General features: G+C 39.7%; 3 protein-coding genes and 1 long non-coding RNA gene across 13 annotated transcripts; 3 read left to right on the top strand and 1 right to left on the bottom strand.

Annotated features, from left to right (window-relative positions):
• Positions 1-59178: 59178 nt before the first annotated feature.
• On the bottom strand, positions 59179-126203 carry akap9 (A kinase (PRKA) anchor protein 9). Of its 7 annotated transcripts, none has more exons than XM_065948543.1 (55): positions 126016-126203; positions 115681-115956; positions 112946-112990; positions 112270-112332; positions 110751-110900; positions 109546-109701; positions 109195-109392; positions 106244-109108; positions 104615-104695; positions 102572-102719; positions 102330-102397; positions 102095-102209; positions 101590-101687; positions 100766-100868; positions 99896-100130; positions 97484-97538; positions 96245-96583; positions 95490-95753; positions 93815-93945; positions 93359-93543; positions 91525-91748; positions 86268-86430; positions 83057-83151; positions 82551-82668; positions 81235-81273; positions 80096-80328; positions 79287-79406; positions 75758-75934; positions 75158-75262; positions 74736-74888; positions 74024-74110; positions 72546-73565; positions 71499-71636; positions 71365-71409; positions 71142-71276; positions 70601-70645; positions 69627-70439; positions 68510-68567; positions 68178-68299; positions 67840-68028; positions 67553-67720; positions 66778-66883; positions 66419-66617; positions 65827-65977; positions 65312-65650; positions 64099-64371; positions 63809-63999; positions 63175-63280; positions 62310-62507; positions 62022-62225; positions 61712-61944; positions 61524-61618; positions 60820-60973; positions 60504-60634; positions 59179-59714 (listed from the first exon to the last, which is right to left on the bottom strand). In XM_065948543.1, exons 1-55 carry the CDS (start codon positions 126061-126063, stop codon positions 59671-59673), a joined length of 12294 nt encoding a protein of 4097 aa, XP_065804615.1. In that variant the 5' UTR covers positions 126064-126203; the 3' UTR covers positions 59179-59670. The 7 variants fall into 7 exon arrangements, with proteins under 7 accessions (XP_065804615.1, XP_065804613.1, XP_020511621.2 ...); XM_065948541.1 differs by having other exon boundaries at positions 63809-64002; positions 126016-126202; XM_020655965.3 differs by having other exon boundaries at positions 62310-62504; positions 63809-64002; positions 126016-126202.
• On the top strand, positions 76134-82674 carry LOC136177168 (uncharacterized). Of its 2 annotated transcripts, XR_010664804.1 has the most exons (4): positions 76134-76268; positions 80123-80354; positions 80602-80742; positions 82533-82668. It is a non-coding gene; the product is annotated as an uncharacterized lncRNA (long non-coding RNA). The 2 variants fall into 2 exon arrangements; XR_010664805.1 differs by lacking the exon at positions 80602-80742 and having other exon boundaries at positions 82533-82674.
• Positions 126204-130812: 4609 nt separating the features above from the next.
• Positions 130813-133187, top strand: LOC110000642 (transcription termination factor 1, mitochondrial). Its single transcript, XM_020655970.3, has 2 exons — positions 130813-130917; positions 131555-133187. Exon 2 carries the CDS (start codon positions 131597-131599, stop codon positions 132749-132751), a length of 1155 nt encoding a protein of 384 aa, XP_020511626.2. The 5' UTR covers positions 130813-130917; positions 131555-131596; the 3' UTR covers positions 132752-133187.
• A 21-nt stretch (positions 133188-133208) lies between these two features.
• dus3l (dihydrouridine synthase 3-like (S. cerevisiae)) lies at positions 133209-141325 on the top strand. 3 transcript variants are annotated; one of them, XM_020655967.3, is made up of 16 exons: positions 133209-133343; positions 133746-133855; positions 134852-135113; positions 135205-135556; positions 136644-136720; positions 136828-136926; positions 137336-137377; positions 137534-137686; positions 137795-137911; positions 139141-139206; positions 139292-139402; positions 139599-139695; positions 139860-139935; positions 140154-140342; positions 140840-140968; positions 141075-141325. In XM_020655967.3, the coding sequence occupies exons 2-16, from the start codon at positions 133779-133781 to the stop codon at positions 141145-141147; spliced, it is 1920 nt and encodes a 639-aa protein (XP_020511623.1). In that variant the 5' UTR covers positions 133209-133343; positions 133746-133778; the 3' UTR covers positions 141148-141325. The 3 variants fall into 3 exon arrangements, with proteins under 3 accessions (XP_020511623.1, XP_029137475.1, XP_020511622.1); XM_029281642.2 differs by having other exon boundaries at positions 133226-133347; positions 136834-136926; XM_020655966.3 differs by having other exon boundaries at positions 133226-133347.
• Positions 141326-144179: the final 2854 nt, after the last annotated feature.

Genomic DNA, 144179 nt, shown 5'->3' with positions numbered 1-144179 from the left:
TAGGAGGTGGCCATCAAGTCCTATGTGAGTCCAACTGTCATTGGTTAGGCTTACATCATTTTTCTTACCAAACCATGATCTTTTCCTTAGCTAACACAGAAGTTTTGTTCATTGGTCTCATTTATTTCTAAGCGTGAGAGCCTGTTGGCACCAGGCACTTAAGAGCAATTTTCCAGCAATGAGCGTTGGCAAATTCAAGAGAAACCTCCAACTTGAAGAACATGTCTTTACCTTAAGACCTGTATGTCATGCTGACGATTTGAGTTATGTAGCAAATGTTACAAATGCTACAAGTTTTTAAGAAATACTAAAATTGTGCTTTCACAAAGCTCTCATACTGTAACTCTCCAAATCCTCGGCTAAAATCCATCCTTTCATCTTGTGATGTCATACTTCAGAATGTTGGTTATTTCTTTGATGTTGTCAAGTAACGGCCTGCTATTCTGTTTGACTATGATACTGATAAAATAAACAGGAGAATTAATCCATAGTATTGTAGTTTAGGTGTTTGTTTAATCAAAGTAATACATCGCCCTGCCTTGCTGGACTGTGCATAACTTCTGTGCTTTATCTTACTAGGAAAGCAAATAGATCAAACCAAGGACTTTCAACTAGGAGGTAGCCATCAAGTCCTATGTGAGTCCAACTGTCATTGGTAAGGCTTACATCATTTTTCTTACCAAACCATGATCTTTTCCTTAGCTAACACAGAAGTTTTGTTCATTGTTTTCGTTTATTCCTAAGCGTGAGAGCTTGTTGGCACCAGGCACTTAAGAGCAATTTTCCAGCAATGAGTATTGGCAAATTCAAGAGAAACCTCCAACTTGAAGAACATGTCCTTACCTTAAGACCTATATGTAATGCTGACAATTTGAGTTATGTAGCAAATGCTACAAGTTTTTAAGAAATACTAAAATTGTGCTTTCACAAAGCTCTCATACTGTAACTCTCCAAATCCTCGGCTAAAATCCATCCTTTCATCTTGTGATGTCATACTTCAGAATGTTGGTTATTTCTTTGATGTTGTCAAGTAACGGCCTGCTATTCTGTTTGACTATGATACTGATAGAATAAACAGGAGAATTAATCCATAGTATTGTAGTTTAGGTGTTTGTTTAATCAAAGTAATACATCGCCCTGCCTTGCTGGACTGTGCATAACTTCTGTGCTTTATCTTACTAGGAAAGCAAATAGATCAAACCAAGGACTTTCAACTAGGAGGTAGCCATCAAGTCCTATGTGAGTCCAACTGTCATTGGTAAGGCTTACATCATTTTTCTTACCAAACCATGATCTTTTCCTTAGCTAACACAGAAGTTTTGTTCATTGTTTTCGTTTATTCCTAAGCGTGAGAGCTTGTTGGCACCAGGCACTTAAGAGCAATTTTCCAGCAATGAGTATTGGCAAATTCAAGAGAAACCTCCAACTTGAAGAACATGTCTTTACCTTAAGACCTATATGTAATGCTGATGATTTGACTTATGTAGCAAATGCTACAAGTTTTGAAGACATACTAAAATTGTGCTTTCACAAAGCTCACATACTGTAACTCTCCAAATCCTCTGCTAAAATCCATCCTTTCATCTTGTGATGTCATACTTCAGAATGTTGGTTATTTCTTTAATGTTGACAAGTAATGGCCTGCTATTCTGTTTGACTATGATACTGATAGAATAAACAGGAGAATTAATCCATAGTATTGTAGTTTAGGTGTTTGTTTAATCAAAGTAATACATCGACCTGCCTTCAATTCAAAGTGTGAGAGCTTGTTGGCACCAGGCACTTAAGAGCAATTTTCCAGCAATGAGTATTGGCAAATTCAAGAGAAACCTCCAACTTGAAGAACATGTCCTTACCTTAAGACCTATATGTAATGCTGACGATTTGAGTTATGTAGCAAATGCTACAAGTTTTTAAGAACTACTAAAATTGTGCTTTCACCAAGCTCTCATACTGTAACTCTCCAAATCCTCGGCTAAAATCCATCCTTTCATCTTGTGATGTCATACTTCAGAATGTTGGTTATTTCTTTGATGTTGTCAAGGAACTGCCTGCTATTCTGTTTGACTATGATACTGATAGAATAAACAGGAGAATTAATCCATAGTATTGTAGTTTAGGTGTTTGTTTAATCAAAGTAATACATCGCCCTGCCTTGCTGGACTGTGCATAACTTCTGTGCTTTATCTTACTAGGAAAGCAAATAGATCAAACCAAGGACTTTCAACTAGGAGGTAGCCATCAAGTCCTATGTGAGTCCAACTGTCATTGGTAAGGCTTACATCATTTTTCTTACCAAACCATGATCTTTTCCTTAGCTAACACAGAAGTTTTGTTCATTGTTTTCGTTTATTCCTAAGCGTGAGAGCTTGTTGGCACCAGGCACTTAAGAGCAATTTTCCAGCAATGAGTATTGGCAAATTCAAGAGAAACCTCCAACTTGAAGAACATGTCCTTACCTTAAGACCTATATGTAATGCTGACGATTTGAGTTATGTAGCAAATGCTACAAGTTTTTAAGAACTACTAAAATTGTGCTTTCACAAAGCTCTCATACTGTAACTCTCCAAATCCTCGGCTAAAATCCATCCTTTCATCTTGTGATGTCATACTTCAGAATGTTGGTTATTTCTTTGATGTTGTCAAGTAACGGCCTGCTATTCTGTTTGACTATGATACTGATAGAATAAACAGGAGAATTAATCCATAGTATTGTAGTTTAGGTGTTTGTTTAATCAAAGTAATACATCGCCCTGCCTTGCTGGACTGTGCATAACTTCTGTGCTTTATCTTACTAGGAAAGCAAATAGATCAAACCAAGGACTTTCAACTAGGAGGTAGCCATCAAGTCCTATGTGAGTCCAACTGTCATTGGTAAGGCTTACATCATTTTTCTTACCAAACCATGATCTTTTCCTTGCTAACACAGAAGTTTTGTTCATTGTTTTCGTTTATTCCTAAGCGTGAGAGCTTGTTGGCACCAGGCACTTAAGAGCAATTTTCCAGTAATGAGTATTGGCAAATTCAAGAGAAACCTCCAACTTGAAGAACATGTCCTTACCTTAAGACCTATATGTAATGCTGACGATTTGAGTTATGTAGCAAATGCTACAAGTTTTTAAGAAATACTAAAATTGTGCTTTCACAAAGCTCTCATACTGTAACTCTCCAAATCCTCGGCTAAAATCCATCCTTTCATCTTGTGATGTCATACTTCAGAATGTTGGTTATTTCTTTGATGTTGTCAAGTAACGGCCTGCTATTCTGTTTGACTATGATACTGATAGAATAAACAGGAGAATTAATCCATAGTATTGTAGTTTAGGTGTTTGTTTAATCAAAGTAATACATCGCCCTGCCTTGCTGGACTGTGCATAACTTCTGTGCTTTATCTTACTAGGAAAGCAAATAGATCAAACCAAGGACTTTCAACTAGGAGGTAGCCATCAAGTCCTATGTGAGTCCAACTGTCATTGGTAAGGCTTACATCATTTTTCTTACCAAACCATGATCTTTTCCTTAGCTAACACAGAAGTTTTGTTCATTGTTTTCGTTTATTCCTAAGCGTGAGAGCTTGTTGGCACCAGGCACTTAAGAGCAATTTTCCAGCAATGAGTATTGGCAAATTCAAGAGAAACCTCCAACTTGAAGAACATGTCCTTACCTTAAGACCTATATGTAATGCTGACGATTTGAGTTATGTAGCAAATGCTACAAGTTTTTAAGAACTACTAAAATTGTGCTTTCACCAAGCTCTCATACTGTAACTCTCCAAATCCTCGGCTAAAATCCATCCTTTCATCTTGTGATGTCATACTTCAGAATGTTGGTTATTTCTTTGATGTTGTCAAGTAACGGCCTGCTATTCTGTTTGACTATGATACTGATAGAATAAACAGGAGAATTAATCCATAGTATTGTAGTTTAGGTGTTTGTTTAATCAAAGTAATACATCGCCCTGCCTTGCTGGACTGTGCATAACTTCTGTGCTTTATCTTACTAGGAAAGCAAATAGATCAAACCAAGGACTTTCAACTAGGAGGTAGCCATCAAGTCCTATGTGAGTCCAACTGTCATTGGTAAGGCTTACATCATTTTTCTTACCAAACCATGATCTTTTCCTTAGCTAACACAGAAGTTTTGTTCATTGTTTTCGTTTATTCCTAAGCGTGAGAGCTTGTTGGCACCAGGCACTTAAGAGCAATTTTCCAGCAATGAGTATTGGCAAATTCAAGAGAAACCTCCAACTTGAAGAACATGTCCTTACCTTAAGACCTATATGTAATGCTGACGATTTGAGTTATGTAGCAAATGCTACAAGTTTTTAAGAACTACTAAAATTGTGCTTTCACCAAGCTCTCATACTGTAACTCTCCAAATCCTCGGCTAAAATCCATCCTTTCATCTTGTGATGTCATACTTCAGAATGTTGGTTATTTCTTTGATGTTGTCAAGGAACGGCCTGCTATTCTGTTTGACTATGATACTGATAGAATAAACAGGAGAATTAATCCATAGTATTGTAGTTTAGGTGTTTGTTTAATCAAAGTAATACATCGCCCTGCCTTGCTGGACTGTGCATAACTTCTGTGCTTTATCTTACTAGGAAAGCAAATAGATCAAACCAAGGACTTTCAACTAGGAGGTAGCCATCAAGTCCTATGTGAGTCCAACTGTCATTGGTAAGGCTTACATCATTTTTCTTACCAAACCATGATCTTTTCCTTAGCTAACACAGAAGTTTTGTTCATTGTTTTCGTTTATTCCTAAGCGTGAGAGCTTGTTGGCACCAGGCACTTAAGAGCAATTTTCCAGCAATGAGTATTGGCAAATTCAAGAGAAACCTCCAACTTGAAGAACATGTCCTTACCTTAAGACCTATATGTAATGCTGACGATTTGAGTTATGTAGCAAATGCTACAAGTTTTTAAGAACTACTAAAATTGTGCTTTCACAAAGCTCTCATACTGTAACTCTCCAAATCCTCGGCTAAAATCCATCCTTTCATCTTGTGATGTCATACTTCAGAATGTTGGTTATTTCTTTGATGTTGTCAAGTAACGGCCTGCTATTCTGTTTGACTATGATACTGATAGAATAAACAGGAGAATTAATCCATAGTATTGTAGTTTAGGTGTTTGTTTAATCAAAGTAATACATCGCCCTGCCTTGCTGGACTGTGCATAACTTCTGTGCTTTATCTTACTAGGAAAGCAAATAGATCAAACCAAGGACTTTCAACTAGGAGGTAGCCATCAAGTCCTATGTGAGTCCAACTGTCATTGGTAAGGCTTACATCATTTTTCTTACCAAACCATGATCTTTTCCTTAGCTAACACAGAAGTTTTGTTCATTGTTTTCGTTTATTCCTAAGCGTGAGAGCTTGTTGGCACCAGGCACTTAAGAGCAATTTTCCAGCAATGAGTATTGGCAAATTCAAGAGAAACCTCCAACTTGAAGAACATGTCCTTACCTTAAGACCTATATGTAATGCTGACGATTTGAGTTATGTAGCAAATGCTACAAGTTTTTAAGAAATACTAAAATTGTGCTTTCACAAAGCTCTCATACTGTAACTCTCCAAATCCTCGGCTAAAATCCATCCTTTCATCTTGTGATGTCATACTTCAGAATGTTGGTTATTTCTTTGATGTTGTCAAGTAACGGCCTGCTATTCTGTTTGACTATGATACTGATAGAATAAACAGGAGAATTAATCCATAGTATTGTAGTTTAGGTGTTTGTTTAATCAAAGTAATACATCGCCCTGCCTTGCTGGACTGTGCATAACTTCTGTGCTTTATCTTACTAGGAAAGCAAATAGATCAAACCAAGGACTTTCAACTAGGAGGTAGCCATCAAGTCCTATGTGAGTCCAACTGTCATTGGTAAGGCTTACATCATTTTTCTTACCAAACCATGATCTTTTCCTTAGCTAACACAGAAGTTTTGTTCATTGTTTTCGTTTATTCCTAAGCGTGAGAGCTTGTTGGCACCAGGCACTTAAGAGCAATTTTCCAGCAATGAGTATTGGCAAATTCAAGAGAAACCTCCAACTTGAAGAACATGTCCTTACCTTAAGACCTATATGTAATGCTGACGATTTGAGTTATGTAGCAAATGCTACAAGTTTTTAAGAACTACTAAAATTGTGCTTTCACAAAGCTCTCATACTGTAACTCTCCAAATCCTCGGCTAAAATCCATCCTTTCATCTTGTGATGTCATACTTCAGAATGTTGGTTATTTCTTTGATGTTGTCAAGTAACGGCCTGCTATTCTGTTTGACTATGATACTGATAGAATAAACAGGAGAATTAATCCATAGTATTGTAGTTTAGGTGTTTGTTTAATCAAAGTAATACATCGCCCTGCCTTCAATTCAATTCAATTCAATTCAAAAAACTTTTTTTGTCCCCTGGGGGCAATTCAAAGGCACACAGAGCAGTAAATTACCAACAGTGCTTAACCTAAATATAAAGTGTCAATTTAAATACAACTTAAAGCTTAAACTTAACTTGAAAATACAAAATATAAAAGAGTAGATATAAGTGGACAGTGATCGGACCAACAGATGTAACCAGAAATATGTGCAGTAAACGAGAAATAAATATGTATATACAGAGCTATGTGCAAGTAGGCAAATACTAAATGATAAGTTATAAGGTGCATGGTGAATAATGGCTGTGCATAACGTCTGTGCTTTATCTTACTAGGAAAGCAAATAGATCAAACCAAGGACTTTCAACTAGGAGGTAGCCATCAAGTCCTATGTGAGTCCAACTGTCATTGGTTAGGCTTACATCATTTTTCTTACCAAACCATGATCTTTTCCTTAGCTAACACACAAGTTTTGTTCATTGTTTTCGTTTATTCCTAAGCGTGAGAGCCTGTTGGCACCAGGCACTTAAGGGCAATTTTCCAGCAATGAGTATTGGCAAATTCAAGAGAAACCTCCAACTTGAAGAACATGTCTTTACCTTAAGACCTGTATGTAATGCTGACGATTTGAGTTATGTAGCAAATGCTACAAGTTTTCAAGAAATACTAAAATTGTGCTTTCACAAAGCTCTCATACTGTAACTCTCCAAATCCTCTGCTATAATCCATCCTTTCATCTTGTGATGTCATACTTCAGAATGTTGGTTATTTCTTTGATGTTGTCAAGTAACGGCCTGCTATTCTGTTTGACTATGATACTGATAGAATAAACAGGAGAATTAATCCATAGTATTGTAGTTTAGGTGTTTGTTTAATCAAAGTAATACATCGCCCTGCCTTGCTGGACTGTGCATAACATCTGTGCTTTATCTTACTAGGAAAGCAAATAGATCAAACCAAGGACTTTCAACTAGGAGGTAGCCATCAAGTCCTATGTGAGTCCAACTGTCATTGGTTAGGCTTACATCATTTTTCTTACCAAACCATGATCTTTTCCTTAGCTAACACACAAGTTTTGTTCATTGTTTTCGTTTATTCCTAAGTGTGAGAGCTTGTTGACACCAGGCACTTAAGAGCAATTTTCCAGCAATGAGTATTGGCAAATTCAAGAGAAACCTCCAACTTGAAGAACATGTCCTTACCTTAAGACCTATATGTAATGCTGATGATTTGAGTTATGTAGCAAATGCTACAAGTTTTTAAGAACTACTAAAATTGTGCTTTCACAAAGCTCTCATACTGTAACTCTCCAAATCCTCTGCTATAATCCATCCTTTCATCTTGTGATGTCATACTTCAGAATGTTGATTATTTCTTTGATGTTGACAAGTAACGGCCTGCTATTCTGTTTGACTATGATACTGATAGAATAAACAGGAGAATTAATCCATAGTATTGTAGTTTAGGTGTTTGTTTAATCAAAGTAATACATCGCCCTGCCTTCAATTCAATTCAATTCAATTCAAAAAACTTTTTTTGTCCCCTGGGGGCAATTCAAAGGCACACAGAGCAGTAAATTACCAACAGTGCTTAACCTAAATATAAAGTGTCAATTTAAATACAACTTAAAGCTTAAACTTAACTTAAAAATACAAAATATAAAAGAGTAGATATAAGTGGACACTTCAGTCGCCTCAGCAGTGCAGCCGACATTGGCCCTTCTTGTACAGGACGTCGGTGTTGTGTGACCAGTCCAGTTTATTGTTGAGGTGAACACCCAGGTATTTGTACATCTCCACCCTCTCGATGGCCAAGCCCTGGATGTTCACCGGTGCAGTCTGGGGTGACTTCCTGCGGAAGTCAATCACCATCTCCTTTGTCTTGCTGGCGTTGAGCTGAAGGTGGTTGAGCTCACTCCAGTCGACAAAGTCCATGATGACCTGCCTGTACTCCTGTTCGCTCCCCTTAGACACACACCCCACGATGGCTGTGTCATCGGAGAACTTCTGCAGGTGGCAGCTCCCAGAGTTGTAACAGAAGTCCGAGGTGTACAGGGTGAAGACAAAAGGGGAGAGAACTGTCCCCTGCGGGGCCCCTGTACTGCAGACCACCATGTCAGACTCACAGTCCTGAAGCCTCACGTACTGTGGTCTGTTGGTGAGGTAGTCCGTTGTCCATGCAGCCAGGTGACAGTCCACTCCCGCCCCCTCTAGCTTCCCCCTGAGCAGTGCAGGCTGGATGATGTTAAAGGCACTGGAGAAGTCAAAGAACATGACCCTCACAGTGCTGCCGGTGTTCTCCAGGTGAGTCCAGGATCTCTGCAGCAGGTAGATGACGACGTCATCCACCCCGATGTTCGGCTGGTAGGCGAACTGCAGAGGATCCAGATTTGAAGTCACCAGGGAGCGGAGGTTGTTGAGGACGATCCTCTCCATGGTCTTCATCAGGTGAGAGGTGAGGGCCACAGGTCTGAAGTGGTTAGGCTCCCTGGGGTGAGATGTCTTTGGGACTGGCACCATGCAGGAAGTCTTCCACAGAGTCAGGACCCTCTCCAGTCTCAGGCTCAGGTTGAAGATGTGCAGAAGAACCTCACAGAGCTGGTCTGCACAGTCCTTCAGGAGTGTGGAGCTGATGCCCTCGAAACCTGTGGCCTTCCTCGCCTTGATCATCCTCAGCTGACTTCTCACCTGATCAGCTGCTATGGAGAGGCCGTCGGAGGAGGAGGAGGAAGAGGAGGAGGAAGGGGTTGTTGGGGGGGCGTCTGTGGAGGAGGTGGAGGAGGTGGAGGAGAGGGCTGTTGAGGGGGGTGGCAGGGTACTCAGGGTACTCAGGGTACTCAGATGGAGTGTCTGAGAAGTGGGCTGGTCTGCGCTCTGGTGGCTGGGGGTGGGGTTGTAAATGCTCCTCCATCTTTGCTCGGTAGCTGGCTTTCCCCTTCTTGATTTTTTTCTTGAGCTCCTTCTGCACCCTCCTCAGCTCCTCTCTATCTCCAGCTCTAAAAACTCTTCTCTTTTCATTGAGCAGGGTTTTCAACTCAGGGGTAACCCAGGGTTTGTTGTTGGAGAAACACTGTATTTTTTTGGTGGGTACAGTGTTCTTAACACAGAAGTTTATGTAATCTGTGATGCAGTGGGTTAAACTGTCAATGTCCTCCCCATGTGGGCTGCACAGCACCTCCCAGTCAGTGGTGTCGAAGCAGTCCTGCAGCGCCTCAGTGGCCTCCTTAGACCACTTCTTCACATACCTGGTTGTGGGGGGTTGTTTTTTCACCATAGGTATGTAAATGGACTTGGTTTGTAAATAAAACCAAGGACTTTCAACTAGGAGGTGGCCATCAAGTCCTATGTGAGTCCAACTGTCATTGATTAGGCTTACATCATTTTTCTTACCAAACCATGATCTTTTCCTTAGCTAACACAGAAGTTTTGTTCATTGGTCTCATTTATTTCTAAGCGTGAGAGCCTGTTGGCACCAGGCACTTAAGAGCAATTTTCCAGCAATGAGCGTTGGCAAATTCAAGAGAAACCTCCAACTTGAAGAACATGTCTTTACCTTAAGACCTGTATGTCATGCTGACGATTTGAGTTATGTAGCAAATGTTACAAATGCTACAAGTTTTTAAGAAATACTAAAATTGTGCTTTCACAAAGCTCTCATACTGTAACTCTCCAAATCCTCTGCTAAAATCCATCCTTTCATCTTGTGATGTCATACTTCAGAATGTTGGTTATTTCTTTGATGTTGTCAAGTAACGGCCTGCTATTCTGTTTGACTATGATACTGATAGAATAAACAGGAGAATTAATCCATAGTATTGTAGTTTAGGTGTTTGTTTAATCAAAGTAATACATCGCCCTGCCTTGCTGGACTGTGCATAACTTCTGTGCTTTATCTTACTAGGAAAGCAAATAGATCAAACCAAGGACTTTCAACTAGGAGGTAGCCATCAAGTCCTATGTGAGTCCAACTGTCATTGGTAAGGCTTACATCATTTTTCTTACCAAACCATGATCTTTTCCTTAGCTAACACAGAAGTTTTGTTCATTGTTTTCGTTTATTCCTAAGCGTGAGAGCTTGTTGGCACCAGGCACTTAAGAGCAATTTTCCAGCAATGAGTATTGGCAAATTCAAGAGAAACCTCCAACTTGAAGAACATGTCCTTACCTTAAGACCTATATGTAATGCTGACGATTTGAGTTATGTAGCAAATGCTACAAGTTTTTAAGAAATACTAAAATTGTGCACTCACAAAGCTCTCATACTGTAACTCTCCAAATCCTCGGCTAAAATCCATCCTTTCATCTTGTGATGTCATACTTCAGAATGTTGGTTATTTCTTTGATGTTGTCAAGTAACGGCCTGCTATTCTGTTTGACTATGATACTGATAGAATAAACAGGAGAATTAATCCATAGTATTGTAGTTTAGGTGTTTGTTTAATCAAAGTAATACATCGCCCTGCCTTCAATTCAATTCAATTCAATTCAAAAAACTTTTTTTGTCCCCTGGGGGCAATTCAAAGGCACACAGAGCAGTAAATTACCAACAGTGCTTAACCTAAATATAAAGTGTCAATTTAAATACAACTTAAAACTTAAACTTAACTTGAAAATACAAAATATAAAAGAGTAGATATAAGTGGACAGTGATCGGACCAACAGATGTAACCAGAAATATGTGCAGTAAACGAGAAATAAATATGTATATACAGAGCTATGTGCAAGTAGGCAAATACTAAATGATAAGTTATAAGGTGCATGGTGAATAATGGCTGTGCATAACGTCTGTGCTTTATCTTACTAGGAAAGCAAATAGATCAAACCAAGGACTTTCAACTAGGAGGTAGCCATCAAGTCCTATGTGAGTCCAACTGTCATTGGTTAGGCTTACATCATTTTTCTTACCAAACCATGATCTTTTCCTTAGCTAACACAGAAGTTTTGTTCATTGTTTTCGTTTATTCCTAAGCGTGAGAGCCTGTTGGCACCAGGCACTTAAGAGCAATTTTCCAGCAATGAGTATTGGCAAATTCAAGAGAAACCTCCAACTTGAAGAACATGTCTTTACCTTAAGACCTATATGTAATGCTGACGATTTGAGTTATGTAGCAAATGCTACAAGTTTTCAAGAAATACTAAAATTGTGCTTTCACAAAGCTCTCATACTGTAACTCTCCAAATCCTCTGCTATAATCCATCCTTTCATCTTGTGATGTCATACTTCAGAATTTTGGTTATTTCTTTGATGTTGTCAAGTAACGGCCTGCTATTCTGTTTGACTATGATACTGATAGAATAAACAGGAGAATTAATCCATAGTATTGTAGTTTAGGTGTTTGTTTAATCAAAGTAATACATCGCCCTGCCTTGCTGGACTGTGCATAACGTCTGTGCTTTATCTTACTAGGAAAGCAAATAGATCAAACCAAGGACTTTCAACTAGGAGGTAGCCATCAAGTCCTATGTGAGTCCAACTGTCATTGGTAAGGCTTACATCATTTTTCTTACCAAACCATGATCTTTTCCTTAGCTAACACAGAAGTTTTGTTCATTGTTTTCGTATATTCCTAAGCGTGAGAGCTTGTTGGCACCAGGCACTTAAGAGCAATTTTCCAGCAATGAGTATTGGCAAATTCAAGAGAAACCTCCAACTTGAAGAACATGTCCTTACCTTAAGACCTATATGTAATGCTGACGATTTGAGTTATGTAGCAAATGCGACAAGTTTTTAAGAAATACTAAAATTGTGCTTTCACAAAGCTCTCATACTGTAACTCTCCAAATCCTCGGCTAAAATCCATCCTTTCATCTTGTGATGTCATACTTCAGAATGTTGGTTATTTCTTTGATGTTGTCAAGGAACGGCCTGCTATTCTGTTTGACTATGATACTGATAGAATAAACAGGAGAATTAATCCATAGTATTGTAGTTTAGGTGTTTGTTTAATCAAAGTAATACATCGCCCTGCCTTGCTGGACTGTGCATAACTTCTGTGCTTTATCTTACTAGGAAAGCAAATAGATCAAACCAAGGACTTTCAACTAGGAGGTAGCCATCAAGTCCTATGTGAGTCCAACTGTCATTGGTAAGGCTTACATCATTTTTCTTACCAAACCATGATCTTTTCCTTAGCTAACACAGAAGTTTTGTTCATTGTTTTCGTTTATTCCTAAGCGTGAGAGCTTGTTGGCACCAGGCACTTAAGAGCAATTTTCCAGCAATGAGTATTGGCAAATTCAAGAGAAACCTCCAACTTGAAGAACATGTCCTTACCTTAAGACCTATATGTAATGCTGACGATTTGAGTTATGTAGCAAATGCTACAAGTTTTTAAGAAATACTAAAATTGTGCTTTCACAAAGCTCTCATACTGTAACTCTCCAAATCCTCGGCTAAAATCCATCCTTTCATCTTGTGATGTCATACTTCAGAATGTTGGTTATTTCTTTGATGTTGTCAAGTAACGGCCTGCTATTCTGTTTGACTATGATACTGATAGAATAAACAGGAGAATTAATCCATAGTATTGTAGTTTAGGTGTTTGTTTAATCAAAGTAATACATCGCCCTGCCTTCAATTCAATTCAATTCAATTCAAAAAACTTTTTTTGTCCCCTGGGGGCAATTCAAAGGCACACAGAGCAGTAAATTACCAACAGTGCTTAACCTAAATATAAAGTGTCAATTTAAATACAACTTAAAGCTTAAACTTAACTTAAAAATACAAAATATAAAAGAGTAGATATAAGTGGACACCTCAGTCGCCTCAGCAGTGCAGCCGACATTGGCCCTTCTTGTACAGGACGTCGGTGTTGTGTGACCAGTCCAGTTTATTGTTGAGGTGAACACCCAGGTATTTGTACATCTCCACCCTCTCGATGGCCAAGCCCTGGATGTTCACCGGTGCAGTCTGGGGTGACTTCCTGCGGAAGTCAATCACCATCTCCTTTGTCTTGCTGGCGTTGAGCTGAAGGTGGTTGAGCTCACTCCAGTCGACAAAGTCCATGATGACCTGCCTGTACTCCTGTTCGCTCCCCTTAGACACACACCCCACGATGGCTGTGTCATCGGAGAACTTCTGCAGGTGGCAGCTCCCAGAGTTGTAACAGAAGTCCGAGGTGTACAGGGTGAAGACAAAAGGGGAGAGAACTGTCCCCTGCGGGGCCCCTGTACTGCAGACCACCATGTCAGACTCACAGTCCTGAAGCCTCACGTACTGTGGTCTGTTGGTGAGGTAGTCCGTTGTCCATGCAGCCAGGTGACAGTCCACTCCCGCCCCCTCTAGCTTCCCCCTGAGCAGTGCAGGCTGGATGATGTTAAAGGCACTGGAGAAGTCAAAGAACATGACCCTCACAGTGCTGCCGGTGTTCTCCAGGTGAGTCCAGGATCTCTGCAGCAGGTAGATGACGACGTCATCCACCCCGATGTTCGGCTGGTAGGCGAACTGCAGAGGATCCAGATTTGAAGTCACCAGGGAGCGGAGGTTGTTGAGGACGATCCTCTCCATGGTCTTCATCAGGTGAGAGGTGAGGGCCACAGGTCTGAAGTGGTTAGGCTCCCTGGGGTGAGATGTCTTTGGGACTGGCACCATGCAGGAAGTCTTCCACAGAGTCAGGACCCTCTCCAGTCTCAGGCTCAGGTTGAAGATGTGCAGAAGAACCTCACAGAGCTGGTCTGCACAGTCCTTCAGGAGTGTGGAGCTGATGCCCTCGAAACCTGTGGCCTTCCTCGCCTTGATCATCCTCAGCTGACTTCTCACCTGATCAGCTGCTATGGAGAGGCCGTCGGAGGAGGAGGAAGAGGAGGAGGAAGGGGTTGTTGAGGGGGCGTCTGTGGAGGAGGTGGAGGAGAGGGCTGTTGAGGGGGTGGCAGGGTACTCAGGGTACTCAGATGGAGTGTCTGAGAAGTGGGCTGGTCTGCGCTCTGGTGGCTGGGGGTGGGGTTGTAAATGCTCCTCCATCTTTGCTCGGTAGCTGGCTTTCCCCTTCTTGATTTTTTTCTTGAGCTCCTTCTGCACCCTCCTCAGCTCCTCTCTATCTCCAGCTCTAAAAACTCTTCTCTTTTCATTGAGCAGGGTTTTCAATTCAGGGGTAACCCAGGGTTTGTTGTTGGAGAAACACTGTATTTTTTTGGTGGGTACAGTGTTCTTAACACAGAAGTTTATGTAATCTGTGATGCAGTGGGTTAAACTGTCAATGTCCTCCCCATGTGGGCTGCACAGCACCTCCCAGTCAGTGGTGTCGAAGCAGTCCTGCAGCGCCTCAGTGGCCTCCTTAGACCACTTCTTCACATACCTGGTTGTGGGGGGTTGTTTTTTCACCATAGGTATGTAAATGAACTTGGTTTGTAAATAAAACCAAGGACTTTCAACTAGGAGGTGGCCATCAAGTCCTATGTGAGTCCAACTGTCATTGGTTAGGCTTACATCATTTTTCTTACCAAACCATGATCTTTTCCTTAGCTAACACAGAAGTTTTGTTCATTGGTCTCATTTATTTCTAAGCGTGAGAGCCTGTTGGCACCAGGCACTTAAGAGCAATTTTCCAGCAATGAGCATTGGCAAATTCAAGAGAAACCTCCAACTTGAAGAACATGTCTTTACCTTAAGACCTGTATGTCATGCTGACGATTTGAGTTATGTAGCAAATGCTACAAGTTTTTAAGAAATACTAAAATTGTGCACTCACAAAGCTCTCATACTGTAACTCTCCAAATCCTCTGCTAAAATCCATCCTTTCATCTTGTGATGTCATACTTCAGAATGTTGGTTATTTCTTTGATGTTGACAAGTAACGGCCTGCTATTCTGTTTGACTATGATACTGATAGAATAAACAGGAGAATTAATCCATAGTATTGTAGTTTAAGTGTTTGTTTAATCAAAGTAATACATCGCCCTGCCTTCAATTCAATTCAAAAAACTTTTTTTGTCCCCTGGGGGCAATTCAAAGGCACACAGAGCAGTAAATTACCAACAGTGCTTAACCTAAATATAAAGTGTCAATTTAAATACAACTTAAAGCTTAAACTTAACTTGAAAATACAAAATATAAAAGAGTAGATATAAGTGGACAGTGATCGGACCAACAGATGTAACCAGAAATATGTGCAGTAAACGAGAAATAAATATGTATATACAGAGCTATGTGCAAGTAGGCAAATACTAAATGATAAGATATAAGGTGCATGGTGAATAATGGCTGTGCATAACGTCTGTGCTTTATCTTACTAGGAAAGCAAATAGATCAAACCAAGGACTTTCAACTAGGAGGTAGCCATCAAGTCCTATGTGAGTCCAACTGTCATTGGTTAGGCTTACATCATTTTTCTTACCAAACCATGATCTTTTCCTTAGCTAACACAGAAGTTTTGTTCATTGGTCTCATTTATTTCTAAGCGTGAGAGCCTGTTGGCACCAGGCACTTAAGAGCAATTTTCCAGCAATGAGCGTTGGCAAATTCAAGAGAAACCTCCAACTTGAAGAACATGTCTTTACCTTAAGACCTGTATGTCATGCTGACGATTTGAGTTATGTAGCAAATGTTACAAATGCTACAAGTTTTTAAGAAATACTAAAATTGTGCACTCACAAAGCTCTCATACTGTAACTCTCCAAATCCTCTGCTAAAATCCATCCTTTCATCTTGTGATGTCATACTTCAGAATGTTGGTTATTTCTTTGATGTTGTCAAGTAACGGCCTGCTATTCTGTTTGACTATGATACTGATAGAATAAACAGGAGAATTAATCCATAGTATTGTAGTTTAGGTGTTTGTTTAATCAAAGTAATACATCGCCCTGCCTTGCTGGACTGTGCATAACTTCTGTGCTTTATCTTACTAGGAAAGCAAATAGATCAAACCAAGGACTTTCAACTAGGAGGTAGCCATCAAGTCCTATGTGAGTCCAACTGTCATTGGTAAGGCTTACATCATTTTTCTTACCAAACCATGATCTTTTCCTTAGCTAACACAGAAGTTTTGTTCATTGTTTTCGTATATTCCTAAGCGTGAGAGCTTGTTGGCACCAGGCACTTAAGAGCAATTTTCCAGCAATGAGTATTGGCAAATTCAAGAGAAACCTCCAACTTGAAGAACATGTCTTTACCTTAAGACCTATATGTAATGCTGACGATTTGAGTTATGTAGCAAATGCTACAAGTTTTTAAGAAATACTAAAATTGTGCTTTCACAAAGCTCTCATACTGTAACTCTCCAAATCCTCTGCTAAAATCCATCCTTTCATCTTGTGATGTCATACTTCAGAATGTTGGTTATTTCTTTGACGTTGTCAAGTAACGGCCTGCTATTCTGTTTGACTATGATACTGATAGAATAAACAGGAGAATTAATCCATAGTATTGTAGTTTAGGTGTTTGTTTAATCAAAGTAATACATCGCCCTGCCTTGCTGGACTGTGCATAACTTCTGTGCTTTATCTTACTAGGAAAGCAAATAGATCAAACCAAGGACTTTCAACTAGGAGGTAGCCATCAAGTCCTATGTGAGTCCAACTGTCATTGGTAAGGCTTACATCATTTTTCTTACCAAACCATGATCTTTTCCTTAGCTAACACAGAAGTTTTGTTCATTGTTTTCGTTTATTCCTAAGCGTGAGAGCTTGTTGGCACCAGGCACTTAAGAGCAATTTTCCAGCAATGAGTATTGGCAAATTCAAGAGAAACCTCCAACTTGAAGAACATGTCTTTACCTTAAGACCTATATGTAATGCTGATGATTTGACTTATGTAGCAAATGCTACAAGTTTTGAAGACATACTAAAATTGTGCTTTCACAAAGCTCACATACTGTAACTCTCCAAATCCTCTACTAAAATCCATCCTTTCATCTTGTGATGTCATACTTCAGAATGTTGGTTATTTCTTTAATGTTGACAAGTAATGGCCTGCTATTCTGTTTGACTATGATACTGATAGAATAAACAGGAGAATTAATCCATAGTATTGTAGTTTAGGTGTTTGTTTAATCAAAGTAATACATCGACCTGCCTTCAATTCAAAGTGTGAGAGCTTGTTGGCACCAGGCACTTAAGAGCAATTTTCCAGCAATGAGTATTGGCAAATTCAAGAGAAACCTCCAACTTGAAGAACATGTCCTTACCTTAAGACCTATATGTAATGCTGACGATTTGAGTTATGTAGCAAATGCTACAAGTTTTTAAGAAATACTAAAATTGTGCACTCACAAAGCTCTCATACTGTAACTGTCCAAATCCTTGGCTAAAATCCATCCTTTCATCTTGTGATGTCATACTTCAGAATGTTGGTTATTTCTTTGATGTTGTCAAGTAACGGCCTGCTATTCTGTTTGACTATGATACTGATAGAATAAACAGGAGAATTAATCCATAGTATTGTAGTTTAGGTGTTTGTTTAATCAAAGTAATACATCGCCCTGCCTTGCTGGACTGTGCATAACTTCTGTGCTTTATCTTACTAGGAAAGCAAATAGATCAAACCAAGGACTTTCAACTAGGAGGTAGCCATCAAGTCCTATGTGAGTCCAACTGTCATTGGTAAGGCTTACATCATTTTTCTTACCAAACCATGATCTTTTCCTTAGCTAACACAGAAGTTTTGTTCATTGTTTTCGTATATTCCTAAGCGTGAGAGCTTGTTGGCACCAGGCACTTAAGAGCAATTTTCCAGCAATGAGTATTGGCAAATTCAAGAGAAACCTCCAACTTGAAGAACATGTCCTTACCTTAAGACCTATATGTAATGCTGACGATTTGAGTTATGTAGCAAATGCGACAAGTTTTTAAGAAATACTAAAATTGTGCTTTCACAAAGCTCTCATACTGTAACTCTCCAAATCCTCGGCTAAAATCCATCCTTTCATCTTGTGATGTCATACTTCAGAATGTTGGTTATTTCTTTGATGTTGTCAAGGAACGGCCTGCTATTCTGTTTGACTATGATACTGATAGAATAAACAGGAGAATTAATCCATAGTATTGTAGTTTAGGTGTTTGTTTAATCAAAGTAATACATCGCCCTGCCTTGCTGGACTGTGCATAACTTCTGTGCTTTATCTTACTAGGAAAGCAAATAGATCAAACCAAGGACTTTCAACTAGGAGGTAGCCATCAAGTCCTATGTGAGTCCAACTGTCATTGGTAAGGCTTACATCATTGTTCTTACCAAACCATGATCTTTTCCTTAGCTAACACAGAAGTTTTGTTCATTGTTTTCGTTTATTCCTAAGCGTGAGAGCTTGTTGGCACCAGGCACTTAAGAGCAATTTTCCAGCAATGAGTATTGGCAAATTCAAGAGAAACCTCCAACTTGAAGAACATGTCCTTACCTTAAGACCTATATGTAATGCTGACGATTTGAGTTATGTAGCAAATGCTACAAGTTTTTAAGAAATACTAAAATTGTGCTTTCACAAAGCTCTCATACTGTAACTCTCCAAATCCTCGGCTAAAATCCATCCTTTCATCTTGTGATGTCATACTTCAGAATGTTGGTTATTTCTTTGATGTTGTCAAGTAACGGCCTGCTATTCTGTTTGACTATGATACTGATAGAATAAACAGGAGAATTAATCCATAGTATTGTAGTTTAGGTGTTTGTTTAATCAAAGTAATACATCGCCCTGCCTTCAATTCAATTCAATTCAATTCAAAAAACTTTTTTTGTCCCCTGGGGGCAATTCAAAGGCACACAGAGCAGTAAATTACCAACAGTGCTTAACCTAAATATAAAGTGTCAATTTAAATACAACTTAAAGCTTAAACTTAACTTAAAAATACAAAATATAAAAGAGTAGATATAAGTGGACACCTCAGTCGCCTCAGCAGTGCAGCCGACATTGGCCCTTCTTGTACAGGACGTCGGTGTTGTGTGACCAGTCCAGTTTATTGTTGAGGTGAACACCCAGGTATTTGTACATCTCCACCCTCTCGATGGCCAAGCCCTGGATGTTCACCGGTGCAGTCTGGGGTGACTTCCTGCGGAAGTCAATCACCATCTCCTTTGTCTTGCTGGCGTTGAGCTGAAGGTGGTTGAGCTCACTCCAGTCGACAAAGTCCATGATGACCTGCCTGTACTCCTGTTCGCTCCCCTTAGACACACACCCCACGATGGCTGTGTCATCGGAGAACTTCTGCAGGTGGCAGCTCCCAGAGTTGTAACAGAAGTCCGAGGTGTACAGGGTGAAGACAAAAGGGGAGAGAACTGTCCCCTGCGGGGCCCCTGTACTGCAGACCACCATGTCAGACTCACAGTCCTGAAGCCTCACGTACTGTGGTCTGTTGGTGAGGTAGTCCGTTGTCCATGCAGCCAGGTGACAGTCCACTCCCGCCCCCTCTAGCTTCCCCCTGAGCAGTGCAGGCTGGATGATGTTAAAGGCACTGGAGAAGTCAAAGAACATGACCCTCACAGTGCTGCCGGTGTTCTCCAGGTGAGTCCAGGATCTCTGCAGCAGGTAGATGACGACGTCATCCACCCCGATGTTCGGCTGGTAGGCGAACTGCAGAGGATCCAGATTTGAAGTCACCAGGGAGCGGAGGTTGTTGAGGACGATCCTCTCCATGGTCTTCATCAGGTGAGAGGTGAGGGCCACAGGTCTGAAGTGGTTAGGCTCCCTGGGGTGAGATGTCTTTGGGACTGGCACCATGCAGGAAGTCTTCCACAGAGTCAGGACCCTCTCCAGTCTCAGGCTCAGGTTGAAGATGTGCAGAAGAACCTCACAGAGCTGGTCTGCACAGTCCTTCAGGAGTGTGGAGCTGATGCCCTCGAAACCTGTGGCCTTCCTCGCCTTGATCATCCTCAGCTGACTTCTCACCTGATCAGCTGCTATGGAGAGGCCGTCGGAGGAGGAGGAAGAGGAGGAGGAAGGGGTTGTTGAGGGGGCGTCTGTGGAGGAGGTGGAGGAGAGGGCTGTTGAGGGGGTGGCAGGGTACTCAGGGTACTCAGATGGAGTGTCTGAGAAGTGGGCTGGTCTGCGCTCTGGTGGCTGGGGGTGGGGTTGTAAATGCTCCTCCATCTTTGCTCGGTAGCTGGCTTTCCCCTTCTTGATTTTTTTCTTGAGCTCCTTCTGCACCCTCCTCAGCTCCTCTCTATCTCCAGCTCTAAAAACTCTTCTCTTTTCATTGAGCAGGGTTTTCAATTCAGGGGTAACCCAGGGTTTGTTGTTGGAGAAACACTGTATTTTTTTGGTGGGTACAGTGTTCTTAACACAGAAGTTTATGTAATCTGTGATGCAGTGGGTTAAACTGTCAATGTCCTCCCCATGTGGGCTGCACAGCACCTCCCAGTCAGTGGTGTCGAAGCAGTCCTGCAGCGCCTCAGTGGCCTCCTTAGACCACTTCTTCACATACCTGGTTGTGGGGGGTTGTTTTTTCACCATAGGTATGTAAATGAACTTGGTTTGTAAATAAAACCAAGGACTTTCAACTAGGAGGTGGCCATCAAGTCCTATGTGAGTCCAACTGTCATTGGTTAGGCTTACATCATTTTTCTTACCAAACCATGATCTTTTCCTTAGCTAACACAGAAGTTTTGTTCATTGGTCTCATTTATTTCTAAGCGTGAGAGCCTGTTGGCACCAGGCACTTAAGAGCAATTTTCCAGCAATGAGCATTGGCAAATTCAAGAGAAACCTCCAACTTGAAGAACATGTCTTTACCTTAAGACCTGTATGTCATGCTGACGATTTGAGTTATGTAGCAAATGCTACAAGTTTTTAAGAAATACTAAAATTGTGCACTCACAAAGCTCTCATACTGTAACTCTCCAAATCCTCTGCTAAAATCCATCCTTTCATCTTGTGATGTCATACTTCAGAATGTTGGTTATTTCTTTGATGTTGACAAGTAACGGCCTGCTATTCTGTTTGACTATGATACTGATAGAATAAACAGGAGAATTAATCCATAGTATTGTAGTTTAAGTGTTTGTTTAATCAAAGTAATACATCGCCCTGCCTTCAATTCAATTCAAAAAACTTTTTTTGTCCCCTGGGGGCAATTCAAAGGCACACAGAGCAGTAAATTACCAACAGTGCTTAACCTAAATATAAAGTGTCAATTTAAATACAACTTAAAGCTTAAACTTAACTTGAAAATACAAAATATAAAAGAGTAGATATAAGTGGACAGTGATCGGACCAACAGATGTAACCAGAAATATGTGCAGTAAACGAGAAATAAATATGTATATACAGAGCTATGTGCAAGTAGGCAAATACTAAATGATAAGATATAAGGTGCATGGTGAATAATGGCTGTGCATAACGTCTGTGCTTTATCTTACTAGGAAAGCAAATAGATCAAACCAAGGACTTTCAACTAGGAGGTAGCCATCAAGTCCTATGTGAGTCCAACTGTCATTGGTTAGGCTTACATCATTTTTCTTACCAAACCATGATCTTTTCCTTAGCTAACACAGAAGTTTTGTTCATTGGTCTCATTTATTTCTAAGCGTGAGAGCCTGTTGGCACCAGGCACTTAAGAGCAATTTTCCAGCAATGAGCGTTGGCAAATTCAAGAGAAACCTCCAACTTGAAGAACATGTCTTTACCTTAAGACCTGTATGTCATGCTGACGATTTGAGTTATGTAGCAAATGTTACAAATGCTACAAGTTTTTAAGAAATACTAAAATTGTGCACTCACAAAGCTCTCATACTGTAACTCTCCAAATCCTCTGCTAAAATCCATCCTTTCATCTTGTGATGTCATACTTCAGAATGTTGGTTATTTCTTTGATGTTGTCAAGTAACGGCCTGCTATTCTGTTTGACTATGATACTGATAGAATAAACAGGAGAATTAATCCATAGTATTGTAGTTTAGGTGTTTGTTTAATCAAAGTAATACATCGCCCTGCCTTGCTGGACTGTGCATAACTTCTGTGCTTTATCTTACTAGGAAAGCAAATAGATCAAACCAAGGACTTTCAACTAGGAGGTAGCCATCAAGTCCTATGTGAGTCCAACTGTCATTGGTAAGGCTTACATCATTTTTCTTACCAAACCATGATCTTTTCCTTAGCTAACACAGAAGTTTTGTTCATTGTTTTCGTATATTCCTAAGCGTGAGAGCTTGTTGGCACCAGGCACTTAAGAGCAATTTTCCAGCAATGAGTATTGGCAAATTCAAGAGAAACCTCCAACTTGAAGAACATGTCTTTACCTTAAGACCTATATGTAATGCTGACGATTTGAGTTATGTAGCAAATGCTACAAGTTTTTAAGAAATACTAAAATTGTGCTTTCACAAAGCTCTCATACTGTAACTCTCCAAATCCTCTGCTAAAATCCATCCTTTCATCTTGTGATGTCATACTTCAGAATGTTGGTTATTTCTTTGACGTTGTCAAGTAACGGCCTGCTATTCTGTTTGACTATGATACTGATAGAATAAACAGGAGAATTAATCCATAGTATTGTAGTTTAGGTGTTTGTTTAATCAAAGTAATACATCGCCCTGCCTTGCTGGACTGTGCATAACTTCTGTGCTTTATCTTACTAGGAAAGCAAATAGATCAAACCAAGGACTTTCAACTAGGAGGTAGCCATCAAGTCCTATGTGAGTCCAACTGTCATTGGTAAGGCTTACATCATTTTTCTTACCAAACCATGATCTTTTCCTTAGCTAACACAGAAGTTTTGTTCATTGTTTTCGTTTATTCCTAAGCGTGAGAGCTTGTTGGCACCAGGCACTTAAGAGCAATTTTCCAGCAATGAGTATTGGCAAATTCAAGAGAAACCTCCAACTTGAAGAACATGTCTTTACCTTAAGACCTATATGTAATGCTGATGATTTGACTTATGTAGCAAATGCTACAAGTTTTGAAGACATACTAAAATTGTGCTTTCACAAAGCTCACATACTGTAACTCTCCAAATCCTCTACTAAAATCCATCCTTTCATCTTGTGATGTCATACTTCAGAATGTTGGTTATTTCTTTAATGTTGACAAGTAATGGCCTGCTATTCTGTTTGACTATGATACTGATAGAATAAACAGGAGAATTAATCCATAGTATTGTAGTTTAGGTGTTTGTTTAATCAAAGTAATACATCGACCTGCCTTCAATTCAAAGTGTGAGAGCTTGTTGGCACCAGGCACTTAAGAGCAATTTTCCAGCAATGAGTATTGGCAAATTCAAGAGAAACCTCCAACTTGAAGAACATGTCCTTACCTTAAGACCTATATGTAATGCTGACGATTTGAGTTATGTAGCAAATGCTACAAGTTTTTAAGAAATACTAAAATTGTGCACTCACAAAGCTCTCATACTGTAACTCTCCAAATCCTCGGCTAAAATCCATCCTTTCATCTTGTGATGTCATACTTCAGAATGTTGGTTATTTCTTTGATGTTGTCAAGTAACGGCCTGCTATTCTGTTTGACTATGATACTGATAGAATAAACAGGAGAATTAATCCATAGTATTGTAGTTTAGGTGTTTGTTTAATCAAAGTAATACATCGCCCTGCCTTGCTGGACTGTGCATAACTTCTGTGCTTTATCTTACTAGGAAAGCAAATAGATCAAACCAAGGACTTTCAACTAGGAGGTAGCCATCAAGTCCTATGTGAGTCCAACTGTCATTGGTAAGGCTTACATCATTTTTCTTACCAAACCATGATCTTTTCCTTAGCTAACACAGAAGTTTTGTTCATTGTTTTCGTTTATTCCTAAGCGTGAGAGCTTGTTGGCACCAGGCACTTAAGAGCAATTTTCCAGCAATGAGTATTGGCAAATTCAAGAGAAACCTCCAACTTGAAGAACATGTCCTTACCTTAAGACCTATATGTAATGCTGACGATTTGAGTTATGTAGCAAATGCTACAAGTTTTTAAGAAATACTAAAATTGTGCTTTCACAAAGCTCTCATACTGTAACTCTCCAAATCCTCGGCTAAAATCCATCCTTTCATCTTGTGATGTCATACTTCAGAATGTTGGTTATTTCTTTGATGTTGTCAAGTAACGGCCTGCTATTCTGTTTGACTATGATACTGATAGAATAAACAGGAGAATTAATCCATAGTATTGTAGTTTAGGTGTTTGTTTAATCAAAGTAATACATCGCCCTGCCTTGCTGGACTGTGCATAACTTCTGTGCTTTATCTTACTAGGAAAGCAAATAGATCAAACCAAGGACTTTCAACTAGGAGGTAGCCATCAAGTCCTATGTGAGTCCAACTGTCATTGGTAAGGCTTACATCATTTTTCTTACCAAACCATGATCTTTTCCTTAGCTAACACAGAAGTTTTGTTCATTGTTTTCGTTTATTCCTAAGCGTGAGAGCTTGTTGGCACCAGGCACTTAAGAGCAATTTTCCAGCAATGAGTATTGGCAAATTCAAGAGAAACCTCCAACTTGAAGAACATGTCCTTACCTTAAGACCTATATGTAATGCTGACGATTTGAGTTATGTAGCAAATGCTACAAGTTTTTAAGAACTACTAAAATTGTGCTTTCACAAAGCTCTCATACTGTAACTCTCCAAATCCTCGGCTAAAATCCATCCTTTCATCTTGTGATGTCATACTTCAGAATGTTGGTTATTTCTTTGATGTTGTCAAGTAACGGCTTGCTATTCTGTTTGACTATGATACTGATAGAATAAACAGGAGAATTAATCCATAGTATTGTAGTTTAGGTGTTTGTTTAATCAAAGTAATACATCGCCCTGCCTTGCTGGACTGTGCATAACTTCTGTGCTTTATCTTACTAGGAAAGCAAATAGATCAAACCAAGGACTTTCAACTAGGAGGTAGCCATCAAGTCCTATGTGAGTCCAACTGTCATTGGTTAGGCTTACATCATTTTTCTTACCAAACCATGATCTTTTCCTTAGCTAACACACAAGTTTTGTTCATTGTTTTCGTTTATTCCTAAGCGTGAGAGCCTGTTGGCACCAGGCACTTAAGGGCAATTTTCCAGCAATGAGTATTGGCAAATTCAAGAGAAACCTCCAACTTGAAGAACATGTCTTTACCTTAAGACCTATATGTAATGCTGACGATTTGAGTTATGTAGCAAATGCTACAAGTTTTCAAGAAATACTAAAATTGTGCTTTCACAAAGCTCTCATACTGTAACTCTCCAAATCCTCTGCTATAATCCATCCTTTCATCTTGTGATGTCATACTTCAGAATGTTGGTTATTTCTTTGATGTTGTCAAGTAACGGCCTGCTATTCTGTTTGACTATGATACTGATAGAATAAACAGGAGAATTAATCCATAGTATTGTAGTTTAGGTGTTTGTTTAATCAAAGTAATACATCGCCCTGCCTTGCTGGACTGTGCATAACGTCTGTGCTTTATCTTACTAGGAAAGCAAATAGATCAAACCAAGGACTTTCAACTAGGAGGTAGCCATCAAGTCCTATGTGAGTCCAACTGTCATTGGTTAGGCTTACATCATTTTTCTTACCAAACCATGATCTTTTCCTTAGCTAACACACAAGTTTTGTTCATTGTTTTCGTTTATTCCTAAGTGTGAGAGCTTGTTGACACCAGGCACTTAAGAGCAATTTTCCAGCAATGAGTATTGGCAAATTCAAGAGAAACCTCCAACTTGAAGAACATGTCCTTACCTTAAGACCTATATGTAATGCTGATGATTTGAGTTATGTAGCAAATGCTACAAGTTTTTAAGAACTACTAAAATTGTGCTTTCACAAAGCTCTCATACTGTAACTCTCCAAATCCTCTGCTATAATCCATCCTTTCATCTTGTGATGTCATACTTCAGAATGTTGATTATTTCTTTGATGTTGACAAGTAACGGCCTGCTATTCTGTTTGACTATGATACTGATAGAATAAACAGGAGAATTAATCCATAGTATTGTAGTTTAGGTGTTTGTTTAATCAAAGTAATACATCGCCCTGCCTTCAATTCAATTCAATTCAATTCAAAAAACTTTTTTTGTCCCCTGGGGGCAATTCAAAGGCACACAGAGCAGTAAATTACCAACAGTGCTTAACCTAAATATAAAGTGTCAATTTAAATACAACTTAAAGCTTAAACTTAACTTAAAAATACAAAATATAAAAGAGTAGATATAAGTGGACACTTCAGTCGCCTCAGCAGTGCAGCCGACATTGGCCCTTCTTGTACAGGACGTCGGTGTTGTGTGACCAGTCCAGTTTATTGTTGAGGTGAACACCCAGGTATTTGTACATCTCCACCCTCTCGATGGCCAAGCCCTGGATGTTCACCGGTGCAGTCTGGGGTGACTTCCTGCGGAAGTCAATCACCATCTCCTTTGTCTTGCTGGCGTTGAGCTGAAGGTGGTTGAGCTCACTCCAGTCGACAAAGTCCATGATGACCTGCCTGTACTCCTGTTCGCTCCCCTTAGACACACACCCCACGATGGCTGTGTCATCGGAGAACTTCTGCAGGTGGCAGCTCCCAGAGTTGTAACAGAAGTCCGAGGTGTACAGGGTGAAGACAAAAGGGGAGAGAACTGTCCCCTGCGGGGCCCCTGTACTGCAGACCACCATGTCAGACTCACAGTCCTGAAGCCTCACGTACTGTGGTCTGTTGGTGAGGTAGTCCGTTGTCCATGCAGCCAGGTGACAGTCCACTCCCGCCCCCTCTAGCTTCCCCCTGAGCAGTGCAGGCTGGATGATGTTAAAGGCACTGGAGAAGTCAAAGAACATGACCCTCACAGTGCTGCCGGTGTTCTCCAGGTGAGTCCAGGATCTCTGCAGCAGGTAGATGACGACGTCATCCACCCCGATGTTCGGCTGGTAGGCGAACTGCAGAGGATCCAGATTTGAAGTCACCAGGGAGCGGAGGTTGTTGAGGACGATCCTCTCCATGGTCTTCATCAGGTGAGAGGTGAGGGCCACAGGTCTGAAGTGGTTAGGCTCCCTGGGGTGAGATGTCTTTGGGACTGGCACCATGCAGGAAGTCTTCCACAGAGTCAGGACCCTCTCCAGTCTCAGGCTCAGGTTGAAGATGTGCAGAAGAACCTCACAGAGCTGGTCTGCACAGTCCTTCAGGAGTGTGGAGCTGATGCCCTCGAAACCTGTGGCCTTCCTCGCCTTGATCATCCTCAGCTGACTTCTCACCTGATCAGCTGCTATGGAGAGGCCGTCGGAGGAGGAGGAAGAGGAGGAGGAAGGGGTTGTTGGGGGGGCTTCTGTGGAGGAGGTGGAGGAGGTGGAGGAGAGGGCTGTTGAGGGGGGTGGCAGGGTACTCAGGGTACTCAGGGTACTCAGATGGAGTGTCTGAGAAGTGGGCTGGTCTGCGCTCTGGTGGCTGGGGGTGGGGTTGTAAATGCTCCTCCATCTTTGCTCGGTAGCTGGCTTTCCCCTTCTTGATTTTTTTCTTGAGCTCCTTCTGCACCCTCCTCAGCTCCTCTCTATCTCCAGCTCTAAAAACTCTTCTCTTTTCATTGAGCAGGGTTTTCAACTCAGGGGTAACCCAGGGTTTGTTGTTGGAGAAACACTGTATTTTTTTGGTGGGTACAGTGTTCTTAACACAGAAGTTTATGTAATCTGTGATGCAGTGGGTTAAACTGTCAATGTCCTCCCCATGTGGGCTGCACAGCACCTCCCAGTCAGTGGTGTCGAAGCAGTCCTGCAGCGCCTCAGTGGCCTCCTTAGACCACTTCTTCACATACCTGGTTGTGGGGGGTTGTTTTTTCACCATAGGTATGTAAATGGACTTGGTTTGTAAATAAAACCAAGGACTTTCAACTAGGAGGTGGCCATCAAGTCCTATGTGAGTCCAACTGTCATTGATTAGGCTTACATCATTTTTCTTACCAAACCATGATCTTTTCCTTAGCTAACACAGAAGTTTTGTTCATTGGTCTCATTTATTTCTAAGCGTGAGAGCCTGTTGGCACCAGGCACTTAAGAGCAATTTTCCAGCAATGAGCGTTGGCAAATTCAAGAGAAACCTCCAACTTGAAGAACATGTCTTTACCTTAAGACCTGTATGTCATGCTGACGATTTGAGTTATGTAGCAAATGTTACAAATGCTACAAGTTTTTAAGAAATACTAAAATTGTGCACTCACAAAGCTCTCATACTGTAACTGTCCAAATCCTTGGCTAAAATCCATCCTTTCATCTTGTGATGTCATACTTCAGAATGTTGGTTATTTCTTTGATGTTGTCAAGTAACGGCCTGCTATTCTGTTTGACTATGATACTGATAGAATAAACAGGAGAATTAATCCATAGTATTGTAGTTTAGGTGTTTGTTTAATCAAAGTAATACATCGCCCTGCCTTGCTGGACTGTGCATAACTTCTGTGCTTTATCTTACTAGGAAAGCAAATAGATCAAACCAAGGACTTTCAACTAGGAGGTAGCCATCAAGTCCTATGTGAGTCCAACTGTCATTGGTAAGGCTTACATCATTTTTCTTACCAAACCATGATCTTTTCCTTAGCTAACACAGAAGTTTTGTTCATTGTTTTCGTTTATTCCTAAGCGTGAGAGCTTGTTGGCACCAGGCACTTAAGAGCAATTTTCCAGCAATGAGTATTGGCAAATTCAAGAGAAACCTCCAACTTGAAGAACATGTCCTTACCTTAAGACCTATATGTAATGCTGACGATTTGAGTTATGTAGCAAATGCTACAAGTTTTTAAGAAATACTAAAATTGTGCTTTCACAAAGCTCTCATACTGTAACTCTCCAAATCCTCGGCTAAAATCCATCCTTTCATCTTGTGATGTCATACTTCAGAATGTTGGTTATTTCTTTGATGTTGTCAAGTAACGGCCTGCTATTCTGTTTGACTATGATACTGATAGAATAAACAGGAGAATTAATCCATAGTATTGTAGTTTAGGTGTTTGTTTAATCAAAGTAATACATCGCCCTGCCTTCAATTCAATTCAATTCAATTCAAAAAACTTTTTTTGTCCCCTGGGGGCAATTCAAAGGCACACAGAGCAGTAAATTACCAACAGTGCTTAACCTAAATATAAAGTGTCAATTTAAATACAACTTAAAGCTTAAACTTAACTTAAAAATACAAAATATAAAAGAGTAGATATAAGTGGACACCTCAGTCGCCTCAGCAGTGCAGCCGACATTGGCCCTTCTTGTACAGGACGTCGGTGTTGTGTGACCAGTCCAGTTTATTGTTGAGGTGAACACCCAGGTATTTGTACATCTCCACCCTCTCGATGGCCAAGCCCTGGATGTTCACCGGTGCAGTCTGGGGTGACTTCCTGCGGAAGTCAATCACCATCTCCTTTGTCTTGCTGGCGTTGAGCTGAAGGTGGTTGAGCTCACTCCAGTCGACAAAGTCCATGATGACCTGCCTGTACTCCTGTTCGCTCCCCTTAGACACACACCCCACGATGGCTGTGTCATCGGAGAACTTCTGCAGGTGGCAGCTCCCAGAGTTGTAACAGAAGTCCGAGGTGTACAGGGTGAAGACAAAAGGGGAGAGAACTGTCCCCTGCGGGGCCCCTGTACTGCAGACCACCATGTCAGACTCACAGTCCTGAAGCCTCACGTACTGTGGTCTGTTGGTGAGGTAGTCCGTTGTCCATGCAGCCAGGTGACAGTCCACTCCCGCCCCCTCTAGCTTCCCCCTGAGCAGTGCAGGCTGGATGATGTTAAAGGCACTGGAGAAGTCAAAGAACATGACCCTCACAGTGCTGCCGGTGTGCTCCAGGTGAGTCCAGGATCTCTGCAGCAGGTAGATGACGACGTCATCCACCCCGATGTTCGGCTGGTAGGCGAACTGCAGAGGATCCAGATTTGAAGTCACCAGGGAGCGGAGGTTGTTGAGGACGATCCTCTCCATGGTCTTCATCAGGTGAGAGGTGAGGGCCACAGGTCTGAAGTGGTTAGGCTCCCTGGGGTGAGATGTCTTTGGGACTGGCACCATGCAGGAAGTCTTCCACAGAGTCAGGACCCTCTCCAGTCTCAGGCTCAGGTTGAAGATGTGCAGAAGAACCTCACAGAGCTGGTCTGCACAGTCCTTCAGGAGTGTGGAGCTGATGCCCTCGAAACCTGTGGCCTTCCTCGCCTTGATCATCCTCAGCTGACTTCTCACCTGATCAGCTGCTATGGAGAGGCCGTCGGAGGAGGAGGAAGAGGAGGAGGAAGGGGTTGTTGAGGGGGCGTCTGTGGAGGAGGTGGAGGAGAGGGCTGTTGAGGGGGGTGGCAGGGTACTCAGGGTACTCAGATGGAGTGTCTGAGAAGTGGGCTGGTCTGCGCTCTGGTGGCTGGGGGTGGGGTTGTAAATGCTCCTCCATCTTTGCTCGGTAGCTGGCTTTCCCCTTCTTGATTTTTTTCTTGAGCTCCTTCTGCACCCTCCTCAGCTCCTCTCTATCTCCAGCTCTAAAAACTCTTCTCTTTTCATTGAGCAGGGTTTTCAATTCAGGGGTAACCCAGGGTTTGTTGTTGGAGAAACACTGTATTTTTTTGGTGGGTACAGTGTTCTTAACACAGAAGTTTATGTAATCTGTGATGCAGTGGGTTAAACTGTCAATGTCCTCCCCATGTGGGCTGCACAGCACCTCCCAGTCAGTGGTGTCGAAGCAGTCCTGCAGCGCCTCAGTGGCCTCCTTAGACCACTTCTTCACATACCTGGTTGTGGGGGGTTGTTTTTTCACCATAGGTATGTAAATGAACTTGGTTTGTAAATAAAACCAAGGACTTTCAACTAGGAGGTGGCCATCAAGTCCTATGTGAGTCCAACTGTCATTGGTTAGGCTTACATAATTTTTCTTACCAAACCATGATCTTTTCCTTAGCTAACACAGAAGTTTTGTTCATTGGTCTCATTTATTTCTAAGCGTGAGAGCCTGTTGGCACCAGGCACTTAAGAGCAATTTTCCAGCAATGAGCATTGGCAAATTCAAGAGAAACCTCCAACTTGAAGAACATGTCTTTACCTTAAGACCTGTATGTCATGCTGACGATTTGAGTTATGTAGCAAATGCTACAAGTTTTTAAGAAATACTAAAATTGTGCACTCACAAAGCTCTCATACTGTAACTCTCCAAATCCTCTACTAAAATCCATCCTTTCATCTTGTGATGTCATACTTCAGAATGTTGGTTATTTCTTTGATGTTGACAAGTAACGGCCTGCTATTCTGTTTGACTATGATACTGATAGAATAAACAGGAGAATTAATCCATAGTATTGTAGTTTAAGTGTTTGTTTAATCAAAGTAATACATCGCCCTGCCTTCAATTCAATTCAAAAAACTTTTTTTGTCCCCTGGGGGCAATTCAAAGGCACACAGAGCAGTAAATTACCAACAGTGCTTAACCTAAATATAAAGTGTCAATTTAAATACAACTTAAAGCTTAAACTTAACTTGAAAATACAAAATATAAAAGAGTAGATATAAGTGGACAGTGATCGGACCAACAGATGTAACCAGAAATATGTGCAGTAAACGAGAAATAAATATGTATATACAGAGCTATGTGCAAGTAGGCAAATACTAAATGATAAGATATAAGGTGCATGGTGAATAATGGCTGTGCATAACGTCTGTGCTTTATCTTACTAGGAAAGCAAATAGATCAAACCAAGGACTTTCAACTAGGAGGTAGCCATCAAGTCCTATGTGAGTCCAACTGTCATTGGTTAGGCTTACATCATTTTTCTTACCAAACCATGATCTTTTCCTTAGCTAACACAGAAGTTTTGTTCATTGTTTTCGTATATTCCTAAGCGTGAGAGCTTGTTGGCACCAGGCACTTAAGAGCAATTTTCCAGCAATGAGTATTGGCAAATTCAAGAGAAACCTCCAACTTGAAGAACATGTCCTTACCTTAAGACCTATATGTAATGCTGACGATTTGAGTTATGTAGCAAATGCTACAAGTTTTTAAGAAATACTAAAATTGTGCTTTCACAAAGCTCTCATACTGTAACTCTCCAAATCCTCTGCTAAAATCCATCCTTTCATCTTGTGATGTCATACTTCAGAATGTTGGTTATTTCTTTGATGTTGTCAAGTAACGGCCTGCTATTCTGTTTGACTATGATACTGATAGAATAAACAGGAGAATTAATCCATAGTATTGTAGTTTAGGTGTTTGTTTAATCAAAGTAATACATCGCCCTGCCTTGCTGGACTGTGCATAACTTCTGTGCTTTATCTTACTAGGAAAGCAAATAGATCAAACCAAGGACTTTCAACTAGGAGGTAGCCATCAAGTCCTATGTGAGTCCAACTGTCATTGGTAAGGCTTACATCATTTTTCTTACCAAACCATGATCTTTTCCTTAGCTAACACAGAAGTTTTGTTCATTGTTTTCGTTTATTCCTAAGCGTGAGAGCTTGTTGGCACCAGGCACTTAAGAGCAATTTTCCAGCAATGAGTATTGGCAAATTCAAGAGAAACCTCCAACTTGAAGAACATGTCTTTACCTTAAGACCTATATGTAATGCTGATGATTTGACTTATGTAGCAAATGCTACAAGTTTTGAAGACATACTAAAATTGTGCTTTCACAAAGCTCACATACTGTAACTCTCCAAATCCTCTACTAAAATCCATCCTTTCATCTTGTGATGTCATACTTCAGAATGTTGGTTATTTCTTTAATGTTGACAAGTAATGGCCTGCTATTCTGTTTGACTATGATACTGATAGAATAAACAGGAGAATTAATCCATAGTATTGTAGTTTAGGTGTTTGTTTAATCAAAGTAATACATCGCCCTGCCTTGCTGGACTGTGCATAACTTCTGTGCTTTATCTTACTAGGAAAGCAAATAGATCAAACCAAGGACTTTCAACTAGGAGGTAGCCATCAAGTCCTATGTGAGTCCAACTGTCATTGGTAAGGCTTACATCATTTTTCTTACCAAACCATGATCTTTTCCTTAGCTAACACAGAAGTTTTGTTCATTGTTTTCGTTTATTCCTAAGCGTGAGAGCTTGTTGGCACCAGGCACTTAAGAGCAATTTTCCAGCAATGAGTATTGGCAAATTCAAGAGAAACCTCCAACTTGAAGAACATGTCTTTACCTTAAGACCTATATGTAATGCTGATGATTTGACTTATGTAGCAAATGCTACAAGTTTTGAAGACATACTAAAATTGTGCTTTCACAAAGCTCACATACTGTAACTCTCCAAATCCTCTACTAAAATCCATCCTTTCATCTTGTGATGTCATACTTCAGAATGTTGGTTATTTCTTTAATGTTGACAAGTAATGGCCTGCTATTCTGTTTGACTATGATACTGATAGAATAAACAGGAGAATTAATCCATAGTATTGTAGTTTAGGTGTTTGTTTAATCAAAGTAATACATCGACCTGCCTTCAATTCAAAGTGTGAGAGCTTGTTGGCACCAGGCACTTAAGAGCAATTTTCCAGCAATGAGTATTGGCAAATTCAAGAGAAACCTCCAACTTGAAGAACATGTCCTTACCTTAAGACCTATATGTAATGCTGACGATTTGAGTTATGTAGCAAATGCTACAAGTTTTTAAGAACTACTAAAATTGTGCTTTCACAAAGCTCTCATACTGTAACTCTCCAAATCCTCGGCTAAAATCCATCCTTTCATCTTGTGATGTCATACTTCAGAATGTTGGTTATTTCTTTGATGTTGTCAAGTAACGGCCTGCTATTCTGTTTGACTATGATACTGATAGAATAAACAGGAGAATTAATCCATAGTATTGTAGTTTAGGTGTTTGTTTAATCAAAGTAATACATCGCCCTGCCTTGCTGGACTGTGCATAACTTCTGTGCTTTATCTTACTAGGAAAGCAAATAGATCAAACCAAGGACTTTCAACTAGGAGGTAGCCATCAAGTCCTATGTGAGTCCAACTGTCATTGGTAAGGCTTACATCATTTTTCTTACCAAACCATGATCTTTTCCTTAGCTAACACAGAAGTTTTGTTCATTGTTTTCGTTTATTCCTAAGCGTGAGAGCTTGTTGGCACCAGGCACTTAAGAGCAATTTTCCAGCAATGAGTATTGGCAAATTCAAGAGAAACCTCCAACTTGAAGAACATGTCCTTACCTTAAGACCTATATGTAATGCTGACGATTTGAGTTATGTAGCAAATGCTACAAGTTTTTAAGAACTACTAAAATTGTGCTTTCACAAAGCTCTCATACTGTAACTCTCCAAATCCTCGGCTAAAATCCATCCTTTCATCTTGTGATGTCATACTTCAGAATGTTGGTTATTTCTTTGATGTTGTCAAGGAACGGCCTGCTATTCTGTTTGACTATGATACTGATAGAATAAACAGGAGAATTAATCCATAGTATTGTAGTTTAGGTGTTTGTTTAATCAAAGTAATACATCGCCCTGCCTTCAATTCAATTCAATTCAATTCAAAAAACTTTTTTTGTCCCCTGGGGGCAATTCAAAGGCACACAGAGCAGTAAATTACCAACAGTGCTTAACCTAAATATAAAGTGTCAATTTAAATACAACTTAAAGCTTAAACTTAACTTGAAAATACAAAATATAAAAGAGTAGATATAAGTGGACAGTGATCGGACCAACAGATGTAACCAGAAATATGTGCAGTAAACGAGAAATAAATATGTATATACAGAGCTATGTGCAAGTAGGCAAATACTAAATGATGAGTTATAAGGTGCATGGTGAATAATGGCTGTGCATAACGTCTGTGCTTTATCTTACTAGGAAAGCAAATAGATCAAACCAAGGACTTTCAACTAGGAGGTAGCCATCAAGTCCTATGTGAGTCCAACTGTCATTGGTTAGGCTTACATCATTTTTCTTACCAAACCATGATCTTTTCCTTAGCTAACACAGAACTTTTGTTCATTGTTTTCGTTTATTCCTAAGCGTGAGAGCCTGTTGGCACCAGGCACTTAAGAGCAATTTTCCAGCAATGAGTATTGGCAAATTCAAGAGAAACCTCCAACTTGAAGAACATGTCTTTACCTTAAGACCTATATGTAATGCTGACGATTTGAGTTATGTAGCAAATGCTACAAGTTTTCAAGAAATACTAAAATTGTGCTTTCACAAAGCTCTCATACTGTAACTCTCCAAATCCTCTGCTATAATCCATCCTTTCATCTTGTGATGTCATACTTCAGAATGTTGGTTATTTCTTTGATGTTGTCAAGGAACGGCCTGCTATTCTGTTTGACTATGATACTGATAGAATAAACAGGAGAATTAATCCATAGTATTGTAGTTTAGGTGTTTGTTTAATCAAAGTAATACATCGCCCTGCCTTGCTGGACTGTGCATAACTTCTGTGCTTTATCTTACTAGGAAAGCAAATAGATCAAACCAAGGACTTTCAACTAGGAGGTAGCCATCAAGTCCTATGTGAGTCCAACTGTCATTGGTAAGGCTTACATCATTTTTCTTACCAAACCATGATCTTTTCCTTAGCTAACACAGAAGTTTTGTTCATTGTTTTCGTTTATTCCTAAGCGTGAGAGCTTGTTGGCACCAGGCACTTAAGAGCAATTTTCCAGCAATGAGTATTGGCAAATTCAAGAGAAACCTCCAACTTGAAGAACATGTCCTTACCTTAAGACCTATATGTAATGCTGACGATTTGAGTTATGTAGCAAATGCTACAAGTTTTTAAGAAATACTAAAATTGTGCTTTCACAAAGCTCTCATACTGTAACTCTCCAAATCCTCTGCTAAAATCCATCCTTTCATCTTGTGATGTCATACTTCAGAATGTTGGTTATTTCTTTGATGTTGTCAAGTAATGGCCTGCTATTCTGTTTGACTATGATACTGATAGAATAAACAGGAGAATTAATCCATAGTATTGTAGTTTAGGTGTTTGTTTAATCAAAGTAATACATCGCCCTGCCTTGCTGGACTGTGCATAACTTCTGTGCTTTATCTTACTAGGAAAGCAAATAGATCAAACCAAGGACTTTCAACTAGGAGGTAGCCATCAAGTCCTATGTGAGTCCAACTGTCATTGGTAAGGCTTACATCATTTTTCTTACCAAACCATGATCTTTTCCTTAGCTAACACAGAAGTTTTGTTCATTGTTTTCGTTTATTCCTAAGCGTGAGAGCTTGTTGGCACCAGGCACTTAAGAGCAATTTTCCAGCAATGAGTATTGGCAAATTCAAGAGAAACCTCCAACTTGAAGAACATGTCCTTACCTTAAGACCTATATGTAATGCTGACGATTTGAGTTATGTAGCAAATGCTACAAGTTTTTAAGAAATACTAAAATTGTGCACTCACAAAGCTCTCATACTGTAACTGTCCAAATCCTTGGCTAAAATCCATCCTTTCATCTTGTGATGTCATACTTCAGAATGTTGGTTATTTCTTTGATGTTGTCAAGGAACGGCCTGCTATTCTGTTTGACTATGATACTGATAGAATAAACAGGAGAATTAATCCATAGTATTGTAGTTTAGGTGTTTGTTTAATCAAAGTAATACATCGCCCTGCCTTCAATTCAATTCAATTCAATTCAAAAAACTTTTTTTGTCCCCTGGGGGCAATTCAAAGGCACACAGAGCAGTAAATTACCAACAGTGCTTAACCTAAATATAAAGTGTCAATTTAAATACAACTTAAAGCTTAAACTTAACTTGAAAATACAAAATATAAAAGAGTAGATATAAGTGGACAGTGATCGGACCAACAGATGTAACCAGAAATATGTGCAGTAAACGAGAAATAAATATGTATATACAGAGCTATGTGCAAGTAGGCAAATACTAAATGATGAGTTATAAGGTGCATGGTGAATAATGGCTGTGCATAACGTCTGTGCTTTATCTTACTAGGAAAGCAAATAGATCAAACCAAGGACTTTCAACTAGGAGGTAGCCATCAAGTCCTATGTGAGTCCAACTGTCATTGGTTAGGCTTACATCATTTTTCTTACCAAACCATGATCTTTTCCTTAGCTAACACAGAACTTTTGTTCATTGTTTTCGTTTATTCCTAAGCGTGAGAGCCTGTTGGCACCAGGCACTTAAGAGCAATTTTCCAGCAATGAGTATTGGCAAATTCAAGAGAAACCTCCAACTTGAAGAACATGTCTTTACCTTAAGACCTATATGTAATGCTGACGATTTGAGTTATGTAGCAAATGCTACAAGTTTTCAAGAAATACTAAAATTGTGCTTTCACAAAGCTCTCATACTGTAACTCTCCAAATCCTCTGCTATAATCCATCCTTTCATCTTGTGATGTCATACTTCAGAATGTTGGTTATTTCTTTGATGTTGTCAAGTAACGGCCTGCTATTCTGTTTGACTATGATACTGATAGAATAAACAGGAGAATTAATCCATAGTATTGTAGTTTAGGTGTTTGTTTAATCAAAGTAATACATCGCCCTGCCTTGCTGGACTGTGCATAACGTCTGTGCTTTATCTTACTAGGAAAGCAAATAGATCAAACCAAGGACTTTCAACTAGGAGGTAGCCATCAAGTCCTATGTGAGTCCAACTGTCATTGGTTAGGCTTACATCATTTTTCTTACCAAACCATGATCTTTTCCTTAGCTAACACACAAGTTTTGTTCATTGTTTTCGTTTATTCCTAAGCGTGAGAGCTTGTTGACACCAGGCACTTAAGAGCAATTTTCCAGCAATGAGTATTGGCAAATTCAAGAGAAACCTCCAACTTGAAGAACATGTCCTTACCTTAAGACCTATATGTAATGCTGATGATTTGAGTTATGTAGCAAATGCTACAAGTTTTTAAGAACTACTAAAATTGTGCTTTCACAAAGCTCTCATACTGTAACTCTCCAAATCCTCTGCTATAATCCATCCTTTCATCTTGTGATGTCATACTTCAGAATGTTGATTATTTCTTTGATGTTGACAAGTAACGGCCTGCTATTCTGTTTGACTATGATACTGATAGAATAAACAGGAGAATTAATCCATAGTATTGTAGTTTAGGTGTTTGTTTAATCAAAGTAATACATCGCCCTGCCTTCAATTCAAAGTGTGAGAGCTTGTTGGCACCAGGCACTTAAGAGCAATTTTCCAGCAATGAGTATTGGCAAATTCAAGAGAAACCTCCAACTTGAAGAACATGTCCTTACCTTAAGACCTATATGTAATGCTGACGATTTGAGTTATGTAGCAAATGCTACAAGTTTTTAAGAACTACTAAAATTGTGCTTTCACAAAGCTCTCATACTGTAACTCTCCAAATCCTCGGCTAAAATCCATCCTTTCATCTTGTGATGTCATACTTCAGAATGTTGGTTATTTCTTTGATGTTGTCAAGTAACGGCCTGCTATTCTGTTTGACTATGATACTGATAGAATAAACAGGAGAATTAATCCATAGTATTGTAGTTTAGGTGTTTGTTTAATCAAAGTAATACATCGCCCTGCCTTGCTGGACTGTGCATAACTTCTGTGCTTTATCTTACTAGGAAAGCAAATAGATCAAACCAAGGACTTTCAACTAGGAGGTAGCCATCAAGTCCTATGTGAGTCCAACTGTCATTGGTAAGGCTTACATCATTTTTCTTACCAAACCATGATCTTTTCCTTAGCTAACACAGAAGTTTTGTTCATTGTTTTCGTTTATTCCTAAGCGTGAGAGCTTGTTGGCACCAGGCACTTAAGAGCAATTTTCCAGCAATGAGTATTGGCAAATTCAAGAGAAACCTCCAACTTGAAGAACATGTCCTTACCTTAAGACCTATATGTAATGCTGACGATTTGAGTTATGTAGCAAATGCTACAAGTTTTTAAGAAATACTAAAATTGTGCTTTCACAAAGCTCTCATACTGTAACTCTCCAAATCCTCGGCTAAAATCCATCCTTTCATCTTGTGATGTCATACTTCAGAATGTTGGTTATTTCTTTGATGTTGTCAAGTAACGGCCTGCTATTCTGTTTGACTATGATACTGATAGAATAAACAGGAGAATTAATCCATAGTATTGTAGTTTAGGTGTTTGTTTAATCAAAGTAATACATCGCCCTGCCTTGCTGGACTGTGCATAACTTCTGTGCTTTATCTTACTAGGAAAGCAAATAGATCAAACCAAGGACTTTCAACTAGGAGGTAGCCATCAAGTCCTATGTGAGTCCAACTGTCATTGGTAAGGCTTACATCATTTTTCTTACCAAACCATGATCTTTTCCTTAGCTAACACAGAAGTTTTGTTCATTGTTTTCGTTTATTCCTAAGCGTGAGAGCTTGTTGGCACCAGGCACTTAAGAGCAATTTTCCAGCAATGAGTATTGGCAAATTCAAGAGAAACCTCCAACTTGAAGAACATGTCCTTACCTTAAGACCTATATGTAATGCTGACGATTTGAGTTATGTAGCAAATGCTACAAGTTTTTAAGAACTACTAAAATTGTGCTTTCACAAAGCTCTCATACTGTAACTCTCCAAATCCTCGGCTAAAATCCATCCTTTCATCTTGTGATGTCATACTTCAGAATGTTGGTTATTTCTTTGATGTTGTCAAGGAACGGCCTGCTATTCTGTTTGACTATGATACTGATAGAATAAACAGGAGAATTAATCCATAGTATTGTAGTTTAGGTGTTTGTTTAATCAAAGTAATACATCGCCCTGCCTTGCTGGACTGTGCATAACTTCTGTGCTTTATCTTACTAGGAAAGCAAATAGATCAAACCAAGGACTTTCAACTAGGAGGTAGCCATCAAGTCCTATGTGAGTCCAACTGTCATTGGTAAGGCTTACATCATTTTTCTTACCAAACCATGATCTTTTCCTTAGCTAACACAGAAGTTTTGTTCATTGTTTTCGTTTATTCCTAAGCGTGAGAGCTTGTTGGCACCAGGCACTTAAGAGCAATTTTCCAGCAATGAGTATTGGCAAATTCAAGAGAAACCTCCAACTTGAAGAACATGTCCTTACCTTAAGACCTATATGTAATGCTGACGATTTGAGTTATGTAGCAAATGCTACAAGTTTTTAAGAAATACTAAAATTGTGCACTCACAAAGCTCTCATACTGTAACTGTCCAAATCCTTGGCTAAAATCCATCCTTTCATCTTGTGATGTCATACTTCAGAATGTTGGTTATTTCTTTGATGTTGTCAAGGAACGGCCTGCTATTCTGTTTGACTATGATACTGATAGAATAAACAGGAGAATTAATCCATAGTATTGTAGTTTAGGTGTTTGTTTAATCAAAGTAATACATCGCCCTGCCTTCAATTCAATTCAATTCAATTCAAAAAACTTTTTTTGTCCCCTGGGGGCAATTCAAAGGCACACAGAGCAGTAAATTACCAACAGTGCTTAACCTAAATATAAAGTGTCAATTTAAATACAACTTAAAGCTTAAACTTAACTTGAAAATACAAAATATAAAAGAGTAGATATAAGTGGACAGTGATCGGACCAACAGATGTAACCAGAAATATGTGCAGTAAACGAGAAATAAATATGTATATACAGAGCTATGTGCAAGTAGGCAAATACTAAATGATGAGTTATAAGGTGCATGGTGAATAATGGCTGTGCATAACGTCTGTGCTTTATCTTACTAGGAAAGCAAATAGATCAAACCAAGGACTTTCAACTAGGAGGTAGCCATCAAGTCCTATGTGAGTCCAACTGTCATTGGTTAGGCTTACATCATTTTTCTTACCAAACCATGATCTTTTCCTTAGCTAACACAGAACTTTTGTTCATTGTTTTCGTTTATTCCTAAGCGTGAGAGCCTGTTGGCACCAGGCACTTAAGAGCAATTTTCCAGCAATGAGTATTGGCAAATTCAAGAGAAACCTCCAACTTGAAGAACATGTCTTTACCTTAAGACCTATATGTATATGCTGATGATTTGACTTATGTAGCAAATGCTACAAGTTTTGAAGACATACTAAAATTGTGCTTTCACAAAGCTCACATACTGTAACTCTCCAAATCCTCTGCTAAAATCCATCCTTTCATCTTGTGATGTCATACTTCAGAATGTTGGTTATTTCTTTAATGTTGACAAGTAATGGCCTGCTATTCTGTTTGACTATGATACTGATAGAATAAACAGGAGAATTAATCCATAGTATTGTAGTTTAGGTGTTTGTTTAATCAAAGTAATACATCGACCTGCCTTCAATTCAAAGTGTGAGAGCTTGTTGGCACCAGGCACTTAAGAGCAATTTTCCAGCAATGAGTATTGGCAAATTCAAGAGAAACCTCCAACTTGAAGAACATGTCCTTACCTTAAGACCTATATGTAATGCTGACGATTTGAGTTATGTAGCAAATGCTACAAGTTTTCAAGAAATACTAAAATTGTGCTTTCACAAAGCTCTCATACTGTAACTCTCCAAATCCTCGGCTAAAATCCATCCTTTCATCTTGTGATGTCATACTTCAGAATGTTGGTTATTTCTTTGATGTTGTCAAGGAACGGCCTGCTATTCTGTTTGACTATGATACTGATAGAATAAACAGGAGAATTAATCCATAGTATTGTAGTTTAGGTGTTTGTTTAATCAAAGTAATACATCGCCCTGCCTTGCTGGACTGTGCATAACTTCTGTGCTTTATCTTACTAGGAAAGCAAATAGATCAAACCAAGGACTTTCAACTAGGAGGTAGCCATCAAGTCCTATGTGAGTCCAACTGTCATTGGTAAGGCTTACATCATTTTTCTTACCAAACCATGATCTTTTCCTTAGCTAACACAGAAGTTTTGTTCATTGTTTTCGTTTATTCCTAAGCGTGAGAGCTTGTTGGCACCAGGCACTTAAGAGCAATTTTCCAGCAATGAGTATTGGCAAATTCAAGAGAAACCTCCAACTTGAAGAACATGTCCTTACCTTAAGACCTATATGTAATGCTGACGATTTGAGTTATGTAGCAAATGCTACAAGTTTTTAAGAACTACTAAAATTGTGCTTTCACAAAGCTCTCATACTGTAACTGTCCAAATCCTTGGCTAAAATCCATCCTTTCATCTTGTGATGTCATACTTCAGAATGTTGGTTATTTCTTTGATGTTGTCAAGGAACGGCCTGCTATTCTGTTTGACTATGATACTGATAGAATAAACAGGAGAATTAATCCATAGTATTGTAGTTTAGGTGTTTGTTTAATCAAAGTAATACATCGCCCTGCCTTCAATTCAATTCAATTCAATTCAAAAAACTTTTTTTGTCCCCTGGGGGCAATTCAAAGGCACACAGAGCAGTAAATTACCAACAGTGCTTAACCTAAATATAAAGTGTCAATTTAAATACAACTTAAAGCTTAAACTTAACTTGAAAATACAAAATATAAAAGAGTAGATATAAGTGGACAGTGATCGGACCAACAGATGTAACCAGAAATATGTGCAGTAAACGAGAAATAAATATGTATATACAGAGCTATGTGCAAGTAGGCAAATACTAAATGATAAGTTATAAGGTGCATGGTGAATAATGGCTGTGCATAACGTCTGTGCTTTATCTTACTAGGAAAGCAAATAGATCAAACCAAGGACTTTCAACTAGGAGGTAGCCATCAAGTCCTATGTGAGTCCAACTGTCATTGGTTAGGCTTACATCATTTTTCTTACCAAACCATGATCTTTTCCTTAGCTAACACAGAAGTTTTGTTCATTGTTTTCGTTTATTCCTAAGCGTGAGAGCTTGTTGGCACCAGGCACTTAAGAGCAATTTTCCAGCAATGAGTATTGGCAAATTCAAGAGAAACCTCCAACTTGAAGAACATGTCTTTACCTTAAGACCTATATGTAATGCTGACGATTTGAGTTATGTAGCAAATGCTACAAGTTTTCAAGAAATACTAAAATTGTGCTTTCACAAAGCTCTCATACTGTAACTCTCCAAATCCTCTGCTATAATCCATCCTTTCATCTTGTGATGTCATACTTCAGAATGTTGGTTATTTCTTTGATGTTGTCAAGTAACGGCCTGCTATTCTGTTTGACTATGATACTGATAGAATAAACAGGAGAATTAATCCATAGTATTGTAGTTTAGGTGTTTGTTTAATCAAAGTAATACATCGCCCTGCCTTGCTGGACTGTGCATAACATCTGTGCTTTATCTTACTAGGAAAGCAAATAGATCAAACCAAGGACTTTCAACTAGGAGGTAGCCATCAAGTCCTATGTGAGTCCAACTGTCATTGGTTAGGCTTACATCATTTTTCTTACCAAACCATGATCTTTTCCTTAGCTAACACACAAGTTTTGTTCATTGTTTTCGTTTATTCCTAAGCGTGAGAGCTTGTTGGCACCAGGCACTTAAGAGCAATTTTCCAGCAATGAGTATTGGCAAATTCAAGAGAAACCTCCAACTTGAAGAACATGTCCTTACCTTAAGACCTATATGTAATGCTGACGATTTGAGTTATGTAGCAAATGCTACAAGTTTTTAAGAAATACTAAAATTGTGCTTTCACCAAGCTCTCATACTGTAACTGTCCAAATCCTCGGCTAAAATCCATCCTTTCATCTTGTGATGTCATACTTCAGAATGTTGGTTATTTCTTTGATGTTGTCAAGGAACGGCCTGCTATTCTGTTTGACTATGATACTGATAGAATAAACAGGAGAATTAATCCATAGTATTGTAGTTTAGGTGTTTGTTTAATCAAAGTAATACATCGCCCTGCCTTGCTGGACTGTGCATAACTTCTGTGCTTTATCTTACTAGGAAAGCAAATAGATCAAACCAAGGACTTTCAACTAGGAGGTAGCCATCAAGTCCTATGTGAGTCCAACTGTCATTGGTAAGGCTTACATCATTTTTCTTACCAAACCATGATCTTTTCCTTAGCTAACACAGAAGTTTTGTTCATTGTTTTCGTTTATTCCTAAGCGTGAGAGCTTGTTGGCACCAGGCACTTAAGAGCAATTTTCCAGCAATGAGTATTGGCAAATTCAAGAGAAACCTCCAACTTGAAGAACATGTCCTTACCTTAAGACCTATATGTAATGCTGACGATTTGAGTTATGTAGCAAATGCTACAAGTTTTTAAGAACTACTAAAATTGTGCTTTCACAAAGCTCTCATACTGTAACTCTCCAAATCCTCGGCTAAAATCCATCCTTTCATCTTGTGATGTCATACTTCAGAATGTTGGTTATTTCTTTGATGTTGTCAAGTAACGGCCTGCTATTCTGTTTGACTATGATACTGATAGAATAAACAGGAGAATTAATCCATAGTATTGTAGTTTAGGTGTTTGTTTAATCAAAGTAATACATCGCCCTGCCTTGCTGGACTGTGCATAACTTCTGTGCTTTATCTTACTAGGAAAGCAAATAGATCAAACCAAGGACTTTCAACTAGGAGGTAGCCATCAAGTCCTATGTGAGTCCAACTGTCATTGGTAAGGCTTACATCATTTTTCTTACCAAACCATGATCTTTTCCTTAGCTAACACAGAAGTTTTGTTCATTGTTTTCGTTTATTCCTAAGCGTGAGAGCTTGTTGGCACCAGGCACTTAAGAGCAATTTTCCAGCAATGAGTATTGGCAAATTCAAGAGAAACCTCCAACTTGAAGAACATGTCCTTACCTTAAGACCTATATGTAATGCTGACGATTTGAGTTATGTAGCAAATGCTACAAGTTTTTAAGAACTACTAAAATTGTGCTTTCACCAAGCTCTCATACTGTAACTCTCCAAATCCTCGGCTAAAATCCATCCTTTCATCTTGTGATGTCATACTTCAGAATGTTGGTTATTTCTTTGATGTTGTCAAGTAACGGCCTGCTATTCTGTTTGACTATGATACTGATAGAATAAACAGGAGAATTAATCCATAGTATTGTAGTTTAGGTGTTTGTTTAATCAAAGTAATACATCGCCCTGCCTTGCTGGACTGTGCATAACTTCTGTGCTTTATCTTACTAGGAAAGCAAATAGATCAAACCAAGGACTTTCAACTAGGAGGTAGCCATCAAGTCCTATGTGAGTCCAACTGTCATTGGTAAGGCTTACATCATTTTTCTTACCAAACCATGATCTTTTCCTTAGCTAACACAGAAGTTTTGTTCATTGTTTTCGTTTATTCCTAAGCGTGAGAGCTTGTTGGCACCAGGCACTTAAGAGCAATTTTCCAGCAATGAGTATTGGCAAATTCAAGAGAAACCTCCAACTTGAAGAACATGTCCTTACCTTAAGACCTATGTGTAATGCTGACGATTTGAGTTATGTAGCAAATGCTACAAGTTTTTAAGAACTACTAAAATTGTGCTTTCACAAAGCTCTCATACTGTAACTCTCCAAATCCTCGGCTAAAATCCATCCTTTCATCTTGTGATGTCATACTTCAGAATGTTGGTTATTTCTTTGATGTTGTCAAGGAACGGCCTGCTATTCTGTTTGACTATGATACTGATAGAATAAACAGGAGAATTAATCCATAGTATTGTAGTTTAGGTGTTTGTTTAATCAAAGTAATACATCGCCCTGCCTTCAATTCAATTCAATTCAATTCAAAAAACTTTTTTTGTCCCCTGGGGGCAATTCAAAGGCACACAGAGCAGTAAATTACCAACAGTGCTTAACCTAAATATAAAGTGTCAATTTAAATACAACTTAAAGCTTAAACTTAACTTGAAAATACAAAATATAAAAGAGTAGATATAAGTGGACAGTGATCGGACCAACAGATGTAACCAGAAATATGTGCAGTAAACGAGAAATAAATATGTATATACAGAGCTATGTGCAAGTAGGCAAATACTAAATGATAAGTTATAAGGTGCATGGTGAATAATGGCTGTGCATAACGTCTGTGCTTTATCTTACTAGGAAAGCAAATAGATCAAACCAAGGACTTTCAACTAGGAGGTAGCCATCAAGTCCTATGTGAGTCCAACTGTCATTGGTTAGGCTTACATCATTTTTCTTACCAAACCATGATCTTTTCCTTAGCTAACACAGAAGTTTTGTTCATTGTTTTCGTTTATTCCTAAGCGTGAGAGCTTGTTGGCACCAGGCACTTAAGAGCAATTTTCCAGCAATGAGTATTGGCAAATTCAAGAGAAACCTCCAACTTGAAGAACATGTCTTTACCTTAAGACCTATATGTAATGCTGACGATTTGAGTTATGTAGCAAATGCTACAAGTTTTCAAGAAATACTAAAATTGTGCTTTCACAAAGCTCTCATACTGTAACTCTCCAAATCCTCTGCTATAATCCATCCTTTCATCTTGTGATGTCATACTTCAGAATGTTGGTTATTTCTTTGATGTTGTCAAGTAACGGCCTGCTATTCTGTTTGACTATGATACTGATAGAATAAACAGGAGAATTAATCCATAGTATTGTAGTTTAGGTGTTTGTTTAATCAAAGTAATACATCGCCCTGCCTTGCTGGACTGTGCATAACATCTGTGCTTTATCTTACTAGGAAAGCAAATAGATCAAACCAAGGACTTTCAACTAGGAGGTAGCCATCAAGTCCTATGTGAGTCCAACTGTCATTGGTTAGGCTTACATCATTTTTCTTACCAAACCATGATCTTTTCCTTAGCTAACACACAAGTTTTGTTCATTGTTTTCGTTTATTCCTAAGCGTGAGAGCTTGTTGGCACCAGGCACTTAAGAGCAATTTTCCAGCAATGAGTATTGGCAAATTCAAGAGAAACCTCCAACTTGAAGAACATGTCCTTACCTTAAGACCTATATGTAATGCTGACGATTTGAGTTATGTAGCAAATGCTACAAGTTTTTAAGAAATACTAAAATTGTGCTTTCACCAAGCTCTCATACTGTAACTGTCCAAATCCTCGGCTAAAATCCATCCTTTCATCTTGTGATGTCATACTTCAGAATGTTGGTTATTTCTTTGATGTTGTCAAGGAACGGCCTGCTATTCTGTTTGACTATGATACTGATAGAATAAACAGGAGAATTAATCCATAGTATTGTAGTTTAGGTGTTTGTTTAATCAAAGTAATACATCGCCCTGCCTTGCTGGACTGTGCATAACTTCTGTGCTTTATCTTACTAGGAAAGCAAATAGATCAAACCAAGGACTTTCAACTAGGAGGTAGCCATCAAGTCCTATGTGAGTCCAACTGTCATTGGTAAGGCTTACATCATTTTTCTTACCAAACCATGATCTTTTCCTTAGCTAACACAGAAGTTTTGTTCATTGTTTTCGTTTATTCCTAAGCGTGAGAGCTTGTTGGCACCAGGCACTTAAGAGCAATTTTCCAGCAATGAGTATTGGCAAATTCAAGAGAAACCTCCAACTTGAAGAACATGTCCTTACCTTAAGACCTATATGTAATGCTGACGATTTGAGTTATGTAGCAAATGCTACAAGTTTTTAAGAACTACTAAAATTGTGCTTTCACAAAGCTCTCATACTGTAACTCTCCAAATCCTCGGCTAAAATCCATCCTTTCATCTTGTGATGTCATACTTCAGAATGTTGGTTATTTCTTTGATGTTGTCAAGTAACGGCCTGCTATTCTGTTTGACTATGATACTGATAGAATAAACAGGAGAATTAATCCATAGTATTGTAGTTTAGGTGTTTGTTTAATCAAAGTAATACATCGCCCTGCCTTGCTGGACTGTGCATAACTTCTGTGCTTTATCTTACTAGGAAAGCAAATAGATCAAACCAAGGACTTTCAACTAGGAGGTAGCCATCAAGTCCTATGTGAGTCCAACTGTCATTGGTAAGGCTTACATCATTTTTCTTACCAAACCATGATCTTTTCCTTAGCTAACACAGAAGTTTTGTTCATTGTTTTCGTTTATTCCTAAGCGTGAGAGCTTGTTGGCACCAGGCACTTAAGAGCAATTTTCCAGCAATGAGTATTGGCAAATTCAAGAGAAACCTCCAACTTGAAGAACATGTCCTTACCTTAAGACCTATGTGTAATGCTGACGATTTGAGTTATGTAGCAAATGCTACAAGTTTTTAAGAACTACTAAAATTGTGCTTTCACAAAGCTCTCATACTGTAACTCTCCAAATCCTCGGCTAAAATCCATCCTTTCATCTTGTGATGTCATACTTCAGAATGTTGGTTATTTCTTTGATGTTGTCAAGGAACGGCCTGCTATTCTGTTTGACTATGATACTGATAGAATAAACAGGAGAATTAATCCATAGTATTGTAGTTTAGGTGTTTGTTTAATCAAAGTAATACATCGCCCTGCCTTCAATTCAATTCAATTCAATTCAAAAAACTTTTTTTGTCCCCTGGGGGCAATTCAAAGGCACACAGAGCAGTAAATTACCAACAGTGCTTAACCTAAATATAAAGTGTCAATTTAAATACAACTTAAAGCTTAAACTTAACTTGAAAATACAAAATATAAAAGAGTAGATATAAGTGGACAGTGATCGGACCAACAGATGTAACCAGAAATATGTGCAGTAAACGAGAAATAAATATGTATATACAGAGCTATGTGCAAGTAGGCAAATACTAAATGATAAGTTATAAGGTGCATGGTGAATAATGGCTGTGCATAACGTCTGTGCTTTATCTTACTAGGAAAGCAAATAGATCAAACCAAGGACTTTCAACTAGGAGGTAGCCATCAAGTCCTATGTGAGTCCAACTGTCATTGGTTAGGCTTACATCATTTTTCTTACCAAACCATGATCTTTTCCTTAGCTAACACAGAAGTTTTGTTCATTGTTTTCGTTTATTCCTAAGCGTGAGAGCTTGTTGGCACCAGGCACTTAAGAGCAATTTTCCAGCAATGAGTATTGGCAAATTCAAGAGAAACCTCCAACTTGAAGAACATGTCTTTACCTTAAGACCTATATGTAATGCTGACGATTTGAGTTATGTAGCAAATGCTACAAGTTTTCAAGAAATACTAAAATTGTGCTTTCACAAAGCTCTCATACTGTAACTCTCCAAATCCTCTGCTATAATCCATCCTTTCATCTTGTGATGTCATACTTCAGAATGTTGGTTATTTCTTTGATGTTGTCAAGTAACGGCCTGCTATTCTGTTTGACTATGATACTGATAGAATAAACAGGAGAATTAATCCATAGTATTGTAGTTTAGGTGTTTGTTTAATCAAAGTAATACATCGCCCTGCCTTGCTGGACTGTGCATAACATCTGTGCTTTATCTTACTAGGAAAGCAAATAGATCAAACCAAGGACTTTCAACTAGGAGGTAGCCATCAAGTCCTATGTGAGTCCAACTGTCATTGGTTAGGCTTACATCATTTTTCTTACCAAACCATGATCTTTTCCTTAGCTAACACAGAAGTTTTGTTCATTGTTTTCGTTTATTCCTAAGCGTGAGAGCTTGTTGGCACCAGGCACTTAAGAGCAATTTTCCAGCAATGAGTATTGGCAAATTCAAGAGAAACCTCCAACTTGAAGAACATGTCCTTACCTTAAGACCTATATGTAATGCTGACGATTTGAGTTATGTAGCAAATGCTACAAGTTTTTAAGAAATACTAAAATTGTGCTTTCACCAAGCTCTCATACTGTAACTGTCCAAATCCTCGGCTAAAATCCATCCTTTCATCTTGTGATGTCATACTTCAGAATGTTGGTTATTTCTTTGATGTTGTCAAGGAACGGCCTGCTATTCTGTTTGACTATGATACTGATAGAATAAACAGGAGAATTAATCCATAGTATTGTAGTTTAGGTGTTTGTTTAATCAAAGTAATACATCGCCCTGCCTTGCTGGACTGTGCATAACTTCTGTGCTTTATCTTACTAGGAAAGCAAATAGATCAAACCAAGGACTTTCAACTAGGAGGTAGCCATCAAGTCCTATGTGAGTCCAACTGTCATTGGTAAGGCTTACATCATTTTTCTTACCAAACCATGATCTTTTCCTTAGCTAACACAGAAGTTTTGTTCATTGTTTTCGTTTATTCCTAAGCGTGAGAGCTTGTTGGCACCAGGCACTTAAGAGCAATTTTCCAGCAATGAGTATTGGCAAATTCAAGAGAAACCTCCAACTTGAAGAACATGTCCTTACCTTAAGACCTATATGTAATGCTGACGATTTGAGTTATGTAGCAAATGCTACAAGTTTTTAAGAACTACTAAAATTGTGCTTTCACAAAGCTCTCATACTGTAACTCTCCAAATCCTCGGCTAAAATCCATCCTTTCATCTTGTGATGTCATACTTCAGAATGTTGGTTATTTCTTTGATGTTGTCAAGTAACGGCCTGCTATTCTGTTTGACTATGATACTGATAGAATAAACAGGAGAATTAATCCATAGTATTGTAGTTTAGGTGTTTGTTTAATCAAAGTAATACATCGCCCTGCCTTGCTGGACTGTGCATAACTTCTGTGCTTTATCTTACTAGGAAAGCAAATAGATCAAACCAAGGACTTTCAACTAGGAGGTAGCCATCAAGTCCTATGTGAGTCCAACTGTCATTGGTAAGGCTTACATCATTTTTCTTACCAAACCATGATCTTTTCCTTAGCTAACACAGAAGTTTTGTTCATTGTTTTCGTTTATTCCTAAGCGTGAGAGCTTGTTGGCACCAGGCACTTAAGAGCAATTTTCCAGCAATGAGTATTGGCAAATTCAAGAGAAACCTCCAACTTGAAGAACATGTCCTTACCTTAAGACCTATGTGTAATGCTGACGATTTGAGTTATGTAGCAAATGCTACAAGTTTTTAAGAACTACTAAAATTGTGCTTTCACAAAGCTCTCATACTGTAACTCTCCAAATCCTCGGCTAAAATCCATCCTTTCATCTTGTGATGTCATACTTCAGAATGTTGGTTATTTCTTTGATGTTGTCAAGGAACGGCCTGCTATTCTGTTTGACTATGATACTGATAGAATAAACAGGAGAATTAATCCATAGTATTGTAGTTTAGGTGTTTGTTTAATCAAAGTAATACATCGCCCTGCCTTCAATTCAATTCAATTCAATTCAAAAAACTTTTTTTGTCCCCTGGGGGCAATTCAAAGGCACACAGAGCAGTAAATTACCAACAGTGCTTAACCTAAATATAAAGTGTCAATTTAAATACAACTTAAAGCTTAAACTTAACTTGAAAATACAAAATATAAAAGAGTAGATATAAGTGGACAGTGATCGGACCAACAGATGTAACCAGAAATATGTGCAGTAAACGAGAAATAAATATGTATATACAGAGCTATGTGCAAGTAGGCAAATACTAAATGATAAGTTATAAGGTGCATGGTGAATAATGGCTGTGCATAACGTCTGTGCTTTATCTTACTAGGAAAGCAAATAGATCAAACCAAGGACTTTCAACTAGGAGGTAGCCATCAAGTCCTATGTGAGTCCAACTGTCATTGGTTAGGCTTACATCATTTTTCTTACCAAACCATGATCTTTTCCTTAGCTAACACAGAAGTTTTGTTCATTGTTTTCGTTTATTCCTAAGCGTGAGAGCTTGTTGGCACCAGGCACTTAAGAGCAATTTTCCAGCAATGAGTATTGGCAAATTCAAGAGAAACCTCCAACTTGAAGAACATGTCTTTACCTTAAGACCTATATGTAATGCTGACGATTTGAGTTATGTAGCAAATGCTACAAGTTTTCAAGAAATACTAAAATTGTGCTTTCACAAAGCTCTCATACTGTAACTCTCCAAATCCTCTGCTATAATCCATCCTTTCATCTTGTGATGTCATACTTCAGAATGTTGGTTATTTCTTTGATGTTGTCAAGTAACGGCCTGCTATTCTGTTTGACTATGATACTGATAGAATAAACAGGAGAATTAATCCATAGTATTGTAGTTTAGGTGTTTGTTTAATCAAAGTAATACATCGCCCTGCCTTGCTGGACTGTGCATAACATCTGTGCTTTATCTTACTAGGAAAGCAAATAGATCAAACCAAGGACTTTCAACTAGGAGGTAGCCATCAAGTCCTATGTGAGTCCAACTGTCATTGGTTAGGCTTACATCATTTTTCTTACCAAACCATGATCTTTTCCTTAGCTAACACACAAGTTTTGTTCATTGTTTTCGTTTATTCCTAAGCGTGAGAGCTTGTTGGCACCAGGCACTTAAGAGCAATTTTCCAGCAATGAGTATTGGCAAATTCAAGAGAAACCTCCAACTTGAAGAACATGTCCTTACCTTAAGACCTATATGTAATGCTGACGATTTGAGTTATGTAGCAAATGCTACAAGTTTTTAAGAAATACTAAAATTGTGCTTTCACCAAGCTCTCATACTGTAACTGTCCAAATCCTCGGCTAAAATCCATCCTTTCATCTTGTGATGTCATACTTCAGAATGTTGGTTATTTCTTTGATGTTGTCAAGGAACGGCCTGCTATTCTGTTTGACTATGATACTGATAGAATAAACAGGAGAATTAATCCATAGTATTGTAGTTTAGGTGTTTGTTTAATCAAAGTAATACATCGCCCTGCCTTGCTGGACTGTGCATAACTTCTGTGCTTTATCTTACTAGGAAAGCAAATAGATCAAACCAAGGACTTTCAACTAGGAGGTAGCCATCAAGTCCTATGTGAGTCCAACTGTCATTGGTAAGGCTTACATCATTTTTCTTACCAAACCATGATCTTTTCCTTAGCTAACACAGAAGTTTTGTTCATTGTTTTCGTTTATTCCTAAGCGTGAGAGCTTGTTGGCACCAGGCACTTAAGAGCAATTTTCCAGCAATGAGTATTGGCAAATTCAAGAGAAACCTCCAACTTGAAGAACATGTCCTTACCTTAAGACCTATATGTAATGCTGACGATTTGAGTTATGTAGCAAATGCTACAAGTTTTTAAGAACTACTAAAATTGTGCTTTCACAAAGCTCTCATACTGTAACTCTCCAAATCCTCGGCTAAAATCCATCCTTTCATCTTGTGATGTCATACTTCAGAATGTTGGTTATTTCTTTGATGTTGTCAAGTAACGGCCTGCTATTCTGTTTGACTATGATACTGATAGAATAAACAGGAGAATTAATCCATAGTATTGTAGTTTAGGTGTTTGTTTAATCAAAGTAATACATCGCCCTGCCTTGCTGGACTGTGCATAACTTCTGTGCTTTATCTTACTAGGAAAGCAAATAGATCAAACCAAGGACTTTCAACTAGGAGGTAGCCATCAAGTCCTATGTGAGTCCAACTGTCATTGGTAAGGCTTACATAATTTTTCTTACCAAACCATGATCTTTTCCTTAGCTAACACAGAAGTTTTGTTCATTGTTTTCGTTTATTCCTAAGCGTGAGAGCTTGTTGGCACCAGGCACTTAAGAGCAATTTTCCAGCAATGAGTATTGGCAAATTCAAGAGAAACCTCCAACTTGAAGAACATGTCCTTACCTTAAGACCTATGTGTAATGCTGACGATTTGAGTTATGTAGCAAATGCTACAAGTTTTTAAGAACTACTAAAATTGTGCTTTCACAAAGCTCTCATACTGTAACTCTCCAAATCCTCGGCTAAAATCCATCCTTTCATCTTGTGATGTCATACTTCAGAATGTTGGTTATTTCTTTGATGTTGTCAAGGAACGGCCTGCTATTCTGTTTGACTATGATACTGATAGAATAAACAGGAGAATTAATCCATAGTATTGTAGTTTAGGTGTTTGTTTAATCAAAGTAATACATCGCCTGCCTTCAATTCAATTCAATTCAATTCAAAAAACTTTTTTTGTCCCCTGGGGGCAATTCAAAGGCACACAGAGCAGTAAATTACCAACAGTGCTTAACCTAAATATAAAGTGTCAATTTAAATACAACTTAAAGCTTAAACTTAACTTGAAAATACAAAATATAAAAGAGTAGATATAAGTGGACAGTGATCGGACCAACAGATGTAACCAGAAATATGTGCAGTAAACGAGAAATAAATATGTATATACAGAGCTATGTGCAAGTAGGCAAATACTAAATGATAAGTTATAAGGTGCATGGTGAATAATGGCTGTGCATAACGTCTGTGCTTTATCTTACTAGGAAAGCAAATAGATCAAACCAAGGACTTTCAACTAGGAGGTAGCCATCAAGTCCTATGTGAGTCCAACTGTCATTGGTAAGGCTTACATCATTTTTCTTACCAAACCATGATCTTTTCCTTAGCTAACACACAAGTTTTGTTCATTGTTTTCGTTTATTCCTAAGCGTGAGAGCTTGTTGGCACCAGGCACTTAAGAGCAATTTTCCAGCAATGAGTATTGGCAAATTCAAGAGAAACCTCCAACTTGAAGAACTTGTCTTTACCTTAAGACCTATATGTAATGCTGATGATTTGACTTATGTAGCAAATGCTACAAGTTTTGAAGACATACTAAAATTGTGCTTTCACAAAGCTCACATACTGTAACTCTCCAAATCCTCTGCTAAAATCCATCCTTTCATCTTGTGATGTCATACTTCAGAATGTTGGTTATTTCTTTAATGTTGACAAGTAATGGCCTGCTATTCTGTTTGACTATGATACTGATAGAATAAACAGGAGAATTAATCCATAGTATTGTAGTTTAGGTGTTTGTTTAATCAAAGTAATACATCGCCCTGCCTTCAATTCAATTCAATTCAATTCAAAAAACCTTTTTTGTCCCCTGGGGGCAATTCAAAGGCACACAGAGCAGTAAATTACCAACAGTGCTTAACCTAAATATAAAGTGTCAATTTAAATACAACTTAAAGCTTAAACTTAACTTAAAAATACAAAATATAAAAGAGTAGATATAAGTGGACACCTCAGTCGCCTCAGCAGTGCAGCCGACATTGGCCCTTCTTGTACAGGACGTCGGTGTTGTGTGACCAGTCCAGTTTATTGTTGAGGTGAACACCCAGGTATTTGTACATCTCCACCCTCTCGATGGCCAAGCCCTGGATTTTCACCGGTGCAGTCTGGGGTGACTTCCTGCGGAAGTCAATCACCATCTCCTTTGTCTTGCTGGCGTTGAGCTGAAGGTGGTTGAGCTCACTCCAGTCGACAAAGTCCATGATGACCTGCCTGTACTCCTGTTCGCTCCCCTTAGACACACACCCCACGATGGCTGTGTCATCGGAGAACTTCTGCAGGTGGCAGCTCCCAGAGTTGTAACAGAAGTCCGAGGTGTACAGGGTGAAGACAAAAGGGGAGAGAACTGTCCCCTGCGGGGCCCCTGTACTGCAGACCACCATGTCAGACTCACAGTCCTGAAGCCTCACGTACTGTGGTCTGTTGGTGAGGTAGTCCGTTGTCCATGCAGCCAGGTGACAGTCCACTCCCGCCCCCTCTAGCTTCCCCCTGAGCAGTGCAGGCTGGATGATGTTAAAGGCACTGGAGAAGTCAAAGAACATGACCCTCACAGTGCTGCCGGTGTTCTCCAGGTGAGTCCAGGATCTCTGCAGCAGGTAGATGACGACGTCATCCACCCCGATGTTCGGCTGGTAGGCGAACTGCAGAGGATCCAGATTTGAAGTCACCAGGGAGCGGAGGTTGTTGAGGACGATCCTCTCCATGGTCTTCATCAGGTGAGAGGTGAGGGCCACAGGTCTGAAGTGGTTAGGCTCCCTGGGGTGAGATGTCTTTGGGACTGGCACCATGCAGGAAGTCTTCCACAGAGTCAGGACCCTCTCCAGTCTCAGGCTCAGGTTGAAGATGTGCAGAAGAACCTCACAGAGCTGGTCTGCACAGTCCTTCAGGAGTGTGGAGCTGATGCCCTTTTCATTATTGCCCCTTTCCTGGGTTTATTTGTGAAATCCTTACCCTTATCTAAATACAGCTGATCTCCTCCCGTCCCATTCTTTGGACTAGGTGGACTAACATACTTTTGTGAAACTATTGGTACCGGGATATTTAAAGGTTGAAAGTGCTTACTGTCTTCAGTTTTTTCCTTAATTTGTGTCACCATGCGCTGTGGGTTTTCTGGTGTTTTCTTTACATTGTCAGAGGTTGTCTCTAAACGATTGCTGGGAAAACTGACGGCTTTGGATTTTGAAACTGATACAATTTTAGGTGTTGAAACCTTTTCCTTATCCGATGTCACTGTACGCTGGGATTTGTCTGGTGTCTTACGGAAGTTGTCAGTGTTTTTATTAAGGGGTTTTGAGGGCACACCGACAAACTTGGGTTTTGAAACTGATCCAATTGCAGGTGTGGGAACCTTTTTCTGAGTCGACGTTAATATGCACTGCCGTTTTTCAGGTGTTCTAGGGGCATTGTCAGTGGATTTTTCCAGGGACTTGGAGGGCAGACGGACTTCCGTGGTCTTTGACCCTGACACAATTTCAGGTGTGGGAACCTTTTTCTGAGTCGACATTACTATGCGCTGCCGTTTTTCAGGTATTCTTGGGGCATTGTCAGTGGATTTTTTCAGGGACTTGGAGGGCAGACTGACTTCCTTGGTCTTTGACCCCGACACAATTTCAGGTGTGGGAACCTTTGTCTGAGTCGACGTTGATATGCACTGCTGTTTTTCAGGTATTCTAGGGGCATTGTCAGTGGATTTTTTCAGGGACTTGGAGGGCAGACTGACTTCCTTGGTCTTTGACCCCGACACAATTTCAGGTGTGGGAACCTTTGTCTGAGTCGACGTTGATATGCACTGCCGTTTTTCAGGTATTCTAGGGGCATTGTCAGTGGATTTTTTCAGGGACTTGGAGGGCAGACTGACTTCCTTGGTCTTTGACCCCGACACAATTTCAGGTGTGGGAACCTTTGTCTGAGTCGACGTTGATATGCACTGCCGTTTTTCAGGTATTCTAGGGGCATTGTCAGTGGATTTTTTCAGGGACTTGGGGGGCAGACTGACTGCCTTGGACTTTGACACAGTTTCAGGTGTGGGAACCTTTTTCTGAGTCGACATTACTATGCGCTGTGGTTTTTCAGGTGTTTTAGGGGCAGTGTCAGTGGATTTTTTCAGGGCCTTGGAGGGCAGACTGACTGCCTTGGATTTTGACTCTGCAGGTGTTGAATCTTTGTTCTTAGTTGGTGGCACCTTATGCTGGGTTTTGTCTGTTGCTTCTTTGACATTGTCAGTTGTTTCCTTACTCTGCTGTTGAATAGGTGCCTCTACCCATGATACTCTGGGTGTCTTTTTTTGTTTTTTCTGTGGTACTTGTCTCCCAACTGTATTTTCCAAAATGTGTCCTGTAGAAGACGGCAAATCTGGGGAGAGAGTCTTCAGTACATTCTTTACCTCATCCGGAGATGGCATACAATGAGATACTGCAGATATCTTTTTTGTAGTGGTGGTAGAAGACTTCTGACTTTTCTTCATTCCCTTCTTGAAATTTTTCTCTGGAAAAGAACATTTTAAATTCCAAAAATTTCCAAAATAATGAAATGGAATTTTCTTAATACGATTTACATCTCAGATTCTAAACTGGCCCACACCTTCTACAAAGCAATGATTAATACTTAATACCTTGAATCATCTTGCCTGAATTATACACTTATTCAAAAGTTATTATATATTATGTTAGCCTTTTAAAATCAATCTAAGAAACCTGAAATTGATTTGTATATTACTACTTAAATTACTCAAGTGACTAGCTCAGGACACCAAAAATAAGTAAACTTAAATAAAACATATGATATAATGGAACAGTAGCTTACCCCATAGCTTGTGCTGTCTCAAGATGATGATCTTGGGATCCATTTCTGGCTGAGATTCTCGATAGCTGATCAATTCTGTAAAATACTGAAGTAAAAATTCATGGAGGTTGTTTGGTTGTGAGAGGCTGACTGCTCTTGTAACACATTCCAACTCACTCTGAAGTCCGTTTTGATACAAACTCTCAAAATTCATTTTTAAATGTCTTTTAAAGTTATCTTAAATCAAAGTAAGTATACTGACTGTGAACTGTTCCAACTACTGTAAACTGCCCAACTGACTATAAACTCGCCTATTAACTGTGTTCTGTCTGAGCTTTGCCTCTCTTGGAGATCTATGTCATAGAATGCTCAGATCAAAGGCCTGATGTCATAGAATGCTCAGATCAAAGGCATGATGTCATAGAATGCTCAGATCAAAAGCATGATGTCATAGAATGCTCAGATCAAAGGAATGTGCAACAGTCCATTGGATTTTTTTTGTGATAATTGAAAAAACTTTATTCATAAACATTACAATTATGTCACCTTAATTGTGTAAAGCTGTGTATAGGTATACAGTCTATGGTACACACCAAACGCACAAAAGTCAACGGAATGACCATTCATAAGAGCAGTCGAAAGTCACTTCCGGCTCGCCAGAGTAACCACGCCCCCGTTTGGGTGAAAACAAGTCCTGAGAATGTATTGGCAGTAGATTAGAAAACACTGGTAGCCGTGCGATTAAACCTATGGATTAAACGCGATTGCGTAGCTTTTTGTACTTCAAACTATTTTAAAAACACAATTTAGTATCGGGCTTTCATTTACAAAGGACAAAAGAGCTCTGTTTACATTTTTATTTCTCAACAAGAAGTTTTTTTTTTAGATTATAATAAATGGTGCAGAAAAATCAGAAATATACATGTTAGTCAATTGTGTGTGTTTTGGTGACTATTGCATTGTGTGGGGGACTTACACATGATATAGAAAGAAAGATATTAATAGCTATTTTGATCTACTGCAACGTTTCTGTGTTTGGATCACAATATATTTTTGGGATCTTTAGTGTCCCCTGGTAAACTGGAGATTATGAATTGAGAAGTTATTTAGAATGGCCTCTTCGGCTTTCCATAGTTTTTTTAATGTGTGCGCTCTCAACTGGGAAGCTGATGTTTATTTGTTAATTTGTTGATTCAGAGCTTCAGAGCCGACTTCATAATGATGATTGGTTGCAGGCTTGTAGCCACTTCCTGTGTAAGATGTCCAGTCCATTTAAAAAAAACTATTTGCCTGATGAAGGTCGAAATGTTGCCAATAAATGTTTGTTTGCAAGTCTGACCCATAGTCTGACCGTGTGCGGTAATTGACCTTTAAGATAAATCATAAATTAAACAAAAAAAATCTTTCAAATAAGTAGTCCTCTTTATTTCAGTTTTTGACAAAATACCCAGAAAATTCAAAGCTCCTACACTTTACAAAAATACGTTCTCTACAAATGTCCTCTGTAGTCTGTCTGGCCTAAACAAAACACAGTGTAGTGTAGAACATCCAGTAGCAGCCTCCTTAACAAGAAACCCAAACATTCTCTATGTAACGCTTCACCCATACGACACAAACATATAAATTAATCACAAGGTTCTTAAATTAGCATTAAACAAATATACATGATTGAAGCTCATCCACAACAGAGAGGCAGATTCAAATACAAACATAGCTGTTTTTCAAGTGCTGGCAACAAATAGCCTGAATACAACATGTCGTACACGGATAAAAAAAATGGGTTTTGGTCCACATGGAGAGAAACAGTCCACAGCTGACTGATAGAAAACAGCAGAGCGCTCAGCACGAGAAAAGGCAACTGAGTTTCTTCAAGCCAAAATATCTCGACGGCATTTATCTTCTCAAGCCAAAGTGCAATTGAGCATACGAAGAAGCACCTGAGGAGAAAATAGAAGTTAATTTGATTTTGAAATGAGAGACCCACCACTGAAAACATATTGATACTGAACATGAAGCAAATCACATCCTCTTAAAGTTCAGGGTTAGTACCTCACTGATGTTATCAATTTATATTAAATACAGTACAGTTTAAAAATAAATAACTTTAGCTGTTGGTATCCCCTGAGAGTGTTTCGCTTTTTGACTGCAGTACCCATTTTAAACGCTAGGTGTCAGAGTTACAGATTGCTCATTCAACATTAAGTATTTGGAAAAAGAAAACGTCATTAATTTAATTGGCAGTTGTGTTGTTAAGTTACTGTTTGGTGTCAGATGGAGAAAAAATACTTTTTGTTTAATATTAAATCAGTGACATATATTAATTTACAACAAAATATTTAAAGGGAACCATCTATCTCTTTTACTAACATGATTTCAAAGCACTGTACTGAAGAACTGAAGAAAAGAAACATACAATCATATTGCATGAGAGAGAGATCATGAAACAGAGGAGGATATATAACACAGTTTGATAAAAAATGTAAAGTAGAGTAAGTAAAATGCAGTCATTAAATATCATTAAAGCCGTCCTCTAAAACAATCTTTTTTATCAGACATTTAAAAGAAGCTACAGATGTTACATATATGATCTCAACTGGGGGGTTCTTTTGTTTACTAACTGCCAAATAGTTTCTCATATAACACATAATAGTACTATTATTTACAATATAGTAAATGTGACTGGGATGAAGAACAGAATCTCGTAAGAGCGCTCTGTTGTGTGTTACCTGTTGTCACACTCCCCAGCCTCCTCTGCAGCGCCTCCAGTCTGGAGATGTAGTCGGTGAGCGCTCGGTCAGGGTCGTAGCTCTGCAGGTGGGAACAGGTGAGAGCTCCGGGGTCTCCAGCCGTATGAAACCTGCACAACACATGCACAACAACATCTCAGTATTAAACTAACACAACATTTCACCGTGAGAGGCCCATATTAGGGTTATTCAAGAACTTTGTAAAAAAACATTTAACACAAACTTTATATGTTCTTATATTTAATTAAAAGATGATGATGATGTGCATGATAGTAACAGTGACTGTAGGTTTCACCTGTGGGGTGTGGAAGAGACAGCTGAAGCCGATCTGGGTGATTCACGTCCACTCCGCCCCCTGCTGCTGGAGACTCCTCCTCCTGCGCTCCCTCTGTCTCTGTACATCTCCACGCTGCCCGGGTGAAGATAAGGAGAGTCTCTCACCTCTGGACCTGAGAGAAATGCACAAAAAAATGAATTCAATTCAATTTTTTATTTTTTTTTCCCTGTTCTCTTCTTTTCCTCCCTCTTTTTATGATGGCCACATTAACACCAAACATTTTATTTTATTATTTTTATATATATAAATATATGTAACATTTTCTTCTTTCCATTAATGTTGACAGATACATATCTTTTTTTTTCTTTTCATCTCAATTATCTTTTTATTTATTATCTGTTTATTTTTCTTGCTACTTCCCACTCAGCCACTCACTTTAATGCATTACACTGCCACACACACATTCACACTTTTCTTATACACTACCTCAACTTACTACTTGACTTTTATTATATCTACTTTAATTGTATTTGTCTTTGCTAATGTTTTGCGTATTTTTATTTTGTTTTGTTTATTTCTGTTTTGCTTTGTTTTTGTTTATTTGCCGTATGTCTATGTGCACATTTTTGTTTTGCACTTGTTCACCTTATCACACAAAAAAATGAATTCAGGATCACATCTAATTTACTTTCCCGAGCAACAAAAAAAAATGCTGGGGTTACCTAATGTTTGACCTGCTCCATTCTTAGTGATGCTGCAGGAGGTTGTGGAGCTCATCCCTGTTGCTTTGTGCCATCGCTTCACCAAGAAACGCATTCTGAAGAGAAAACATGTGGGTTCTAGTTACCAGTTTTTTGTTTTTAAATGGATGTCTTTATGTTTTGTTTTTATATATGATCCAGCTGTCTACCTGGAGAGGGCAATAGAGACTCGAACTGCAGAGCGGAAGCGCATCAGCCCCCTGCGGCGCTGGTTGAGAGAGTCCAGGCTAGAGATCGATGGCCGGCTTCCCATCCTGGAGAGGAGCGACAGCGTGGCCTCCTCACACTCCTGGAAGCCGCCGAGCAGTAACAGCAGATACTTCTTCTGGTAGATCAGAGCTTTGCGGAAGCTTTCTGACCTCAAGTACTTCCCATACATCCTCTGGAGACAAAGAATATCATGAGTCAGAACAGAACTGTGGACAGACTCCTCAAGCTTAAAATGTTGTTTGAGCTGACCTTGAGTGCAGCGTTATCAGCCTCAGGACCAGTTATCTCTCTCAGGGTTTCAGTCCTGATCTCTCCCCTGAGTCGGGCCACCTGGGCCTGGGACTGATGTAAAGCTTTCTCCAAGCGGTCCTTCTCTCTGGTCCAAGCCTCCCGCTCCTGAGATAGCAGCAAACCCGCCGAATCTGCCTTCATCACTCCTCTCCTGCTGCTGAACTGCAGTTAAAAATTAAACAACGCAGTTAAGTCACAGTCTGTTGCCTTGAAAGACAAGACAAAAAAATTGAGCTCTCTACTCACACTATCCCCTGAGCCCAGTCCAGCCTGTCGATATCTTCGTAGCTCCTCCTCCAGGCTGAGCGTGTGGTTCCTCAGGTCGTTCTTCTCCTCAGTCAGACGGCTGACAAATCCCGTCAGCTCGGCGTTTTGTCTCAGCAACCGCTCCGTCAGGGAATTAGAGGAGCTGGAGGAGCCTCCAGTCGGCAGGGAAACACTCTGCTGGGGTAAAAAACAAACAAAAAAAAACAAGCCATCATGACCATTATGTAGGAGCTCCACAGTCTAAAGACGTTTGTCACAGTAAACAGATGATTTCAGCTCATCGGAATAGACACAAGTCCTCTCCTGACAGAATATTTATTATATTCATCTTAACTAGACGCAGCCACAAAATCCAGAAAACCACCATAGGGGTAGACACATTAAAGGCTTAATATGCGATTTTTCACACTTAAATGTAATATAAATCAAGTATATCCTCTGAAAATAACTCTGTGAGTCATGACTGTCTACAATGGGTGTAACACCCGAGTCCCACTGTCTGTGATGTTTTCAGAGTTTTCATAGTCCTATCTTCAGTTTGTTTACATCGCCTGGACAGCCGGCTGACTCCTCCCCTCGTGTATAAAAGTTGTTTAATTGAGGGACTAGAGAAAAGAAGAATACAATACTGTACTCACTGCTTAACTGTGTTTCTAGATCACGCTCATTTCAGGTAAATTTACATGTAGTGTGAAGATAGCAGCATAATAAAGATCGCTAGCATTAGCATGCTAACACAACAATGCAGCGCAAGTTGTTTTGGTTTCATGCTGGTGCTCAAGGGCGACATCTGCTGGATCAAAAAATCACATATAAAGCCTTTAAAGACCAAACAGTTTCTCACCTCAGGCACGAAGGGGAGACCTGCAGACTGTTTCAGCATAGTGATGACCTCATTGACATTGGACTGAACCCAGGATAATTCTTCAGTGTCCACCTCTGCTGTCATCCTGTTCACACAGCATGTGTACAAACAAACCAGTTAGTCAACATAAAACACTTCTTACAAATGTATGTCATGCCACATTTATGGATTCTGATTTACAGCTTATTAAGTTCTTAAGCAATTTTAATGCAAATGACATTATTTGTGTTTAGAGCTGATCTGTTCAGGCAGTTGTGGCAACACCTTAACATGCTGAAAATATGATATTATAACAACCTTTATAAAAAACTGAATATTCATTCATTTGGATTTTTCTTTTGTCCATTTTGAAAATTTACATCTTTACCTTTTTTTTTAGATTTGTTATACTGTGTTTACCTGCTATACGCTAGATGCTATCTGTGTCAGTTTGTTGTTTAATGATCAGGTAATGAATGAATAGTGGATCTTATAAAGAGCTTGTTTTCCTTCAAAAGATAGATGCTCAAAAGAGCACAGATGATAATGTTGAACTTTCATTTGAAAGATATAGGCCAGGAAACCAAAACCATCAGCTCAAAGATTCTATATAAGATCTAGTTGTGTTTCTTACCGGCCGGTATTCTTGCTCGCCATGCTGCAGATCTTCGAGGAGATCAGGTGGAGTTTTCCGAGGACCTTGTGGCCGGCTGGAGAGACCTCCAGGGGGGTAGATGTGCTGGAGCCTGCTGCCTGACCATTTCCACTCTTCTGCTGGAACACCCAGTCTTTGGTGCGGTCGGTGGACTCGCTGTGCACGACCGCCTGCTGTTCAGATAAAAACAACAACACAGATTTAGAAATGAAACAAGACACAAAGAACGAACAGATTCAGTGATTGTGAATGACTTAATAAATACTCACACTGTGACCATCAGCTCTTCTCTGACCTCCAACCTGGTTCAGCCTCTCCTCCAGTCTCTCCTTCTCCTCTTCCAGACTCTTCCTCCTCTCCGTCTCTCTCTCCAGCTGCTCCTGGGTTTCACACATTTGTGCTTCTAGTCTCTTCAGTTTGGTCTGAGCCTCCTGAAGCCCCTCCTGGTCCCGTCTCGACCTCTGACTCCCTAAAGTCAGCTGCTCCTCCTTTCGAACCACCTCCAGCTTCTGGGTCTCCACCTGACTGAGGAGATGCACCACCTGTGGACAGTAAAAGAGGACAAATACAGACTGAATATATATATATATATATATATATATATAAAAAAAAACAGTTGACAAAGAAAGATGTTTGCCAATAATTACATTAGTATATTGACCAAAGCTTTGAGATGTTTCAGTAGTAAAAGAATAAAACTAAAAGAGTCAAAGTGCTGAATTCTATGAGGGAATCACTGACAATAAGTTTGAACTGATCCAGCTGTAATTGACTTTGTCTCTTTAAATAATTGTGGAATACATTTAGTGTGTCGGTATTGAGTTCATTAAGTAAAATGTTTATGGAAACTAGTGTTGTAGTACTCAACATCGGTCTCGGTCTCAGCTTGGAATCGAAAGCATTTTTACTCTGTCACGTCTGGGTCTCAGAGTGGGCGGACTCCAGATTTTAAATCAAGACAAGTCAAGACCACCACTGACAGGCTATTGGTTATTACTGTGATCAGAAGGAACACGCCTCTTCCTAAATGTCTTGGTCTTGTCTCGGTCTCGGAGCGCTCTGGTCTCGGCTATGTCTTGGTCTTGGTTAGTGTGGTCTTGACTACAACACTGTGTTTTCACTACGGAAACACATACAATCAACTCTCCCAGTCCAATTCTAAACTCTTAACTGATCATTTGTGAAGCAAAACAAAAATTTACATATTTATGAAAATAAATTTCAAATTAGCCTAATTGTGGATGTTGAGAATTAAACAGAGGCTTTAAATGAAATACTAAAAAGGAAATTTTTTGTCCATATGATGTTTATAATTTACTTTAAATAACATCTTGTATTTTAGCTCCTTGCTTTAATATATTGATTTCCAGATGACCCTTAAAGTGTTTAAATTCAACATTCGTCAGAGAACTCACAGGTAAAACAGTATTTCATAAATATTTGTCAATTCCAGTTAAATTTAAAGCATTGACGACAACAAACCTGTGCATGTTTGTCATCCAGCTCCTTCTGCAGCCTCTCCAGCAGACCCCCCTCCTCCTCGAGCCCTTTCCTCTCCTCCCCAGCCTCATTGGAGGCTCCGCTGTCTGAGGAGACACCGGTCCGCAGCTCCCTCTCCCTTCCCAGTGCAGTGCTCATCTCCAGAGCCTTGGCTCGCTCCGTGTCCAGCTGCACCTGGAGTTCCTGGATGCTCCTGTGGAGGCTCAGACGCTCCTGCTCGGCCTGCTGGGAGATCTGAGAGGAGGCCAGACGCTCCTGATCCAGGGTCAGAGTCAGCTCCGACACACGGCTCTTCTGCTCCTCCAGACTGAGATGCAGGTCCTTTATTGGAAAAAGGAATTTTTTTTTTTTTTAATAAGTCTTATAAATGCAGAATCACTTTGTAATTAATACGACAAACCACCAACTTATTTAGAATAACAGTTTTTAAATAGGGACAAGATTGATCTTCTGCCTGATCCCTTGTATGTCTTGGTGAAGTGTATAAATTCTCTTACCTCCAGTTCTTCTCGTTTGCTGTCCTTGTCCCTCTCTGTTCGACACTTCTCCTTCTCCATGGCCCACAGAAGATCTCTGCTCCTCTTCCTCTCCCCCGTCAGCTGGTCGTTCAAAGCATCCACCTCAGCAGCCTTCTGTGATACCTCTGCCCTGTTGAAAGACATAACAATGGATGTTTAAAGTTGTCAGATCGATTGAAGTTTCATTCCTATGATTCAAATAGTTATCATTGGAGGCAGTTATTTCACAGATACAAAGGAAAAAGCAAAGGGCTTATTATGAGTTTTGTAATCTGCACAATACTATTGTACCCAAAACAGATATTATTTTATAAGGGGCGTCATTAGGACATGTGCATCATAAAACAGCAACTTATCTAACTCAATTCTCTCATAGGAACTTTGTTGTATGTTTTATCGTCTCTGTCTTCTCATATCTGTCATTATTTAAAACTCTCTCTTATTGAAAATGCTCTTATTGTACCCTAAAACACAATTTTAAACCCAAGAATAGGTATACCATAGCACATCCATCCGGGTTAAGCATTTGGACTTATTAAGTTGTTAAATGTATCAAGGTGTGATGTCTGACCTGAGTGTGTCCAGCTCTCTGAGGTGTTTGTGCTGAGCCTTCAGCGTCGTCTCCAGTTCCAGTTTAGTCTGGGACAGTTCAGCCCTCAGCTCCTCCAGCAGCAGCCCGTCAGCCCCCGGTGCTCCATGAACAGCTCCTCCCTCCCTCTGCTCCTTCACACTGAACTCGACACCACCCGATGATGCGGCAGGCTGGGAACCTGAAAGAGAACAAACCAGAAAACATTGAAATCAGGACGTCTCATGTCAAAGCAGGTAAAAACCACACTCTACATTATTATGGAATCATTCAGGAAAATCCCAGACAGACTGAGAGAGCAAAGGTAGGTCTTTAAGGATTTTTGTAAAAAACAGGTTCACCTTGATGTAGCTGCTCTAGTTGAGCACGGAGGAGCTGAACCTCAGAGATGAGACTGGACCTGTCAGCAGTGTGGAGCGAGCCCATCGCCTCTCTGTGCTGGGCATCCTGGATAAAAATCACAAAGACAATATGTTACCACAACAGAACAAATGGTAATCAAAGGAGGGGGTAATCTAGTACAACTGAATCTGTATAAATTGTATTTTCAGGTTTTAGCTTTTGTGACTAAACTTCTTTATTATTTATTTTTTTAAATATGTATTTTTTGTACCTTTAATGGAGAGATAGGACAGTGAATAGAGTTGGAAATCAGAGAGAGAGAGAGTGGGGAATGACATGCGGGAAAGGAGCCACCGGCTGGATTCAAACCTGGGCCGCCCGCTTGGATGACTGCAGCCTCGTGCACACTAACCACTGCACCACAGGTGACTAAACTTCTTGTTTGATATTTAGGATTTTATTTGCAAGCTTTTGGCAGATTCAGTGAAATTGTCAATATATTTTTTTTTTCTAAATTGCTTAGCTACAGTACTTTAAGGGTTAATAGAGGAGATGACTGGATGATAATAATATCAGTCTTCATCAGTATCTAATCGTGTATAATTGACTGAATATTTGAAGTTTAAACCTTATTATAGAAAGTCCTGCTCTCTTTATTCCACCAACAGAAGATCTGAAATGGCCATTATTTCAGAATTATGAGTCTGACAGTGAACTTTGAAAACTCTGACTTTGAATGAAATCCACATTAGAGATGCAGTTGTTTTTTCTGACCTGTTCAGCCAGTCTGTGCTCCAGCTGGTTGAGGTGGATGATGGCATCGTTGGTGTCCAGCAGATCCAGTTGGCTGTAGAGGGCGTTCTTGAGAACACTGCGCTCCCTCATGAACACCTGCTGCACTGCATCCAGCACCTGGCCTCTCCAGTCCACACCTCCTGACGTCTGCAGCAAGACAGAGACACAGTTCATTTAAACAATTCAAAAGAAGACTGTGGACTCTCGGTCTGGGTAAGCTCTGACAAATAGTTTATACACTGCTGTGTTAGGGGGTTTCCTCCTACCTGTGTTTCTCTGTGTGTCTGCATCTGTGTGATAAGACCTTTCAGAGACTCCACCGTTGCCAGTAAGGCGTCTCTTTCCTTCACCCAGCCCTGGATGTTAAACTGGCTGCCTGGTTCACTTTCAGAGAGAGGGATCTCTGACAGAGAGAGCACCTGCATGCCCTCCTGGTGCACCTCACGGAGCAGCGTCTGCACAGAGAAACAACACACACAAATGTTTGTTCTCTTCTAGTTTAAAAAGGTAAAAATAGTAAGGTCAAATAAGGAATAATGCAGACTCTCAGTATCTGATAAACAATAGTTCACACCAAAAATGAGCAGTAAGAGAACACATGTACCTTGATTCGGTCGGGCAGTGGATCATCAGTCTCTCTCCTAGCACCCTCTGGAGTTGTCCTAAACTCCTGATGTAAGCTCGGCACATCAAATCCAGTCCGCTGGCTGTAGTCTGAGCTGCTGTCTGCAAGGGGACAAAAAAATAAACTTTGGACATGTACTAGAAGAAACAGGGAGTCTTTAATAACAAAATAAGCCTACAATGGTGAAGCATCACACATGAAACAAGCGGTAATGTGAATGTATGAAATGAACACTGACTGTGTTTAGCTTTGGTTTGTGTAAAGAGCTAAATAAAAAATAAAAACTGTGAAATAATAAATGTGAATCTTACCACTTGTGTAGCCGTCTTTGAACTGGTGTGTGGGACGGTCCTGTCTCGATGAAGGGGCCTAGACAAGATTAAACACGTATTGTATTAATCAAAATAATCAGCAATCTTTGACACCCTTCAGCAAAGTTTTGGGGCTTTTGATTTAAAAAAGTAATGATTTGAACATTCGATCTTGACATACAAAAATGCCAAGTCTAGGGAATTAGTCATAGTCCTGACAGTCAGTCCTATTATTCATAACTGAGGGGACTTAAACAATGCATAATCCATAATAATGGTCTGTTTGTGTTTAGCAGGAGAGGAACTGTGAGCGTGACACATTCAGCCATCTTGCTTTTGTAAATACAGAAGTTTCCAGACAAAAACACTGAATGAACATCACAAATAATAAGTTAATAATAAATCACAAGACTTTATCCCAATATAAAATAAATGAGTAGAATGAACCTGTAGAGTGTGTTTGTATTGTGTAGTATGTATGCATATATATATGTACATGTATATGCATTTATATGGTGCATATGCGTGCATAGGTGTACACAGCTCTACCTCTATATGTATGTTATTGTAGAGGTTTTCTTTTCTTTTCTCCTTTTTCTCTTCAGATTTTTTCTGATTGTGTAATATTGGCTGGTTGGTGGGTGGCTAGGCTTGGGGGAGCATTAAGTGTGAGTGATTGTGAGTGTGTGTGGTGTGGGTGCCTCTGTGTTTAAATGTTTTGGTATTATGTTTTGGATTTACCTTTCATTTTTTGATTTTGTATTACTGATGATTATATTTATGTTTTGTAGGGACCCCCTCGAAAATGAGATGATGCATCTCAAGGGGCTATCCTTGAAATAAATGACTAAACGTTTAGTCTTGATTAAGACTCTCAAACCATTTTCTACGTTTCTTATCCCAAAAGTAGTGCAGGACAAACAATGACTGTCCCAGATCCACATGAAAACTGTTATTACCAAGTTTAACATAACTACTTTGTCAATGGAGAAAAATAGTTTTAAAAGTTAATCAAGTTATTTTTTGCAGTATTTTGTTTTAAACCACCTGATAAAACAGTAGACTATGACTTTAAAGAATTAGTACAGAGTTTGGATTTTAGATTTCTTGTCCTCACCTCAGTAGAACGCAGTTTTTCGATGACAGCTTTGAGGGCCTTACACTCGTCCTCGACGGCCTGAGCGTCCCTCCGGAGACTCTCGCTCTCTGAGATGTGCCGAGCCTCCATGTCCAGGATCTCCGCCGCGTGGAGCTCCTGCATCTGTACAATCTTCTCCTGGAACTCTCCGATCACCTCTTCCACCTCGTCTTTGGTTGCAGGTTTGTCGACGTCTTGTGGAGGTTGGGTCTGTGTGAACGAGTGTGTTACATCCACCTGCTGCTGCTGCTCTGAGCTGCTGTTCAGACGAGCGCTCTGAGATTTGTTGGAGGACTGGCTGGAGTTGGCGGAGGTCTTCCTGGTGAGGGCTTGTTTATCTTTAGTGCTGCTTCCCTTTCCTGGCGGCTGTTTGCCTCCTTTCCTTTTCGGCTGGGTGGTGGAGGAGGAGGAGGAGGACGTAGAGAGGAGGGGCTGAGGAGACAGAGGACTAGACTCTGCTGTTTTCATCAGGGCTGCTCGCACCTCCTGCAGCTCCTGTTTGAGCGTAGAAATTGAAACTTCACGGACCTGGAGTTCGTCTTTTAGCTTCTCGTTGTGCTGCCTGTAGCTGTTCACTTCTTCTTTGGTGGTTTCCACATTCTTACTCGCCTCCTGAAGCGCCTCTTTAAGGTTAGAAATGAAAAGTTCCCGGTCCTGGTGGTCCTCCTCGAGTTTCTCGCTGCGCTGCCTGAAGGCGTTCAGTTCTTCTTTGGTGGAAGCGGCATCCTTTCTGACGACCTCCAGCTCCTGGAGCAGCTCTGCCATGTCAGCTCTGTCTTCATCAGCTTTTACCTGGAAAGTGATCGGGCAAGTGGTCAAATACTAAATGGACAGGGATCATAACAGTGTTTTAAGTGTTGATAAAAGAAAACTATCTTATCAGTATTGAGTACTATCTTATGAAACTGTTCATCATATTTCTATATGAAAGAGTTGAAACATTTCTGACTTACTTGGAAGAGTTCTGCTTTCAGTTGGGCAATGGTCATTTCCCGCTCCTTCAAAATAAAAGTATGCAATTAAAATGTGAATAAATAAAAGATAACACAAATATATGCTATCACTGAACCCTCATTTCACTTCTGTAAACTGTAAATGAAACAAGAGTTGACTCATCTTAAAGGATTAATTATTAGTATGAGCTGGTACGCTTCACTAAAGGGTTAGGTAAATAAACACAGTAACGTGGAAAACAACTCTCTGAAGTTATTCTTTCACTATTTCACAAATGTAATACTTAATAACTTGTTTATTAATTGTGTCAAATTGTTGTTTGGTCTGGTCATCTTTAGGGGTACTGAGGATTTTAACTTTAGAGAGCGGTAGGCTAGCTGTTTATGCTAAGCTAAACTGCTGCTGCCTTTAGCTTCATAATCACTAAACGGAAAAGAGTATTGACTTTGAATACATTTTAAAGACACAACATTTTCATAGATAACAGGAAAAAGGCTTAAGATATTACTATTTCTACATTCCAGAGGTTTGAGTGTGTACCTGCAGCAGCTCCTGTAGCTTCTCTATTTTCTCTCTGCAGCTGTTCAGCTCCTCTTTGGTGGCAGCCGCCTCATTCTGAGCCTCTGTTAATTCACGTTTGAACATCTGGGTCTCCTGCTTGTCTCCAGACGACACCTAGAGGGACAACGTTTAAAAATTAGACCAGAGAGCGTGTTTTTTTGGAAACAAAGTTACCTGTGTAATGTTTTCTTTTTGTACTCACCTTTTGAAGTTGTTCCTGCAGTCTCTCTACTGTGACTGTTTTTTCCTGGAAAAAAAAAGGATGTGTTGGTCAAACCAAAGCAATCATTAAATTAAATTAATTAACGAGAAAGGTGATTAGACAAAGCCACATACTTTGAGCTCCTCCTGCAGTCTGCTGCAGCTCTCCTTGGAGATGTTGAGCTGCTCTTTGGTGGCCGAGGCCTCATCTCGGACCTCCTGCAGCTCCTGAAGAACTGCTGACACAGACGGCTGCTCACCAGCAGAGGAGGCCTGAAAAAAAAACATCATCAAGGTTTTAACTTAGTTTGAACTGGATACCAGTTAATAAAAGTTTAGAGGAGATTAAGAAAGGATAAATTTAGTTAAAACAACTGTTTCCAGCTTAACAGTTTAGATATGTGTAAAGAGTCAACAAAATAGTTTTATTAGCAAAGTAGAAGGAAACTCTTGCGCTTCAGGCACTCAACAAATAAAAGTAAAAATAAAGTAAAATAAAAATAAAGGTCATAGGTCTAATGTTTCGACACACTGCGCCTTCTTCAGAGTCAAACAGTACAGGTACAGATTTGAAAAAGTTAAAGCGTGTATTTAGCTTTTTCAAATCTGTACCTGAAGGTATCCACTGAATTATATATTTAACTGTTGGATGGATACAATCTTTCATTTCTTCTGTGATTCTGATGACTGAACACTTTAGAATTTGTGACAATTTTAAGTGACTAACTTAAAAATAACTGATCCAAATTAAATTCACATTTAGATGACAGTGTTTTTTCATATTGATTAATGGAACTTTTCGCAATGACTAAATCTAACTTTTAATTTCTCGTAGTATTACACTTGAATCAACCTTTAATGCTGTCTCATTAAGATCCTACACTTAGGCATATTTGTCTCTTTTTATATTAGCATGAATAAAACAAAATTGACCTATAAATAGGAAAGGCTGAGGTTTTTAGGATAGACACATATTTGCTTAAAACATGAGGCAGAAGCTGGTTAGCTTAGCTTAGCTTGAAGACTGAAAACAGGGGAAAACAGTTAGCTTTGCTCTGTCTGATTTCAAACAAAAATCTTTAAAAAATACACTTTGTGGTTTTACAGGGATTCTTTGTGGGACTTTGATGTCTTGGAAAAGTTTAAAATGTTGAACTGAGTCTTCAACAGTCAAACTCTTACCCCCACAGCGGCTGAAGTCCTCTGTGGTGTCTTAGCCTTCATCTGACTGAGCAGCTCCATGAGCACAGAAAGCCTCCTCTCGTACTCCAGCACCTCCTCCTCGGAGCTGGACAGCAGCTGCTTCTGGAGCTCCTGGTCCTTCTGCATCCCGCTCAGTCCAACCTCCAGCTCCCGCAGCCTCTGGGTCAGATGGACCACCTTCCCTGTGGGGACCTGTCTCGCTTGACCAATTCCACTGAAATCCATTTTAGGAATGCTGAAGTCGCCAAAGTCATAGACGTGAGACTCTGCCTGTTGTCTGATCTGCTCCTGCTTTTCTTTGGAGTCGTCTGACTGCTGTTGCTGGAAGGCCTCCAGCGTGGCCTGGCTGACGAGCGCTGCAGCCATCTTCTCCCTCAGGTTCTTCTCCAGGTTGGAGACCCTCTCCTGGAGAGAATCCGCATGGCTTTGTGTCTGCTCCACAAGGAGGCGACAGCGGCTCAACTCGCTGTCCTTTTCATCCACTACCATCTCCAGCTCCCGGATACGCAAGTCCAACTCTTCCACTCTGGATGTTGCGCTCTGCTCTAAAGCTTGAACCTGAGCCTGAAACACTACAAGGCCTGCTGTTTTCTCCCTGAGAGCTTCTTCAAGCTCCAGCTCTGAGCTCTGCTGTGTTTCGCTCTCAGCTAAAGCGTCTGCGTTCTCCTTCAAACGCAGGTAAGTCTCCAGCAGCTTACTGTGCTCTGCTTTGAGCGTGTGGAGCTCTTTGGTGGCCAGGTCCGTTTTCTGCTTCATTTCATCGTATTCCTCTTTGCTGGGCCCCCATGAGGTGTTTTCCGACTCAGCTTTTACGTCCTCCTCCTCCTCTGTGGTCTGCTTCTGCTCGATATTGGCCAGTTCCTGCTGAAGTTTGTCTATGACTGCGTTCAGTTGGTCGAGCTCCTCCTCGCTGTTCCTCTTCAAGCGTTCTTGTTCACTTCGCAGGCACTCTACCTGAGACTCCAGGTCTTTGATCAGCTCATCTCTCTGATCAATTTCCTAATGAGAAAAAAACAAGCTAATTAATAAACAATAAAAAATGTCAGATTTGAAGAGTCCTTAGCTTTCCTGTTATAAACCTCTGAGTCCCTGCTCGTTTTGAAAGATTCTTTGGGAAAAATAAAATGTTTTTTTTGTTTTTGCTTTTCCCTTTAATGATTTCTGCAGATGATCTAAATGTAAAAAAATATTGAGAGACTCAGAGCTTTAATTTCCACCTCGCATGAGCAAATGATCACCTCACAAAAAGACGATGGTGTTGTGGAACTACTTACCGAGACAAAACAACCAAAAACCACCCAACAAAAAAAAGCACAAAAGAATGGAGCAAAAAAATAAACAAAAGTGTACATGGAACCAGAAAACAAAAAAAAAACACACACACTGATGCAATACCAGGGAGCTATGCCTATGCGAAATAGACTTGGACACTATTTCGTATATGCATATTGTGTTACCTTGTTATCAGAGGCTGTTTCCATGTGTTGGAGCTTAGAGATCTTTTCATTAAGAAGTGCTATATCCCTGTCCTTCTTCTCCATCACCTTCAAAAGTCAGAGATTATAATGCGATGGCTATTAATAAACACGTCACGCCACTCCAGAGTCAGCCTTGCCGACTGCTGAAAGTACATTTATGGAGTGAAATAAAAAAAAGGAATGTGCAGGCAGCCGCGGTGAGTCTCAAATAGGAGGTCAAATGTGAAACGACAAAAAACTGAAGAATGTGTAAAGTAAAATTAGCAAAACAGAACATTTAAAAAAAAAAAAAAGAGCAGATGAAACAAAGCAGTGTTTGCCTAATGTGAGCAGAAATTATAAATAACCAATTCAAAATTTGCAACAGATGAGGGCAGTTTTGGGTTGTGTTAGACATCAGTCCTGTGTTGTTTTTTTATAGTTAAAGTTAAAGTTTATCCGTCAATATTCCACATATCAGACACCTAGCACTTTGACGTTTTCTCTTCATAACGACAGTTTGTGCATATGAAATACAGATTTATCAAACATAAACTAACATTTTTTTTTCCAAATATCTTCAGTGTCTGTAGGGCAATGAGAAAAACCAAGAGGCAGCAACATACAACAAGCTACACTAAACCTATTCTGTACTCTATATCCTCTCATAGAGATACTGTATGAACACTCTCGCAGCAGGACGGCTGTTTACCTGGAGCATGCTTTCCCTTGTTTCCAAGTATTCCTGCTGGCTGCTGATCTCCTTCCTCTGGATCTCCAGCTGCATGTGTAGCTGCTGCACCTCCTCACTCTTGTTCTCCAGCTCCTCTCTGAACTGCTCCAGCTGCTCCTCCAGGTTGCAGATCTGAAGAACACAGGTAAACATGACAGACACTTTCAATGAGACGCCACAAGACGTAAAGCACACTTCTCGATATTCTCTGCAGGATACTGAGGTCGCATTTGGATCCAATTTACAGTACTGAAACGTCTGTGGACAGACAGAAATTTACTGTGAGTCCGATATTTGTCAGATTGATATATAATCCGCTGAAATAAATGTTTCTTTTAGAGCGAGGGAGAAGGCATTCGTCTTTCAATCAACCTTCACAGATTGATCTAGCAGCACACTACCTCCTTCTCTTTCCGCTCCAGAGCTTCTTTCTCCGTCTGTAGCTGAGCCTCCAGTGTGGACTGTCTTGCCTCTGTGATGGATGCATGCTGCTTCTTTTGTTCAACCTGCGACACACACACACACACACACACACACACACACCTATTATAGCACAGCAGTTATTTACTATCCGCAGACAGGCGTGAAGTAGCAACTCACAGCTGTGAGCCAAAAGATTTACAAGAATGCAAGTTGGTCATGTTGGATCCTTCTCTTTGCAAATGCAGTTTTGCAAATTCCCTCATATCTCTTTTGCTCGACTCAGCACAGCCCGACACACACACAGGAGGGCAATCTGACAGTTGCTAGCGTAGCTTGGTGGCATCCCTAACAGCAAATTGCCAAAGTAGACCCACCCACACATTGTTCTCCCTCTCTGCGCCTCCTCCTCTATCTGTCACCTCATCTACATCTCCACACACACACACTCTGCCATGCTCCACAGCTATTGTTCACACTGCCTTTTCTCTCTGACTCAGTCCCGATCTTACATCCTTCAATCCTTCATCATCTCCCCCCTCCGCCCCTCCCCCCCCTCACTCCCCCCTCCCCATCCTAACCTTCTCTAAGGAGTCAGCGCTGGCCAGCAGGGCCTGCTCCAGCTCGCGGATGCGGCTCTCCAGCTTGTCAATCTCTTCGTCCCGCTCTCCCAACTCACGACGCAGCTGCTCGGAGCTGAGCAGCAGCTCACTGCACCAATCCGCCTTCTCCTTCAGCTGGGAGGTCAGCTGCTCCACCTGGTAGAGAGGAAGAGAGAAAGAGAGAGAGAGAGGGGAGCGGCAGAGAGAGACGGGGGATCGTTTAATGAGATTCAATCCAAGAGACCACTCGCCACAGCATAGTTGGTACATGTGCAGCTAGCTGGGAGGTCAGCTGATCCACCTGAGAGAGGAGGGGGCTGAGAGTAAAAAAGAGGTGCAGGGACAGAGGGGAGAGAGAGAGAGACTTCATTCAGGGTGACACGAAGCAACATTAACCAGGAGGACCGCTGGCAGGTAATGGATCCATCTGTGAGACGGGAAAACATGAGCAGATCAATGAAGGGGAGGAAGAGCGGCCAACAGGAGGAAGGTTTGTTTAGGATTCACTCAGAAATGAGAGAGACATTTTAATCAGACGGGAAATGGTCCCGCGGTGATTGATCAAATAAAAGTAAATATTTTTACTTTTTAAAGGATGATGTGACGTTTGTGTGATGTTTATGCTAGCAGCAAAATGACACCATAGTGAGGCAGATGAAATACACCCCCTCAGTTGAAGCCTTTCATTAAATATTTATGTGACTGGAGTGTAGGACGGACTCTACATGAGAGAACTAAAGCACTGAATGGTCTATTTAATAACAGAAGATGCTGCTTTACTTCACCAGAAGATCCCTTTTGGTTTATTTACAGATGGAACTGTAGTTGAGTCTGGTGTATTGTTGATTGAAATTCAGTTACATTTTGGCTAGAGGCATTTTTGTGAGTTGTTGACTTGTAGATTATTTCTAACGATCCATCCATCGGGGTCGCGTGGGGGCTGGAGCCGATCCCAGCTATCATTGAGTGAGAGGCGGGGTTACACCCTGGACTGTTCACCTGTCAATCACAGGGCTGACATACAGAGACAGACAACCAGCCACACTCATGTTCACACCTACGGGCAATTTTAGAGCCGCCAAATTATGCATGTCATTGGACTGAGGGAGGAAGCCGGAGTACCGGGGGGCATGCATGCACAGGGAGAACATGCAAGAACCACTCAATAAGGCCCTGCCTGACGGGGTTTCCAACCAGGAACCTTCTCGCTGTGAGGCAATAGGTGCAGCCTATTTCTAATGATGCAAATTTTAAAAATTCTAAAGCTCTCCTTCTTGTAACTACAGATTTCAAATAAGCTTTTTAATGACAAAAATTCACACTGATATAAGAAGGTATGTTTAAAGGCTTCACAGAGAAATGGAAGGCTTTTCAAAGTAAATTTAAAGTCAGTCTGTATTATAAGAAAATCCCATTTTAAGAGGATACTTTCAAGATGCTCTTCTAAAATCAGATTTTATATTCCCCTTAAGTTGTTTTAAATATTTCTTTGGAGTTTTAAAGCGTGACATCGTAGGGAGAGACAAGGGGAAATAGGACAACCCTTTGAACTGCAGAGATGGATCAAACAGGAGAACGGACGAGACAAGGACAGGGATCTGAATTGCTACAGGGGTTATTTGGGAATACTAATGCACTATATGCTAGCTGGGGGAGACTTGGTTTCTACATGTAGCTAGAAGCAATACCTTAAAGGTTACTCCATCCACCTGTAATAGCCACGGGAGAGAGAGAGACGGCGGAAAGGATCGAAGGGTGGAGAGTTTGAGGGCAAGAGGAGGAAGAGAAAAGCACTTAGTGATTGAAATGAGGCAGGAGGCTGTGGAAACTGAAAGTGATCTTTGGGCACTTAGTGAGAGTTTAAAGAAGAAGTTGGAATAATGTTAAAACTACAACATGTGGTAAAACAACAAAGTTAACAACAGTATAGAATCAAATAAAGCTGCAATCACAGTTTATCATTTCAATATTCTATTTAAGGAGGGAAGACACAATTAATGAATCAGCTAAAGCAGTGAGAGATTAACCTCTTCTTCCCCTGATGGAATAACTCATGAAATCGTGTCTAAATCATGTTTGATATTAGTGAAATGCAATGAGGGCCTTGTGTTCTCTTATAAACTATGAAAAGGCAGATTAGTCAAAATTAAGTTTGATGAGTGTATCACAATAAACAGTGTGTTATTCATTCCTGGTAAATTACTTTTAAATTACTTTTTCTAGGATGTAATTGATTGGTTTGAGGAAATCATTGGATTTGCATGTGCTGCAGTATGAGGACAACAGTGTTGATCCAAATTAAATATCTCCTTGCCTGAAGTGAACTGGAGGCTGGATTGTGATTGGATGAAAAATGACAGTTAATGACAGAGTCCTGAAGTAAAAAAAAAAAAGAAAAGGAACAATTACACCGGAGACAGGGCAACCAAACGACTTTGATGGTCAAACGGAGAGCAGCGATGAGAACGATGCATGCTAATGATTCAGGAAATAGAAAAAATGTCAGAAGTTAAAGGTAACTGACCCGACAGCAGTGGAATGAAAGATATTGTGCTGACTGTTTCTGTAGAGGCTTATAGTGCTTATAATCAATCAAGATCAAAGCTTGTGAGTCATTTACGGTATCTGCATCCACGGGTGAAGTACCGGCCCTGTAACAGGAGACTTTCTGTTTCAGATCATCCTAGTGTAGTTTAATATAAAATGGTGAAAAAAGATATTCTAATCTACCACTAATTATTATTTTATGCCCCTTTGGGACAAGAGAAAGAATAAGGTAAAAGGATGATCAGACAACTTTCTTGGCCAAACTGACTGCTCTATATTTAGCATCCGAAGAGAAAACATTAGAATTAATTTGGAGGAGAAGTATTTAAATCTTTAGCAGCATAAATGCTCCACAGAGCTTGTCTGTCTGATGTTTGCTGTGATTTTATCAAATATTTTTGGTTGAAAATATCTACTGGGACAGTATAAGGGATATCTGTGTAGGTTTTACTATACAAACATTGTTTGGAGCAACTTCTCGCAGATTTAGTTTCACCTTTAAATTAAAAACAGTTAGTGTTTTCATCATGTTTCCTATTTATCTAAAAAAAAAAAAAAATCTGAATTTCCTGAGGGAACCTTCCCAAGGGATTAATAAAGTTCCTATCTGTGTTAAAACAATTAATTGTGCTAATGTCAAAATGTAGATCACAAAAATGATTAAGACCCCAAAGTAAAGACCTCATCCTGATTGTTTAATGTGAATTATCTTGCAAATAACACTCACTATTACACACTACTTACAAAGACTAAATAGTACAAACATTAACTCTCTCTGTGTTAACACTCCACTATTTGGTATCCATTTCCAAAGGCAGCACATGTAACTCTAGCAGCTCCATTGTTCCTCTGTGTGACTCTTAGCTCAGTGTTCATATCATCATCAGTGTTATATTCAGAAAAGCAAGCAGCTAAATCAATACCACGTCCTCTGGCAGAGAATAGAGCTCGCTCCCATTACCTCTGAGTGTCTTTGCTCGGAGCCGCTCTGAAGCTTCTGTGGATTCTTCAGCTGTTGTTCCAGTTTGTAGATCTCCTGCTGGAAGAAATCTCTCTCGTGTTCCCGGTCCACGGCTTGTTCCTGGACATGAAAATACAAACAGGAGGAGGAAAGAAACGTAAATGAATGGCTGCTAATTTTAAATACAAAAATGTAATTAAAATGATTTTGTTTTTATTTTAATTTTCAAAGATAACTAAGCGAAGCATTATGGGTTCCCATATGGTTAAATTTTGAATTTAGAGCATATTTAAATCCCAGTGGTGTTATCTTCTAAATCTATCATGGGGATTTGAATGCTCAAAGATTTAACAGAAACTCAAGGAAAAGAAACAGACACAATTGGCTGTTAAAAAATAAATAATTTGTCCTTCCAACAATAGAAAAAAAAGCTTATTTGATTTAAATGTAATTGGAAAAATAAGTGATTTAGAAAAGACAGTAAGAGACAGACTACAGCAGGAATCTGCACTCAAACGAGCATCAAGGCAACATCGTGCCAGCTCCTGTACAAGAGGCCAATTACCATGATGGGAACACAACTCATTAGAGCGTGAGCACAATATGACGTGAATTCCTTCCCCCAGAATCATTACGAAAGCATCAGGTTAGCTCTTAAGTGGATTTTAAACAAGTAATAAATTAACACTCTTCATGATTTAATGCTGCCAAAAAAATAAGGATGAAATCAATTTGTCACTGCGGTTGAAATCTATATTCTTTTGAATTCTGGATCAACTTTCCTAGAAGTGATTTTCTCCGTCACTTACGTCGAGGAACCTCCGGTTCTTCTCCAGCTGTTTCTCCAGAGCCTGGATCTGCTGTTGAAGGTCCCCGCTCTCCGTCCTCTGAGCGTGCTCCAGCTCGATCACCTTGTTGACCTGCTCCTCCAGCTCCGCCTCCAGCAGCTTCACCTGCTTCAGGAGATCGGCGTTCTCCTTCTCTGCCTGACGCTGGACCTCCACCTTCTCTTTCATCAGCTTCTCCGTCTCCTCCAGCAGGTCTGCAGAACACAGCGCGGGGGATGAAGTAAGAAATCGCCGCTTGTTCACTGATGAAGTCTAAATTTAAAGATGATTTTCATTTCATTTGATTTAGGTGAAGCTGAAATGCGGATCATGAAGAGTCTGAAGTATACAAAAATACAAAAAATACAAAAAAAATACAAAAATACAAAAAAATCTTGTAACAGCTTTCTTATTTGAAGTGTTGCAATTTCATATGTCGGATTGCTTTCATTTTGTCTGACTAACTTCAGACTCTTCCAACATCTCAGTCAACCTCCCAACATAATGCCCCATCACCGAACATGATTCCCCACCATGATGCCTCTGTGCTCCGCGGCCACCAGTAACCAACCAATACCAGTCCACCCAGGATCAAAACCCCCCGCAGGATTAGTGCAAAAGTAAAAAAGGTGAGAGAGTGCAGATGATAGAACAAACATGTGGACAGCCCAGACATTGAAATATCCATGCCCAATAAAAGCATTTACAGGCAGGGGGAGGGACTTCCTGAACAGCCAATCATCTCACTCGTTTACAGAAATGCTGTAAACATAGCGTCTGCTGATCTTAGAAATAAACAGACGCCTCAGACAGAGTGAAGATGATTGACGATTAGGAAAAATTATTCTGTATAAATGGCTAAAGAAAACTTGACTTGTATCATGCTAAAATGATGCTAACACTGACTCCAAGACATAAAAATGACAAACCAGGACATAAATCAGTCAAAATGAAAAGCTGAAGCAAAGGTTAGTGGCTGATCTGAGTGAGTTTGTGGGCCCATAGCAAGCAAGCTCTAAGCTCTGTTGGTGAGTTGCTGGATTAGGGTTAGAGAGATCAATCAGCTACAATCAAAAGAACATATAAGAGATATGACTGAGCCATGCTCAAAGTGGACACACCTGCTTCAGGTGCTGCAACCATTGCAGCTTCAACTAGGCCTACAGGAGAATAAGAAAAGCACAGGAATGTAACATGCTCTTTTTTGTGTGTCGTGAACAGGAAAACTGTCAGATAGAAAAGACTGAAGGAAGAACAGCGGTGCTTCTCTGACTGTTTCATAGCAGGAGGTTAAAGCTGGTGAAAGGATGCTGTGGAAAAAATAGAATGTTTCAGAGAAAGCCCTTCTGGTTCACACCCTTACACACAAAATACTCACCATTACACTGGAAATGAACTCATGGAAAACCTTTTTGATAATACAGGAGGGATAATGCATGATCAACAGATACAGTTTACAATCCTCTGTAAAAGTATGACCCGTGGCACAAGTAGTGGTATCAACTGTTTAAGAAATATTGATAAGCCAAGAGACATGTCTCTGCATTTTTCCAGGGTAGCGGATTTGATAAGATTTAATTTGGGGTGCCAGCCAGATACAAGTCTGTCTTCAACAGTAAAACAAAATATAAAAAACATTGAATATTTGATCATTGCTTGTCATGCTTTTTGCTAAGACTCAGCCGAATCACGGAAAATAAATATTTGTTATTACAGTACATGGCTGTGTTAAACACTTGATTCTGATTGGCCAATTGCTAAGAAGAGGAAACCGTTACTAAGAAAGGCAGACTGTTGCTAAGGACGAAGCAGACTCTGGAGCACTAACTGTCATCACATCAGGCTGCCAAAAGTTGGATTCATTTGACGTCGGTTGGTTTAATGTGAGTAATATGAGCTAATTTGGCTTATTCTAAGAAGGCTACAGAGTTAGCAGTTGGATGCGTGACAATCTGTTAAGTGGAAGAAATAAATTATATTTACATCAATAAAACTATTTCCTTATCAATGTTTTTTTTTCAAAAGATTGATTTCCTAAATATGTTGCTGTGTTATAAGAGGGCATCGGCATGTGTACTGTCCATACACATTAATATGAATGAAGCGCTACAAAGAACAACTACTGTGTTGCCTGTAGCGTATACTGAAGCTGGGTTAAAGATTTAAACAGAATCTACCTGTTTGATGTAAATCAGTGAACACTTTTTGTTCAATTCATGCAAAGTGCTCTTCTTTTATACACTAACAAGCACAAGTAACTCAAAACTTTGTTTTTAGAGTTGACATTTTGAATTTTAGTTTCCTCATTCTTTTAATCTTGTGTCTGATGATTTCCTTTTTCTTTTTTTTTTGCTTCCAGCTGAAAGCATGAGGATTTTCTATGAGCAGGTTATGACATAATCTGTTTTTTTTCCTTCAGGGATTCTGGGATACGTACGGAGCTCGCGGGGCCCAGCTTGCTCCTTCATGGCATCTTGTTGCCGTGACAGCAGCTCTCGCTCCTCCTGCATCTCAAGCCTCTCCTGCTCCAACTCGTGCAGCCGGCTACTTGTCACCTGAAAGGAGAAACAAAAATCACAAATAATTGCATGATGTCAACAAAACGATGTTGATGTTTAACACAGTCCTTTTTGTACAGATGTCTTTGCATTTGGCTTAAAAAGTTGTAATTGTTTGATTTGGGCTTCTAATGAGATTAAAGTTAAACCATAGACTATCACTAGCCTCACCCTTGAAGTGCTACAGCTTGGATGTGTTCATGATGATACATGAATAAGATTCATGACTAGCTAATTAACCTTTTTTTATTATGATTATTATTTTACAACCTTAAGTAACCGCTCATGAGTCACAACTCAACTGTGCCCGAAGCAAAAAAAAAGAAAGAATCTATCCTTAAACCCTGTCAGATCATGTAATTATTTTGGAGCTGGAATGTCTCACCTGCAGCTCTTGCTCGAGGCTCAGCTGGAGCTCTTCCTTCTGACGCAACTGCTCGTCCAACGCAACCCGCTCGCCCGTGTAGCCATCAATCACACCTGCATGTGGACAAACACAAGAAGACAGTTGTGAAAGGCGCTGAAATAGAAACCTTTTTACCATGTTTTGATAAGTTTGTGCACTTTTTTTTTTACCTTCACATTCTTGTGATTACTCAACCAAATAATTGAGACACACACACACGCACACGCGCACGCGCACGCGCACACGCGCACACGCACACACGCACACACGCACACACGCACACACGCACACACGCACACGCGCACACACACACGCGCACACACACACACACACACACACACACACACACACACACACACACACACACACACACACACACACACACACACAGGTTTACAATTTACACAAACCCTTGGCTTGCTAGACATGGTTGAATCACACATCATATGTATTAGCATATATATATATAGTATATATACCTGCTTTTTACTATCTGTCTCTATAACATTTGCTGATGGAACATGAGTTTAACATACTGTACATTCAAAGTGACCTGAAAGACCATATTCTTTCCTTTTTTGTCCACATATTCCTGTTAAATTCATTTTATTCTAGATGTTTGAATATTCTGCATACAAATTTGTTGATCACTTTTTATCCGTATCAGGGACAACCAGACAAGAAAGATCCAGGAAAATATCACCAATGTGGAGAAACATTTCAGAGAGATGTGGCAAACGTTCGCACACTGTAGCAGTGGAGGAAAACACAAGCCAACATGTCTGACCCATTTAGCTTGACATGAAGCACAAGACGCAGCAGTAAACACAATGAAATTCTCCATCATTACTGTACGGCTCTGTCACAGGTCATCGAGCATGAAGCAGCACCCGGAAGCTTTTCAGTTTGTAGTAACAGGAGAGGACAAACGAACAGACATGGTGTGAAAATGTCTGTTCTTTTGGTTATTCTTGAGTTTAGAAGTATATATTTATTTCTCCTTGTTTATTATCTCATCCAGGCTCTTTAAGGTCTATGTGTTTTATAAAATAGATAAAGCCAGATGGTAAACGTCACCTGTGCTGTCAGGTGATTACTATTATTGCAGCCATCTGAGCAGGAACTGAAGCTGTGTGTAACGTTTGCCTAAGGAGGGAACCCGCCTTGATACACAGCTGTCACATGTACATGATCAGTGGCTAAAAAAAAACCAAAACATTATCTGCCAACTACACAGGGCTATCATGAGAGTTTGTAATCACATTTTCCTTTTTGCCCGTACTGAATTAGGAAAAAGGGCGTTAAAGTATGCTGCTCCCTCTTCTTGGAATCGGTTGCAAGATACTTTAAATCTTGGGGAGCTGGTTTACTTGAATGTTTTTAAAGGTGGTCTTAATGATCTGGAGGCAGAAATATCTGACTGTAGATGTTTTAGCTAACTCGTATTGCCCTTTTTGATCACTTTGTTGCTGATGACTTATGACAGATTCTGATGAATGGTTCTTTTTGTGATTCCTGTATTTATGTGTTTTATGTCTGAAACCCTGTAATTGTGCTGCTGCCTGTCTTGGTCAGGACGCTCTTGTAAAAGAGATTTTTAATCTCAATGAGACTTTTTCCTGGTAGAATAAAAAAAAAAAATTCACAACAATTCCAAGATGTTCATACTGTCTATTTTATTTTGTTAGATGCAACTCTGTAACAGAGGAAGACATTCAACCCTCTGACATGGTATGTGTCACATCAATTAGAGGAGAGGATGTTTTCTCCAGGTTGAGCCTGTCTCTTGTGTTCATTCAAACCAGTTTCAAAAAAGGGCCGCACCCTGAGTGATACCTGCGTGGCCTCACCTGCACAATAGGAGGAGAATTATATCTCTCTCCCTTCAGAGGCATTTGCACAAATAGATATCCACGAGACACACGTGTCAAACATTTCAAACACTCCCTGAAAGCTCATCGATAAGACGCACAAGCAGACAGACATATCTGTTATGTCACTGTACGAGATGAAACTTAAGGATGACTATTCAGCATGTCGCACTCGTTCTCTATTAGAGCTGCAATAAAAAAGTCTATCAACTGGTCAATTGTTCCTCACAAAATACATTTTCAAAAACATTTCAGCAAATTTTCCAAGATTTTTTGTAACCCAAATATCAACTTTTTTTTTTATTTTAGCTTCTTAAATAAAATGTGATGATTTGCTGCTCTTTAATTTTAATACGGATGGTCAGGAAAATAAACACAAAATGGAAGAAATTGATTATTTAATCTAGAAACTAATCAGCAGATTAATCCTCAGTCAATCATCATATGGTGTAGCCTTTCACAAAGTTGTTCTTTCGTTTATTTACCATAGCTCACCACATGGCTGTCCCATTAAACCTCTTACCCTTTAAACATTAAATGCTCTTCATGACAGCAAATATTTGCTAATCTTCAGCACCTCAGTAGGATTACAGAAAACAAACAGCAGAACAGGATACCACTCCAGCTGAAGACAATTTGAGATTAGGAAAAGCTGTAAACTCACCGTCGATCAGTGTGTACACAAAGGAGGAAAGAAACTCGTGTTGTAGATTTGCCAAATTGTGAGAGGAACCTGAAGCTAGCCTAGTCAAGCGGGTTTGTTGTGAGAGAGAGTGAGTGTGAAGTAACAGTTGACCCTCACGGACCAGCTGTCTCTGACATGGATGGGGCATCGAGCCGGTTGATCATCACAAAACACACCGAACAAGATGTGTGGCAGCTCTTTGAATCTGGTCTAAAAATTGACTTTCTGATGAACTAAGATTGATAGATTTTGTGTTGCTATACTTTAAATACTTTTACCCCCCGACACAATCCCTCATAATTAAGATGTCACACCTGTTCAAACACAAATCATTGACAGGCTGACACACAGAAATCCCCATTTGTCTATTTCTCACCACAGATGGTCTCACACTCCTTTTACTCTCCCTTTCAAACAGCTGATCACATCGCTCCCCAGCACACACACCCCCCCCTCCTCCAAACACATGCACACATGCATTTCCACTTGAGCACCTTATGCTCTGTCATCACTCTGACATGCACACACATACTGTCAAGGCATCAGATTCAGATTATGTTCTTCATTTCTTCTTACCATGAGGTGGCAATATGCTTGTTTGTTTATGAAAAAGCAAAAAAACAGAAGAACTCACCCTCAGCCCTGTGGAGCTCCAGAGCGAGCTGCTCTCGTGCCCGGGCCTCCTCGGACAGCCTCTCCTGCAGCTCCTCCTGCTTCTGCAGCAGCTCGCTCATCTCCTGGTTGTGGCGGAAGGACTCGCGCATCAGCTCTGTCTGGGTCATCCGGGCATGTTCGAGCTGAGAGAGGAAGAGGACAGAAAAATTGATGCACAGGAATGAGTGTTACAACTGGACTTAGCATTTAATAGGTTTAGAAGAAAAAAACAAAATGAGTCATGTTTTTCAATCAAAGGGTTTAAACTTGAAGGTCAGTTAAAGAAATGTTTGTTATATAGTAAATTTTCTGGCTTATAATTTTTGAGCATAAATTAAAGCTAAATGTAATTTATATCAATTTGATTCTTTGACATGATGTTTCCATGTTACATTCATACATTGGTGTTTTTCTTCACACTAACAGGTAATGTTACAGGGCATGGGCAGTATGTCACTATGGTTTAAAGGTGTGTATATAAGTGTGTAAACTGTTATGTGTGCTTTAGAGATGTTTATGTTTCGGCTTTTCTCTGTAATAAGCATGATCCAATCGAATGTGAAACTGCAGGATGAAGTTCAGAACAAACTCCCTCACAGGGACATCATGTTTATCTTCTCTCATATTACATTTAATATCACAAAATACATACTCAACCCAAAACACACTCTTATTAGTTTGGAGATACTGATTTCAAGTAAAGACCATTTGGTCACAGACCTTTTTATATCTACTTATTACATAAAGTAGATTTTAGTATGATATCAATGTGAGTCGTTTATAGTATTTGAAACTGGAAAGCAAATTCATAACTCAAGTTAGGCAAGTTAGACCCATGGTTTTGTTGCTGCTGCTTTTATGGAAATACAACAATTATAAATGATTTGATTGAACTTCCAAACTCCATTGGATCTGCAGAGTCCCTCTGCACCTTTGATGGTTTTTGTTTGATAACAATGACTTACAAGATGGTTTCTATACTGATTAGAGCTCTCAAGAACTGCCCTCAATGTTGTGCTTTGCCTCTGGTCACTTCCTGTCAGCACCTGTGTGTCCAATCGGACTCAAAGCTGATTGTTTGCTCTTACTCACATTGTTCCCTTTTTTTCTAGATCCTTGCTTGTGTTGTACTTACTCTCTGATGTACGTCGCTTTGGATACACAATTCCTTGGTTATGTGCATTATGTTAAAAAGACCGACTTTTACATCCATACATTCATACTCATGCAAAAGTCATTAACAAACTGAGGCTTTGTTTGCTAGAGGTGGGGAAAAAATCGTTTCATGTAAAAAGTTTGATTCTTATCTATTAAATTGATTCATAACTTCCAAAAATCGACTAGCTCTTTAACTCAGTAGAATGACACATGGAGCAACAAGAAATTCACTCAGTCTCACAGATGACTGGAGTAGATCCTGAAGTATGTACTAATTCAAAAATAGACTTTGAATGATGAATCCAGAATAATTTTGAATCGAAAATAGATTCTGAATCGAATCGTGATCCCAAGAATCGAAATGGAATCGTGAGACACCCAAAGATTCCCAGCTCTACTTTGTGCAGATGTAACAGAAATACAAAGTTAATGGCATCATAAATGTAAAGTGATCTTCCTGTCAGTTGACTGATGACGTCAACTGTGAAATCATCACCATGCAGTAACCAGTCAACCGCCTCACATTTATGTCAGTTACTTTCCATAGATTACCGTATCTCCCTGAGCAAAGGTCTCATTGTAACATGATGGGAACCAGGAAGTGGTAAAGTGACCCTGCCACATCGAACACTTCTAACCTTTCACTGACTGTTTCAAAGCAGCAGCACGGGCAGAGCTGCCATGCTGCTTTGTTGAATCACATTAAACTTGCATCACATCTGCATGTGCTGGCCGTGAGACAGGCTGATAAAATGTACCTTTAAAATATTAATCAACAGCCCAGTTCTCTTTATTTACCACACAGACTGTTTGAAATCACACAAACTATTTGCCGAGCAGCACAGTCATGAGTTAGCAGGTGTAAACTTACTGTATAAGGAGGGGTGGGCAGGGAGATTTTGGAGATAACCTTAAGAAGGTGACCACTAGTCCTGTGATTGACGTGAGAGATTTGAGTCTGCACCACCACAGAGTTTTTCTCGGTTAAGGGGCTGCAAATCGGGAACGGTCGGGGGAGTGGGACGCGGGATTCCACCTCGTACACGTCCTGGTCCTCCCCTTCCACCCACGTGGTGCTCTGCAGGCTTGAGTTCCAGTATGAGCGGTAGGAATCCATGGTAAAGGATGGATGGATAAATAAAAGAACTTTGGTTTGTTATGTCTGAGCTGCTTTTCTGGATTCATCAAAAGGAGTTTTCAGTTTGTCATTATCTGCAGGCTGAGATAGCGCAAATGAGCATGAAGTCCGGTGGGGAAAGAAGCAGTAGGTAGTTGTGGACGGCTCCAAGCAACAGTTTCTATGTGTTCTCCACACACACAGGGTGAGTAAACAACATCTGAAGAGGGTGACATTCACGTTATCTCAATCAGTTTGCTCATTGTGGAGGCAGAAGAACTTCCAGGTAGATATTGAAAACCAGAAAAGAGGTGAGAAAATTCTCTAGTCCTAGCAAAAAGTGTCATCCTCGGCAGCAGGTGGAAGTCCCATCGGGGTCTGACGGATTAAAAAACATTCCTGAACATGACCACAGCAGGTATGTAAACACAAAGACAGACATTTCTTCTTCTTCTCCTCTTCGAAGATCACCAACGCTCTGTCTGTCTCGCTGTTCTCACTGACCTTCTTTCTTCAGAGTGAAACCGTATCATCCCGCTCTGTGGAGCTCACACCCCCACGTCTGTTCTGGCTTGCTCTCTCCTCTCTCTCTCTCTCTCTCTCTCTCTACCTACTCTCCCTGCTCTCTCTCTCTTTCTCTCTGGAGATTCATTAACAACACTACGATGCCGTAGCAACCCCCGACCTGCAGAGAACCCCCCCCAGGGGCCCCTTTCAACTGTTTGGTCCAAGCCGCAGCCGTGTGCAGTAAATGAAACTCAGCACCGGGATCATTCACTTCTTCCTCTTTACTTCCTTCTTGTACGTCTGTCATTCCTTCTCCACGCATGCTCCCAGGCTTGCTCCATAATATTACCCACTGAAGCCAGATCTCTCTTCAATGGGGAGGTGTTCTTACCCCAGGCTGGCAACTGTCACTCGGTTACACTTTACCCAAGTGCTTGAGAGGGGGAAAAAAAACTAAAATCGTAAAAAAGGCAGTTTTTCCACCGCTGAAGACTGGAGGATATCTCTCTCACTTCCTACATCGATCGCTCAGAGCAGGATACTGTTCAGCAGAAGTGGGAGGGCAGCAGGTGTGGCTCTAATCATAAAAGCCAGTGAGCCAGGTAGGTTTGTGAATAGATCACACGCTCTGTCTATACACACAAATAACCCACAGACAACACACGCCCTGCCCACAGAAAGTTGTCAAACCAGATTACCTCTCTATGTAGCCGCAAAAGAAAAAAAGAAGAAGAAGCAATTAAGGTGTTGTGACTCGCTGCCTATTGGTCCCACCTACAGTCTCTGTTTGGCATGTCAGCTGTCACACTGACTGCACACCAACAATTTCAACCTCTCACCGGCAGATAAAGGGAGAGTGAGCAAGAAAACACCTTCAGCAGGCAAATTATTTACAGCAGCAGGTTGACAAAGACACTTAACATTCCTGAGCGGCTTGTTACATCAATCTCTGTTGACCACACCGCTTCACAGACAAGACTAATGGATAACAGATCAATAGCAGCAAGACGATCATTGAGGAAACCATTAGGGCCGTCGCTGATTGAGAGTTTATTGGGCTGTTAATTTTGCACGCATGGAGGGGATGTAAAATGTGTAACATGTAAATCTGCTTGTAAAACCAGAATGAGTCTGTAATCTGCAACAAAAAGATTATTTTGATATTTGAGTAGCTTTTTATTTTTTTTCCACTTATTCTGGCCCATAAAATGCCAGATAATAAGTGTCACAATTTCATGGAAAACATGTGTTCATACATATTTTTGTTCCAACTGCAGCGCAAAACAGTTTTTTTTCAGAGCACATAAATTGTATATATATATTTTTTTACATTACCAGACCTGGACCTAGAAGATTTTAAAGTTATTTGGGCAATGAAAAAGTAGTTTAACCAATTATAACATTGTAGATATATCATCCTCTCAGCTCCTAGTTTTTCACATTTTTTTTTATCATGACTCTATGGTCAATGAATGTAAAGAAAATAACTTGTAGTGCAAAAGGCTTTGAACAAAAATATAAAATTGAAAAAAAAAGATAAACCAAATAAATTGGATTAATGATATAAAAACAATTGGGTGAAGAGCAATTTCACAGACGAAATAAAAAAACATTTCAATAGATGAAAACATGATGTTAAAACAACATGCACTGTCTGACGGAGATATTTCTTTAAATCTATTTTTAGATCGCCAAGATAAAATCCATCAGAGCGTGAGTAACGCATGAATTTCAGCCAAGGGGAAGATGTGCTGTGCAGTGAGTTACTGTAACACACTCGCTGGCCTAGTTAAACTGGCCCCGTCTCTGCGGGCTGACACCGGACACAGCGGGCGCTCTCTACATGCAAGGCCTCGGGGAGGGGGGGGGGGGACTGGACTCTGATAGGCTGATCGAGCAAACAAAAGCTCAGTGTAAATACCGCTCGTATCTATAGGCAACCAGTGGGAATGAGGCAGCTCTTTTGTGTGTGAATTCTAGACAGGCCAACTTTGTTGCCGGCCACATTCTGCAGTCTCATCCTCATTGTGTCTCCATGAACAGGCGTAGAAACCCACAGAGGGGGTTTACAGTGTCAAGTGTGGCTATTTAAATGTTTTGACAAAGCCTAAATGTGTCACCACCACAGTGTTCTGTTTAGTTGTTACTTTGAGGCACGCACATACAGAGAGAGGTGTGTTCATGAAGAACGCCACAGAAATCGGAATCTTTTACAAAAAAGAGCCGTCACATTCTATTTGTTGTCCACACACTATGACACCGACAAGTTTATTTTAAATACCTTACTGCTTTCAACCCATTTTACCTAAAAGGATTTTTAACGCGATGTTAAAACATTAGATATTAAATGTTTGGTATCAAACTTCCAGGAACAATATTTTCAAACCCTGGTTCTCTGAGAAAAGTGTTCCTAATAAAAGTAAAACCAAAACATGATGCATTTTTTAGTTTTTACCTGGTTGCTTGTGTCTGTGATCGCTATCAACATCTTCTTCAGAGCCATCTGGAGTCGACTGCTGATACCCATCAGGTATTCCTCGTTCTCCAGCTGAGTTCCCGCCCCCAACAGCAGGCTGTCAATCATCTGCTGGGACAGCTCCAGACCCTCGTCAGTCTCCGTCTCCCCGGACCACAAACTCACATCCTCTGCACCGGTCAGAGAACTTCCTGGTGAGTGACCTGGTATGACCAAAGGAACAGATGAAAGATAACATTGTCATCATTTTTTGAATAACCAGTCTCATATAACCTTCTTGACAGGTTTGCAGTTGAATGTGTAAAATATTTGCTCTAATTCGAAAATGCTGTGAGAAAACAATCATGCACGTTAAAAGCTGCTAGAACAGTAAATATTTAATCCTCACATAAAGAACGAGTTTAGCAGCTTGGTGGAGGCCAGCCTTCAAAGAAATGATTTTTGTGTGGTTACTTTGATGCATTTATATTCAAAACAGAATGCAGTGCAGTGCTGAACATAAATCCATCATGACAGCGTAGGCACATGCATCGTCAGGATCAAATGAGTACACGCTCACATGACTAAGCCTCTAGGCTAGTTTATGTGACGTCATCTGTATATAATTTGTATCATCACGTTCTCATTGCTGGAGGACTATTATGATAGCAGGAAGTTGCAGAATAAGTCTGTTATGATGCAGTTTCATTTCATTTTAATTTTGTTCTTTTTAAGCAGTACAATGTAGATGAATACTTTCTTTTCATTTCCCTTTCATTTACAAAGAATAAAAGGTGCAGGTTTTGAAAAAATATAAAAAATATAAGAAAACACTTTTTTTAAATTGAAACAACGCTGAAGTTATGCTGTCTGCAAAACTAGGTACAATATTTAATTATTTGCAGCAGAATTTAGGGGACTCCAACCACAATTTTGTTGTTCATAATGTAACAATAACAAATGACATATTTTAGCAGAATTTTATCAGGAAAACTCAGATAATTGGGCAATTCTTTTGAAACATGAGAATTTAGCAGCACTAAAATGAGCCCTGAAGTTAAGTCCCTTTAAACACCTACTGTCCGTGATTCTCTTCATGTGCTTTACAGTTCTGGACAAACACTGAAAATCTGCTACAATCATGTAACTATATTTAGTCTGCAGCAAGAAAATGTGCTGGTGTTTACTAAGTGTGAAGAGTCAGGGTGACTGAGATATCATTTTGAACCCTAATTTAAGATTCTGTAAACACAACACAGAAACCATCAAGCCAGAATGACACCAGCACAATACAGACTTCCCGTATCCATCGCACAACTTCAGATTTAGGTTTCACTTCAACAAAACGAGTAAAGAGCCTGATGACATATAAGTCCACTGATCCACAACCCTGCCAGTTAGCCGTACTTTAGTATACTTCAGTTTAGCTACTGATGTAGGTAGCTATGGTTTTACTACAATCAGCTTGTGAACATGAAACTTTATTGTGTTCAGCTCTCATGGATTCCTTATCTTATTGAAGCATTCAGAGGAAGGACAAATCTGATGTTTTTTCTGACATCTGAATGGAAGTACAGCCTGTGTCCATGCTACTGTTTGCATGTGATCATGTTTCATTTATGCATGACAACTGTGCAAACTAATACTCTACTCCATAAAAATAAAGATTAGGATTCTGATCATGGCACCAAAGACTGTAAATCCCCCACTTAGATGTAATGGAGTACCTGTGCATGCTCTTACACTGTTTAGGTTGAAGGTCTCCCTCCCTCCCACTAACTTTCAACATCTGGGGCATTATATGTAAGCATGCTGTAGCTTAGACCTCACTTGCCTGCAGAATGAGGTCTCATAGCTCTCTGTGGGGGGGAGAGCGGCGGTGAGCCCTGCTGCCCTCCACTGGAGGCGTCTCGCAGACTTTTCATGTGCAGGCCAATCGTTTCTTCAGCCGCTGCCGTAGTTTTCAGGACGTCAACAAGAACCTGACTGAGTGTCTCGTTTGCCTTATGCAGGACGTTTCTGAAAGCAGCAAGAAACGTAAGTTTAAGAGAAATAGGAAGAGGAAAAGTTTCTTCATTCAAATCACAATATTTAAAATGGCAAAAAAAAAGCCTTTAGGACAATTTCAAAATATCTGTCCAACTTACAAAGACCATGCACTAAATATTGAGTGTACTTTGATTAAAATAAATTCATTCAAGGTTATCATGACAGAAACACAAAATGTAAGAATGTCCCTCTTTTATAAAGCATGTCTCTAACTTAGTAAAAACAAAATTTCTGTCGATACCTTTCAGTTTCTTTATCGGGATACTCTCCATCATTCCAGGTGGACACTCTGCTTCCTGCCGCCTGCTTTCCTCTCGCCCCTCCTGGATCTTCTTCTTCAACTTCTTCTTCTTCTTCTTGGGTCCTCAAGGTCTGGACGGGCAGCAGAGAGAACACAGACAGAAGCCCCGTCATTGCAAAGTAGCAGTTGGGTAAAAGACTGCTGAAAACTCTAAACAGGAGACGACAGAGGGACTGAATGAGTGACCATTAGAAAAAGTGGATTCAAATAAGGCGACGCGTAAACACACACTGCTCGTTTGTGAGTGCACACAGACACACACAAACACAAAGACACACTTCTCACTCCCTTGGAGCCCAGAGGAAACACTACTATCTTTGTGCTGCTATGGCAACAGGTGCACCTGAGGCACAGAGACATGCACAAGCAACAGCTCCCCCTGCTGGAGGAACAGCAGAAACGCAGGTTTGTTTCTTAGGTCAAATCAATACCAGACATCACACAGAGCAGCAGACTGAGGATGTTTCTATTGCATGTTCCTTTATCATAGTAAGGCATGCAATTTACTGAAAATTAAAAACAGCAATAAAAAGAATGTAGGCATATACAGCAGAGCACTAGGGTTTAAAAATCTAAATCTGAACAATCATCACCTGATGTGTCATTCATTCAAAAATCTTCTTTTAGTTTTTTGGTAAACTTGAGAATTTGAATCTACAATATCAAAAAAAAAAAAAAAAAAGAACAATTGACTTCATTCCAAAAAAGTGTAAATATTCTGCTTGAGGCGTCGTAGATTCACAACAAACTTAAGAACTTTGTACTGAATCACCTCCGAGTGTGTGTTGGAGAAATTCATCTTACAGAGACAAGAGAAGCCGACAGCCTCCCCTGCTATCACACGGTCAAAGTTTAATCATGCAGTAAACGCTTAGTGAAAGCTCAGCAGGCTCCGGGATTAGCTATTCAAGACACTACAAGTGATATAAAAAATAAAGAAATGATCTTAAATCAATGTGAGGGAAACAGTTCATGCAGAGCGGATAGATGAGATACTATGAAGGATGTTAAAGTCCATTCAATGTTACTTTTTGACAATAAAAGATAAACTTGTTCCCTGTGAAGTCGGACTGACAAAAATTTGAATGTCGTCAGTGGTTGAGTTTGATAACTTAAAGTGTTGTTACATGGAAGTCCTTTACATACAGTAAGTAAGACATAGAGGAGAGGATATTTAGTTAAATACTGGTTACATGAGAGGTTAGAACCACTGTGCACATTTGAAGATCCAGTGGGTTAGTTGCTGAATACAGGTCTAACAAGAATAAAAGTCTGTCTCTGCAATCACAAGATCAAACTGCCTTCACCACAATAATAGTTGAAGTAAACTCAAACAAATACTCTCATTGTAACCTTGTGTTTTTTTATAAAGTCCATAAATAAATGGAAGAGGGTCAAAGCTGTAGAAAAACATTCATATTGGCTTAAGCATACACAATCAATAATCCATGCAGCACCTGCATTGCGACAAAGTGAATCCTAAAATGAATGACACAGCAGAAATGAATTCTCTCAGAAGACATTGTTATTATATGAAGTGGTGAAAAAGAGGGAGATCAAAACAACACCTGACATGTTACAGTAGAGAGAAACAGAGAGGGAGTGAAACACCGACCTGCTGGGGTCCCGGTTTGTTTTTCTGCAGCTCCTCCTTTAACTTTCTGATCTCAGCGTTCTTCTCCATCAGCTCCCTCTCCAGCCGCTCCTTCTCCAACTCGTGCAGCCAGCCGGGAGAACATATGGGAGTCTGCTCGTCGGTGTCCTCGACCTCCTCTTCATCCAACTGGGTCTGCATGGAGGTGTTGGTCTGACAGGCACTCTTGTTGATTCGGGCCATCTCGGTCTGCTGTGCAAACTCCACAGACATCTGCACTATGACCTGTGAGAAGACGCCGATCGGAGGAAGATTTAACTTTCTCACCAGGGACAGATAGTGCTTAAACAAAGTTATCATCAATTATAGGATGCAAAATGATTCTCTATGTTAGATAACTAAATGTAAGTATCTAGGGCTGCATCTCAGGAGTATTTTTAAATATATATTATTCTGCTGTTTATTTTCAAAGTCAGTTGTTTAGTTTATTTTTAAAGCAGCTGACAAATGTGATGACTAATATAAAGCCCTGGAAACATTTTAAAACATCTTTTTTTGTCCACCCTGCAGGCCACAACCCAAGAATATTCAGTTTATGATCACACAAGACTGAGATAAACAAACTTTCATGTTGATAAGCTACAAGCAGCCAATTGTGGACACTCCAATATTTTTTTGTTGGACTAGATTCTCTTGTAAATGCAGCAACTGCCAACTGTTCCCAGTTTTACTGATAAGGACTACACACATGAATAAAAAAAAACATGACCACCTACCTTGGCGACTTCCTCCTCCACTCTCTCCCAGTCTTGTTTCTCTTCCAGCGCAGCGGCCCCGAGGCTCTCAGTGGAGCTTCCTGCTCCGTTCACACCATGAACACCCTGCTCCCTCTCTCCTCTCTCTCCCGAACGCTCCTCTCTTTTCGGCTCCTCTTCCTTCTCTTCTCTCAGTCTCCTCAGCTCCCTGCTGTGCTGCTCTTTGAGAGCGGCTACTTCCTGGATGTACTTGTGGTAGAGAGCTTTCCTCAGCGCTTGTAGCTGTGCTGTCAGGCCTGCAGGCTGGCCAGGCCAGCGTAACTCTGCACCAACCTGGGATAACTCCTCCTCGGACCGGTCCTGCAAAGAGCGAGGAAAGGAAGGAAGAAAGGTGAGTTACAAGTTTTAAACTTATGAACCAGATAGCAGCAGCGTCAGTCTGTTAAAGTAAGACAGCAAAGATATGAAGTTACGTAAAAAAAAAAAAAAAAAACCCTGATAACCGTTCCTGAAATAATCATGCTGAAGTTCCCCGAACCACCCTTCAACCAACAATCAAATACACAGCTTTTGTTCTCTTCAGCTCCCCCAGGGATGAGAAAGTGATAAGGGATCTCTTGCATTGCAGCTACATTTTCCGCGAGCACACTACCACTCTGTCTTGTGATGAATCCCTGTCTTGTCTGTCTCATGGATACTCAGCTGCTTCAGTACCACTCGCCTCAAGCTTCACATTTCCAAACCAAACATGCCCAGTTTTTTTTTTTGTTTCTCTACCGTTTTTGCTCCTGTTGTCAATCTTCGTCCCTCTTATCTTCCTCTCGAATCTCTGCATGAGGGTGTGAGAGTCACAACCACACGAGCTGAGGGAACTTTGAGGTCGGAGGGAGAGATAGACTAAGACATGATGGAAGTTGGAGTGACGTGAGTGAGAGAAAAGCTTTAAATGGAGCGCAGCTCATTCATGCAAGATAGAGTCCTCCTTTTAATGCAGCAGCAAAAGACAAGAGTACACCCACTAGTAACAAGTTAAAAAGGCAGGTTATGTAACGTCCATCCCTTTTTAATCGTTAAAGATATAAGACCGTTCATGATGAAAGCTGAGGGGATTTAGGGCACGTTTTAGCCTGAAGGCTGCGGCTGCCCCCCCCCCGCCCACTCTCACTGTCAGAGTCTTAATGCATTTACATGTTTCAGCTCGTAGTAAGATGTGATGCATGTGACACGGAAGATTTATAGGGTAAAATGTAACAGCCAAACCTTTGCTGGCTCCTCCCTGTGTCCCTCCATCCTCTGCGAGCTTGACTCAGGGGCGCTGGAGAGGCAGAGAGGAAGAAAAGAGATGTCAAAATGTATTATTTAATGTACTCTCACACTTAAAGAAAGCTTAAATGGTAGGACACAACTTCTTATAACTATTTTATAATAAGTATTTATATAATTAATCATAAATGTTTACTATAATGCGAATGACTCAAAGGTACCCGATGCATTTTGGTTGCACATGCACATTTTAACAGCCATGATGCAGCTGAGAATATTGACGAGACAAAGTTCAAATGATAGTTTGAGTTCAAAGTAGACTGGATTTTTGTTTCCATCCATCCATTCATCCATCTATCCATCCATCCATCTGCATATCTTCATTCAACATTTAAGTGTTTATGTAAGAGCCAGACATAGACAAGTAAAAGAGGAGTCTTTTGGCATTTGAAAACCACTTCAGAGAACATATTTACTGGCTCAAACAGTGGAGGGCAGCAGCATCACAGTTTCCATAGCGATGGAAGGACTCGAGGTCGAGCTCACTTATAGTAATACAGTTTGTTCTGAGAACAAACTACAATTGATTTAAAGTTATGACATTTATATTAATTCACATTTTCCTAAACTAACACACTCACATAAGTGTTCTTTTATTGAGTCTCCTTTGTTTCTCATGTATCTGCTGGTTTCACAGCCGCAGAGTAAAATACAGGAACACGACGACGAGCTTTGTTAAAAATCTTTCCTCAAGGTCAAAGACATCTTGACTGTTTCTGCACTAAGTAGAACGTTCAGAATGCTGTAAGTAGTTTTTTCTTTTGGGGAGATTTGTGCAGCTGAACTCTCAGTTGGAGTTTTGCAATAAAGGAGGTTGTTTGGTTTGCGGTGATTGTGTAACTAAAAACTCTAAATTCTCTGTAGCTTTCCTGCTTCTTGCAGACTGATCCCTTTAGGACTGATCCTTGATCCCTTAATCAAGACTGATCCTTTTATTGGGTTATCCATTGTGTTTATTTTTCAGTCTACCTATTCATCAGTATTAAAGTCTGATGATCTAAGTGCATACTTTGGCTAAGTGCTATTTATTTGCATATACTGTATGTGCAAGGCACTTTAATCCAGTTGCCGCGACTGGTATTCATAAATATGTTGGAATGATCGTCGTATGTTGAGCGATCTCCAAATACATTATTCAAAACATTCTTTTATTTTTTTACTTTTAAAATATTTTTATACTGTTTTATTTTTTATATTCAGGTCTAATTACACTTTTTTTTCCTCAACTGTTTATAGGTTCTTGTTTAAATCTCACATATATTTTTTATCCCTGCACGGGTTATGTACATTTCTTGTATAAGTCTATTTTTAATTGCACAGTTTAAGTTTGATTCATCTAGAGGTATTCTTTAAATCTTTTTTTAATATATATGTATGGGAGGGGGGGGGGGGGGGCCTCGGTTTTGTGGTTGATTTGTAACATATGTTTCATGTCATGTACGTCATTTTTAATCTGCTACTGGATGCTTTGAATTTCCCTCGGGATCAATAAAGTATCTATTTATCTTATACAGTTCAACATTAACAACAGACGTCTACATTCATTATTATTTTGGCACTCTGCTCGATCACAGTTTAAACTTTAGTGTGGGGTGATACGCAGGTTCACCCACGCTCTGATGAACGTCGTCTCTTAGTGGAAACTACTTCAGAAACTTGCCATCAGTCCACGTACTGGTTGACGCATGCTTAAAAAGGTCACATGCTTCTCTTTTCTACTCAGCACTTCAGAGATTAAATTATCGTTGCCCCTCAAAACGCCACCTTTTTTTTTAAAGGTTAGTGGGCTTAACTAAAGGCATTTATTATGCTTTAAATAACCTGGTGAATAATTCATCAGTCGAGGGTTTGTTGGCATGTTCACTGAACTGGGTCTAGTGGCTTTCCAAGTGTTGCACAGGATCTACAGACCGGCTTTTATTAGCGGTTATGACATCATTTAACTCAGTGTGCTGCGGTTTTAATACGAAGACTTTATCGATCAATCGATGAAGCTTGTGAAGAGTGACTCTAAACACGAGTGCTGTGTAGGTGACAAGAGTTCCAGTGCTTTTTCTGCTTTAAAAGTAATTTGCCATCATAGCTGTGACATTCCTAAAATAAAACGGGGCCAAGCGTAAATTACAAAATGTTCTGTCTGACAAAAAATTGGCTTCACTGGAGCTTATTTGAGTATATATAGTTTTTCTTTATAATGTCATCCCAAATTCAGATATTGTTACATTTTCTGTTGAATTAAAAAGGGTTTAATATCTTTCTACAAAGACATTTCAATTGCCAAGACTGGATATATTCAGTATGAGTAAATATTACGATGTAGCCTGTCATGTGTTTCCACAGCGTCCTCACCTGAAGTGGATGTCGGTCCCCGTGACCTCCTGCAGTCGCTGCTGCAGCACCAAGATCTCAGTGAGGTACCGCTCCTCGGTCTCTGTGGCCTGCTGCTGGTAGTGAGCTCTGAGACGCTCCACTTCCTGTCTGTGACTCTCCTCCAGCTGGAGCTGCTTCTTCTGCTCCTCTGCCTTCAGCCTTTGCACTTCCTGGCTCAGGCTGGTAGATGGTGCAGCAGCACGCTCCTCCACATCTGGATAGAGAGATACGGGAGGAGAAACGTGATTACATCTTGGCTTAACTGGAGATTGTTCAAAAGCACAATCAATTACATGAAACTGTTCATGCTTGAGGGGAAAACAGATAATTGACAAATGACAGGAGCAAGAAAGAGCTGAACAGAGAGCCAACAACAAAAAATGTCTGCCTCTTTGTTGACAGGTTAGCAGGTACATTTCATTCAGACTTCCATCTTACATCTAGATGAATACATGAATAACAAAAATCAAAGTAAGGGACTTATGTGCTTATACTCTGCCTTTCACACCAGTGAAAGCACAAACTGAAAGCAGATACATGGAATAATTATTTGACATGAACATACAGTAACCTTGGTGCTGTAACACTTAACCATGCACGAGTCCCAGATGCACTGCTCTTAGAGTTTATAGCAAAAAGCTAATTTGCAGCACCTGTCCACAGGAGCCGTTTATAATAAAATGAAAGGCTTCAGGTTTAATAGTAACCTCAAACTCTGAAGCAAATGGCAAACACACAAAAAGCATCAGAATATTGCACTTTTGTCCTTTTCCTTTTTTCTCACCTCTCTGATTCAGAGTTCTTACACCAGTGTTTGACCCGTTAGCTTTTCATTGACGTCACATTTACCTTTGCTCAGGCTGCCAAAGCTGGACACTTGCACACGCAGGTCAGAGATCTCCCTCTCACTGCTGCTCTTCAGTTCCTCATAAGCTGTCTGCAGCTTCATCATCTAGAAGACCAACAAGGTTTCTGATCGTTTGCTCAGATACTCAAACAAATGCGTGCTGACTCTGTAGCATTTATACAACATTAAGTATAGTTTATACTGCACATAGTATTAATATACAGCTTCATACATTATATTAACATTGTATTTTATCAGGAAATAATACAGTACAATACATGCTCAGTGATTGACTTCATATTTGGTTTTCTTTTCTGATCAGAAGGTTCTTAGTAAAAAAAAAAAAATGTATTGTGGGAATTTGTTTGAGTTTGTTTGTTTGAAAAAGTTTGAGTCATCATGCATTGGTTGGTTGCATGGTTAAAATAAAAGAGCAGGTGAAGATAGAAACAGGATGGCAACATTTTTAAACAGGAAGTTGTTTACACTCCTGTCATTTATTTTTATTTAAATCTCAATGTCTGGGGATTTTTTTAACTGTTAATTGTGAGTTTTGATGCACAGCATGGCTCCCAAAGATAAACTTACTTATTTGCTATATGCATTAAAGAACACAATGTATCTATGTGGTTAGCCATGAGAGAGAGTGTGGCAAGAGCCGAATGAAAAGAGTACAATCATTCATAAGCTGGATCTTGCCCACTCTTTGGTTTAAAGGAATTATAAAGTCTGTCTCAGGTTAGCAAATAACTAAAACTCTATGGAGGAAAATAAATCATAGGAATGTTCTTTATTTGTAAAAAATTCTGAATCTGAAGGTTTTTACTTTGTTTCCATCGGCTCTTAGCAGAGTCTGGAGCTGCGACAGCCGAAGATGTTCCTGCTCAATCCTCTCCCGCACCTGCTGAAGATCTCTGTAGAGCTCTACAAAAGAGAAAGCATTAAAAAAAATGTAGATTATATTCAGGTGATGTCATTGAAGATCATGGGATCTTTTATTTGAAAACGTGAAAAGTGCTGCTAGGTTTGAATGAACCATTAGATTCAAGATTTGCATTTGTCACATGCTCATACAGATGTGCAGTGAAATGTAAAGACTGTTCCACAAGGCCATGCAATAAACACTCAAATTACTAATACACATATATACAGTAAAATAGAATATAAAGTAAAATAAAAAAATATATAGAATAATGTAAACAGTGTAAAGTGTCCAGGGTGTCAAAGTGCAATATCACTAAGAAGCCCTTTGGAGTTGCTACTAGCAAATTAAATATGTGTTAAACTACATGTAATGACTGTTTTATTTCTATAAGAGACATATGACTTACCTCTGGCCTCCAGTAAAATGGAGGTGGATTCACTAGTTTCTGGTTTTTCCACTGAGGAGGATGGCCGACCCTCAACACTCTCCAAAAACTCTTCACCAAAAATCCTTTGAAAACACTAAACACAGAACAGACAGAGACGAGAGTTTAATGCTAAGGTCTCTTTGTAGCTCATGGAAACAAATTCATTCAGAAAACTTTGCATACGTATCTCGACTGTTTATGTTCAACAGATTACCTGAATGATGTCACTGCATTCCTCTGACACAGCCTGTAACATATTGTGGTATTTGACATTCGGCTCATCTGAAGAATAAAAGCAGACAACAGGGATGTATTGTAAGAGAGAAGTTTGAGTCTTTGTGATGTTCCACACAGCCCGTGACAAACACACAAAAACAAGGATTTATACATTTTTTAAAAACACAACTACATGCACACAAAGGCAAAAAAATAAAAATAAAGCACACATTCACCCACCCTTGTCGCCATGATCTTTTAGGTTCTGCAGTTTCAGCTGCAGCGAGCTGGTGCGGGCGTCGGTCTCCTCCTGCAGCAGCTCGAGCTGGGCGGCGTGGATCTGAGAGAGGCTGATGCGCTGGGCCTCCATCTGCAGCCTACACTCGCCCTTTAACACAAGAAGAAGAAGAAAGATCATCACATTCACATGGTGGGAATTAACCACAGGGAGCCAGAGCTTTTTTTTCCCCCAAATAATAAACAGTTTTGTTGTTTTATTTCAAAAAAATGTCAGGCAATATAACATCAAATGACATGTGTGACACAAAGCTTTTGGAACATTTTGGAAAACTTGTAATCAGCCTGATACAGATATCACTTTACAACTCATCATGAATCAAATGATGCAGCGCGGTACATCCATCTGCTTATCCGAGGAGATGCATGATTAAATAACATAATTCCACCTCTCCTATTTTAATGGCAGAGCAGGAGCACTGGCCCTCTCCTCTGTGTTCAGGCTGAGAGCTCTGATATTATCACTTCTGTAACAGGGAACAAAAGGCCGACAGCGAGGCCTCACGCTCTAATTATGCATTATGCATTAGCACACGTTCATTAGGGTTACGCGCAACTCTGAAATTGCTGTTCTGCTACCTCTGATGTTTGTTAAGTGTACTCTCTACATTTTAATAAGGCTGTATTTAAAACGCTTTGTTATGACACAATCTCCCCCATCCAACAACATCTGAGCGCTGTGGTGAAGAGAGCCCTTTTCAAACGCATCGCCTCTCAGATGTAGCTGCTTTAAGCATGCACACGAGATTATTGTGGCCGAACAGCCACACAGCAGCAACACACATACTAACAAGAAAAACTTAATTACCTCTATGATGAAAATGACACAAGTGGACTTAGGATTGTAGCGCTTTATAAAGAGGAAACTACTCAATGAAATAAACAATAAAAACCTTTAAAAATAACTCTTAAAGGACAATTAATACAAGAATAATTCATTTTCTAGCGACACAAACAAAAGAAAGGAAGCCTTTTCCAGGAAGGTCTTTTACCTGAGTATGTTCTTTTACCTGCTTAAGTGTCTCGAGCATAACATTTATTATAAATTGGCGCTCTACAAATAAAGATTGATTTATTGATTTTCGGCAAGTTCAGCATTTTTTACCTAACTAGAATATTTTCTGAGGTGTGAATTAAGACGCTATAAGAGAGAGAAGGGTAGCAAGCCTCGTCTACCTTAGAATAACCACAGACTTTTCAATGAACATATTTTGAATTACTTTAGATTATTAATACTGTATGAATTGAAGAAAACCAAAACAGAAGCAGAGTACATAAAAAGATGAACTTCATGCACAATTTAAATTCTGCTCAGAGTGCATATTAACTGAGATTTATAAGAGTATTTTTTCATATTAAATCGTAACATTTTGCCACAGTAACTTCTGCAGTTCAGCAGTAAAAATGTTCTCTCGTTTTGAAGGCTGCCTCGGGGCGTTGCTGAGGATCTTTTTATGTTGCAACTGAGAGTGTGACATTATGAGGCTGCTTTGCTTTAAGTGAGAGCTTTCATAATGTTTGACTTGTTGTCAAACCGTCCTCTCTTCATTTCTGTTACACTGCAGCTGTGCTTTGATACCAGTTAGAGGCAGCTCTTACAGTTCACAGTGTTTTACTCCTTTTGTACGTCTGCTGAGAGCACAGTTTAATGCACTATGTATGTTTTTGTATATTATTTCTCACTGCTGGACATTAAGCAGTAATGTCCGGGTAATAAAACTGAAACATTTCACTGAACTCAGAGCAGCTTAAGAGGGCGATATTGGTCATTCCTCATTAACATGCACCAAAGCATGACTACATTATATCTATCAGGCTGAACAGTGCAATGTTTAGGATGAGAATAGTTATTCTTGCACTCTACTTTTGAATTTCAGCCGTATGAGCACCTTTTTATTGACCTTTACATCACACAGCATGATGTATCAAAGCATCTCCTGACACTGGAAAGCAAAAGGGCAGGATGTGCACTTAAATGACATTTACATGCTCGGTTGTCTCGCCCTCTTCCTCCGCACCCTGACGCCCGGGAGGCTGCACGCGGTGGCCCGTCCCATGTCTGCTCACCTAATAAGAGTGCAAAAATAAGAGAGAAATGCTGTAGTTTTTATCCCTGACACAAAATGCAGACACATACGATAGTGATTAGCAGAAACACAAAATGCACCATCACTTCCTGAGGGGAGTGGCTAAACATCGAGTAGAGATGTCTGATTTATTCTTCAGTAGATTTTCTTTAATTAACAAAAATGGACATCATATAGTTTGCTTTTCTTTTCTTTTTTTTTTTTTTACACATATTGGATATTGTTCATTAAGCTACTCTTTCTGCTTTTTTAAGATGTTGGTGATTACGTGCAAATCACAAAACCTGATGAAAAATAAAACCTCCTTTAAGTTTCCATTTAACATAACATGTTGTGACAGTTTTAGTGGCAAGACTTTTAATTTAATTTGTTTGTTTTCTGAGGTGCCAGCCAGGCTGTCCCTGGCAAAAGTTGTTTTGTTTGTTATTTAAAGTCACCACACTTATTGTACAAAAAACAACACCAAAGGATGTAAAAGTATTAAACTAAACCACCTCATGAATAAATGATAAGAATGAAACAGAAACTGCAACACTTCAATAAATCATTCTTGTATTAGCTAACATAAAACAGAAAAACCCAACAACACAAAAATATATTACCAGCAACAACATTTTCAGTCTTGCACTTAAAATGTCATTCTGCTATCCAAATTTGACTTTAATTTTTTAAGACTTTCAAACACTTCAGAAATCTTGTTCGAGTGCATAACACTTTTGTTTAAAATGTGTGTCTTTCCTTCCAACCCAGGAGGTGACAAAGCATCCTGAGACATGTGAATTAAATGGCTAGACAAACAATGAACATCTCGAGAATCTTTGTCCCGGTGTACATGTAATCGAGACACAGCTTGAAGTGACACAGACGTAGAAGTGACGATGGTAAAATGGCTCTCTCACCTCAAACCCTTCACTCACTGCAGTATGGACAGAAACTAGAATGTACACACTTCTACAGGTGAATATTTTCTGAGTTGTTTGTTTTATCCAAAAACAACATTAAATTCAGTTTGAAGACAAGCAGCATCACATGAAAGCACATTATAAATATTGTACATCTCTCCTTCTATACAGGTAGAAATAAGCAGAATAGTGATGGGAGTCTCGACTCTGCAACAGGCTGTGTCTTTTTTCTCTGCACAAACTTAAAAAAAACCCACATACAGATATTTGCTACACGACAGCCTGCTGGTGCTTTTCATTGCTACCTTTGAGGTAAAGCCTTCAGACACTGAGGCAATTTGCAATCATGACTGTTCATCACTAGAGAGGAAAACAGAACAGTCAGTGCAGAAATGCCTCAGTTGTTTGTTTGTTTTTGCCAATTGCTGCTGTGAATGCACTCCATGAATTTAAGATGAAGTTAATAACAACATCAAACATGAGTGCACTCATTTTAACATGACATTCATGCAATCTCAACTAAGCTTTTTTTAAAGGCACAGTTTTTTTTAAAGCCCCTTCTATGACTCAATCAAACATGTCATTTAATCAGACTGTGTGGTGCAGGAGATGATGCGAGCGCCTACCTTTTTGTCGACGTAGTCTCCCTGGTACCCGTCTGTGGAGTCCTCCTTGCCGGCCCTCTCCGGTGAGCATGACATAACCTGGCTCTGCGTCTGAGGCTGCATCTCCGGCTCTGCAGCACTTGTAGCTCTCTCTTCCTCCTCCGCCACCTCCTCCTCCTCCTCCCTTTGTGTTCCTTCTTCTCTGCAGTCTGCTAGAGCGCTGCCCGCTTTGCGCTCCTGTTTCGACCTCTGCCTTCTCCTGCGCCTGCTTGACCCTGAGGCGGTGGACTTTTGCGGCGAGGATTGCCCTTCAACAGGTCCCTCCCCTGTGGATTGAGTTGTTGTTGTTGCCGCTGCAAGGGACGGAGTCTGCAAAAGCCTCTGGAGCTCCAGGCTCTTCTGGATTCCGTCTCTCTCTGACTCCGCTGCCTGTAAGAGGGATTGAAGAGTCTTTATCTCCTCTTGGAAAGATTGAATCTGAAGTTGATGATCCCCAAAAGAGCAAACCGGCTCGACAGCTTGCTCATCTTGCTGGACCTTTCTCTGGGCATCCTGCCTCCTCGTCTTCCCTCTCATAATCTTCTGCTCCTTTTCAAGCTCATTCCTTAGGCTTTTATTTTTGGCGCTGACCTCTGCGCTTTCAGCTCTTATTTTCGTCCGCTCTTCTTCAAGCTGTTCCACTCTTCTTTCAGTAAACAACAGTTTTTCTGTAACTTCAGAAAGCCTCCCAGCCAAGCTCTCCTTCTCACCCAAAGTAACATTAAGCTTCTCCATCAGCTCCGTGGTATCTTTTTCTTCGATCGCGGATTGTTCAAAACCGTCTGAATTCCCGTCCCCTGTTCTGCCGTCTTTGCTGCTCTCCTCCAGCTCCCGAATCTGTGAATGAAAGCTGGCAATTTTAACCTCGAACTCGAGTGTCTGTCTCAGCATCCGCTCTTCAAGCTGCGTCTTTGCCTCGACGAGACAAGTGTACTCCTCCTTCAGCTCCTGATAGTTCACCTCGAAATTCTTCTCTGCAAAAGAGAAAGTGGTCCTCTGCTTTTCTATTTCATCACCGAGCTTGGCCACTTGTTGCTGCGTTTGATTGATGTCTGCCGTAAGCGTTTCAATCTGCAACACTTTTGAGTCCAGCTCTTCTCTCAAAGTGTCATTAGACTCCTTCAACGCCTCCTTTTCCAATTCCCAACTTTGTTCTTTCTCTTTCGAGTCCTTTTCAATCTCCTCTTTCTTTTTCAGTAATGTCTGAATTTCTCTTTCCATTCGACCTCGATTCTCCCCTCCCTTCCTCAGCTCCTCGAGCTCCACCTGAAGCTCCTGAAGCTGCTGGACCAGCTCGTCAGCTTTGGAGCTGTGCAACGCAAGCTTCAGATCCTCTTTTAGTCCGTTTATTTGGTGCAAAAGCTCGTCTCGCTCCGTGGCAGAACTTGCACTCTCCCTTTGTAACAAATACATTTTCTCATTGTAACTAACGCGCAGCTCTTCCAGCGCCCTCTCCTGTTTGATAGCAGCTTCGTTGACAAGGTTTTCTGTGTTCTGGAAATGCTCCCTTTGCAGTTCCTCCCGCAGAGTGGTGAGCTCTTCCTCGTGGCTGAACAGAAGCTTCGTCCTGAGTCGTTCCAGCTCTGCTTCCTGTGACTCGGCCATGCGATCAAGCACGGCAACCTTCTCCCTCTCCAGCATCTCCAGCTTGATCTTGTAGTTGGTTATTTCCGACTCGTGTTTTGCTTCCGCCTCCTGCGCCGCTTCCTGGGCGTCCCACAGCTCCCTTTTTAGATTGTCGATAGTCTCCTGAAGGCGCTGCAGTTCACCTTTTTGGCTTTCCTGAGAGATAAGACCGTGGGAGACCTGCTCCACTTTGTCTTTGGCAGAACGGAGATCCTGAAGAAGGTTCTCCACCTCTGCTTGAAGGCTGACCTTCTCTTGGGCGACTTGGCTGAGCTCGTGTCTGGTTTTATCATGCTTTGTTTTGGATTGCTTTAACGTGTCTTGAAGCTCTTTAATCCTTGCGTTGAGACGTCCCATCTCCTCGGCACTGACTTTGGAGCTTTGAGAAAGCTGCTGTGCTTTCAGAGCCTCCAGCTCGGTGCGGTGTCGCTCGGTCATTTGCTCCTTTTCTGCCGTGTGCCGCAAATTAAGCTCCTTCTTCATGTGGACGATTTGCTCTCCGTACATCTCGTCCAGCTCCGCCCTGAGAAGTTCCAGCTTCCTTTCGGTCTCTTCCTGCATTTTTTCGCCCTCGGACAGACTGCCCTGGTGACAACGCTTCTGCAGGTCTTCTACTGTGCCCATGAGCTGCATGATTTCAGTAGATGACATTCGCTCTTTCTGTCTGGAGGCTGCGAGCTCGTCCTTACAGCTTTCAAACTCTGTCCGCTCTCTCTCCAACTCCAATTTCAAACTTTCGATTTCACTTCTACAGCTTCGTAAGTCGGACCGTGTTCCCTCCAACTCATCCGTACATCTTTTATGTTCTGATTCTTTTGCAGACATTTGCTCTTGGAAGTCCAACAGGTGTTTTGCTGAGGAATCCAGCTCATCCTTGAGCTGAGCGAGAGAGCAGTCACGTTCTGAAATCACCCTCTCTTTCTCCGCTATGATCAGATCTTTCTCATCCGACTGGTGTCTCACACTCTCATCCGCAGTCTGTCCAAAACGAGCGACCTCTTCTCTGAGCAGGGTGACTGACAGCTTGTGTTCTTCGATTACTGAGGTTTGCTTTAAAATGAGCCCGTTCCTCTCTTCCAGTGTGCGTGCAAAAGACTCCTCCGCTGTTCTGAAGTCTGCCAGCGTCTGCTCCAGACTCAAAATAACAGTTTTTTGTTCATCAATAAGCAGATCCTTTTCATCTATTCTCAGTGTGAGCGATTCTTCTGATCTTCTTCCTGACTACAAAGAAAAAAACAACTATTAGAAAAACAGGGGTAACAATGAGAACACACTGAAGTGTGTAGCCATTCAAGGCTTCTTCTTACCATCTCCATCTCCCTGAGCTCGTGCTGGAGCTGGCTGATGTGCTCCAGCTGTTCACTGCTCCGGTCCTGCTGCTCCTTGACCTCCATGTTCATCTCCTCCAGCTGCTGTTGGTACTGAACGAGCTGCTGCCGGGACTGCAGGAGGTCCGCTGCAGTGCTGCTATGGCTCGTGTTCCTTAGCGTCTCCCCCGCCTGCAGCTGTGATTTATTTCCCACACACAATTTTAATTTCTAATTGATTTCATGAATAGCAAGAATTAAAGCTAATTAGTAAGATTTTAAAGGCATGTAGTGTAGGATTGAATAGCTAACATGAGATCAGAACACCTTGTTAAGACTTGACTTCCCCACCTGCTGAAACTGAATTTGAAGTTTCTGGCTTTGCTCAGTCAGCTCAAGGAACTCTTTCATGATCTCGTCTTTCTCTTCTCGAGCCTGCTGGAGGTTGGATGTGAGCTGGGTGATGATCCCGTCACGCTGCTTCAGAGCAGCCTCGAAGTCCTGCAGCTGTGAGAGGGAAATACCAAAAAGTTCAACTATTTGACAGACAGCTTTAAAACAGAGACAAGACACGACATGATTTTCTAAACCAGAGATTTAAAAACTGAATTATAACTGTGATGCTGGTTGTAGTGTTAAAAAGATGACATGTTGCTGGTCGTTAAGGATGGAGGAACAAATTACTAACCAACTACTTATACCACCTCATAATGTGAAAATTATGAGGTGGTAAAATTGAAAATTGTCATTGAATCCGCAAGTCAAGTTTTTTGGGTTAAAAAAAAAATTGTTAGACAGTGGCTAGAGAAACTGGGGAGACAGAACGGGGAATGACATGTGCGAAAAGGAGCAACAGGTCCAATTCAAAGTTGGAGGACTAAAGCCACCGTACATGGGGCCTAACCGCTAGGCCATCTGTGCCCCCTCATTTATGATTTAAAGTCCATGAAAGAGAACGAGTAAATATCTTTGCAATCCATGAGGGAGAAATCAGAGAAAACATTTTTTTTGTACTTAAACAATAATGACAGGTGAAGTAAAAAAAAAAAAAAAAAAAAGTAGTATTTTCTAGAGTTGTAAAGTTATGCCTACTATTTCATTTCATATTTGATTTATTTGCTCAGTTCAGTGTATGGTTTCAACACAGTAAAACACAACAAGAAATATTTTCTCATAATACTGGAACACTGTTCATGAGCAAACAGACGCAGGAAAAAGAAAACTTATAATACCTGCCCCTTTCTTAACACAAGATACTGTTTAACAGAATAAGATGGCTAACCTGTTGTTTTCTCTTTCTATAGAAGAAGATGATGAAGAGGAAGAAGAGGCAGCTGAAAGTGTGCAGTACCAGAGTCCTCAACAAAAGTCCCTTTAAGGTGTATGGTATGATTAGGTATCATATAGAATCGTATATTTAAGCATCGATCGTATTGTATGGTATCGTTTAGTATCGTTTGGTATCGATCGTATCGTATGCTAAGGAAAAGGAAAAGAAGAAGACATGCTCAAACACCCGCCGCTGTCCGACTTCACCAAAGTAATGAAACGTTTACCTGTTGTACTCCGTCTTTGCCGAAAGCAGCCCGGATTTCTTCCAGCTCTCGACTCAGCTCCTCCACGGCCAGGCTCTTGGCAGCGAGTGCATCCTCCATATCCTGCTTCCTTACTCCCTTTGTCACCTGGTGCAGAGCCTCCACCTCCTCCTGAGCAGGAACATGAAAGCATTAACAGTGTTTCAGTGAAGCCAAGGAGATAAGGGTTAAGGAAGACATTAGCTACATGTCATTAAGAGCCAGGAGCCGCATGAAATGTGTAAAAAGATATCAAACAAGTTATTAATCGTAAAGTAACAAGTTATAAAAGATAACAAAGCAGTTTGATTAAAGTATGTTAATTCAAGGGGGAATTCAACTGTTAGAAAACAAGGAAAGGTCAAGTTTACACAAAGTTAAGTCAGTTCTTAGACAAAAAAAAGCTGAACAATTTCTCTGTTTCCAGTTTTCCTGAACATTTTTTGATTGCTGACATGAGTTAGAGCTGGTTTTGTTTGTTTCAAAGTATGTTAAGGCACACCAAATAAAAATAAGATAGGAAGATAATTAGAAAGAGAATTGTAATTTGTGAAACAAACAATACAACTGTTCCTTTACCTCTCGATCATTATATCTTTGTTCTTTATTGAACATTATTCAAAGATTACTCTACTTTTTCTCTCGCTTTCCAACAACTGCAATATTGTGGAAAGCTGAATGGAAAATAATTAGCTTGTTTTGGATTGCTTTAACGTATCTTGAAGCTCTTGTAAATCAGTGTACTTCTTGTGATAAAAGATACAATAGAAAACTCAAAGTACTTGGTCTTTTTCGATTCTGATTTTTTTTTAATTTTCAAAATCCAAAACAAAAAACACCAACCAGAATTTACATTTTTAGACACTTCATATCCATTATTACCCCTTTACCTTTTCTGAAGATTATTTCCTTTTTAATATCACCTCGAATAAATGAGGAATTATAAATATTACAGCATGAATTTGTTATTTTAGACATAATGTCACTGTAAGTCAAGCAGCAGTCTTCATGTCGCTTCAACCCTGTCTGCCTGATCAGCACCTCCACTGTTTGAAACTATCACCTCAGTGAATCTAAAAAGGGAGAAGCCTCTACACCCCCTGTCCTTACTCTCCCACAATCCTCTCTGCCCTCTCACGTCTTTTGTGTCCCTCCCCCTCTCTTCCTCAAGATCCCTGCCAGCTTTCAGAGATAATTGACACCTCAAAAATGTCAAAAAAGCTCGGGTCAAACTAAGCTCCTCTGCAACCTGTGCTTTCAAAATGCTCATTTATAACCTCTGTTTTTTTTTGCCACAGAAAACATTAACATCCTTACATGGTGAAAGTCGGTATATAGTAGAGTAAGCACAGAAATAAACAAGCTTGGTTAGTGGGTTACAGGAAATCTTGCACAAGACTTAAGTATTAGCGAGTAGAGAGTTACATCCAGCAGCCAGTAGTGCTTTACCAGCAGAGCCAAAAGCAGAGCCCAAAGAGCCGGCTTGATCGGATTACTGTACCCAGATAAAATCCTTAGGAGACATCAGGCTGTCTGTCATCATCTCATCATGGCACCCATTTACCTGGTAATTAACAAGGCCGTCAGTGAAGCGGTATGATACGGGAATCATGGCGGAAAAGCTTACACACTAAAGTCTGGCTACTTGCATGTTTAATACATAATCGACAAAAGTTCCTGAAGTTAGTTTTACTTTTACATTTACAAATGTAATATTGCTGACTGGTCTAGAATAGAAACATAGAAGCTGACAATGTGCAATAATGTTGGATTATAAGAAGCAAGATGGCCTTTAATTTGATTGATTGGCTCACATATTAATAATAATAATGACTATAGAGAGTCCTTTATCGCAGGGGCAGGACGCAGATTGAGAGCAAACAAAAAACACTAATGATGATCAACTTTTGAAAAAAAAAGGGCACCTGTGACTGTGCACATGAGCATCAAACAAAACTTTTCTGAATCCAGAAAAAAATCTACAAAATCCCCTTTTTGCAGTTTATCATTGAACAGTCCAGGCGAGTCCATAAACCCCTTACATTACTCTACCACACACCATCAGCCTCACTTAGAGAACCTGTAAGATGCATTTGGGTAAATTTGAGCATTATGAAACCAATTATTTTGGAGTTAGCGTAAAATTTAAAATTAGAGAACATTTTAGGTCATCTCACCTCGGAGGAACAATCCTCAGCAGTTGTGGACACTTCACTCTCCGGCTGTAAGAGTGGAGATCAAAACAATTCATCAATGAAGAATGGACAGATGTGATTTAATGTTACACAAGCAGAGATTTAAGAAAACATCAATACACTTCATTATCCCTCAAAGAGATTTAGTTATCACCTCTGCACCAAACAGCCGTTCACACAGCAACAACACTGACAACAAATAAACAGTTAAATACAATAAAACACAGTTATGTGTAGCTGCACTTACAGCACTTTGTGTGAACTTGTATTAACCTATAAAAAGGCTCCCAACAGTACATAGGCTACTGTTGATCCCAGCTTCAGAACCTTTCTGGTCTTTAGTCACTCTTTAATGCTCATATGTCCTATCATCATTACTATTGGCAAAAAAAATGCCTGCCTTATGTCCTATTTCAGTTCCCACTCAGCATTCAAAAATGGGTCTAACCTACTTCTGCCACAAAGCGTCTTTTTTCACTCCCACATAACTAATGACCGCCATTATCCCGATCTATTTTTGTGTTAAAAAATGCACAGGGGCCAGTGCAGGAGAGAAATGACACGTCTTGCTTTAATAGTTTGCATTACGTCACTTCAAAGTGTTAACAACTCCTCAAACAAAGAAGAATGTCTGCATGACTGTACGGCTGTTGTTGTCTAAGATGCAACTGTGAGTCAACACTTTTTGTATTTGAGGATAATCTCTTTCAAAAGCCCGGGTAAGACTTCAGAATGGAAAACTTTGACGCTGTTGTGTTTCCACGGCAACATCTTCCTGCTAACGGAGAGAGGGGCGTCACAATGAGTCGGCGGGAGTAGAAATGAGCCCCAGGACGAGTCAGTCTTGATAAGACAGAAAATGATTGTGAGACTAAACATGCTGGTTTTATTTAATAATTAATTATATAGTAATTATTTACATTAACTGTGATGTCTCTAAACAGTCACGACTTTCATTTGTCCGTGATGCACAGCGGCTCTCATCCTTGCAGCAGGAGAATACAACGAGTCTCTTTACCTTCTGTTACAGAGGATGTGCCTCGCAACCGAAGGAATAAAAAAATAAAAAATAAAAAAACACCTTGCAGTGCAACATTCAAACAGCCAATCAACCCTAAAATCTGCTAAATAAGTGCTGCAAGGCTACAGGAGTTGTTCAAGCACAGCTACGCACCCTAACCTGTTTAAAGAGGCAATTGTCTGTTGCCAAGGCAACCTGTAGTTTTGTGGGCATGTGCTTCATCAAATGATCAGTGGGTTCATGGGGAAAAAGTGGCTGCGTAGTGTTAATAAAAAGAGAGGGAGAGGGCTTGAACAATGAAGAGGAAAAAAAAAGAGTGCAAGGGTGCTCAGGTGTCTGCATGTCTTTAAACAGTTTGAGATGGTTTCCTAAAGAGGTGGCTAAATATTTATTCATAAGAACGATTATTGAGACAGTTCAGTGTTTTTGCTTCAACATTTCCATGTACCTTTAATGTAGGAGTGCATTGCATGTTTTTAAGGTCATGTGTCAGAAAGTAGACAACATATGAAAATATCTTAAAAAAACATATTTCATTTTAAAATAGGACTGACCATTGTTTAATGAAAGTTAGTGACGTTAGCAGGGACAGTGGTTGAGTTTGCAAAAATAGAAATAAATGAAAATATTGCACAAACATTGTTTCTTTTTCTCCCCTATGTTGTTTCTTTTAAAAAACATCACTGATAAAGACATATATGTTCCATTGAGTAATAATGCAAAGAATACCATTTGAAGTTAAACCAATCACGCAGCAAAACCAAAAACCTTCAGAACTATGGATTGTTTTAAATTCAAATTCACCACAAGGACAGAGTGTTTCCTCTGAAAATTAAGAAGGACCCTAAAGGCAGCACTGCACCAGATTATAAAACCAAAGCCTTCCCTGCTGGTGTCTTGAAACACAGCACAGGATTTTATCAGATCATCACAAATGAATGTTTTGTTAAATGGTTAGTATCTTAGTTCTTCTCACCCATTTATTCACTTTTTCTGTGATTGTTTCTCATATAAAGAATAAACAAGCAAAATATCTAAAATAAAATATGAAATCATGCCGACTACAGCAGATGACTTGTCAGAAAAAGTTCCAACATTTTCAAGTTTAAACTTTACTCTGGGAAAACAAAGTCAAAGATACATCTTCTTTCTACCAAAAATGAAAGAGTCCAGCTGACCAAACCTCCTTAAAACTAAAACCATCCCTTTGAATTAAAGTCATGTGCTTGTCAGTCAAAAATTGAGCATCTATTATTTACCATTTTCTTTGATTTGGTGAGAACATTTCTTGGTTTGGATATTTCAAAATGAATGCTCAGGCTATTTGGCACTATGAGTATCGTCACAAGAGTACAACTGCAAGAGAACCACTGCAATTGGTCAGAGCACTAAGAGGGGGGGTGGGGGAGGAGGGGAGGTGGTGCGTCACCGCCGAGGGACATTGTTTTGGCCTGAGAGACTGGTGCTACATCTGTCGAAAAAATTAAATATTTAGTGATTAACCTCATTTGGAGATGAGATGATTTAAGTGCAACAGATGCCTTGTTTGTACCATTTATACAAAGCAACACAAGGTTTTGGTGTAAGTCTTCCTTATACATAAGAACTAAAAACAACAACATATATTTAGTGTATAGAATAACAGCACAGTTACTAACAGCTACAATACACTGTCATGAGTAATCAAAGCACCTACCTCTATGGTGTAGGTCTGGTCATGCTTGACAGTCTCTCCACTCCGCAGCGTCCGGGCGAAAGTAAATTCTGTAGTGGGCGGGTCTGTATTCCCTTCTTGTGCTCCATCTAGTCTTCCACCTGAGACCTCCTCCCCTGCCTCAGACTGATCCGGCTCGACCTCCACCCTCCCCTGTGAATCTCCCTCCGAGTCCTCTGCTGGCTTCTTTTTCTTCTTCTTCTTCTTCTGTTTCTTTTGGGAGTCCGCATGAGCTTTCCTCTGGCGGTATTCAGCCAGCTGTAGAGGAGAGAACAAGAAGGAAAACAAAGGCAGTGTTAAAGATCAAATCTGCACTCTGTTTCACTGATTAAAAAAAAAAAACCAACAGCAGCAGCAAACATTTCAGCAGACTTATCGTTGTTGTTCTGGTCAAGGTTTCCAGCTGTAGCGTCCACTCAGATCTTTGTTTGTGTAACCCTAATTCTCAGATTTAAGAGCAAGAACCACCTGCTATATTCTATCATGCAACTACAAGACCTCAACTAGCACAAAAAAAAAGGCATGAACCTACGTTGAGTTGACACAAATTGGCAAAACTCAAACGAAACATCCTGTGTTCCCAAACGGTCTCTCCCTGCTTGGAGTGCGTCCTCCCTCCCGGTGACCCAGCAAACGCGTCTTTGCTGTGTAAGGTGCTAATCCAGACTAAAGGGATTACATTGTCAAACTATGTCAATGATCTGTCAAATAGCCAATAACAGCTTTGTTTCCGTTTCTTTGCTTCATTCAGCACAAAAGCTTCATGTCGTCTTTTGTTGTTTTTTTGACGTTTCAAATTGTTAATATTTTAAGTTATGATAGGAAAAACTTACTCTGGGTACAACAACCAATCATCTGTTTACATCTGTTTTATGAACCATTTTCTATTGTTTATTTAAAATAGGACTTTAGAGACTTCATACAAGTCTTCCCTTATCTTCACAACAGCATCGTCACACACATAGTAGAAGTACAAATAGATTTCCAAGTACTGATTCTCAATTACTCCCTAACCGTAATCCTTTTTTAACATTACGCAATAACACCAACTGCACTGCCTTGATAGTAAGTACAACTGATAATGCATTATGTATGAGCAACCACTGACAGCAACGTGACAGCAGAGTCAGCTGACCCCGGGCAGACAGGCGGCAGAGGCTACAGGTGTCACCCCACAGCTGTTGCATGGATTGCTGTAGAGGTAGATGGACTGTTGCCAAGGATACCATGCTAATGCCTGCTTCCCTGTGTCATGGAAAAGCACATGTAACCCCCATGACACAGATCATAACCCTATAGATGCACATCAACACATGATTGTTTGGAATAGATACTGGTCAAGAGAGGCTGTTCTGTTCTGTGCGTTTTTTGAAAATCATGTGATGAAGCTTACTAACAGCTAATCCTTTATGCTTTTGTGTTGTGCTGACTTCATTCACATCGGAGACCTTCAAGACTATGCCTCAACAGGTGAATTTTGTTTCGCTTTAATCGTGTTATTATGACACCAATAACACCAATCATTACGCAGCGATATATTTAGTTAGGATACATTTTCATATTTATCATAACAAGGACATTTTCTCATTGAAACAATGTTGGTTCCTGTGAACTTGTACTTGGGAAAATTGATATGATACATGGAGAAACAAGGTAACTGGAAGGTTTTATGATCATCTATAACCCCCGATAAATTAGTCTTTTAATACATCCATCTATATTCTTCATGTAAATTGGGGTGCGGGCCACGGTGGCAGCAAGCTATGAAAATTTAGCCCGGACGTCACCTTTTCCCAAAAACAAAAGATGAATGCTTCAATCAACGGGAGCTTTTATGTTCCAGCGATGCACCGCAAATCCAAACCTGCACCAAAGTTTGCACCGGATTGGGTTCTCAGAAAGGACAAGCTTAAAGATATTGTGGACCCTCTCCGAGCCATTCAAATGGTGGCTAACACACTGTCCATTGTGTTGTAAATATTCAAGCTTTCAAATCTGGATTTATCTCTTCTTTTACCTGAAGAAAATATTGTTTTATGGGTTGTTTAAGCTTCAGATTGGATTGTTTTAGCTTCAGATTGGATCCCCAGTTGGGATCCTCTAAGCATGCTCTGGGTCTTCCCCAAGGTCTCTCCCAGTTGGACATGGACAGGGACTAGGAGGAGGCTCTCTAATCAGAGTCCGAAACCAAATCAACAGGATTTTTTTGACGGTAAGAAGCTGCAGCTCTACCCCAGAACTCCCTCCAGATGTCTGAGCTCCTTATCCCATCTTTAATACTGAGCCAAGCCGCCATGCCGAGGGAACTTATTTGGCTGCTTGTATCTGCCACCTCATTCTTTCTATTGAAAACTCAAAACTCATGAACAAGACTGAGGGATGGAAGGCAGATTAACTGGTAACTCCAAAGCTCTGCCTGCTTTATGTTAACTCTTTCTTCACCATAACAGTCCGGTTCAGTGTTCACAGTTCTGCTGACACTGCACCAACCTAAGCTTTTAATCTGTCTTGCCATTTTTTACTTTTAATCATCAACAAGATTCAAGAATGATCCATTTTCATGGAGCCAACAGAATTAAATCATCTGATTCCTAAACTAGACATGCTCAGCCTTTATCTCCATGACTTATTGTCATGTATAGATGGCTCTTTCTTCTTTGACTAGAACTCCAATGCAGTGGTACCTAAACGGTAGCTGGTGAGTATCCCCAAAGCCCCTGGCATTTCTCACCCAAGAGAAATGGGTGTTCATCCAATTGATGCAAAATGTATACACAAATATTAAATAGAACATTCACAGTCATCGACTACACAGCTCTTTCTGTCATATCAGTCTTAGCCTGGATTTTGTCATGCCTTGCCGTTACCTTCAACTCAACCTATCAAAGACTCAGCTCCCAGTAACTCTGTGCAACTATGGATCAATATCCAGCTTGGACCGACCTCCTATACCCACAAAGGCTGCAAGAAACCTATGTCATGTTTGATAACCCGCAGCACTATAAGGGTCATGTGGCCTTGATTGCTTGGTTTTGTTGATATGCCCTGTACAACATCCAGAAGACCAGATTCTACGTGTCAGATCATGCTACACAGCTCCTGGTACAGGTTTTTGTCACACATTGACTACTAATACTCCGTACTGGCAGGTCCTCCTGCATGTACACTCAAACCTCTGCTGATAATAATCCAGAACTCAGCAGCAGGACTGGTCTTCAATCAACCCCCATAGCACATGCTACTCCCACATTCATCCCTCTCCATTAGCTCCCAGTGCTGCTCGCATCAAATTCAAAATGGTGTTGCCCGCCACAAAACAGCAACAAAAACGGCTCCTGCCTACCTGAACTCCATCATTCAGGTCTACACTCCCTCCTGCCCCCTGGGCTCTGACAATGAAAGGCGTCTGGTCCTACATTCTCTGTTGTGGTGGAATAAGTTAACAAACTCCATCGAATCTGCACAGTCCATTTCCCCCCTTAAGAGAGTTACAATATTTTAATGCTTAATGGTCATATGACCTTTGGATACCATGTGGAGTAATAGGTCACCTGCTATAGCATTTTTTTGATGTGAGATAATTCATAATAAAAAGAAGTAATACCTCAAATGTGTAGTTACAGTGAATGAATGTAAACAAAAACTTGTGTTTGTTTACAAGAAAACACTACAGGGGCCCTTCAGCTAATGTAAACTGACTTTAAATATTCTGCACAGAGATTTTCCATTTCTTTATCCTTTTTGCTCATACCCAAAGGTACACAACACTGTCTAGTTAACTATCACAGATATCAAAAAGAGACATCCTTTATAAAAAAAAAAATCCTGCATCCAGCAATCATTTGGTATCTTTGCTTCAAAAAACTGACCCTGCTCTTTCAGCAGCAAAGTCAGCTTGAAAGCAAGTCCTGTTTGACAGGTCTGATTTGGTGTTGCTGTACAATAGGTTGGAGGCTGACACAACAGAGCTGTGCGTGGGCTTCCTGGTCGCGTCCCCCACCTACAACATTCAGCTTAACAGCTCAAAGGGCTACTGATCTGTGCCTATACACCTCTTCACATGCCCCAACCCCTCATCCAAATATACCCATCTATCCGTGTCTCCATGAGAGCCTTATCCATGAAATACCAGAGCACACAGTCGATATGAGAGGAAGTCTGTCTTACAGGGTGGGGAATGTTGTTAGTATTTCAACAGAGAGGCTCTGAAAGCACAACAACAATGCTAACCTATCATTCCTACTGAATCAGAAATGCACAGCAGCAGTGGTGCTGTGCCCCATGCAGGGCACCTATTAGCAGAAATCTCCCCGCCTTTTGGAAAATCTTGGGAACCCCAGCCTTTGGTTGAGCTGCTTATCATAGCAGGCTGCCCTATTTGGCAGAGCATATGAAGTCCCGGAGCCTGGTGGAGTAGCATCACCATCTGGGGAAGCAGAAACTACGTAGGTGTAACACCATCTGCTGTCTGAAAACATTTACACAGGCGCTTTAAAACACAGCCTCTTTTTTAAACATGTCTAATAGTAGCTGACTAACACCATCAACAACTACAACATCCAGAAAAATGTTTTGAGACCTGCTGAGCTATAACTGCATCCTCGTGGGGAGAAGCTACAAATGATTTAGATATGTATCTGTGTAGTTTTCTTAGATGTACTGATAGGGCTTGTGGACAGACGAGAACATTTTGTTTTTCATCAGGGTATGTTTCAGTTTTTAAATACTGTTGCCTGGGATTGTAGATTTTTTTTCTTTAAATGTATCTCAATATGTCAGCCATTATTTTTGATGAGGAAGAAAGACACAACAATGATTTCTGGTTATTCCAGTCATACAGTTAATAAATTAATTTTTACAGCACAATGAGATTTAAACTCACAACTTTGTGAACAGCTTTAATAGTAGTTGAGCAAAGGATACTTGATCTATTTAGTCATGTCTTCAGATACACCACCACCTAATGGCTTACTGCCATAATGATCTCCAGGCTTCAAATAGAAGTTAGCCCTGCAAACTGGCGTCAAAGCTAAGTGTGCACCTAAAATTGTAAAGAAAAATGAAATAAAATAAAAATACAGGTAGAACATTTTCAAAATGTTTTTTTAAGAACAAGTGACAATTTCTGGTAATGCATGTTTAGCAAGGAAGAATGCTACCCAATCACAGTTGAACACCAGTTTGCAGGAAAAGTCAAAAATCTTCTTTTCATAATCAGAACTGTTTTGCCCGGGGGAAAGCTCGCTGAATGCAAAAATCTGTTTGGAGCTGAAAAATCATTCTCTCATAAAATGAGTTAAACAGTGATTTTGTGTAGTCAGAAGGATGCCTGTGAGACACACTGCTAAAAATACTGAAGTGTGACTGAAACGAAGCATTGCAGTGGAGATCGGAGAGGGAAGCTCACAGCCTCCAATGTCATGTGTCAATGAGGCTGCCAGCAACACTGTGTTAGTCAACACCACACGGCTACCTAATGGCAGCAGAGCTGTGTGCTTTATGGACACATTCCAGTGTGCAAGCAACAATAAAGAACAGTCCTTGAAACAGAGCAACGAGAGCAACGCCTGCAGACCCATCTGCGTCATCATGGCCAGAGGAAAGAGAAGAACATTTATTTGCTGATCATTCAAGAGCCTTCAAGAGACTATTATACGTGTAAAGTGAATCTCACAGACGTGGGATGAAAGCTGAGCTGTAAGGCATAAAACTCATCAAGTCTGCTAACAGCGCTCACTGCTGTCATGATCTGCAAGTATAGCCTTCTGAGTGGTTTGTTTCTGATGGTCAGAATGTGCATATTGTCAGTGAGGAAAACATTTGGTGTATTACCAAAAAACCTGCACATGCACTATGCTTCAAACACATCCTAAGAGTTCAATCTTGATCTTAAACCAACACACTATTGACACGAGAGCCTGGATTAATGACCTATTCTGGGAATTTAATTACTAGTTCCTATCTGAAAACTTGTTCTCCCATGTTGACAGTAAAATCTAAACAACCTTACAGCCTTTTGGTACATTTACACTCGTTGCAGTTTGCAACAGCAGCTTAAGAAAGAATACATCTTTAGCTCTATTTTCCCAGAGCATGCAAGACGCTGACTGTTATGCTGTTGCAAAAAGAGAAAAAACAGATACTAAAGAATATTTTTAGTAGATGGGAAACGTTTTCTTTCATTCTAAACAAAAGTTCAAAGAACTGCACAGAGGGTGGATTCAGCCATAAGCCAGGTCATATACTCTTTTTAAGACTGGGCAGGTGATAGATTTTCACATTCAATTAATCGCCAGCCAATCCCATCTGAAGCAGAACACTAACGAGTATTCTTTCAATGACATATTTAAACACAAAGGGAGGACAAAGACTGAAAAAGAGTAAACCATTTGTCTCCGTGAATTAAACCAATTATTAGGATGAACGAGTCTTTGGTCACACAGAGATGTACAGGAGGACACGTTCACGATTAGGCTGCTGGAGGATTAAGCATTCAAGGCCTATAAGATAATTAGATCAACTTGTATCTTTCACTGTCCTTAAACTTTCAGTGCTGCCTGACACTGACCTTTTAGACAATAGAACACCTCAGCTGTTAATAAGTCCCTCCAATTTGGAGAGCACGTTTACTATAAAGCACTTTGTGTCAGGTTAAAATCGTTTGGTTTATAGATACTGAGAAAAACAGCTGTTAGCAGCATCACAATTAGCTATCAAAAGCTGCTAGAGCCCGACCGATATGGATCTTTGAGACCGATACCGATATCGAGATTGGGGAGAGGAAATAATCCAATACAGATATATCGACCGATATCTTTCTTATCTATGCTAAATCTGTAATGATATAGATATAAAATGTATTGCGTGGATCCCTCAAATTCAGTTATCAAACATTTGGGAAAAAGAAATACAGCATAATGAAGACAAGATGGTCACTCAAAAGGAAAGTAAATGTGCATGTACATGCGTCACTGCTTTGCACTCTGGGTAGTGATAATGCTTGTTGTGATATAGCAAACTCTACTGATGACAGCCAGAAAGAGAACTGCTAGTGTAATACAGTGATACTCAAATGAAATGCTTTTTGACTGTTGAATAAATCTTGTAATATCAGCTAATATCTGCAATAAAATTAGGTGATATGATAATAACTAAATATGCTAATATCGGCCGGCCGATTAATCGGTCTAGCTAAGACCGAAGACAAGTAAAGAATTTAATATATTTGAAATTGTCCATCAGATGTTCACTCCACTGGTACCTCGTTTTGCAGATGATAGCAAGCTCTACATTTCACAAAGACTACACATCTACCAGTCAATCAAAACCTTAGTCAGGGGGAAAAGTGGGTCAATTTACCAGCATAAAATAGATCAGTGAGCTGAAGGAAAAACCTTTTTCTTTTCTTAATGAGGATCCCCATTAGCACCAGCATTAAGCACTGGCTATTCTTCACACATACAGTCATACACATTTATACACAATACAACATCACTAATACATGAACGTGAACGAATAAGAGAAGCACATAGTGTTGCCATCCTCCATAGAAGATGTGTGTATCCCTTGGAAGAAATTAAAAACCACTGCAGTTCACTCTCCTCCTGCTGGAGCAGAAAATGGACAGGGCCACGCCGTCCCCTAATATTTCATTAAAAAATCAATACTGTTCAACATTGTGTGTGATGTTGGAATAATGGACGAACGGAGCAGCACTGATCTACAGACAGAAAGATTAAATCGGAACAAAAGGAAATGTCTGCAAGGTTGAGTGAATCTTGGGAAACGCTGTCGCCCAATTTACAGTGGAAAAAAAGACTGAAAAGAAGCAAAAATGTCAGTCGTCTTTTCCCCCTCTCTTTCCTGTTTCGGATGATAAAATGTAACTAACCTACCAGACATGTATTTACATTATATCCGTCCGTTGAGTGGCACTATAAGATGATTGTACAGAGGCAATATTGAATCAGCTGCTGAGCGTGGGATTAGATAACCTGACAAAGGTGAGAGACACTGTTACAATCACTGACTCCCACCTGTGGATAAGAAAAGGTGCTATAATGGAGTCTGTCAGTTTCTCTGACAAAAAGCTATCGCTGCAGTGTTGGAGTCATGAAGCAGGCAATACAAACCCTTCTCCTCTAAGTTATTGAGGAACTGGGCCAAAGTGTGCACAAGTAACTTCATAACACTGGTAATGTACTTGTCAATATGGGTCCACTTTGCTTTAGAGAGAAAATTGAAAGCAGTTATACATCAGCAGCTAATGGATCGGAACAGAAGCACAACAACACCAGCACACAATGATGCTACACTTATTGTCTTGAAGGACTCAAAAGTGCAGATTCATAGGATGACATCATTTCAAACTGGCTGAACAAAAGACATTATATCCTTTTTTTTTTTTAACCCTGCATGTACCTGTGCCAAGAACACATTGATGGGAACAGTGACAGATCTTTCCGTCAGATTTTCAAACTGGAAAATCACTTTGTATATCTAAAACTGAAAGATCTTTTAATGAAATTTAGAATTGCAGTGGGTTATGTCGTGACCTAAACAAGCCTATAGCTTGATTATTGGCTCTGACATAAATCAGCTTTGAATCAATTTAAGCTAACAAGATCCAGTCTGAGTCTGTGAGGCTTTAAGAACAAATGAAAAAAGTCCTGTTAACTATCATCAATGTTTCATTCAGTGAAATAACACGTCCAGGTTCTTGGCGCAGCATGTGAGGACATGGCGACATTGTACTGTGTTAAAAAAAAAAAAAAACAGCAGTCATATCCTCCTGCAGTACAGAGGGGTCTTTTATAAGCCAGAATGCCAGAGCCATAACCACAGAGATGGTCTTTCTAATGGCCTTTCCCACCAGTATGAAACCTGGACCCATCTGTAGTGTTTAGATGGAGAATGTTTCGAGACTCCACGGCAACAACTCTGTCTGTTGTTTGCAGAAAGTCGCAACTAGAAATCAATTGGGAGTGACAAACAGTAATATAGTTAATGAGGTGACTTATTGGTTTGGTGCCTTCTTACTTATGTTCATGCCTTCAAAGAATCAGAAGCCACTATGCCTTGTGTTCCTCTGATGTCTTTAAACTGTCTGTGCCTCGTGTCCGCACGGAGCTCGGGAAAAGAGCGTTTAGTTTTGCTGCTCCCACCGCATGGAACTTTCTCCAAAATGACTTGAAAATGGCGGATCTCATTTCGCTTGAAACCTTTGGCTCGATCTTAAAAGATAAAATACGCGAGACAATTGGACAGTGCCTGTGTTTCTGATTTGTAATCCGTGATCAAGATTCTGCACTTTATCTGTAAATCAATTTGCACATTGTAAATCGTTGTTCTCTCTTAACTTGTTGTTTGTAAACTGTCTCTTTATCATGTAATGCTTTTTATGACGTGTGCTGCTGCCCTCTCAGCCAGGTCACCCTTGTGAAAGAGATCCTGATCTCAATGTGTTATTTATCTGGTTAAATTAAGGTTAAATAAATAAAATAAAATTGGTGGATAAACAGCTTTCTAGGTATTCTTCACATTCTCGATTGTACTGATTGCCAACATTTTAAAATAGAATTCCTGGTTCTGTTGCAAACATGCTTGATTTATATATGTTTATGTAATGCACATAGTTTGAGGTTGGCACTGATGACCTGACAAACTCCAACTGATTTAATGTTGTGTTGTTAAGATCACGAAAAACAACACTCATGTCTCAAACATAATAATGATGATGCCATAGTTATAAGTGACAGTGTATAAGACAAACTACAGTGTGATGTCACATTATTTAACAGGAGTTACTGGACAGATTGTCCTTACCGAAATGTTAATGCTGCTGATTGATAAAGCCAATATAGCACAAGTTTGGCATGTGTCTGCTGCTATTGTTGGGGACATGTCCTGTAAATCCTGTTACACCAGCCTGTCAGCCTCACTTAATGTAGCAACTATAAACCTTCAATAACGGTGTGACAGCTTGACTTATAGGTGATTAAACTAGCATGCTTGTTTATTCCCACAAAAAAACAGAAAAGACAACTCTCACGACGGAATAACATGTTAGACATACAGCACGGCAAAGGCGTCTGCAGCTAGCAGAGGCTATGCTAACAACCCGGCTGTCAGAAGGGGGGCGCATGTTTGGTGGGACTGACAGCTGAGAGGGGGATAAGAAGGGGAGGGGGGGCAAAATAACAGCTGACCCTCCCAGATGTTTGTGAATAAGTTGTCGATAACATTAAGAAACTACTTTAAAGCAATAACAGCAGTGTAAATGAGTTATGCTAACACCCAAATGACAGAGAATCATACCTTTGCTTTGCCGGCCTCCAGCTTCTTTTGCCTCTCCTCGTCTTCCATCACCGCTGTCCCTGTGGCTACAACAAGACGGAAACTGCTTCATGCGAAATATCACAGAAATAACTCATAAAAAACTAACGGTGTCTCGTTAGCTGTCAGTCGCGTTTACTAGGTGCTGTCTCCTTGTTGGTAGTCCGCCGCCATGTTTCCACGTAAACATGAGACTCAACTATGATGACGTCGTGTAGGTGCCTTCACAGCCACGCCCACTGGCATTCCACGAGTGTTGCCTTCACGTGCTGGCGGAATGTCGTAATTATAAAATATCTAAATGTTCTCCACACTGCTACTACCGTTTAGGTCCGTGTTAAAGGAGGTAACATAAACATACATTGGCTATTTTTTTATGAGGGACAAAAAATGACTAAAGTATAAAAAAATAAAAAAATAATTAAATAAATGCATACAATAATGTATAAATAAATAGATAATTAAATAAATATATAAATGCTGAAAACAATACATCAATGAAAAAATAATAAATACACTTTGTTAATGAAAAAGGCTATTTATATATTTTTACATGTATTTATTCATTTATTAGCGTATTTCTACAGTTATATATGTATCAATGCATACATTTCCACATTAATTGAGTTATTAATTTATTTCTGTATTTTTACATTTACACATCTATTTATTTCTGTGTCCAGGTCGTAAGAGGAAAAGTATATATAAATTTGCTTCTGACTGTTTTTCAAAATTGACCAATCCTTCTTCAGTAATGTTAGAGCGGCCCACTTAATTTACATATTTACTTTTCCTTGTACAACATGGACACAGAAATACATGAATAAATATATGAATATATTTATTTATATATTAATTTTTACATGAATTGTTGCATTTATTTATATATATATATTTATTCATTTATATATTTATTGATGCATTTATTTATTTATACATTATTGTATGCATTTCTCCCAACATTTATTTATTTAAACTTTAGTCATTTTTTGTCCCTCATATTTTTTCAACCGAATGTATTTATACTATCCAACATTATGCAGCATGGCCATAGTCAGAGTGTTGGGCTTATTACATGAAACTCATTATTATAGGCTCATTGATTCAACAGCATGCTAGCAGTAGCCTATTTTTTTTATATAAACAAATATAGGCTACTGTTTTTAAGTAATGTAGCATATTTCAAAATGTCTTCATATCTTTTGTGTTTATTTTTCATAAAGTTACTATTAGTGACAAATAAACACAATTTAGTGTAGTTAATACTTTATCTGTCAGGAGTAGATCAGAGAAGTTGTAAGAAATTGAAAATTATATTCGCATACAGTGCTTAAGTAAATGCACTTTGTTAGATGAAGATTTTTTTAACTCATTTAAAACTTCTTGAATAAACAAAATGGCTTCGATATTTTTGTATTTTTTTCTCTTCGTGTACTAAATAATGGAGATGTGGTAGAAAATCAGGATTGGTAGACGAAATACAGACATAGCAAGCTTCTTGAATTTCTTACTGCAGATCAGTTTTCAGAACAATCATTGATAATCCAATCAACATGTCTGATGTTTTCATAATGTCATAAATTTCTCTGCTTTGTATGCAGCCTGAATCCTGCTTAAAACCTCGGCTCCGTTGCTATGGTAACGGGAGGAGAGGTTGCAAGAATTGTCCCAGTTGAGAGGATTCTTTTTTAACACAAATATTTTCATTTCAGTGCAGTGCCATTCCAAATAACCTCTGCAGCAATCACCTCACATCTTTGCAGCATGACACTAGACTGGACTAATATAAACAGGTTTCAAACAACACTGGTATGAACTACTCTGAAAGGGAAATATCTGAGCTTTCTTTGACTGAATGGGGCAGCAGGTAACATGAGATACTGGCATCAGTTTCTAGGACAGATGGAGACCATAAAGGACAGAACAGCCATTATTTAACTTCCAAGTCTACAAATAGCTTTTTATATCTTAATAGAACAGGTCACTGTCACTCCCTGTATCTGTTCTGCAAACATTTTCAGGAGTCAACTTTGAGGTAATTTCATTCATTCAGTCTACAAGAATCCCTGAACAAATCGAAGATGTAGGCAGTGATTCAGTGTTTTAATGAGGACTTCAGAGATGCTGAAATTCATATTTTTTCTATTTTCTACTACAATTAGATTCCTTGTATTTTTCTAAGTATAAGGAAAAAAAACATGATATATAAATTAAGTTTATTATCAAGTGCAATCAAACCCGCCCTGCAAGGCAACACCTTTAAAGAAAGTTTTAAACCTCATTTAACTGTTCAATTACATTTTCAATAATTCATATTGTTAGGCATATCATTGGTGCTGAGAAGTACAAGTATCTTTTTATCAGTTACTAACTTTTAAAAGCAGATCAATTCTACATCTGGAGTCAAAAATATTTAGAGTGCATGTTTTGTATGTGTATAAGCAGGTTTGAAATTCAACCTGAGGTAGTGAAAACCTCCAAATGAACAAAAATGAGCAGAATGTCTTGTCTTCAATTTAAGCTTAACAACTAAAAATCTGTATATCAAAGTATGCTGAAGTCATTTTACCCTGTCTCCAAGATGTATACAGAAATGTGCCTTTCTCATAGAAAACTCTCTAGATCCACTTTAATAACCAAAATATTAAATTGCACCTGCTTGTCATAACATTTTTTAAAACATACCGGCAGCAGCAGGAGAGGAGGCTCTGGGTCTTCGGCTGACGGGAGCTGAACAGCTGATTGTCTGGCAGATTTTGAATTCCACCCATCTTCTTTTGGACATTCTCACCAACTTGATCCCACCTGTAAACACTGGCCTGTTTGTGCGCTAACATCGACAGGAAACACAGGAACCCATGAGCATTTGAAAATTCAGCAGTTTTTGAATTATTGATTCACTGAAGGAGTAGTGTGTCAGCATTTACCCAAGCAACTTTATACCGAACTGGCCACAACAAAAGGGAGACAGCAAAGTATCCATTCACTCTCGCAAACACAAAGTCACACTTAGTAAAGCATGAGGTAAAATACGGATCATTTCCAAATGGCTCAAAGTAAGACAGAAAGTAGGCACACTGAGTTTAAATGGAATCAGATAAATCAGAAAATTGTGGGTATCAGAGGGACAAAACCCTACTCAGCTGCCAGATTCGAAAACAAATATATTTAGACTAAAACAGCAGACGCACAATATTTCAAATCTTACATAAGCTGAAGTAAAAGGGTGACACAACCAATTACTTTAAGGGTGTTTATGAGGCGAACATTTACTGAAACATATATGGCTCAGACAAGCTAGTTTAGAAATCATGTTAAAAATGGTTTTTACTTGTTACCTGACGATGCATGACCCAAATGTCTATCATGATATGTAACCTGTCATGATGCAGCAGTACAGTTTTAGCTGTTTATGGGTACATAATAAACAAATGAGAGAGAGTTAGATTTATCCATTAAAGATGCAATATGCCAGTATTAAGACATTGAAATGTCTCATTTTGAGTGGGTGCAAATTCAACCACAGACATCCCACTTATGTCTTCCACTTCTGCCTCTCATCATTTGTGTTTCACTTAAAATGATTTAGAGAGAAACATGGGCCAGACGAGCTTCTCCCGTTCACATCATTATGCAAATACAGACAAGTGCTTAGGACAAGTGTGAGGAAAGTGGAAATGTTGAAAAACAACTGAGACCAAAAAAATGAAATTGTGATTCTGACATAGTATAGGAGCTGTTAGGACAAATACACATCCCCCATAATTTTGGAGCATAGGGTGAAAGCTCATTTGCATACTGAAGATATTACTGTGCTGTGATAAAACATTCATGATTAAATGGAACTCATCAGTAAAGAGTTGCAATGGATCAGTAGGTCTTTCAGAGCCAAGCTGTGAGCCACATGGCAAATGCTGCCTTGTACCTCATGGGAATACTCGGACGTCAGCTGTGTGTCTGAAATGAATAACCTATTCCAATACACTCACCTTACAGGAAGACATCGTGAAAACATCCAGCTTTCCAGGATTCAGAATAAAGCAGTTAAATTAACACCTGATATTTGACTCTGCAAGCTGAATAGTTATTTACAGTGATTCTGTACAAAGCATTATTGATCGGGGTTCTCTTCCAACTGAGGTCATGTCTCTGAAAGTTTTTGAATTTTGGGGTTCTATGAACATAAGAGGAGTTCAATATTTTGTATGTAAACATTACGTTTAATCAAAAAGAAAAAAAAAACAGAAAAAAGGATTTGACTAAAACATATTTCTATAAGTTAGCATTACTATCATTGCTGTATGACAAAGAATATTAACCGTTTGTAGCCTACCATCAATTATGGTCATGCAGTGTGTAGAAAATAATTAAAATAATCTAATAATTAATACAAATAGGGGAACATAATCATGACAAAACAATGCTATACACAGAAACAAGGAAGGCCTACATGGATTGTAAAGTATTGCATATGATGGAGCAGGAGCTTATTAGAAGTCAGTTTTTCATGTGGAACCATTATTTATAATCAATTTGCTCTCTTTTTGCTCTCTTTTTAAATGGCATTTTGTATGTTTGTTTATTATGTTTGCCTTAAAGCACATTTAGTTTACATGTAATTATAGATGGTGACATAAAAACTAGTTTTAGGTAATTTGATTCCATCTAGTGGTTAGAACCATAGACTGAGCAGAGTATCCATATTAACTCCAAAACGCTAGATGGCAATAAAGAGCATTAAGTCTCCATGTCAAGCGCTTGGCACAGATGTAAAATATCGCGAGAGTTTACGAAGTGTCACAGTTTCGTTGATTCGCAGTCGCTGAAAACATGCTTTTCTCACTGGCTTCTTTCTGGTCATCGTAAAACTAAGGGTTGTAAATGGTATGTAATATATTGTATTAAGCTTACACTAGGAGATTGTCACTGTAAGCATACATTATTAGTTGACACTGTGATAGTTAGGACTGTTCCCGCGGACTTCTATTTCAGTTACCGTGAATGGCGAATACAGTTCCTTTTGGTGTCACCTTTGGCGAGTTATTTGTCTTTATCAATTCAGCTTTAAACTCAACATATGTCATTTTCTTGTACTCTCTTAGCTTAAGTTGTCGTCTTGCAGCATCATTATCCTTGTTATATTATTTTGTTAAACTATGTTGTCGTCATGACTTGTTGTTACATTATTTCTAGACTATTATTATTATTTACATTTACACTGAGTTTATAAATCCCCTGGGCCCACAGATGTAAATTAGCTTTATAGCTGACCCTTGCCAAACAATTGTGTTGTGCTACCCGCTGTCAAAATAAGCCAAAAATCTAAACTAAATAATTAATAGATGTTACCATTTACTCCTCTAAGCCTGGATTAAAGCTAGTTAGAGGATACCTTTCAGATTTCATCATGACCTATATGTTACATATTACAAATATTATATCTGTGTACAACTACCACTTGATAATGATCATTAGTATTTGTTTTGTTTATTAATTATGCAATGTTAATTTTCTCTTTTAGGTCCAGTGACACTAGGGTCCATTGTAGCCCTACTTTTAGAGAATGTCAGCACTATCTGGAATGACGGCTCTCCTCAGCCTCCATCGATCACTGACATTGCAAAGCCGCTTCATGCCTGTTGCAGCACAGTTGACATCCACCTACCTTGCGAGGAGGCTTTGCAGCTCTACTAAAACAAATGATGAACCAAAGCTGCCAGGCATCGAAAATGAATCTTTGCTGGAGAACCTGAATCTCATGGGAGTTGATGTGAGGAAAGCGCAGGAGCGGCAGCCGGGGGTGTTCCGCAGAGCCTTTACCAATGAGCAAGGTGTTTATCAATTTCTTCAAGGTAAAGGTGCCAGCCGCAAAGTAATCGCTGGAATCATATCACGTTACCCCCGTGCAATCACCCGCTCGATCGCACACTTGGAGCAGCGTTGGGATCTGTGGAGGAACATTTTCAAGACTGATGAAGAAATAGTGAGCATCCTGGATCGTTCACCTGAGTCTTTCTTCCGCTCCAGTGATAATGTAAACTTGGAGAAGAACATAGCTTTTCTGACCTCACTGGGACTGAGCACCAAAGACCTCCATCGGATGCTGGCAACAGCACCCAGAACGTTCTCCAACAGGTTAGAGCTCAACAGGCAGATGGTGGAGTTTCTGGAGGACATCTGTTCTGAACTCGGTGGAAAGAATCCTCCGCTTTTTGCCAAAAACATCATATCCAGAAATCTTTACATTCTCATTAAAAGCACTAAGAGGGTCAGGACAAACATGAACATCCTGAGAGCTTCTCTCAAGTTAAGTGACGCAGAACTGCTCGTTCTCTTTCAAGGCCCTGGGGCAGAAATCCTGGACCTTTCCAATGAATACCTGAAAAGGAATTTGAACTGTTTAGAGCTGAAGATGGTTGCACTTGGCTGCCAAAAAGCTGACATGAACAAACTGATAATCAGTTATCCATTGGTTCTGTACATTGGGCCAGATACACTGAGCTCTAAGCTGGACTGTCTCCTACAAGGAGGCATAACAATAAAGCAGATAATAGAAAAGCCAAAGGTTTTAGACTACAGCACACAGAACATTAAAGGGCGACTAGAGCAGCTGCATAAGGTGGGATACGACTTCCAGAGGAATGGCATCAACATCCTGGACTCAAGCAAGAAACGCTTTGATGCAAAGCTGGAAAAACTTGCAGCTTTTCCAGAATAATATATGTGATAATGCTGAATGTTGCTTAAACTTCACTTCAGAGTAATCAGGTTTTTCTGAAAATGTCATTTGCTGTTGTAGTTCAAGATATTGTTCTTCTCTGATGTCTTACAAAATATCAGAGAGGGCAACACTTTTGACTTTCATTATGATTCATTCTGCTTGATATTATTCTTGACTACTTTTTACATAGCTGAAACTTCAGAAAATAGTGGAACTTAACCGTTCCTTAAACCCAAATACGCATCTTCAAATTGCTTGCTCAAAGCAATGCTCAAGAAACCCAAAGCTATTTGATGATTCTGATAACAAACCTATAAAACCAACCATTGTAAATAAGACAAGGGGGGCAAGGAATATATTTCAATTGAAGTTTGTGATTCTGTCTTGAAATAAAATTATATTTATATATTAAAAACAAAAAGTGATGAGCAAATGAGTACATGTTTCATAGGTTATTCACATTTTATCTGTTATATGAAATAAATATCCTGCTGCTAATATCCGGAACCAATGGCCGTCGGGTTACACAACACGGACCTCAGAAAACTGATGCACAACTGTTCCATCACGCTTTTGGGGTTGTTTCTGTGTAGGTATGACAGTGAGCTATAGGCAACATTAAAGTCAGCTTTTTTTTTAACTTCTGACAATATTTTATTTGACTTTAAATCGATTTTAAATGTATTGGCTAAGCAAGTGGCTGTTTGCGTCAACAGCTCTTACGTTAGCTGTTAGCCTGTTAGCATAGAAACAGCAAAGCATGCGGCTGTTTACTATTAACTACTGGTAACATTTAGTCTAATTAAAGAGGCCAGTTTTATGCTTTTATAATTGCTTACTTTCAGGCCTATTTCTATGAATTAATAGATAAGTTTAATTGTCTTGGTTTGTGTGTAATACAGTTTGGACTAGGAGAGAACAATTTAAACATGAGGCATGTTAAGCAGTACATTCAGATTAACTCAGTAAATCATGTATCGACGTGTTTCAGATTAAAGGATTGGAGAAAGTCTATAAAGGTGTGATGGAAACCACGGCGGAAGAACATGTTGAAAAGAAGAAAGATGTTGCAGTAAAGGGAGAAGCTGCTATCAGACAAGAGTAAGTAAACGACACTGCAGGAAATGACAGCTAATATAAGATAAGATATACTTTATTCATCCCAGCAGCAGCCAGCATATATACAAACACACAACACAACACATATATACATACATATCCCACCCATACAAAAACATGAGCCCACAATACATAGCCAGGATAAAAAAGTGGTATGGATGGTCCATGTGCATAAGTAGCTGTTACTCATAGATAACAGTATAAAACACTAGCTCTGCCAGTGCATAGTGTGATAGATAAATAAAGAATTGTTATAAAAAAGCAGTCAAGTGTGCAAATATACAGGTGCAAAATACAGTTTGATATATGCAGCTCAGGCTAAAGTTTAAAAGTTTAAATGTCTTCTGTCCTTACTGAAAGGGGAGTCGTTATAAAGTGCAATTGCAGTAGGTAAAAAAGTATTTTTAAATCTGTCCTTTTTGCAGTTTAGCTTGTCAAGTGTCCAAAGTAACACTTGTATTTTGACATGTTTTTTAAATTGTCAAACAGACATCTTATTTTTAATCCATGTATTTTAGGTGACGCAAACGTTTTGCCGAAAAGCCCTAATCTGCATTAAGTGTTGTCTGTCATCTCCCTCTTCATCATGTGGGTCCATATTTGAATCACTGCTGACACTTCATCAGTCTGTGCCCTGCTTCATCTGGTTCTGTTAGGCATAATATTGCATCTACTGGCTTCCATCCAGAACAGCAAAATATGTCTTCTTCCAGCAGGGCAGAATGTGTGTGTAACTAAATGCTACCCCCACACACATAGCAGCTTAACACTGAATGCTGCCTTTTCTGATGGAGCCAACAGGACTGCACAGTAAACGAAAAACAGCTTGTAAAACTATATTGTAAACACCTGACTTCTTGCAAAGTGTATCAGCTTAGATTTCATACGTCACAACAGTGGCCTTGCACAATTTCTACTCAGGTTATCTTGTATGGTAGGTTGTTACATCCCATTCTTTTTTTCTTCTTGCATTTTCAGATTTCTAACAACCAAAGAAAACTTTCATGGGTTTGTGGATTCTGAGTGGCAGGTGAGAAACGGAGGCAAAGTTTGTGAAAATGACAAAGCGACGGCGACATCTGTTGAGGAACCTGAAGTTAAGAAGATCAAAGTGGAGCCTGAGGAGACAAATAAATGGGGAAAACAAGATGGTAAACGACATCGGGGACAGAATAAGTCGAGACCTCGCACCAAAATTACTGCTTACGATGAGAGGCGCCTGTGTCTCTCAGTCATTCAGGTACGTAACTCTAACCAACTATCTATAAAAAAAAAAAAAACCCAATTATTATTACTATTATATACTTATTGACATTATCCCCTCCGTGCAGGACAATAGGGAATGCCCCTTTGGAGCCAAGTGTAACTTCCACCATGACGTTGCAGAGTACTTAGCCACTAAACCTGCTGACATTGGGGAAAGCTGCTACCTCTATGATACATTTGGAAAGTGTTGTTACGGCCTCGCCTGCCGCTTCGCCAAGGCCCACACTACACCTGACTTTAAAAGTATGGAGAACGCAGACCTCATCAAGGCCCATGAGGGCAGGACCGCTGTGAAGAACAGCCTGAGTAAAGACCTCCAGATTAGTCTGAGGAAGCGCTCGGTGGCCTTCAAGAAGTCAGAGGAGTACCTGAGTACACTTTCAAACAACAAAGACAAAAGAGAACAGCACGAGGAAGGTAAGATGACTGAGGAGGTTTTTAGATAGATTCTCTTTAGTGAAACTCACTAAAACATGATTTAAAGGGGGCTGCAATGGCCTAGCAGTTAGGTCGCCTCCCATGTACGGAGGTCCAGGTTCGAGTCCGACCTGTGGCTCCTTTTCTGCATATTAATTCCCACTCTCCATCCCTGTTTTCTTACTCTATCCACTGTCCTATCTAAGGCAACAACTCCAAAATAAGATAAAACAAAAAATGAATATATACACGGTCTTATGGCAGTAAAAATGTCCATTTGGAATATTGTTAGTATTCTTTGTAAGCATGAATGTTTATTTTTACTGAATCTGTCCAGTGGATTCAAATTATAGCCACGCCGACCAAAGTGCAGTTAATAATTATAATAATAACAGCTTTCTTTACATAGCACCTTTAAAAACAAATGTTTACGAAGTGCTGTGACAGACAAAGCAAATACAGCAACACGACAACAGAACAGAGATCAGCAGAGGGGCCAAACAGAGAGGGCAACATTGTAAAAATGCAAATAACAGGAATAAGAGAGATTCAACAGGCAGGTATGGAGAGGCAGTTCAGTACAATGAAGGAGAATTAGTTTAAAATCAATCAGGAGAAAACAAAATTAAAATTGAGGGAAAGTGGGACGACATCACATCACAGGCTGTAAACACAGAATGAAGATAAAAAGAAGGGATTACCTGGAGAGTGGTTAAATTAATAAAGCAGCAGAGAGCTCAAGAGTTAAACGATAAAAGGAGTAGGAATTTAAAAAAACTAAGAGCAGTAAAATGAATACAGGAAGGGATACAATTAAAGGCTAAAACATTTAAAGAGAAAGATAAAAAGCAATAAAATTAATAAAAGGAAGGGATAGATCTTTAAAGGAGAAATCACATAAAAGCAAGTCTATAAAAGTGAGTTTTAAGAAGTGATTTAAAAGGAAGTGCTCTTAATTGAGCACTATTAAAGGCTGGGTTCAGTCAGTGTTGACTTTCCATATTTGATGAAGAAATTACTTATTTTAGCATGTTGAATTTGAACAGAGTCATATTAGTATCACATTTCAGTCTTTTGACACACCCAGGTAACGCTCCTGTCCTTGAAGTATCTGCAGATCAAACAGAAGGGGATCAGCATCAGTCGACTGAAACAGAAACAGAGGTATACATTTATACTTAGACCACTGCCTTCTTATATATTTACCATATATATTTATAGCCCATAGATTGTTTTTTGTAAGTCTATTTACATGCTTGCTTTGTGAAAAGCTACAGGCAAGCCCAGATAAACAGCCTCCACCAGTGAGGACTGTCGGCCCACTGACTGATCAGGACGTCGTCAAGTTGCGCATATGTGAAAAGAAACAGGTACGGTTCCCAGCCGAACATCTTTTTCTCCAAAAGTTTTTTTTTTAGTCGTTTTAAATAATACAAGTAAAGTCATGTAATCCCCTTCCTCGCTTAATACATGTACCAAATTATAAAATGAAAGCCTTACTAATAAACAAACATCTCTGGGGCAGCACTGCAGGTAAATAAATGTTGTATTTAAGTTTTCTTTTTTTTTTTAAACCAGTAAGAATGTTAAGTTAAATCCTTGATGTATAAATCTCTTCCTATTCTTATTTTTTATATTTCAAGTGCTTATTTATGTATCTATTGTTATATAGTTTTATTTGCTTTGATAACATGCTGCTGTAACACCACAATTTCCCAGTTTGGGATCAGTAAAGTAATTCTGTTCTATCTAATATCTCTCCTTGTCTCTGTGTTCAAGGTGGACTTTCAAGACAAGCTCTACCTCGCTCCTCTAACAACTGTAAGTTGTTCCAGACTGAACTGTAAACTGGGGTTTGATTTGTTTTGTTGCAGATTCATGTTTGAAGTGGTTTAGTTTTTAATTTCATTCTAAAATAAAACTCTTGGCTCATCAATAAGGTTATGAACTGAAGTTAAGATTCCCTCCTCTCTTTAGTGTGGAAATCTGCCTTTCCGTCGTGTGTGTAAGCGCTTCGGAGCAGACATCACCTGTGGGGAGATGGCCATGTGCACAAACCTGCTGCAGGGACAGCAGTCGGAGTGGGCCCTCTTGAAACGTCATGAAAGTGAAGATATTTTTGGTGTCCAGGTGAAGACATTAGAGATGATCTATTCTGGACCATTCAGAACTCCTCAGTGTGGTTAAATGATCATTTCTGTGTTGGCTTCTGTTCTAATGTCTTTATTGTTTCTGCAGGTGGAGGGCTGCTTCCCTGACACCATGACGAGGTGTGCAGAGCTCATCAACAACAACACTGATGTTGACTTCGTGGACATAAACTCTGGATGCCCCATTGACCTTGTCTACAAGAAGGTGAAATCATTCAGATTAAAGGACATTTCACTAATGTTTGCTCCTCTTTATGTTAAAAATAACTTTATTTATATAGCAGCTTTTAAAAACACAGGTTTACGAAGTGCTTTGACAAACAGCAAAAACGAGAACAAACTAAAGCAAACACAGAAGAACATAAACAACAGCAAGAACATAAGAAATGCAAAATACTAAAAATAATTAAATACAATTCAACAGTAAAGAACCCATAGTGCACGATACCCAACAGACATATATAACCCGACCATCACAAGAACCATCATAAGAACCATCATAAGAACCATCACAAGAACCATCATAAGAACCATCATAAGAACCATCATAAGAACCCAACAACACGAGCTGAGACCAAGAGGACCAAAGATTTAAAAAGATGTAAGAAAGTAAAAGAGCTCAAAGCAAATCAAAAGAGAACAGCAATAAGAAGGTAAGAGCAGGAAAAGAAATAGAAACAAGTGAACAAATTATTTAAAAAAAACCCAATAATATTAATAATTATAAAATTATGTTCAACCTCTTAGCAGTATACTTTCTAGCAGCTTTGTTTATTTGACAAGCATTGTGATTTTTAAAAACAAATCAGCATTAAAAGTCCTATCTGTGCCCTCTGTGGTTAATAAAGACCAAGTTACAAAGTATTGCTGAAGAACACCTGTCTTATGTGACAGATAATAAATCCATGTTTCTCTACTGTGGTAACAGAATCAATAAACAGTATGAAATAAAGAAAAGGTAACAGAGAGAGGCCAGTTTAGATGAACTTACATGGTGCTATCAGGAGCAGTGTTTCCCCTAGGTTTACAGTTTTGGGGGGTTGGGGACAAGCCGATGCTAACACGACGACACAAACACTTGACGAAATCTTGGTGTTCATGTGTTACTTTTATTGACAGACGTCCTTTTCTATCGGAAAGGTATCCTTAAATGACTTCTTTCCCTGATTTACAACTATATCCATTATCCTATCTCTACAATAAAGGCACAAAAAGCCCAAAAAATAAAAAAATAAAAAAATAATTTTACTTGACCTTCAGGGGGGGCCGTTGGGGGGGGGGGTTTCCCCTACCATTATATTGGTAGGGGAAACACTGAGGAGTGAATGGACTGTCTTTTTGTTCTTTGATGGAGTGCATAAAACACAGTCAATGGTATTAACTATGAATATGAAACTCTTAACCGATGGTGTTTTTCTGTTTTTTCCTCATCAGGGTGGAGGATGCGGCTTGATGACACGCACCAGAAAGTTTGAACAGATCATCAACGGAATGAACTATGTAAGTGTCGATCTTTCTACCTGATGCATATACAGGGAGTCTGGGAAAAAGTCAAAAGGTTGAATTAAAATATTTCTCACCATAGGTCCTTGACGTGCCTTTGACAGTCAAGATCCGCACCGGTGTTCAGGAGAAGTGCAACGTAGCACACAAGCTCATCCCTGAGATGAAGAAATGGGGCGTCTCAATGATCACAGTAAGTCTTTGAGACACCAAAAGGGATGAATTATAGCAAATCTTAATTTAATGATATCATATTTACCACAGTCATCTTAGCACAAGTCTTGTTTTATGTGTCGTGCGGGATCTGTCTCTCTTTCTCTGTCAGGAAAGTTTTGATGCATTAGATATGATTCAGGATTTTAGTGTTGATGCTCTTGTTTTCCTTCTAGTTGCACGGCAGGTCCAGAGAGCAGCGTTACACCAAATTGGCAGACTGGGATTACATCACCACTTGCTCCAATCTGGCCAGTCCTGTCCCACTTTTTGGTATGTGGATACTTATAAGATTACAGCTGCATCAACTGCTAAACAACATAATTTGTGGACAAACAAAAAAGCATTATCATCCATTTTAGGGATTTAATGGTTGTTAAATAATGTACAGGTTATACAAGGATTGATTGCAGGTGATAATGTGTTTATTTTTCTAGGGAATGGAGACATTCTGTCCTATGAAGATGCCATGAAAGCCAGAGAGACTGGAGTTTCTGGTATTATGATTGCCAGGTTGGTGTCACATTCTGCATACTCAAAATATTTGAAACTCATATATATGGCCTCTTTTATATGCTGCTTTACTTGAAGCATGCAAAACAGTAGGAACCATGTTTAGAAGCTACACAACTAATTTAAGAAGCACATATTTGACATAGATAGATAAAGATAAAATGTTGAATCAGTAAGTTACTGCATGTCTAACTTTTGTTGTGGTTTGCTGTCTTTAGAGGCGCTCTCATTAAGCCATGGATCTTCACTGAAATAAAGGAGAGCAGGCACTGGGACATCTCATCCGGTGAGCGTCTGGACATCCTCAGGGACTTCAGCAACTTTGGTCTGGAGCACTGGGGCTCGGACACTCGTGGAGTGGAGAAGACCCGCAACTTCATGCTGGAGTGGCTCTCCTTCATGTGCAGGTTTGCAACAACACGCGCCTTGTCAATATACTGTAGTTCATATAATAAAAGCAGGCATTGCTGTTTGTTCCTTGATCCAGAAATAGTATGAGGTTGTTATAAAATGATTTTATCATAATTTATTGAATAAACAGATCAACTGTTTGTCCTGACTGTCCTTTAAAATGTTTTTGATCTTACAAAAAAAAACAATTGTAAAAAATATTGGTAAGGTATTTATGTATAAAATGGGCTCCAAATTTCCACAAGATGTAACTGACTTTCTAAAAGTGCAATACTGTATCTTGGCTTTACAGATTAAATATCTGGCTGCTGGATTGAAATGTGGTGTAATGTATAAAACTTACACCTTAACTTCATTTGCACTTATATCTGTGAAATCCCTGTTCGGAAAAATTGAAATGCCCTTCTTTTCACAGTCCCATTTAGTGAATTAGGATTAAAGATTATACTTTTCTCTCTTTCTCTCTGTCTGTGCCCCTGTCTCTCTTTCTCAGGTATATTCCTGTGGGTCTGTTGGAGCGAGTGCCTCAGAAGATCAATGAGCGACCCCCGTACTACATGGGCAGAAACTACCTGGAGTCACTAATGGCCAGTCAGCATGTTGGAGATTGGGTCAGGATTAGGTGAGCATAAGACTGTCTAAACTGTTAAGAACAGTCATTCAAAGTGAAGCATTAAATGAATCATAAATATAAATGTATACTGACTACTCTCTCTGCCTCTCTCCAGTGAAATGCTACTTGGACCTGTGCCAAAGAACTTCAACTTTTTACCCAAACATAAAGCCAACGCCTACAAGTGAATGTGTCTTTCGATGATTGCTGAAAAATAAATCATGTTTTTTGTTGTTTTTAAAAATTCTAATCTAATAAATTAAATTTTAGATTTTTGTTTTTTGCTTGACCTGTGGTGCAGAAGTACAACACTTGCGCATTGGTGTACTTGAAATATGCAATACATTCTTTTACTATACTAAGAAATTTCTGTGTCTTCATTATTTCTGATTAGTCATAACAAAACAAGAGAACATTCTGTGATGCTCTGTAAAATATTCACATATATTGGTAACATGAATGCGTAGTTTAAGGATTTTGTCCAATGTCAATCACAAGCCATACATATGACCAGTTTATAATGTACAGCTGTGATATTTTTTCAAACAAATCATGGGTGTGATAAACCCTATCCGTAACAAGCTGGGATGGGTTTTTTTACAGACTTGACAATTTTTCACTTTTATTATTATTTCTGGTAACATTTTTCAGTATACACAAAGATGTCAAAATATTAGAAACACCTAAACTTTCTGTATTTATACAATATGTAGAAAAGCTAAATCTTTCACGGCCTCAGCAGCTGTTGGAGGGCTGCACCTGGATCCATGGCACTGCATGGGTTTGAACTTCTGGTGTTCCTGGTTGGGACTCTGCTGCAGGTTACAGTCCAGGGATGGGAGCGGATTAATGAAAAGGAGCTTCTTATAAGTTCCAGACAGGAGAGTGGAGTCAGCCACAGAGCAGTACAACACCAGGTATGACTCATTAACTACTCTTCTAGATATGGATGGGAATGTTCTGGCTTGACTCTTAACGCTTTAAGGCTTTTTTTAGCCTATGGGGACATGTCCTCGTCAAAATTGTTAGAGCTTAAAGTATCAACCTCTTTCACTTGGACCTCGGAAAGGTTCTTTGTCTGGGCTGTGCAGACTCTTGAATAGGATAATGTCTCAGACTGCTGTCTTACACTTCTAACAATTATTGCGTTCTCCTGTAGATGAAGCAGCGTTAAAGTTACCTGAAGGTTGAGGGCGCTGCCACCAGTGAAAACTCGGACCCTTCTGCTGGCTATGGATTTGAGGCAGTCGTTGGATACTCTGGTCCACCCAACTGGGACAGTGGAAACGATGGAGGATACCATGTGGAATATGTAGATTCCCCTGATACAAACCAGCAGCGGTACATATGATGGTGGCATCCAGACGGAATTTGTTGCTGCCCTTCCAAAGAGCTGGACAGGAAGTAGTCCTAGCACTCCCAGTTCCAGTGGGTTAGATGTGTCTTGCCGTGAAGATGGCTTTGAAATTACTCTTGACTGGTCCATGAGTGAAGTTAAAGTGTTGGGTATGTACTCTTAATTATGCGTTGTAATTGGCTTGATGACTTTGTGTTGTGTGCTAACTTGGCAATATGTTCCCTCCCCAGGATCAAAGGACCTGCTGTCTGTCATGGACGCTCCTGAATCGTGTGGTTATTCGTGAATCTTTTCATGAACACCCTGAGTGTACCCTTCACTGGATGCAATGTGAAATGTGTAGGTTACTCTATACACAATTAAATGCCTAAACTTTAATCTGCACAATACTAAAAATGTAATTGACTGAAAATGTAAGGCATCTTGGCCTAAAGCTATATTTTGAAATTGCAGAGTGATGGCTATAGCGTGCAGTTGTTGATGAGTTCGGTCAGACACAAGTGACTACTGCATCTTGTAAGGGGAATCCAGAGTCTGCTCCAGGCACGTCCCTCTGCACCAGTGATCCATCCAAGCCCAACAAAAAGTGCAGTAATCCACCCATACAAATGAAGGCAAAAAGTGAGTGCCAACTTCAAAAGGTTGCTTATTATTGAACACATTTTTGTTTTTAACGTTGGGGCAGATAATTTAAAATGTTATATCATTTTTAGATTGTGAAATACCAACTGCCTTGTGGTCAGGTGGGACTGTCTTCCTCAGATTGTGAGAAAATGGGATGCTGTGTTGGTTCTTATATCTGCCTGCTACTACCCAATGGATGGTAAGACTTCTGTTAGCTGTGGTAAATTATCTTTATACACTTTCTTGCATGAAATGTCAGCAAGTGTGTATTGTTTGCAATCTAAGTTCAAAGTTACAGACTGTGGCGCTCGGGCTTATGTAAGTGTTCAAACCACTACATCTAAATTGAAGTAATCTTTTCCAATTCAGCATTGCAGGCCAGGGTTCTATTAGACTTATGAATCATGTTGACTTAACACCTTCCAAACAGCTGTATCAGTTCAGCTCAACACTTCTGTTTCGTATCATGTACAGAGTAGCTGCATGGACCACAATTGACGCTTCAAATACAGACCATTCAATAATTTCACTTTTGTGAGAAACTTATCCAATTGGTATAACATCTGCTTCATGTATTATCTTTTCTCCCCAAGAGGGAATATGAACCTGCTGGTGGTCTCTAATAACTGGTAACTCTTGTGTTTTGTATATACTCCGAACTTGTGAACCTCACTGCATTTGTGTGGGATTTTTGAGACTCCCCTACCGTGGTTAGATTCACAAATGCATTTTTTTCAGCAGGGAAATGTCTGTAGCCAATCAGATGTCTCCTTCCTATTCAGCCAATCACAGTAGCGTAGATTCAAGGGTATGTTTTAATGTGATCACTTTAGCGTTACATCTGCACAGACAGTGATTAGCCTAGCTATCAGACAATCTGATTAGGTCATCTTTAATCTGACCAGCACAAATAGTCTCTGTGATTGTCGTACTGTATGGAAAGTTGTTTATCGTGTTGGCTATATTGACTGCGTGTTGGTTTAACTGGTGTTGAATAAACTGGTGATATTCTGGCCGATGTGTTGGGGCCGAGGCTTTTCAAGGACCCATTGTTTACTATGTTGTTGTTTGTGCTGAATCCTTCTGTGTGCATTTGTGAATATTGAGACTGATCTAACTCCATAAGTATTGCCCTTGGAAATTTACTCAAACAATATTATAACATCTAACCAAATTATTTTTTTGTTACTAGGCACCATAAGGATTTGCTGCAAAAGAACTTGAGGATGATTTATGATA

This window comes from Labrus bergylta, chromosome 19, assembly GCF_963930695.1.
Source record: "Labrus bergylta chromosome 19, fLabBer1.1, whole genome shotgun sequence".
Lineage (NCBI taxonomy): Eukaryota > Metazoa > Chordata > Actinopteri > Labriformes > Labridae > Labrus > Labrus bergylta.
This window is presented reverse-complemented; position numbering and strand designations above follow the sequence as displayed.

What these genes read in the sequence shown, in the direction of transcription:
- LOC110000642 (XM_020655970.3), top strand. Translation starts at nt 131,597, where the DNA reads ATGTCAGCACTATCTGGAATGACGGCTCTCCTCAGCCTCCATCGATCA.
- dus3l (XM_020655967.3), top strand. Translation starts at nt 133,779, where the DNA reads ATGGAAACCACGGCGGAAGAACATGTTGAAAAGAAGAAAGATGTTGCA. An exon ending in TGTGTCTCTCAGTCATTCAG is followed by an intron (nt 135,114 to 135,204) that starts GTACGTAACTCT and finishes CCCTCCGTGCAG; the next exon opens with GACAATAGGGAATGCCCCTT. An exon ending in TCATCAACGGAATGAACTAT is followed by an intron (nt 139,207 to 139,291) that starts GTAAGTGTCGAT and finishes TTCTCACCATAG; the next exon opens with GTCCTTGACGTGCCTTTGAC.
- akap9 (XM_065948541.1), bottom strand. Translation starts at nt 126,063, where the DNA reads ATGGAAGACGAGGAGAGGCAAAAGAAGCTGGAGGCCGGCAAAGCAAAG. An exon ending in ACAAACCGGGACCCCAGCAG is followed by an intron (nt 93,946 to 95,489) that starts GTCGGTGTTTCA and finishes CTGCCCGTCCAG; the next exon opens with ACCTTGAGGACCCAAGAAGA. An exon ending in CCGAGCAAAGACACTCAGAG is followed by an intron (nt 75,935 to 79,286) that starts GTAATGGGAGCG and finishes CCTCTCTACCAG; the next exon opens with GTGGAGCAGCTGACCTCCCA.